The sequence below is a fragment of the Lontra canadensis genome, unplaced genomic scaffold, assembly GCF_010015895.1.
Source record: "Lontra canadensis isolate GAN:19392208 unplaced genomic scaffold, GSC_riverotter_1.0 scaffold58, whole genome shotgun sequence".
NCBI classification, from domain to species: domain Eukaryota; kingdom Metazoa; phylum Chordata; class Mammalia; order Carnivora; family Mustelidae; genus Lontra; species Lontra canadensis.
This window is the reverse complement of record NW_022631052.1, coordinates 748,803-889,185: the sequence shown is the minus strand read 5'-3', so window position 1 is coordinate 889,185 and position 140,383 is coordinate 748,803. Positions and strand designations below refer to the sequence as shown.

Below are 140,383 nucleotides of genomic sequence, written 5' to 3'. Positions count from 1 at the left end.
TTGACAGAGAGCGTGTACAAACAGGGGGAGCTGCAGAGGGAGAGGGAGAAGCAGGCTCCCCGCTGAGCAGGGAGCCCAACGTGGGGCTCAATCTCAGGAACGCAGGATCGTGACCTGAACCAAAGGCAGAGGCTTAACCGACTGAACCACCCAGGCCTCCCTCAAATGATAATCTTTTAGAAGAAGGAATTGCAGTGAAGTTTATAGAAGGTACAGGGAAAGAAGTTTTAGGTTCTGAGTATTAAATGGTTTCACATACAAAAGCAGAGGAAGGTTCAGGTAGAAGCACCAAGCAGCAAATCTACCGATCAGTCGTGGGTAATTTACATCAAAGCCTAAGTAAATCCGAATGAGCCATGGTGATGACCTATAGAGGGAAATACTGCCCTTTACTGGGGCTGGACTATTTAAATCAAAGGGAATTATCTCATTAATTCCCTCATGATCCTGGTGGAACTTTGCTAATGGGACACTCCTGGGGTTTAACTTAATCCCATTTCTATTTTCTATAATCTTAGCTTGACTATCTCAAAAAGTATTCACTTAAGGTGATCACATTTCATTTCATACACTGAATATTTGAGCACCTACTGTATGTCATGTACTTCTTCAGGGAAATACTGATAAATAGAAGGTATAACTCCTGTCTTTAAATTCTTCACTATAATATAAGAGAGAAAACAGACATGTATACAAATAAAATAGAGTGAGTGCTAAGTGCTGATGTGCTGAGAGTAATGTAGTCATCTTACCCTGGGAGATTATGAAAGCAATGTAGAAGTCCTCTCTGGATGGGGCTGTTAAGATTTAGAATTGATCAAGTGAAAAATTTCAGGTAAACACATTCTAAGAAGGGAGTACTCCGAAAGCAGAATCATGGGGACCTGTTCAGGGGAAAAAAGAAAAAGGCATAATTTGAATAATATAGTAGTTTTCTTCTTATGGTGGTGGGAAGGAGAAAGTGACTGCTAGTTTGGAAAGCAATTTTTTCCTAACCCTTCTCCAGCTGCAAACAAGAACATTTTAACTTTCTAAACTTTTTTTGAGGTCTTGATGAGTTCTCTGATGGAGCCATCTGACCAAAAGACCCCCCCAAAAAAAAATTAAAATTTCTAGAATTTTCTTGGGGCCCCTGGGTGGCTCAGTGGGTTAAGCCTCTGCCTTCAACTCAGGTCATGATCTCAGGGTCCTGGGATCGAGCCCCACATCCGGCTCTCTGCCCAGCGGGGAGCCTGCTTCCCCCTCGCTCTCTGCCTGCCTCTCTGCCTACTTGTGATCTCTCTCTCTCTCTGTCAAATAAATAAATCTAAAAAAAAAAAAATCTAGAATTTTCTTTATTAGGATTAGACATGACATTTATTTTCTTTTAGGTTTTATTTATTTATTTGACAGAGACAGCAAGAGAGGGAACACAGGCAGAGAGAGTGGGAGAGGGAGAAGCAGGCTTTCTGCTGAGCAGGGAGCCCCCTATGGGGCTCGATCCCGACACCCTGGGTTCATGACCTGAGCTGAAGGCAGATACCTAATGACTGAGCCACTGAGGCGCCTCGACATGTGTTTTCTAGGGGAGTCCTGAATGGGTCCCTGTGACACCATTTATCTTCCATTGAAAGATATGTAAGCGTTTACCCCAGCATTTTCCCATCATTGTCCTAAATTAAACTTTACTATAAAGTGAACATCATTCAAAGTAGCTGCCTTCTCCTCAGCCTTCCTGTTTATTATGAAAAGGTTCTCCGTTTCTTCTCCAAGCAGTCATCTTTTGAAAGCATAAATATTTCACCTTGCAGGAAATCCGTGGTGCTCAGTATTTTCAACCCTGAGGGAGCAGGAAAGCCTGTTTCAAGATACACATGTTCACAGTGCCTCAGTTTAGCTAGATAGTAATTCCTTTACCGTCTTTCCCTTCTCATATCCACTCCTTCCTCTGCCCCTAAGAACTTCCAGGTTTTCTCTATTATTACCATACCACCATCCACGGATGAAAGAGAGTGCCTCAATTTTCTGTAACTCTGCCTCAGTTAGAGCTGTCATTCTCCCCACCCTCCATCATTTCCCTGTGCCAAGTTCCCTTGGCCTCTTTCTTTAGGCTTAAGATCTGCCCTCATTTACATGTAATCTTTTAGACTTTTTGTGCCAGTAACTTAAACATCAGATCTTCAGTCAGGGTTGACCTTTGAAATTATTAGAGCTAATGATGACAGTAGTAGCAACAAGCGCTACCACACAGAGTACTTACCACATATGAGACACTGTCCTAAGCACTTTACCTCTGTTAACTTATTTCATCCTCACCACAGCTTTTTGAGAGAGCTACCACTTTATCCTCACTTCACAGGTAAAGAAGCGAAAGCATGGAGAGTTAAGCAGTCTGCCTGAGCTCACACAGCGTGGTATCTGGTAGAGGAGGACCACATTCTGTTTGAGACCCTGAGCTAGCAAGGCAGTTTTCCCACAAGAACTGAGCCTTACTCATCCCTGCATCCTTGATTCAAAGTATAGAAAGCAGGTGTTCCATCCATGTTGGAATTGGTGCAAAGTGCCCGGCCATCAAGTTAGCACAAAGGACTGTGTCATTTTGGTTTAAAAAAAAAAAAAAAAAAGACAAAGAATGAATCAGAACTCTGAGAATATAGTATATTGGGAATATCTGGGCCTGTTTTGAGCCCTCACAGAACATTTAAAAATAAAAACTTTTAGTCTTTTCTCTCTGGCTTCTGAAATAGTTTTTATTAACTAGCAGTTGGGCTCTGACACTGAATAATGGCCCTCTTTCAGAAACAAAAGTGGATTGACATTTGTCCTTTTTTCTTTTTTCAATCCAAGCCTGTACTGCCAGAGTTGCTGGTCTTTGATGTTGGGGGATTATGTCCGTGACCATGATTAAAAGGGTGACAATAAAACCATTATAGTGCTCTAATTTTAAAGTTAGTTCAAATAAAACAAAATTAGGCATGGCCCCTATTTCACGGCAGTGCACTTTCTAAATATTAAAGAGCACATACTTGGCATAGACAGGACCAACAGTCATGCGTTGACTTTCTCAGGCATCCCCTCACAGGAGTAACAAACATCAGACCTGCCTCACTCCAGGGGCTGCTAAAAAAGCATCCCTGAAAATGTGACTATTCTCTGTGTGACTGTTAATTTTCATCTTTTGTAAAAATGGCAATAAAATGGAAAGAAACTGGAACAGGAGTCAAGAACTAACTGTGATCTTAAGTCCCTCGCCATTGCTTGCTCACAGCACGTCCTCTTAGGCCTGACTTTGCTGACCCGAACCTCCGTTTCATCACACGCTCTCTTCGGGGTTTAAACCAGAGAGTCTCTGAGGTTTTAACTTTCAGATTGCATGTTTTCCTTTGAATGAATGCATGTTCTATTTGGAGATTTTACTTTATTAGAAGGGATGGTAATAGCTCTAACATACTACATGTTTAACCTGTGCTAAACATGTTGTCTGTGTTATTGCATTTTAATGCTGGCATAACTTTAAAGATATTTTAATTACCATTTTCAGATGAGGAAGCTAAGGTATAGTAGTTGTATAATCTCTTAAGGTCACCAAGCTGTTTACTTTGTTCTTCCTCCTCTCAAAACTTACCATATTTTGTCTCGAGTTCCTTGTGTACTTCTCGTACCATCTGCCACATATACAAATACTTATTCTGTGACTTACGTTGGCTGCTTCATGAGTATTCACTCATCTCCTTCAGCTATTTGAGGATAGAGATTGTGTCTTATATTTCTTTATATTCCTCATAAGGGTTTGGAACTTTGTCAAGTTTCAAACTTGAAAGTTAAAAAATAAATAAATGATGAGTAACTTCTCTTCCCCCCTCAATCTTTCTAAGTTCATGCTGTGATTACTGATCATTCTCCCCAGCCTCATATTCCTGAAGATCCTGATCTTGGTTTGATGTTTACAATATTATTTTCTTTCTTTCACTTTTCTCCCTAGGTTGGTATCTTATGAATTTACTTATTTTTAAAGAATAAAAATAACCTAATTTTTCTCAACATTAAGATAATACATATTTCTGTAGAATATTCATGCATTACAGAAAAGTTATTTTTTCCAAAGTGAAATCTATAGGAATCTGATCCCCCAGAGATAATCACAGATAACATTTTGATGAATGGCCTTCCAGACATTCGTCTAGAAGAATGTATGTATGCATATATGCATATAAATAAATGTACACTCATAATTTTGTGTGCTGGAATCAAATGTGCTATGTTTTTTACTTTAGATTATGTTATGAAGTCTTTCCATATTAATACAGGTAGATGCCTATAGCATTCCATGACTCTGATTAACGTTTTCCATCCAGTCGGCTAATAGCAAAAATTTAGGTTGCTTCCAGGTTTTTACTATTAAAAATTATGATGTACTGAACATCCTTATACAGCCATACCTCATTTTACTGTGCCTTTGGTTTATTGCAATTTGAAGTTAATGGATTTTTTCCAAATTGGAAGTTTGTAGCAACCTTCATCTTCATCGAGCCAGGCTTCAGTGCTATTTTGCCAATAGCCTTTGCTTTCTTCATGCCTCATGTGTTGCATTTTGGTAATTTTTGCAGTATTTCAAACTTTTTCATCATTATTATATTTCTTCTGGCAATCTGTGACCTGTGATCTTTGATGTTACTACGGTAGTTGTTTTGGGGTGCCACGAAACACGCCCACAGGAGACGTTGACTGAATCAGTAAATGTTGCATGCGTTCTGACTGCTCCACTGCTCTCCTGATGGCCATTCCCCCATCTCTCACCCTCTCCTCAGACTGCCCCATTCCAGGCGACAGAACAATATAGACATCAGGCCAGTTAATAACCCTACAGTGGCCTCTAAGTGCTCAAGTGAAAGGAAGAGTTGCACGTCTCATCACTTTAAATCCAAAGTTGGAAATGATTAAGCTTAGTGAGGAAGGCATATCAAAAGTCAAAAGAGGCCAAAAGCTTGGCCTCTTGCGCCAACCGTTAGCCAAGTGGCGGAGGCAAAGGAAGAGATTTTGAAGGAAATGACAAGCGCTACTCCGGGAAACACACGAATGATAAAGAAGGAAAACCGCCTTCTTGCTGATCTGGAGAAAGCGTGTGTGGTCTGGATGGAAGATCAAACCCGGCACAACACCCCCTGAAGCCAAAGCCGAGCCCAGAGCAAGACCCTTGACTCCCTTCCACTCTCTGAAGCTGAGAGAGGTGAGGGGCTGCAGCAGGAACATCTGAAGGTAGCCGAGGTGGTTCACGAGGTTTAAGGAAAGACGCCATCTCCATAACACAGAAGCACGAGGGGCAGCAGCAGGTGTAGAAGCTGCAGCGAGTTCTCCAGAAGCTCCAGCTGAGATCGTCCATGAAGGCGGCTACACTCAACATGATTTTCAGTGTCGACGTAAGAGCCTCCTATCCGAGGAAGACACCGTGGAGGACTTTGGTAGCTAGCGAGAAGAAGTCAGTGCCTGGCTTCCAAGCTGCGAAACACGGGCTGACTCTCCTGTGAGAGGCTAATGTAGCCGGGGCCTCGGAGCGGAAGCCACTGCCCGTTCTGCAAACCCCCGGGCCCTGAAGCACGATGCCGCATCTACTCCACCCGCGCTCTGTAAATGGAACAGCAGAGCCTGGACGGCAGCACCTCTGTTCACAGCGAGACTGCCTGAATATTTCAAGCTGGCTGTTGAGACCTGCTGCTCAGAAAAAGAGAGATGCCTTCCAGAGTATCACTGCTCCCTGCCGGTGCACCCGGCCGTCCGAGAGCCCTGATGGCGTGGAGATGTACGGGATTGATGTTGTTTTCATGTCTGCTAACACTACATCCATTCTGCAGCCCGTGGACCAAGGAGTCGTTTTGACTTTCAGGCCTTATTATTTAAGAAAGACATTTGAAAGGCTAGAGCTGCCATAGATAGTGTCCTCTGATGGGTCTGGGCAAAGTAAACTGGAAACCTTCAGGAAAGGGTTCAGCATTCTAGATAACACCAAGGACTTTCCTGATTCATGGGAGAGGTCAAAAGAGCAGTGTTAACAGAGTGTGGAAGAGGTTGATTCCAACCTTCATGGAGGACTTGGAGGGGTTCAGTGGAGGAAGTAGCTGCACATGGGGTGGGACCAGCAAGAGAACGAGAATTAGACCTGGAGCCTGAAGATGGGACTGAATCGCTAGAAACTGGTACTAAAACTTGAAGCAATGAGGACTTGCTTCTTGTGGATGAGCAAGGGTGGTGGTGTCTGGAGATGGAAACTGCTCCTGGATGCTGGGAAGACTGTTGATGACAAAGCATTCAGAATGTTCCACACACTCAGTTGATAAAGCAGCAGCAGGGCTTGAGAGGATAGACTCCAATCTTGAAAGAAGTTCTGCTGTGGGGAGAATGCTACCCAACACCATCACCTGCTACAGAGAAACCCTTCATGAGAGGATGAGTCCATTGACATGGCAAAAGTTGTGTCATCTTATTTTAGGGAACTGCCACAGCCCCCCCAGCCTTCAGTGACCACCACCTCCATCAGTCAGCAGCCATCAACATGGAAGCAAGACCCTCCACCAGCAAAAAGAGGACTCCCTGAAGCTCATATGATGGTTAGCATTTTTTACCAGTAAAGTATTTTTAAGCTGAGATAAGTAAATTTGTTTAGACATAATGTTATTGCACACTTCATAGACTATAGTGTAAATACAATTTTTATGTGCACTGGGAAACCAAAAAATTCATTTTACTCTCTTTACTGTGATATTCTCTTTATTGTAGTGGTCTGGAACCATACCAGCAATATCTTTGCCATATGCCCATAACATAAAGTTTAGGTAAAGAGAAAATTTCTTTTGCCTACACCACATATCTGAAAGAAGGCAGTATCAGTTAGTAAAGCAGCACAGCAAGTGTCTTCAGCCACAGCGTTATCATGTAACAGCAAAAACATGTGAGAACCCAAGAATACAACATGAATTATGTGGATTCTTCCTTCATAGGTGATGAACTACGAGTTGTTCAGAAAAACAGATTCCTATTAAACATTAAAATAAAGGGCTTGGGGGAACCTGGCTTGCGCTGTCAGAAGAGCGTGCAACTCTTGATATCAGGATCATGGGTTTGAGCCCCACATTGGGTATAGAGATTACTAAAAAAGTAAATGAAATTTGGAGTGCCTGGCTGGCTCTGTCATTGAAGCATGACACTTGACCTCAGGGTCATGAGTTTAAAGTCCTACATTGGGCATGAAGCGTACTTAAAAAAAGAAAAAATTAAAACAAAATGGAGCCACCTCATTAGCTCCATTGGAAGAGCATGCAACTCTTGAGCTCAGGGTCGTGAGTTTAAGCCCCAAACTGGGTGTAGAGATTACTTAAAAAATAAAATAAAATGAAAGGCTTGAGCAATGTAAAACTTCATTTCATACTGTTAAAATCTCAAATTTTTCGCTTAAGAGAATTGTTAGATTTCTGTGTTCGCTTTGGCTTTGCAGAGTTTAAAGAGGATACTCTATTGCAACATAATACATGAAACATAACTTGCTAGGAAACTTTCTTATTTTTTAAGACTTTTTTTTTTTAAAGATTTTATTTATTTGAGAGAGATCACAAGTAAGCAGAGAGGCAGGCAGAGAGAGGGGGAAAAGCAGGCTCCCCGCTAAGCAGAGGGCCTGATGCGGGGCTCGATCCCAGGACCCTGGGATAATGACTGGAGCCGAAGGCTGTCGCTTAATCGACTGAGCCACCTAGGTGCCCCAAAAAGTAATATTCTAATAAGAAAATATAAACCGTTGTTCTCCAAACATGCATCCAATATTCCAGATATGCCTCAAACACCAGTGTTGTGTTAAGTAATGTCCTGGATACCAGAGCTCAAGGTCTAGCAGGAGATAGATTAAAATAATTAGTAAAATATGCTTCACACTAGTTGTAACCTAAGATGAGAGACCAGGAAAAGAAAATGCTTTTCTTTGGGTACCAGGGTGGCTCAGTCATTTAAGTGTTTGCCTTCAGCTCAGGTCATGATCCCAGAGTCCAGTCCAGGGATCTAGTCCCCATGTCAGGCTTCCTGCTCAGCGCCACTTCCCACCCCAGCTTGTACTCCCTCTCTCTCACACATACTCTCTCTCTCTCTCAAATAAACCTTTTTTTAAAAAATGCTTTCCTTTGTGGGGCGCCCGCGTGGCTCAGTGGATTAAGCCTCTGCCTTCGGCTCAGGTCATGATCTCAGGGTCCTGGAATGGAGACCCACATCGGGCTCTCTGCTCAGCGGGGAGCCTGCTTCCCCTCCCTCTCTGCCTGCTTCTCTGCCTACCTGTGATCTCTCTCTCTCTGTCAAATAAATAAAGTATTTAAAAATTAAAAAATGAAAATAAATTAAAAATGCTTTACTTTGAATATTTGCAAACATCAGTATTACTCCACTTCTTATGCCTTAGGTTTTGTTTTGCTTACATTTCATCAGGCTTCTTAAGGATTGAATCAGTTCATTCATCACTTAGGAGATTTTCAGCCATTATTTTCTCTCCCGTTTGCTCTGCCCTTTATGCACTTGAAGTTTATACTTACAGAGCACATGCTGACCTATCTCTTCTGTCTTCCATCTCTGTTTCTGTGCACTGCTGTCTTGATAATGCCTTCAGACTAGTCTTATTCCTTCTGATTAGTCTTTTAATTTGGTAATTTGCTAATAAGTTGTTTCATGTGTTCTTAAACTCTGTTCATGACGCTTGTAAGAAGCTACGAGGCTTTTTTCCAAAGTGGGTTTTGCCATTTTACACTCCCACCAATTATATACAAGAATTCTGGTTGTTCCACAATTGCCAGCATTTTGTGTTGTCCGTCTTTTGAATTACAGTCTTCTTAAGGATGTGTCCAGTTATCTTGTGGTGGCCTCAATTTACATTTCCCTGGTGACCAGTGATGCTGGGCATTTTTTCATGTGCTATTGGCCATTCATAGGTCTTCCTCTGTGACATATCTGTTCTGTTTCTCTGCCCATTTAAAAAATTAGGTATCTTTTTATTATTGAGTTAGAGGTTTTTATATATTCCGGATACGGGTCCTTTGTCAGATGTATGTGTTGCATATACTTTCTCCCAAACTAGACCTTACAGACTTTTTTTTTTAAGTTTTTATTTATTTATTTGACAGCAGAGATCACAAGCAGGCAGAGAGGCAGGCAGAGAGAGAGGGGGAAGCAGGCTCCCCACTGAGCAGAGAGCCCGATCGAGCTGGGCTCGATCCCAGGATCCTGGGATCATGACCTGAGCCAAAGGCAGAGGCTTAACCCACTGAGCCACCCAGGCACCCCCAGACTTATTTTTTTAATGATGTTTTAGAAATCCTCTATTTTGATACTACCTATTGGGTTTTAATTTCAGTTATTATAACTTTTTTTGTAGACATGTTGGTTCTTAATCTTTTATGCATTTAAACAAAATCAACAAAGTTGTCTTACAACTTCATCTGTATTACAATTTATATCTGGTCGTTCTAGGATCTGAAGTCTTTGTGGATTTGTTTCTGCTGGTTCTTACTCCCTGAGTCCTTGTTTTCATGGGTGTGTTTGGCTTTGTTTCTGTTTTACTTATAATCTGATTGGTTTTTTTTTTTTAACTTTAAGTCATCTTTTATTCAATCTGATTGTTTCTATTAGAGAATTGTGGAGATAATTTGAACTTTGAATGGAGGTACCATCCTCCAGAGATGATTTATTTTCTTCTGCCACGTGTCTAGGGGCACTACCAATCTGATTTTTTAAAAAATAATGTTAGAAATACAGAGAAGTTAGAAAAACAATATGGAAATTTTAATGGGGTGCCTGGATGGATCAGTCAGTTGAGCATCTGTCTGACTCTTGGTTTCAGCTCAGGTCACAATCTCAGGGTTGTGAGATCGAGCTCCACATCAGGCTTAGCATGGAGTCAGCTTGGGCTTTTCCCTCTCGCTCTGCCCCTCCCCCCACATGGGCACACACGCTCCGTCCCCCTTTCTCAAATAAATGAATAGATAAAATCTTTTTTAAAGGGTCTCATAGACCCTTCCAGCTTTCCTTAATGTCAACATCTTATGTATCCATAGTACACTACAGGAGATTAACACCGGACTGAGACTGACTGGGATGTTGCCAGTTTTCCCACCAGTGTTTATTTTCTGGCCCAGGATCCAGTTGAAGATCCCCTATCGCATTTAGTTGTCATGATGTTTTGTTGTTTTGTTTTGTCTCCTTCAATCTCTGACAAATCCTCAGTCTGTTTTTGTTTTTCTTGAACTCATTACATTTGGAGTGTAATGACCAATTATTTTGTAAAAAAGTCCCTCAGCTTACATTGTCTAATGTTTTGTCACGATTAGATTGAGGTACAGTTTTATAGCAGTAGCACAGATCTGTAGTTATGCCCTTCTCAGGGCACCCTATTGAGGACATGTGGTGTTATTCTTTTTACTGGTGACACTAACTTTTATCTGTTATTTAAGGTAGTGTCTGCTTGGCTTCCCCACTGTGAGGTTACTATTTTTCCCTTCATAATTAGTAAATCTTATGGAGAGACACTTTGAGACTGTACAAATATCCCGTTTCTCATCAAACTTTTGCCCAATCATTATAACATTCATTCTAGTTCTTGCCTGCAGTGGTTATTACTGTGATGCTTGCTTAATGGTGATTTTCTGTTGTCATCATTCCTTCTACATTTATTGATTAGGATTCTTCTGTAAGAGAGAGCTGCCCTTCCCCCTCACATTTATTTTGTTCATTTATTTATCAGTGTGAACTTCATTTATTTATCAGTGTGAACTCATTTCTCTTATTCTATGTGCTGTCATCCATCACCGTTGTTGTTTTATTGACCACATGGTCTTAGTCTTAGCCATCGGGAGCTCCTTCAACTTAGCACCTATGCCTGTTCAGTACATCTCCATCATTTTATGAGCATTTCCTTTCTTTCCGGCATCACAAGATAATCCATGCTCATCTTGTGTTTTTCCTGCCCCAACCCTGGAGTCAGCCATTTCTCCAAGGAGCCTTGGTTCATTTATTAGAGAATGGCATTTAGAAACCAAATCTGGGGGCGCCTGGGTGGCTCAGTGGGTTAAAGCCTCTGCTTTCGGCTCAGGTCATGATCCTAGGGTTCTGGGATCGAGCCCCGCATCGGGCTTTCTGCTCAGCAGGGAGCCTGCTTCCTCCTCTCTCTCTGCCTGCCTCTCTGCCTACTTGTGATCTCTGTCTGTCAAATAAATAAATAAAATATTAAAAAAAAAAAAAAAGCAAATCTGAACAGTAGTTGTGCCCCTGGGATGTTGTTACTTTGGGGCCCTCTCAGAAGACAGATTTAGGACGTAAGGAAAATATACTAACACTGGGATAGTTGCCTAATAATGATTTTCATTAACAAACATCCATAATTATTTCTCAACCTGTCCATTTGTATACATACTAGTACGTTCGTACTGGTATCTCTGATTCCAGTCTAGCAGCACAGAATTCATTCTATTCTTCTTTCCTTATTTGTATCTTATTTTTCTGCAAGAGAAGAACCTCATTCTCATTATATGTGATATATTTACTTATATGTTCAATTCTGTTAAACATAGAGTGGGGTCAGAATCTCTTATCCGTCTCTGTGAGAAACATTTATTAACTATAGTACAATGTCCATGTATATTCTTTTTCTCTTAAACGTTACAGTGTAGTCAAAAGACTATTTTCCAGTTATTTCGTTTCGTTATTTTCCCCACGTCCTTTTTTGTAGTTTCCTTATTCATTTGTGGTGTGTTAGGTTTATTTCTTACTGCTTGTATTCCATTGGGTGGTTGTAATAATTTGCATACGTGAAACATTAACATAGATCTGTCACTGTATTTGTCAGCTCCTTGATGCTTCCAAGAAGTCTTTTCTGGTTTACGCAGTATTTTTAGTCGTTTTCAGTAGGAGGGTCAGTCCACATAAGCCATATTACTAGATATGAAGCCTTTCTTTGTAAAAGTAGTAGTAAAAGTCTTATTGTCTTCAAACATTAAGGAAAATATAAATACATGACAAACCTCACTTCTGAGTGTTATTTTTGAAAACCTTTGGAAGGAATTGGCATATGGAAGCCTAGTGAGAACAAAAAGGCAAATTTAATTTTTTACATTGATTTATGATCATCTAGTAGGTGGCTGTCACTATTATTACTATAAATAATCAAGAGAGCAAAAAAAAAAGTTTGTCATGTAATATGTTGTCAGTAGGCTCATGGCACCCATTAATGAATTTGAAAGTTTTTAACAATAAAACCTGGAAGATAAGAAAATACAGGTCTCTGGATAATTGGATTTTTCAGTTAAGCAAAGGCTAATAATAATCCCATTTTGTTTTATATTGGTGTAGATTTTCTTTTCTTTTTAAAGATTTTATTTATTTATTTGACAAAGACAGAGATCACAAGTAGGCAGAGAGACAGGCAGAGAGAGGTCGGGGAAGCAGGCTCCCTGCTGAGCAGAGTGCCCAATTCGGGGCTCTATCCCAGGACCCTGACATTATGACCTGAGCTGAAGGCAGTGGCTTAACCCACTGAGCCACCCAGGTCCCCCTAGATTTTCTTTCCTAAAGCATATTCATCTCCCTTTCTGACACAGTAAGGTTGTCGATTGCATTTCTATTCAAGTGCTACTTACCCACCAGTGACATGTATTCGTTATAATTATGAAATACGGGAAGATCCCAAATGCCTAACCATAAGGAGTCATAAAGAAATCCTAGAATAGCTCTGCTCAGTAGAGGGAAAGAAATGTGTCCTAGATGGTACTCTAACCAAATCAGGCATATCAGGGAGAAGGAACACAGAGTCACTCTGTTTTGCCAACTTGAGGCTTAATAAATAATAACCCAAGCACTCTGATTATAAAAGGAGTTCATTCCAGATAGTTCAAGGATATATAAGTATTAGGTTTTTCAGCACTCTTTAACAGAACTAGAGTAATTTCTCAAATGTCTCATTTTCTTTTTCATCCAGTCTGTAATCAGTAAAAGTAAAAAAGACAATATTTTTGAAATAAGAATGTTAGAAATAGGGGTGCCTGGGTGGCTCAGTCGTTAGGCATCTGCCTTCAGCTCAGGTCATGGTCCCGAGGTCCTGGGATCGAGCCCCATGTAGGGCTCTCTGCTCAGCGGGAAGCCCACTTCTCCCTCTCCCACTCTCCCTGCTTGTGTTCCCACTCTTGCTGTCTCTCTCTTTCTGTCAAATAAATAAATAAAATCTAAAAAAAAATGAATGTTAGAAATTAGTATCTAAAGATTAAAATGTTTCATATTACCCAGTGGTGGCAAAGTATTGAAAAGCAGGAGTATTTGTACTCTGTTGGTGGGGATATAAACTGGTGCAATGTTTTGGGGGTGTGGTTTGGCGATACCTATCAATGTGAATATTCATAACTTTTTTTTTTTTAAGATTTTATTTATTTGGCAGAGCAAGAGAGGGAACAGAAGCAGGGGAATGGGAGAGGGAGAAGTAGACTTCCCGCTGAGCAGGGAGCCTGATATGAGGCTCGAGCCCAGGTTCCTGGGCTCATAACGTGAGCCAAAGTAGACGCTTAACTCTGCTTAACGATTGCCACCCAGGCGCCCCAATATGCTTACCTTTTACCTAACAATGCCACTTTTAGGAATTTATTCACTTACAAGATATTCTCCCATAAGCAGAAGAGTGGTTAAGCAAGGATGTTTTCTGCAGCAGTGTTTGTAATAGCAAAGAATTGGAGCACTCTAAATGTTCATAAGCAGTGATTAGTTAAATTATGTTATATTCATATAACTAGACAGTTGTTAAAAAGGATAAGGTAGATCTATATATTGGCTTGGAAAGATGTAAAATACATGTATGTTTGTGGGGCACCTGGGTGGCTCAGTGGGTTAAGCCTCTGCCTTCAGCTCGGGTCGATCTCAGGGTCCTGGAATCGAGCCCCACATCAGGCTCTCTGCTTAATGGGGAGCCTGCTTCCTCCTCTCTCTCTGCCTGCCTCTCTGCCTACTTGGGATCTCTCTCTGTGTCAAATAAATAGATAAAATCTTTAAAAAAAAAATACATGTGTGTTTGTTTGTTTGTTTGTTTGTTTTAAATACTTTATTTGACAGAGAGAGTGCGATCACAAGTGGCAGAGAGGCAGGCAGAAAGAGACGGGGAAGCAGGCTTCCCACTGAGCAGAGAGCCCGATGTGGGGCTCGATCCCAGGACCCTGAGATCATGACCCGAGCCGAAGGCAGAGGCCCAACCCACTGCGCCACCCAGGCGCCCCTGTTTGTTTATTTTTAAAGTAAACTCCATGCCCAGCATGGAGCCCAGTGCAGGGCTTGAACTTACAACCCTGATATCAAGGCCTGGGCTGAGATCAAGAGTTGGATTCTGAACTGACTGAGCCACCCACGTGCCCTACATGTATTTTTAAAGGCAAAACTTTTGTAATATTTTAGATATGAATAGACAATTTCTAGGACTCACATGAAATATCTGTAATAGGAATGATATTAACGTTCTCACTGGAGAGTGGCACTGATGACTAGGGATAAATGGGGACTGTAACTCATCTCAGTACTTTCAATTTCAATTAAATTCTCTATTTTTATTCTGAACATTTGTTACTCTTATTATGGAAAAAATTTTTTATTTCAAAAAGCAAAAATACCTGAACTAAAACAATACCATCTTACATTCGCCTACGATTACAGATGTCATACTTTGCCACATTTTTGCCATAGCTGTTACTGGCTGCTTCGTCAGGCACAGTAGCCAGAATCATCATACCGAGAAGCAGACTGTAAGTCCCTGCCATTTTCTACTTTAAGACTGAATTGGGCAGGGCACCTGGTTGGCTCAGTTGGTTAAACATCTGACTCATGATTACTCATGATTTTAGCTCAGGTCTTGATCTCATTGGTCATGGGACTGAGCCCTGTACCAGGCTCAATCCTCAGTGGGCAGTGTGCTTGAGATTCTCTCCCTCTGCGCACGCGTGTGTGCTCCCTCTCTCTCAAATAAGTAAATAAATCTTTTTAAAAGGGAGGGGGGAGAAAGAAAGAAAGAAAACTGAATTATCCCAGTATTACCCCCCTACCACGATCACCAAAAAATGTCTCAGGGCCATGACTGCTGCCCCAAAACTAGAAGTAGGAAAATTTGTATCTGCAGGAGGGGTATGGCTTCTGAACATTTGCCGGCTGTTGGGTAGCTTTGAAAGGCCACCAGGAGAGCAGAGCTAAAGGATTTGGCTGTCAAAGATCTCTGTGTTTCTCCATATTTTTTAGCTTGACCCACCACCTCCATGATGTTGGCCAAGTCACTTGACAGGCTGTCCCCAGTGGAAACCCAAGAAGTGGACTGGGCACACATTGTGTTCTCAGTAGCACCTTGTTTAAAACAAAAACAAAAAGCAGAAAAACCACCGACCCTTGGGTCTTTTACCATTTCCCACAATTGTCGTAAATTTGTATGCATTTGCTATTTCTTTCCTTCCTTTATTTCCCTAAACTTAGTGATTCAACTCAATCTCACAAGGTCCTGAATTGGAAACGGGGAAAGGGGCATTCCTCTAGACCAGCCCTTTTTGTAATAGTGTGGAAAAGAGGAGTAGGTCTATAATCTGGCCAAGTGATACTCAAGTTAAACAACTCCCTTAACTTCTGTACACACACATGTATATGGTAGGATAGGAACTCTAATCCTGATCATCTCACTCAACTTTTTTCCTTTCCATTGTTCTATCCCTCCTCTCGGGAGCCGAGCAAGTCCCTTTAGAGAGATCACTTTTGTCCTGGCTAACTCTGCTACTTGAAGAACTTCAAAGATGGTCTGAAGTTCGTTATAGAGCTAGGACTGGCTTTGCAGGCTTCCTCATCCTTTGATCAGAAAGCATCTAGAACATTGAAGTTATGTACAAACTTAGATTATTACTTAATTTATATGCAGAAATAGCTTTTAATCATTCTGTTAGGTCTAAGGATCTGAGCCAAGGTCATCTCTGAAGAAGAAAATAATTTACATTAGCTCTTGCATGCGGGAGTGGGTTTATCACTCTGAGTGATGCATCCCCTCCAGCGCTGTAACAGGCAAATGACTGGCCCATGGCTGGAGGTGGCTGTATGCGTGGGAGAGCACAGCACTGCGAAGCCAAAGACCAAGGCATTGCCACTTTTTCTCAACCTCTACTTCATTGTCTGCAAAAGGAGGCCAACTACTCCTGCGTCTTAGGACTTTTAGAGATTCAAATAAGAGATGTAGGTTAAAAGCCTTTGTGTGAATAGTCCATCCCTGAGCACATCTGAGGAGTCAACATTTAAAGGAGACCCGTTGGAGCTTAGTGGTGAAGAGCTCAGACTCCAGAGTCAGGCTACCTGATAGGAAAAGACCATTTTTACTTCTAGGAGGATCACTTTGAGAGGAGACTAGTGTCCAGGAACATCTCTAATACAGCTTGGGCGACCTGACCGCAGTCAGTGCATCTCAGGGTCTTGGTTGTTTCACCATCCCTGTCAAGCTGGTGATATTCAGAATAAGGTCACCCACCTGAATTACCCAGTGCTTTTTGTAAATCTAAACCTATTTGAAACCTTGATTGTCAGTTGAATTCAGTATAGGCAATCAAATTACAGCGTTTATTAGAAGGAATGAGCCCTAAATTCTTTTAAAAAAAATTTCCAGAGACTTAAATTAAATTTATTAGCATTTAAGAAGGAGAAAACAAAGAAAAAATAGCCTTGCTGATTTGGACTGGTCAAACTGCTAAAGGTTTGGTTAATAGTGGGACAAAGAAAAAGGAAAAACTGTTTTCAAGATACAAAAAGGCAGTGCAGGCCAGCCTCAGAGATATTGCCGGTTTGGTTCGAGGCCACCACAAAGAAGCTAATACCACATTAAAGTGAGTAAAATGAATTTTTTTGGTTTTCCAGTGCACATAAAAGTTGTGTTTGTCATTTCCTTCATAATCTCTTCCTTTGCATCCGCCACTTGGCTAACGGTTGGCGCAAGAAGCCAAGCTTTTGGCCTCTTTTGGCTTTTGATGTGCCTTCCTCACTAAGCTTAATCATTTCTAGCTTTGGATTTAAAGTGATGAGACGTGCAACTCTTAATTTTACTTGAGCACTTAGAGGCCACTGTAGGGTTATTAACTGGCCTGATGTCAACATTGCTGTGTCTCAGGGAATGGGGAGGTCCGAGGAGAGGGTGAGAGATGTGGGAATGGCCATCAGGAGAGCAGTGGAGCAGTCATAACGCACCCAATGTTATTGATTCAGTCCGTGTCTCCTGTGGGCATGTTTCCTGGCACCCCAAAACAACTACCGCAGTAGCATCAAAGATCACAGGTCACAGATTACCAGAAGAAATATAATAATAACGAAAAGTTTGAAATACTGCAAGAATTACCAAAATGCAACACATGAGGCATGAGGGAAGCAAAGGCTGTTGGCAAAATAACACGGGCAGACTTGCTCGATGAAGGTTGCCACAAACCTCCCAATTTGGAAAAAACACAGTATCTACAAAGTACAGTAAAGTGAAGTGCAGCCTAACGGGGTATGCCTGTATTGAAGTCCTATTTTGGAGACAAGACAACCCAAAGTTTACCATTCTGATACCATCATTTACTGAGAAGTTGGCAGCTTCCTTCATTTCCCTGAGCCTGTTTCCTCATTAGTGAATTGAGCATGACAGGCACTACTTTGGTTATGACAATTGAGATAATGCATTTAAAGCATTTAGCACAATTCTTGGCACATAGTAAGTACTCAGTACATACCACTTACGTTATTTTAGGTAAGGATGACTAACATTGTGTTTCTAAGTGATAAAGAAAACTAAAAAAGCTGGTGGTGTCTGTAATTAAATTTAGAATAAGGAAGAAGAGGTGGTTTGGTTTTATTTTGTTGTGTATGTATAACTGTTTAAAATTTAGAACTATAGGCTGAGATTCTTACATGGCCATCTAGTTCAGGGGAGCAACATTTGTTGACTCTGCTGGACCAAGACAAAGATGGACCGTTGTTGATACAGCACTTGAAGATAAAAACTATTGAGGTGCACCTGGTGGCTCAGTCACTTGAGTGTCTGACTCTTGATTTTAACTCAGGTCGTGATCGCAGGGTCATGGGATTGAGGCCTGCGTGGCATCCATGCTTGCCAGGGAGTCTGCTTGGGAATTCTCTCCGTCACTCCCTCCAACCTTCGTGCTCTCTCTAAAGTAAATAAATACATCTTAAATTAAAAAAAAGCTGGAGAAAAAAAACTATCAAACATGTATCTGTTAATGTGAGGGCCTCACTATACAGCTAGCCTCCCATATCAACATTATTGCCATCCCACCTCCTAACCACTTCAGCACACAGTGATCTCTCCCAGGAACTCATAAAGCTTACTGACCCCTTTTCGGCCTCAAAAAAAGCACTGAGGCAGTTACTTTAACCTGTCCTGTGGCTCTTGTCTCTACTGGGCAGTGTTCAGGGCCAATGCACACTGGGAAGCTGGGCCGAGACTCCTGGAGAAGGACTGGAGCTCAAATCTTAGCAAGGAAGCATTCTTTCAAAACACTCTCCTGCATATTCAGGAGAAGGTGCCGATACACTAAATGTCTTTAGTGTTTTGCTGTGTTGCAGCCTTAGAGAATAAATGGATCAGGGTGGGAAATCAGTGCCTCAGCCACAGTCCCCAAGAATATAAAGTTGCATGAGATGTCCTTGAGGACCGAATGGCAAAAATCTTAACAGACATCGGGATGCCCGGCTGGCTCAGTTGGTGGAACATGCAAGTCTTGATGCCAGGGTTGTGAATTTGAGCTCCATGCTGGATGTAGAGATTACTTAAAAATAAAATCTTTAAAAGAAACATTCTTAACTGGGCTTGGTTTGTTAAGCGTCTGCCTTCAGCTCAGGTCATGATCCTGGGGTCCTGGGATCAGGTCCCCCACTGGGCTCCCTGTTGAGTGGGGAGTCTGCTTCTCCCTCTCCCCCTGCCCTTCTCCCATGCTCGTGCTCTCTCTCACATTCTCCCTCTGTCTCTCAAAGAATAAAAATCTTTAAAAAATAAAAATGAAAAAAAAAATCTTAACAGACATGACAGGGAACTTCAAATAGTGCCCATGTTGAATGGAAATGAGCAATGGAGACAGAGATGATTTACTTGGGCCCTGCTGAGGAAATAAAGAGAAAATAAAGGAATGAGAGAATATAGATAAAGACATTTCTAAGAGAAAAATAAAGGAGTTTCTGAAGGACTAGGTCTATCTCTTACTCTTTCATGTAAAACACTGAGACTTTCTCTGGGTTTAGTAGATGTTCGCGGAGCTTCTGCTAGGTGCAGAGTAGTCATGGCGGTATCGAACATTTGAGAGCTTACTATTCCTAGGCCTGTTTCCTCTGACTAGCAAAGCGGTCTTTACCAAGACAGACTCGTCCGCAGTGGAAGTAGAGATGGGGGTTGGTCTTGTTTGAGCACTAAAGAACACATGGACCGGGGGTGGGAAGCCAGCATCTCATCCTATGCTCCTCACAGAGTAGGAAGTTGCAGAGAGATGCTTGGGAAACGAAAGGCAGGAAAATCTTAACAGACTCCCTTTGCACTGAATCCGCTGAAGCCTCCCAGTCCCCCACTGAAGGTATCCTCTACTTGCAGGCATCAGAAGTTGAGAGACAACTCTCCATGCAAGTCCATGCCCTCAGAGAAGACTTCCGGGAGAAAAACTCCTCAACCAACCAGCACATCATCAGGCTTGAAAGCCTTCAGGCTGAGGTGAGCTGCCCCGCGGGGCCGCGCTTACAGAGGCAGCGCTTTTCTCAGTGGAGGCGCTGCAGTAGGTCTCTCAGATAAGGAGTCTCCTGAACTGGGAGACAAAACCCTGCTCTATCTAAAATCTCTGAAGAGAGATGTCTCTGTGAGAAATTCAAGGGGGAACACTTGATTCATGTGGCACTGGGTCTGGAAGAGTAAGGTTGCTCAGAGTTACTGCTGAGTGCGCGGAAATCATGGATGACCTACTTTTACTGAATATGTGGATCCGTCCAAGAACATTCTTGCCGACCCTAAACAGATGATGGGAAAGAGAATTTCCCCTTGCTCCATGCTATTTAGGTCCAGTTCAGTCCACCTGTGATATTCTCATGTACAAAATGAGGGTAACAGACGTAGCTACTCCATAGGGCTGTTGTGTTTGATGAGTTAAATCAGAGAAAGCACTCCAAAGCACTCCGTGTGGAGGGTGTGAGCCAGAGCATGGCAGGGTCTCTGGCCCTCAGTGGGCCAGAGGAAAAGAAAAAGCAGCACTTAGTGGACAACCCTGTGAGAACCCAGCTGTGGGAGGTGAGAAGAGGGGAGTCCTATCACCAGCCCAAATGGGGGCTCTTCTCTTCCCCCTCAGTATTCCACCTAATCTGATCCTGACGACCCCTAAGCCGATTGTCCAGACAGCAGCCCTTTGGCTAAGTTCCACTTGAAGGCACAGGCTAGGGCCAGATGAATCACACCCTGACTCTGGTTAAGGAATCAATAGGTGTGGTCAGACCCAGAGAACCCCAGATGGCTGCTTCCCTACTTTGGAAATGACCTGAAGATGTTTTTCCTAAAGTCTGTCAATGTCTTCTCTTTTCTCCTGCCTGTCATTCCCTTCCTTTCTCCCTTCCCTTGGAAATACTACTGGTATTGAGCAGCAGGTTCTTGAAGTAAGTAGTTGGTTCTGGTGGGGTTTGGCATGCCTGTCTGTGACCACTCGTGTGCATGACTTGCCGTTAAACTGCCTTTGCCAAGCTCTGATTGCTTCGAGTTACCTGTTTTCCTCTCCCCTCTGCTTACTATTTTAAGACCCTCGTGACTCGGGGTCATTCCCGGAAATGTTAATTGGCAGATTTGATCACAAGTTTCAGGGTATATAGGCTGGGGTGATGGAGTGTCGATGCCTTGCTTCATCTGGCAACACTGCTGCTTTACAAAACCAACGTATGACATTGGTCAAGCACGTTACTTCATGTAGCTCTGACGTCTAAGTTTTTTTAAGGGGCCAAGATTATCTGTCAGAACTATTAAATCATTATTTCACTGAGTGGAACTTGAGAAACAAAGCTTATCCATGGAAGGAAAATGTAAAGGTCAGAGGGTATTTAAATGAAAATCAACTAGAGTAAGAATTCCTTCACATGGGTAACATGCTTCAGTGTGGGGAATAGTGGCCCCATACACAGAAGAGACCTACTCCTTTTTGTCCCTCACCCAGATGCACACTTGAGACAGTATTTCTTTGTTTGGCCAGATACCTGATCTCTCTAGACAAAGACCACATACTTCCATTTCCCCAGGACAGCACCCTATCTGATTGATCAGTGGCCAGGGAAGATCTGTGCTCTCGGAACAGAATTCTGGTGTGGACAGCAAGAACAGACAAAAAGCAGAGGGAAAGGTGGATTTCAGAGAACCTCAGACACATTGTACATTCATTTTAAAATCTCCCTAGGAAAGGGTCGAAGTTTGGTCCCCTTAATGGATTGTTCTCCAAGCCAAACTGGAGAGAGTGGAGAACATCTTAACCATGTTGGGAGCAAGAAGCGGGTTGAGAGATAAGTTCAGCAGGGAAATGATAGTTGGGAGGAGCCAGTGAGACCTGCATGCAGGTCTTGGGACGGTTTCCGTGGCCCCTTAGCGGTGCAGTGTTCTTGGGGTGAAGCATCGCTGGCCCATGGAGTGCTGGCATTGCTCCTGAGCCTACAGACCTTGAGGCCAGGAGATCTGGCACCCCTTTCTTTTTTGCCTTTTTTTTCTCACTGACATTGAAAAGTCTAGACAGGCCTTCCTAAAAGAAGATTTATATCTCTTGAGACTGGCTAGATATGCAATGTACAAACACACCGGCCTGTTTAATAAAAGGAGTGAAATTCCTCCTATTCACAAATGACTTGCTCAGGCAAAAAGACACTGAGTAAAATCATTTACTCACTTATGTCCATGTCCTGTTGCTTCCAGGACACAGGCTGAGGCAGGCACTACTTTGTTTCTGTACCCTGCCACTCCCCCATTAACTTGGAGAACCAGGTCTGAACTGTGACCTCTAGAGCCAGACCCGTTAGCAGGGGGGGACGTACAGAAGAGAGCCATAAAAGTATGACAAGACAGCAGCTCAAGAGGCTGTTCCAGGCATTTTCCTGTGCCCATGACTTGAGAAGGAAGAATGGAACCACAGTTTGGGTTCCACTCCCCCATAAATTATGGGGTTGAGGTGAAGTTATGAGCAGGCAAGGTGGAGCCCTTCTCTGTCTTATCTGTGGAATTTCCAGAGCACTGACCTTCCCTTCCTCTGCCTGGCATCCCACATTCCAGCTTCCCAAAGCTCATCTCCCACCCCTTCCCAGACAGGTTTCTAGAAGGGAGGGGCTTTCTCTCTAGCTTGGGAGTTCACAGCTGTTCTCTCCGAGATGGGGGCACCGGGCCCCTGGGCAGAGCACTTGGGGAAACATCTGCCTTCACGTTTGGGGCTCATTCCTCCCTTCCTGCTCATCAGCCTGGGTGTAACTGCACACCGCCCTTGTGACTCTCCACCCTTTCAGATCAAGATGCTGTCGGATCGGAAACGGGAGCTGGAGCATCGTCTCAGTGCCACCTTAGAGGAGAATGACCTGCTCCAGGGGACTGTGGAGGAGCTACAGGACCGGGTGCTGATTCTGGAGAGGCAAGGCCATGACAAAGACCTACAGGTACTGAGACAGAGAAGCTGCCCTATAAAACCGGGGCCAGATTAAAAGAGCACATAGCTGCCCACCCTGCGGGAAAGCTGATGGGCCAGCACCACCATAGGGGTCAGGAGAAGGTAAAGCCGAGGTCTCTCTACTGGCCGTGTTGTCGTTCTGCTTGGGCACCCACCAACTTGGCCAGTCTGGCTCTGCTGAAAACAAACACATCGCTACCCGCAAGTCATCCTTCTAATTTGTTCAAGCCACTGGCCCCTGGAGCAGTTTCAGTGAGTTCTTTCTGGGCTATTAACATGACTGGAACATGAGGAGTATCATTCCGCCTCCTAGGGTTTGTGAAATCTGCTAGAGGTTTCAGAGGGAGCCTGTGATTTCCTGTGCGTGGCTCACAGTGCTCTCTGCGGTGGCTTCCCAGGCTGATGCATTTAGCCAGCTCGCACAGAGCAGAAATCACGAAGCTGCCCACTGAACACGGCAAGACTCCCCCCTGCTTCTGACAGTGGCTACAAAAGGAATAGGCTGACCCTTTGTGAACTTAATTGGCTTCTTTTTCCTTCCTAAAGGAAATCGCTTCATGGCCACATTTGTCCTTATCTGGGACCTGCCACCAGTCCTCAGCTAAATCCCCAGGCTCACACTTGACAACCCCCTAAACAAAAAGATAATTGCTCCTAGCCGCCCCGGAAACAGAGTATGACATCTGCTACAAAGGAGCACCTGGGGCCAGTGGCTAAGAGCGCACCCCTTCCCTTGGGCACCCGCTGAGTTTGTCAGGCAGTGGGAGAGATTGCAGTGGTGTCGTTCATGTGGGGGTGGTCAGCCAAATGTGTGCAAGCACCAGGCAGGTCCCTCCCCAAAGACCAGTATGGCAGGCCCCACTGGGATCAGTGACTGGCTGTTGAGGAAGACTCCAGGATGTGGGATACGGAAACATCTCAGGCTAACATCGCTTATTATTGATACCATCAGCTAAGTCTGAGTGATTAACCTCTTTACCGGCAAACGAGCAGTTTTCCACCCTCTGGGTTTTTTGCGCCTTCAGCTTGGGATGTTGCATGCAGTAGGGCCTCCATAGATGTTGACTAGAAAATGATGCTGGCTAAAGCCTCACGCCTGTTTCCAAGATGGAAAGGAGTCAACTCATATTCTAAGATTGCCGTGGTTAAGAGTGATGAATGTTTGTATACTTCTTTACAGGGAACAGAGTGCTTTTGCATACGTCCTGAAACTATGGCTTAGAAAAAAGTGAATTATTTACCAAATTAGTGTACTAAGTCCTTGGCTGAAGTGAAATTAGAGCCCCCGGCCTGCTTCCCATGGTGCTCAGTGACAGTGTCTAGTGCATGCCTTGCCTCAGCATGTTAGCATCTCACCAGCACTTCTGAACCCCTTCGAGGCACTCTCCTGAGGTTGCGCAGGTAGAGTGTGGAGGAGAAGGAAAAGAAATACAGAAAAATGTGGAAAGACCCTTGCCTAAAAGACCTTTTCAGTCTAGCTTGAATTCACAAATGAGAAGTCCTTATCTCAAACCAAGAACTGGGGACCAAAGGACGGGGAAGAGCAGGACCGGTGTGTGTGATCCAGCACCTGGCTAACGCCATGTGCGTGCTCTGGCAGCAAGAGCCCCAGGTCAACCTCGAATCTGCATGTCTGCTCTCTTCCAACTGAACTTTTTCAACGATGAGAGTGTCACTCCTTGCGTGGCCTATATCAAATCAGGCAGTGCATGCTTGCATTTGGAGAATGTGTGTTTATGGGCTGAATTCTTATCATTCCCACCTTTTTGTGATTCTTTTCCTTCAGCTCAAAATGAAATTTTTCTTAAGCTGCTGTTAATTACCAGTGTTGTCCAGAAACCCTTTTCTGTTGCTAAAATGGCCTGTACTGATACAGGAATAAACATGCCAGCTTACTCAGGTGGTAGTTGAGAGGTCTAAGTCAGACATGTGAAATGCAGAGCTAGTGGCCTTGGAATGTGTCTAATTCCATGATTTTAATCCTTTGCTTCAGATAAAGGATGAGAGGAAGGCTGAGTAGGCAGAGCATCAGGCCTGCATAACCAGTGTAGCCCCCTTGAATCTAGGCCACCATGTGGCTGGGTTCTGCTGTCTAATGCAGATTTTCCAATGTCTAATGCTGACCAACTCCAGCTTTTTTTTTTTTTTCAGGCTGACAGTAGGTAGAAAAATTATTACTTGTTGAATACCCAATAAGTTAGAAAACTGGACATTAATACCCAGTAAAGGATTTCATCCCTCTAAGGATCACTTAAGTGCCCTCTATGATTCATACACCCCTGGGCATCATACCGGTGTGTGCAGGGACCTCGTCCCAGGATTTCATCAGCAGAAAGCATAGGCCCCACTCTGTGGGGTGACCCAGGAAACAGAGCGCCTGCAGGATAAAGTTTGCTCTGACACGTAACATCATAGTGTCTTAGTTCCCTCAGTGCGTAATGGGAGGTGTTTCCACCTCTGCCAACTTGAGGGGCATGAATATTGTAAGCTTAAACTAAGCCATTTGGTGTCTTCCCTTATCTATATATACATAGAAATATATTTGAGTGTCATCTTCGTCATACAAAGGATAATATTTATAATTTTAGGGGTTTCTTATATTTAATAGACTCCTCTGGTTTGGTTTTTCTACATGGGTTTATGGATCAGTCATTCACCAGAGAGGGCAGACCTGTCCCGGTCTTTGGTTCTCTTGCTGTTATAACTAATTAAGCACCCTCGAGTGTGCATGAGTAATTGAACTAATTTTGTCCAGTGCATGAGAACTTGTACTTGTCTGTGCTGAACTTCTCCTGCTGGGATGTATGTGGAGTTGCCTAGAAAATAATTGTAAAGCATTTTGCCAACATAGTATATACCATTTGTAATTGTGCCAAATGCTGCCTAGGAATTTTTTTTTTTTTAAACCCCAATTTCTTCTGAGTTTTCTCAAAACTGGGGCTGGAGGAGATCCCACTGGACCAGCAGGCATTGCTGACCCATGGGAACCATGCAGACAGAGCAGGCTTGCCCACTCCTTTTTCAGTCTCAGAGCAGCCAGGCTCCAGACTCTTCCTGGGAAAGGCTCATCTGATCACTGGTGCCATTAGCCAGCCGTTGTCTGATACTAACCCGCAGAGGCAGGGCCCTAGGGCACCTAAGCAGTGGGTTGGAGGCTCTGCAAAGCAGCTCGCTGCACTCATGAGGACTCCAGAGCTCAGAGCTGCTACCCATTGGCGCTCAGGGCCTTCATCTCTGCAGGAGCCACAAGCCTATCTGGCCAGCGGTCTGGAACAGACAGAACCATGTCTGCTCTCTCTATAATGAACAGGGGTGACCCCGAAAGTCCTGTGTTATGGAAGGATAAATTAGTTAAATCTAAATCCCAGAAAATTCTCTCTCCCGCCACTACCCCCCACCAATCTTTTAAAAGGGGTAGGTGGGCAATCCACAAATACAGGAGTAGGAAGCCTTGCTCTTGTGCAGGTGTCATGTGTGGACATGTGCATAGTGGTCAGTGAGCAGGTGAAGATTCTGCAGTTAGGGTCTGTTGTGTTAAGAGCTAGCGTAGTGATGGAGTGCGCTCGGAGAGTACGGCACTTAGCGGCCATGGTGGCATTGACATTTGGCAGTAGTAACCTCATCAGGCAGCAGGGCCTTGTTTGGACTCCACAGGGAAGGTCCCAGAGAATGCGGAGAGGTGTGATGTAGCAGTTCACGAGAGAGGGAAGGAGCCCTCGCCTCTGTGTTGTGGTAGCTGCATTGCTGTTCCCTCCACCGCTGGCATCCCTCTCCTCCTCTGAGCCTCCCATGCTGTGTAAGCCCCTCCCAGGCCTGGGCCTTATCTGTAAACTGTGAGTAGGCAGAGACCTCTTTTCTCATGAGTTTGGGACTTCTTGGTATTTCTACCCAAATATTACTCCTAATCCTACCCTCCACTTCTTTCCGAACAACCCTTTTCCCCTTAATTTTTTTTACTGAAATACAATATACATACAGCAAAGCATACAAATCTTAAGTAGACAGCCCAGTGAATTTTTACAAATGTATACCCTTTTGTGACCACTTCCCAGATCAAGATAAAGCCCACTATCAGCACCTTACAAGCCTCCCTCTTCTGCTTCCCCGTCAATACCCTGACACTTCCTCAAAAGCAGACCTTCCTTCCACTTTCATCTCTTCTATCTCAGTGAAGTTTTAGAATTCTTTATAAATAAATTCCATATTATAAATTGTTTTATGTCTGGCTTTTGCTTAACATTATGTCTATGAAATTCATCCAGGTTATGGCATATAGTAGCAGTGTGTTCTTTTTCACTGCTGTATAATATTCCCACATGTCCCTGTGTCTCTCCATCCTGTATTGGCATTTGGATTGTTTCCCATTATTCCTCTTAAGAATAATGCTGCTGCAGGGTGCCTGGGTGGCTCAGTGGGTTAAAGCCTCTGCCTTCAGCTCAGGTCATGATCTTAGGGTCCTGGGATCGAGCCCCGCATCGGGCTCTCTGCTCAGCAGGAAGCCTGCTTCCCCCCCCCTCCTCTGCCTGTCTCTCTGCTTACTTGTGATCTCTGTCAAATAAATAAATAACATTTTAAAAAAAGAAGAAGAATGCTGCTATAGACATCCTGTTTGCCCTGCACGCACATACCCAGCCATTCGTGTTGGATGTGCACCTAAAAGTGAGCTGCTAGGTCGTGGGACTGCGGTTGTGGGACAGTGGCAGTGGACACTGCCGGTTTCCCAGAGTGGTTGTACATCTTCATTCCCGACAGCAGTGAGAGTCCCAAACATTCCACATCCTCGTCAGTGCTTGGTGACCATTATTATCTTGTTGTTTATTTTAGTCATTCTGGTGAGAGTCTTCATCATACCTTACTTTGTGTGCCTTTCTATGTGTATGTTTATTTTTTAATATGGAGAATTTCATACAAATTCAAAAATAGAATAATGTGATGATGGCCCACGCATCCCATTGCCAGCTACACAAACCACTGAGCCCCAGCCAGTCCTACCCTAAGTTCATTACATCTACTTGCTTCTCTTGTGTTATTCTTTTTTTTTTTTTAAAGATTGTATTTATTTATTTGACATAGAGAGATCACAAGTAGGCAGAGAGGCAGGCAGAGAGAGAGGAAGGGAAGCAGGCCTCCTGCCAAGCAGAGAGCCTGATGCGGGGCTCGATCCCAGGACCCTGAGATCACGACCCGAGCCGAAGGCAGCGGTTTAACCCACTGAGCCACCCAGGCGCCCCATCTCTTGTGTTATTCTGAAGTAAATCCCAGAATTTTTATAATTTCATCTGTAAATAAAGAATAAGAACTTTAAAAAAACATAGCCACAGGGATGCCTGGGTGGCTTAGTCAGGTAAGTATCTGCCTTCGGCTCAGGTCAGAATCTCAGGGTCCTGAGATCAAGCCTCATGTTGGGCTCCCTGCTCAGCGGGGAGCCTGCTTCTCCTTCTGCCTCTGCTATTCCCCCTGCTTGTGCACTCTGCTCTCTCAAGTAAATCAGTAAAATCTTAAAAAAAAAAAAAATAGCCACAGGACTATTATACCTAAGGGAAAAAAGCAGTATTTTCTTTTTTTTTTTTTAATTTTTTATTTTTCTAGGGACTCCTGGCTGGTTCAGTCATTGGGCATCTGCCTTCTGCTCAGGTCATGATCCCAGGCCCTGGAATCGAGCCCTGCATTGGGCTCCCTGCTTTGCAGGATGCCTGCTTCTCCCTCTCCCACTCCCCCTTCTTGTATTCCCTCTCTCGCTCTCTCTCTCTCCCTATCAAATAATAAATAAATAATTTTTTTTAAGGTAGGTTATTTTTAATTTTTCTAAGTAGGCTCCATCCCCGACATGGGGCTGGAACTCACAACCCCAAGATCTAGAGTCACATGCTCTACTGACTGAGCCAGCCAGGTGCCCCACAATGTTTTCTTAATATCAAATAGCCAGTGTTCAAATTTTTAACTCTTATAAATGTCATAATTGTTTCTTCACATTTTTTACTTGAATCAAGATGCAAATTAAAATAGGCCTACACATCGCAGTTAGTTAATATGTCTCTTGAATCTCTTTTAATCTATGGTTCCCCCTTTATCTCTTCTTTTTTTCTTAACATGTGTATGTTAAGGAAGCTGAGCTGTTTGTCCTGCAGAATTTCCCAAACGTGGAATTTACTCCCTGCACACCCCTAATGTAATCTAGCATATTCTCTCTTCTGTATTTTTCTGTAAATTGGGGGTCAGACATACAAGCATGATCAGGTTTGGGGTCAGTTTTTCTTGTTTGTTTTCGTTTGGGGAAAGCTTCACGACTGACCGTTTGTCGTCTCTTTTGAAAGCTGCATCAGAGCCAGCTGGAGCTCCAGGAGGCACGACTCTCCTACCGACAGCTGCAGGTGAAGGTGGACGAGCTCATGGAGGAGAGGAGCCTGCAGAGCTCCGCTGCCACCAGCACGTCCCTTCTGTCCGAGATAGAACAGAGCATGGAGGCCGAGGAGCTGGAGCAAGAGAGAGAGCAGGTGCTGATACCCTGTCCCTCTGGCATGTGAGGCTGCCCTGGGACCACAGGGGCAGGCCCCGGACTGCGGGAGCCTGTCCATCCTTCTTGTGGCCCAGGGCCTACCATTTCAGCTTCCTCCCCGCAAGGGCCTGTGGCGTGCACCTGCGGAAGCCTAGGCCTGCTGGCAGAGCCATCAGGAAGCAGGCCCTGACCACAGCCTGTCCCGGGCTCACTGCTGCCCCCTTGCCTCCTAGGAGAGGCTTGTTGGCTTATCCTCAGCCTCATCCTCTTGCACTGACTGGGCTCTAGAACACTCACGATCTATCCAGATGGCTTCTTTTCATACTACTACTAACCACTTACTCCCCTAATCATGATCCTCTATCAAAGTAATCAACTATATAAGGAAGTGCTTATATGACACATGGGAGGTGGGAGGGCTGGGGAATTAAGAATTGGGGGTCTGCATAGATGTACTAGGCCCAGAACAAGGACGAGTGTTTCTTAGGACAGGTGATTTATAAAAGGAAAATCTTTTTTCCTAGTACTAGTCTCTAGGGTGTCAGTATGTTGGGTTCCTATGCTAGAAAAAGATGAGCAGGGACAGTCTTCTCTAGCGTCCATAATCAAGAACGGCTCTTTGTGGGGCAGCTGAGACTGCAGCTCTGGGAGGCCTACTGCCAAGTTCGCTATCTCTGCTCGCACCTCCGAGGGAACGACAGTGCCGACTCGGCCGTCTCCACGGACTCCTCGATGGACGAGTCTTCAGAGACTTCATCTGCCAAGGATGTGCCGGCCGGCAGCTTGCGCACGGCCCTGAGCGAGCTCAAGAGGCTAATACAGAGCATCGTGGACGGCGTGGAGCCCACGGTAAGCAGCCAGGCCAAGAAGCTCCTCAGCCCACACAACCTGGCTGGTGGGAGGCTGCAGGCAAGTGCAGGGGGACGAGGTTAATCCCAGAGGGGGAGCCTTGCAGAGTCTTTGAGAACGTTGTCAGAGCCCTTATGGTCCAAGAGCAGTCTACACTGGTGACCGGGCAGAGGGACAGAGTGTCAGGGAATGGAGGTTCCAGAGTCATCTTCCCGAAGACACTGGCATACAAGTGGAGTCCTTTCTCCGTATGGTTAAGTCCAGGCCATGGTGGCCTCAAGGTCAAGGACTTTCCTTGGAAGCTTTGAATACAGAAATTTGGACCTAGGTGCAAACTGCAAGTTTCTTTTCTGTAGCTCTTTGGTCCTGGTGGTGGAGTAGCTGCAAATAGACAAATTTAAAAGATCTGGAGCTTCTGCTAAAAAGACACAAGTGAGCACAGAAAGTTGAGAAGATCAACAAGGGCCTTTTAGAATTCCAGATGTGGCTCTTCTTGTGGAGGAGAAGAATGTTCCCGTGGGCTCCCTGGGCAGACTGGCATTTCTTCCAACTTCGTGACAGATTTCTGCCAGACTTACTCTCCGTTCACACCCCTGACTCTCAGGCAGTTGTCTCTCTTCAGGGCCTGTCCTCCTACAGAACAGTCAACATCTTTCTCCCCATATTAGATGAAGTCCTGTGAGAGGGTGGCTGTCCTTACCTGAAGGTGCCGTGTGGATTGTGGAATGTGCTCTAGTTGTGGAGACTGGGTCATCATGGGGCATGGGAGCGGTCAGAGTGAGGTGTTGACTTACCTCCCCTGAAGCCTGAAACCAAAATAAATATCTGGCTAATGTTTGCAGATCCAAATTGGGCAAGAGAGTCTCTCTCCTATAACCCTTTCTTTCTTCCCTCCTGTGTCTCTCTCCTCCTTCTCTCCCTTTCTTTCCCTCCACCTCCCACTTCATCTCCTTTATCCTGCTCTCCTCCAAACCAACCCATCTCTACCCCCTCCCCGTACCTCCCCTCTCCCTCCCACTAACCGTCTCACCGCACCCACCTCTGCTTGTACCATCTCTCGGGTTGGTGGCTTTCTCTTTTACTGTCAGAGCTCCCGGAGAATTGACGATGACTCCTTAGAAGAACAGATAAGGCAGACCAGTGAGGACTCAAGAGCCCTAAGGGAACTCATGGAGGGAGAGAGGGGTAAACTGAGGCAAAGCCTAGAGGAGCTGCAGCAACTCCACAGTCAGGTGAGCACCCCTGTCCTCAGTCCTGAGCAGGAAATGTGCATGTGTCCCCCAAGGTGTCTTGGGACCCTCATGAGTTTCCCTCTCCCTCGTCTATATGAGAAGTGGCTCTCCCCTGACAGGTCCTCAGAGGACAGTGACCTGAAGTTGAGGTAAGCTGGGCGTGTTCAAGAGAAGCAGCCAACCCTCTGGTTTAGCCCAAAGTAAAATTGTTAGGGATAAGAATAGTTGACCCTCCCATTTCCTCCAGTGACGTGCTACCTTCCACAGAGCCCAGATTATCTGGCGGATTCTGACAGTTTGAAGTGCCATAGCTCTCAGGACATTCACGGATGTTTTTCCAGCAGCTTCTAAGCAGGGAAGTTTGCAAACCAAGAAGCAGTTGATCTTCGCCGGCCTATTCTCGCTCTGTGACGCCGTCACCTCTGCCAGCCTGTTTTTCAGCTTCAGAAGCACTTACTGCTGCTCTTGCTGTTCCGCTTCTGTTTGATCGTCATTTCGTTTCTCTCGAGAATCCTGGAGAAGGACATCTGTATTCCAGTCTGAAATATTCTAAAGCGCTCAGGAGCAGCCCCCAACCCAGACAGGAGCTTCTAGATTCTGTCCTAGAAATAGATAAGGCGCTTCCTTTTGACAGGGCTCATGGGTAGTGTTCTGTCCCACGTGTGAGGGACACCAAACAGATTGCGTTTTAACTCCTGCCCCCACCCAGCCTGCGCCCCCTTCCTCCCTCGTCCGAAGCTGGTCATCCCTCCCTGCCGCCACAGGTCGCTGAGAGATGGAGGTTAAGCCTGGCTTTTGCGTCAGTCAGTATTTCTTAAATTTAAAGGGCCTTATAGAAATAGACTGATTTTGGGGCTCATACCCACTGGACATCCTAATATAATTTTCTTGAAAGATCCTGGGAGACCCTCCCGCAACTACTGCCGTACTCTTCTCTGGGAGTGACCGTACAGGGAGGACAGAATGATGTTCTTGAAAGCTGTAGCTTGTTTCTGCCCAGGCCCCAAAGAACGGAACTGGGCAGCCGAGGACATTGTCATGCCCAAAGCCTGAGTCGCTCAGGCGGTCGCTTGGCCAGGGGTGGTTCAGACACCAGCTCGGGTCTTCAGACTGTTTAAGAATCAGAAAACAGGACAAGGTGGATCTGACCGTTCTTTGGGTGAATAAAAGTTTCATTTACTTGAAAGCCCGCTTAAATTTTTGTGGGGGTGCTTCCTATCAGCTCTCTGGTATTGGCTGGTTTGTTTTGTTGCTTCTCAGACTAGCAGAGCTAGAAAGAGCTGGGGGTGTTGTTGAGAAACCAGAGCAAGGCACGGGTGGCTGAGGGTCCAGCTCTCTCCAAGCCTGTCTCCTTAATACTTCAGCTGATAAGTGGTTTATGCCATCAAGCAGAGAGTTCTGCTCAGCCCCATGGGGTATGGAACTGGGCCTCTTGAGTGGGTCATCTCTTCCCAAAAGCTTAGACAAAGCAGCAGATCTCTCAGCCAAAGTACATCTATCCAGAACCAGCCCATGGGGGTAACACCGACCTCCCAAGACAGCGGGAAGGACACAGACCGAACTATAGCGTGCCTCGGACACGGTGGCCCTTCGAGCGGGCCCCTCGCCCTCCCTGGGTGCCTGCACTGCTCTAGACCCTGAGGTGCTCAGGATGGATGCCCTTGGGTTCCACAGCCTCTCTTAGAATGCTGAGAGGACTCCAACTAGCTCTGTCCTCTTTGGGGTGTGGAGCGACGGGGAGGAAGGGCCAGAGCCCAGACATAGTTGTGTGAAACCGAAGTGCCAGCAGACCGCCGCTAGACTAGGGTGAAGCCTCATCCACCGAGTGATCCGGCCTCCGAGCCGCTGCTTTCCCCGCCGACAGTGTTCTTTTTTTCTCCTGGAAACTGAGCCAGACGTAACAGCTATAGGACCTGGAAGGGAAAGTGAGCAGCCCCCCAGAAGCCTATCCAAATTTTTAAGTAAAAGAGAGCCCAAGTTTAATTTTAACTGATAGTTACGTTTGAGACAAGAATCTGTAACCAGAAACCCGAAGACCTCCCCACACCCTTAGGCCATGGAGAGCTCCCATCCCTGCTTAGCCTGCTCATTCCCCACAGCTTTGCAGGCTCCTGCTCCCTCCTGGGCAGGGCTCACTGGGGTCTGGAGCAGCTGCTGGGAGGCAGAGAGGACGTTCAGAGCAATAGGAAAACCAGTTATCTGGGGAGCCCCTCCACCGATCCCCAGGTCGGTAAACCAGGCTGTGGGAGGTGCACCGAGAAATAGTCCCAGGCCCAGGGCATCTGGGGGGGGCTCAATCGATTAAGCAGCTGATTCTTGATTTTGGCTCAGGTCATGATCTCAGGGTCCTGGGATAGAGCCCCTCCTTGGGTTCCATGCTCCTCCCCCTACAAGCGTGTGCACGTGCACGCGCTCTCTCTCTCTAATAAATAAGGAAATCTTAAAGGAAGGAAGGAAGGAAGAAATAGTCCCCGTCCTATGTTTGGTTCCTTTATAGGGCTTGACTGGAGCACTAGCCAGTTCTCCCCACAGGGCCATGACCATGCGGTAGAGCACGTACTGGGCACACGTAAGGCCGTGGTCACGTAAGGCCATCTGGGTGGCCCCTCCTGTGTGAAATCTCATTGTGCTCTCTCTCCTCCAGCTTCCTAGCCATCGCCCTGTTTCAGACCTTCATGCTGTCACACCGTGGCTTTGGCCATCACTTCCCCAGCCCACTTACCCCACACATGATTTGGATTGATCTTCCTGAAGCACAGCTTGGAAACAGGTTCTAGTCGACTTCCTCTTGCCCCGTGGCTGGAAGCCTCAAACTCTCACAGCCCCACAGACTGGCTGCATGGAAGCCATCCAGCCTCCTTCCCCGTTGTTTCATCTCCCCTCCTGTGCGTTAGTCGATTGAACACAGACTGTGAAAGGGCAGGGCGCACACTCTCTGTGCTTCCCCACATCTGGGCCTTTTCTCTGGCCCTTGGCCCCTGTCCAAAAGACTCTCCCCGGCCACCTGCGCGTATCAGCCCTACTCATCCTTCAGGTTTCACTTCTTCCTTCAAACCCTTGATTCCCTTCTTCCTGGAGCCTCAGCTCTGCTTTGTTATGGCCACCCTCGCTTCCATCTCATCTACCCACTTAAACCTTAGCCCCCACGAGGACAAGCTTGAGGTCTGACTTCTCTTTGTCTTCTCTTAAAGCGTCTAGCACAAGCCTTACCTAGAATAGGCACAAAAATAATTATCAAATGGGCAAAGAAAACCCTGGATATATGACTCCAGGATATTTTCTTTGATCCTGTTCACTCATGAGGACACCTACTTTATGTGGGAAAAGTGGAGTTAAGGGTGGCTGTCACCTGAGTCAGTGTGTAAACAGGCCGGGCCAGTCCTCATGACGGCCCCAGCAGTAGGTCCGCACCGGTGTGGGGAAGAGAAGGGCGTAGAACTTGCCGCGGGGTGCTCAGCTCCGTCCTTGGTGTCAGTTACCTCATTTGAGCCTCACAACAACCTGATGGTGGGAACTAGTTATTTTTATTCCTGTTTTTTATGAAAAGTATGTGCAGCTCGAAGAAGGAAGTCCCTTGTCACTTCTAAGACAGCTGATGGTCCGTCTCTACCTTGACCAAGTTTTCCAGACCAAAACAAAAAGTTCTTGTGGAGTTTTTTCTGGAACCTATTAAATTTTGGCATTTCGTGCCTCACATGTGGTTTTATCTGTTTTATCTATAGCTTACTCGGCTGGCAAAACCCTTGTCTGGCACACAGCCAGCCTGAGGCCATGTTAGGGCTGATTTGGTCGGAGAAGGTCTGGCTCTCTCTCTGCCAGGTACTTTCTGGGTCTTGAGTTTCAGGCCTACCAGGCTACAGGACCTGCTAGTAAGAAGGGTAAGGCTGGGTTTCTTACCTGCTGCCTGCTTGCCTCAGGACTAGCTACACCCTGTGGCCTCTGCAGGCGCCCCAGCCTGTTCTTCCTTGTGGCCAGTAGCCCTGCTCACTGCAGCTGTCCCCACCATGAAAGCACAGATCACCTGGTGCTGACGTGCCAGGACCCTAAGAGTACAAAATCCATTGTCCCCAGTAACAACAATTGCCCTGTATGCCCCTTCATTATCGGCCGTCCTCTGATTTCTTCCCAAGTACCTCTACCCCAGAGAGGGCCACCATGCCGCCTCAGTCTGGGGGCCCGAAGCATCTTCAGGGAAGCTGGATCCTCAGCCTTGCTCTGGGGTCTTTGCTCAATTTCAGTCTGTCTGAAGATGTTGAGGCCTGGGACTTGAGGAGGGGAGTACACCCAAAGTGTGCATCTGTCCCCTAGGAGGAGGACTAGACCCATATGGATAGATCCTCCCTTGGGAAAATGTCCAAGTATGTAATATTTAACAAGAGGGCAGGGCCGGGCATCCTGACTCCAGTCTGAGCCTACTGACTGAGAAGGGGCTCCCACCCTTTCATTCATTCAACAAATATTTACTGAAAGTTCTACCAAGCAGGGTTTCTGATTGCAAACAACAAAAACTCTCTCTGCTTAACTTAAGAAGAGAGAGACTGCATTGGAATTAAATCTGATAGCTAACAGAATCCGCAGGAAGGCTGGAGAACCAAGCTCCAAAACAGAAAGGAGCCATAGGAAGTGGGGCCACAGAAGCAGTCTGCTATCCGTGTAATAATTTCCCCCTGACCTGTGGCTTTGCTGAACCCTCGAGAATGGCAGTCCCAGGCAGGGAGATGTGACTCACACATCTAGGTCACCTTTCCATGTCTGTGTGCCTAGGAAAGGATATGTCTCTCCCCTTTGGCTACCTTACTGGGAGGGCATCCCCTGTTTCTCACCAAGACTCATGTAACCAGGAATGTCCCTCAAGGAGGAGTGCATTTGGAATGATGACTAGCCAAGAAGACAATTGTGTCCTGCACAAGCATTTTCAGATTGAGCATCATAGAGTCAGGCTCTGAAATGCACAGATGAATGAGACACGCTTCCTACCACTGCAGAACCTTAGGTGTCCAGAGGGTTCCTGTACACTGGGTGGGGTAAGCTGTGGTCACTGAGGGAGCCACAAGGAAGGGCACCCTACCATCAAAGGATGACCCCCCGTGAATAGGCTGTGGGACCATTCACTGAGGCATGGACTACAGAAAATGTAACAGGCTTGAGTGAAAAATGGTATCATGTGGGTGTCTAAATTCCATATGGCTTTGACCAGGGAAGCTGAGTGACCAGGCTGCATCAAGTACCTCACAGAAATGGGAGCCAGGCTTTGCCAGGGCCCTGTGCATAGCAAGGTTCCTTGTTGAGTGGAAGATGGCTGGGAACAAAACTTGAGTCCCTACCCCTAACCTTGTGTTTCAGAGCCCTGATGCATGGGTGGTCTTCATTAGTACCCGCCAGTGCCTTGAAATGGACATGTTGGTGTGGAATGCTACGTCCAAAGGGGATCTGACCCCTGTGGCTGCTGTCCGGGGCTGAACTTCATCCCCCACCCCCACGCCCCTGCCAGTGGGCTCTAGCCTAGCTTGTGGCATCCCTTCTCCGGAAGAGCTGGGCATCTCTCAGAGCCAGGGACCTGGGGAAGCTACAAGCACCCACCTGGGGCTGCTTGTTCCTTTCCGCCTCTTTCAGGGCAACCCCTCAGGCCAGCAGCAGTGGTAGCCCCACATTCATCCCTGTGGTCTCCCATCAGGTGACACTGCTGAGTGTGGAGATGACTGCACTGAAGGAGGAGAGAGACCGACTCAGAGTGACATCTGAGGACAAGGAGCCAAAGGAGCAGCTTCAGAAGGCCATCCGGGACCGCGACGAGGCCATTGCAAAGTGAGTGGGCATGGTTTGTCGAATTTTACTTTAATCACAAGCAACATGAGTATGAGCTCAGTTTTAAAAATGAAATGCTACAGAAGACGACAAAAGTGAAAGTGTTTCCCTGCTAGCCACCCTCACTCCCAATCTGGTTCTTCTCCCCAGACAGAAGCTACTGTTGGAGGTCGGATGTGTGGTCCGTGCAGATCTTTTTTCTGGGTGTATCCAGCTGTATGTGCTTGTTTGGGTTTTTTTTAAGTATTGATGGGACGATGCTCTGCGTGTCTGTGTATCTTAGCTTTCCGACTTCATTATATCGCTCTACCTCAACTTCTTTATGTTTAGGGGTTTCTTTTTTTAGGGGAATTTTTGTTACTTTTTATTTTGGGCATTTTCAAGCATACACAAAAGTAGAAAAAAATAAGATGGGTCCCTACCTACCTGTCTTTTGATTTCAACCCTAATCAGCATATGGCTGACTGTTTCATCTACATCCCACCCGCTGCGTTCCTGTGGAACTGTGTGGAAGCAAATCACAAGATCCCTTATCTCATCCATAAACATTTCAGTATAGATTCAGTAATTTCTTCTTCTTCTTCTTCAGTAATATAAATTCAGTAATTTCTTAATATCATCTAGTAACCAGTTGCCCTATAAATGTCCTTTTATGATTGATTAGAATCAGCCTCCAAAGCCCACAAACCCCGTCTAGTTGATATGGACCTAAGCTCCCCCCCATCCTTTTCTCACATGGCCTCTGTTTATTGAAGACACTGATGATTTGTCCGCATTCTGGGTCTGATGGGTCCTCAGAGTGTCATTCAGCAGTTTTCTCTCACCTGTATCCCCAGTAAGCTGGGTCATATTTTAATAGTGTTTTGGGTTTTCTTTAGCAGAGAAGAAATGCATTCTCTTACATTAAAAAAATTCGGAAGTGCATAGGCAAAAAAAATTTACATATTCCCCATCGCCCTTCAAATGACTCTTTATCATGCATTTAATCTGCCCTCTTCACTGTGAGGAGATAAAAGGTACTGAAAATGTCTGCTCATGGGGCACTTTGCAACACATTCAAACGTTCAAAACGTCTGTGTCACTTCACTGCTTACAAAACACTTCACCCTTGGATCCTGTCAGTCACAGCGAGAATTAAAATTTTTAATCCCAGTTTTTACAGAGGAGGAAACTGAGATGCTTTCCCCAGTTGCACGGCCAGTAGTGATCACTGGCTTCCCCCTCAGGTCTCTTGACCCCTGTCCCCACATCCTTTCCTTTTACCACCCAGGCTGCTTGTCAGCAAACTAAAAGGAGCCCATTTGAAGTAAATTGTAAATAGATACTATATACCCTTTTAAAAAGTAACACAACACATTTTAATTTCTGACTTTGAAATTCCCCCACACCTTTCCCCTTCTCACCTCCACACACACTTGTCCACTCCCTTCTGCTAGCTCTCTAATCATTTCATCATCTCCATTACTTAATTCTACCTTTCCGTCCCCTTGCCTCTCTGGCCAGGACCTCCGGTGACCCTGTCTGACAATTTCCAGTTCCTTTAGGAAGTACACTCAGGCTCACAAACCCAGGCCTCTCTGCCACTGGACTCCTGGAGAATATTTGATTCATTAGTGAATACTTGAATAGCCCTGGAATATTTTGGAGTGGGAGCGTACTTTCATGAATAACAAAGGGTGAAATTGTGTCATACAGTTAGGGAATAAAATGGTAAAATTGAGGTGCTAATTGTAGAAGCCTGTCGGGAATAAAAAGCAGAATGGAGTTAGAGAATGGCTGGTCACCTTCTCTCCGCCAGACAAGCCAATGAGAGCTGAACATCCGGCTCTGACCGTATTCGGCCATCAGCACAGGAGGTGGGAGGTACAACCAGAGAACGTACCAGGGTGCAGGAAGGAAGAAACAGAAGTTGCCTAGTCCTCTCCCTTAAAATAAGCGGGACCTACCTCTGACATATGGGGGACTGGGGAGGCCAGCAAGTCTCCACGAAACCTTAAAATGCATGACTTTGCCTTCTGCCAAAGGTGGCCCAGTGAACCTCCCAGTGTCTGACTGAGCTGATGAGCAGACTGTCCTCCCGGGATACTCAGCATTGTTCAGTGAGGCCTTTGTCCTTCGTGGACCCTGTGTAATAAGGCTGGGGCTGAGGGAGGGGGTCAGATCACTCCAGCAGGTTTGCTCTTTTTCTGTCCCTTAGAAATTAAGCTCTTGGTGTAAAGAATTGAGACAGCAGACCTAAAGAATCATTCAAATGTGGGGGAAGCACACTTTGTGTAGGACCTTAAGGGCTTTACAAGATGCTTTCCTACACATCATCTCTGTCCGTCCTCACTGCACTTTGGAATCATCCGGGGACTCCCTGGAAGCCAGGGCCCTCTCCGGAGCATTTCATTCTGAATCTCCTGGTTTGGAGCTACTTCTTAGAAGTGCCCCTACCCCGCCGGGTGAGTCTAGTGCATAGTGAGGGGTGAGAACCCCCAGGAAAAATAACTTTCCTCTCTCCTTGGGCTACAGAAACCTGAAGGTGTTCTTTATCCTGCACAGTAATGAGTTTCAGAAAAGTTAAGTAACGGCTTCGTCACCTACAGGTAAAAGTCACTAAAAGCAAAAATCTGGGGCTGGCAGTCTGCCTCACAGAAACAACAAGGAGTCCGTTACTAGCGGTTTCATTTAAATAAGGACTTCTTCTAGCCCTTTGAGATAATGCTTAAAATTCTGATGAATGTATGCATCAGCAGGCTCCGCGGCTTAGCTCTCCGGGCCTGGGGCTCTCGGGAATGAAAAGCCCTGAGACTCTCCAGCGAACAGACGATCCCTGGGATGCGGCGGTTCTGGGGAAGGAGGGGACCCCCTGCCGGCCTGGCCGCACAGCTGCTGCGGGACGTCCGCGCGGAGGTCTCGGTCAGCACGTTCCGGGGTTTCCGGGCTTCTCGTGGCGCCACCTGCCGGGAGACGCCCAGCAGCTCAGGAGGCTGCCGAGGTCTCCGGAGCCAGGGGTTGGCGCGGCTCTTCCCGACTGCGGGGGTGGCCGGCCCGGCGTCCATGGCAACGGTGCCGCGTGAGGATTTCCGCCCGCCGCCTGCAGCCAATGGCAGCGGGTGTAACACGGCAGCCTGAGGCGTCTGAGACGCCGGCGCTCATTGGACGGCCCCTGCTCCTGTCCTTTCAACCGCAGTGCGGCGGGCGGACCGGGGTGGTGCGAGCTCTCCAGACGCTTCTGTGGGAAAGGCGGGTGGGGCGACATTGTGCGGCCCTGAGGTGTCAGGGGAGGTGACTCATGGATCGGGCTTGAGGCCGGAGAGGAAATGCGGGTCCCAGCGGTGGCCCCGCGTGCCTTACCCCCACTGCCCCGCCTCTCAGCCGTGCTCAGCTTGCTGCAGCCGGCAGCCTCCCCAGGCGGGTCCTCCAGCCGTCCTTGGGACGTGCACCCCGGTCGCCGGCCGGGTGCGTGGGGCGGTTCTGCTTTGCCGTTTTCGAATGCAAAAGGCAGTTGATGACAGGGGCTAAGGAATGCCCCGTTTGGCAGCCGGGCAACCAGTGCCTCTGCAGAAGATGCTCAGCCTCTCGCACTTTATCATTTCCCCACCCCGGAAAAAAATTTTTTTCTGTTGCATTGTTGTAGGAATGTTGGAAAAGGCAAACAGTAATATATGAAATATTAAGATGTGAAAACACAAAGTGCAGGAGTATGTGGGAGCCCATCACTGATCACCTAGAGCGAGCCAAGCGGACGTTGTGTATGACCTTTAAGTACACACAGGCAGTTTTTCTTTTATAAGCTAGCGCCATAGCGGACGTTGGCTTGGGGTGCTTTTCTCTGTTCAGCAATACATCCTATTTCCCCCCGGTCTGAGTAATGGATATTCAGTGTCATGGTTGTTACTGGCGACCGTGTTCCAACCCATAATTTGCCACCAGTGCCCTGATTGTTGGTGACTGTGATCAGCTAGGCTGTGATCATCCCCACTGTGTGGCTACTTCTGCGCACCTGCGCGCCTTTAGGACACATCCCTTACGTGGGGGGAGGTTGCTCTTGAAAAGGAGGGGCTGGGAGAACGAGGTCTTCACCTCCCTTGGGGTTGGGTCTTATGGGGGAATGATAGCCTCTCCTTAGTGCCCTGCGAGGCCTTTGATGTCCTCTGGGTTCCAGTCCTCCTTTATCCTCCTTCCTGAGGCCCCCTTCCTCTGTGAGATGGGGAGGACAGGTAGTCCCTTCACCTACACGTTGTTAACAACAGTTGAGGAAATGGATGTGAACCCATGCTGGGAACTTTCCAGTCCTTTGCAAGAAACATCCTAGTTACTGTCACAGTTCCTATGTGTTGTAAGTTTGGTCGCAGCCTGTTTCCTCTACCCTTTGGACTCCAGGTGCCCCAGGTAAAGAGTCAGATGCCTCTGGTACAAGGAGCCCATGCTCACCCAGCCTGTCTGTTTTTAGGAAGAATGCTGTGGAACTGGAACTCGCCAAGTGCAAGATGGACATGATGTCTCTGAACAGCCAGTTGCTGGATGCCATTCAGCAGAAACTGAACCTCTCGCAGCAGCTTGAGGCTTGGCAGGTAAGGAGGTTCCTGAGATCCAGGCTGAGGGAAGACGAGGCTCTGGGAGGAGCTGCTGAATCCAGGCAGAATATTAGGAGAATTTGTTACTAGAGGGTTCTGCGCACGTGGGTGAGCAGTAACCCATCTTCACCTGGTGAGATTCAGAGCCTGCGCTCCCCCAGTCCCCAGGGAAGCAGGCCTGAGGACGCTGTCCCAAGCCGTGAGCCCCAGGCATTGCCAAATTTTAGGGCTTCAGTGGCCGCCGGGTTTGGGGCAGGGGCTTCCCTCGGCTGGTCGTCTCCACTCTGTTTAAATCAGCTGGAAAGAAACAGCTGTTATCACAAAGGGCCCCAGAAGCCCTACATGGTGGGACGAAAATTCACAGCTGGAAGTATGTAGTTTGCAGCCCCTGGGCTGCCAGCCACTGCTGCCCTTCCCTTTCTCAAAGGCCAGCTTCCTTTTCCAAAGGGCACTACCCCCGGGGAAAATGAGTCCGTGTGTCTTCTCTAGGACCACCGTTTTCAGAGTGCCTCAGCCTCCTCCGTCCCAGCCCCAGCTCTGCTCCCCACTGGGCCAGGCTGTACTTGCTTTTTGTTAATGAGATCCAGATCGGACAATCTCAGGATATGGGTGTAACCATTCGTGTCCGCCCCCCCCGGTCCCCAAATCCGAAGCAGACAGATGAAAAGCACCCCACTGGCGGGCAGGTTAACAGTCACCATTCCTCCAACGGCCTGGCTAGCCTGGCCACAGGAGCACTTGACCCCCCTCCCCTGGGAGATGGTTCCTGGCTCCTGGGCTCTGGCCCACCAGCAGCTGGCCGGTCACCGGCTTACCGCCCATTCTTCTCTCTTCTCTCCTGGCTACAGTTTGCTTCCTCAGGGCTTTTTACTATCTGGCTCCTTTGGTTTCTGATCTAGTGGCCTTTCTCAGTTCCCGTATCAACAGCTTTAGTTGTACACCCCTCCTGCCTTTGAGGTGAGATCAAGCCCCCATTCCACCCACCGTGTCCCCCACCGCCATCGCCGTCTCGCCCCCGCCTTCCCGTGGCCCGCCGTGTTGTGTGTGCCGGCGTCCGGCGTCATCTCTGTGCAGTGTGTGCCGTGCCATCCCCCGCAGCGTGCCTCCCGCCACCGCCGCGGCCCAGGACTGGCAGGCCGGCCCGTTTCTGACTGCCTCGGCCCTGGTTTCTCAGTGCTCCCTCCCCATCACTGGGCTCTTTTGCCCACAGAAGTACTGGCAGGTGTGGAATCATAAGTGGCTCACTCCTGTGTATGAAGTTCTACAGTGATCTATTTCATGGGCCTACCCTGATGCACGTTAAGGTGTAAAAGATGTGGTTTGCAGTGGGCCAGTAAAACCACCAGCACTTTGAAAGGGTTTCTTTCTGAAGGAGCCGGTTACGTTCCCATAGTGCTGCAGGGAACGGATTTTATTGAGCAGGTCCTAAGCACAGGGTGCCGTGCCCAGGATTCGGCACTGGGACTTGGGAGGAGCATGTCCCCTACTTCTGCGAAGAGAGGAGGAACTGGAAAGCAGCTGAGTGTGAGGAAAGAGCAGGACGTGAACAAGGGAGGGAGAAGCAGGAGGCCCACACTCGCTGCTTGCTAGGAAGGTATGGGGTAAGAAAAGTCCCTTTGTTTCACACAAACACCTGGAGTGACAGAAGCACGGGTGTGAGCACAGGAGGTGATGGAGCGGGGGGCGCTGGCCCCACTTCCTGCCCTTGTCGAGTGGCGGCCTGAGCACGGCCTGAGCGCAGCCCTCACTGTCCAGCGCTCAAGCAGGACACGCTCTGCGGGCTCGTCCCAGGCGTTAAGCCAGGGTTTGGTGTCTTGACCAGGGCGTCCCAGAGCCCACTGGGTTTAGGGGTGAAGGCATCGGGCAGATGCTGGCTCTGTTCCCGCTCACGTTAACCAGACAGGGCTGTTTCGACGTTCAAAGCAGTAGCTTGCGAGCTTTGCTGGCAGCAGGACGCCTTTGCCAAGCAGACTCTTGTGCAGAGTCAGGATCGAAACACTAGAAAGGAGGGCGGGCGGTGCTGCTCTGTCCAGAGACCCCCTCCGTGGGATACATCCGCTGTGCTTGTAAGGCATTTGGGGTGAGGGGCATCTCTTAGGCAAGTTTAGCAAATTGGGGGAAGGTGCTGACCCAGGGAGGAAGCCAGGGATGTGCGCTAATAAGCAGGAGCGAGTCAGGCCCTGAAGACAGGGATGCCGTGGCCCGAGCCACACGCGGAAGGCTGCAGCGAGTGTGCTTGGTTGTGGGCGAGGGCAGGGCTGAGGGAGCCCGTGGCGCCTGGGCATCCACGAAGCAGGCAGAACTTGTAGGGGTGAGGGGGCAGGAGAGGTCCCTGGAGCCGACCCTTTGGACTGGAGAGCTGGCGAGCAGAGGTCGCCCTAGGGCCCAGGGAGGGAAAGGCACAGCCAGCCCCGAGGGACGCAGGAGGCAGGGCAGAGGCAGCCAGTCACAGGCAGGGCCTGGGTGGCCACAGGGAAGGATCAGCTTTGGCTTCTCGGCTTCTCGGGGCTCGCACGACAGACCAGCCACGGGGTCAGCCGCGGAGCCGAAGCCAGCAGAAGCCTGAAGCCCTGAGGCGGCGGCGGTGTCGGAGGCTCCTGTGTGTCCAGGCATCATGTCTACACTTGCTGCGTTCTTGGCCGGCCTGAGCGGGCTGCAGCCGTTCAACCATCTCATCTCATCCCCATCCCGCGTCCTGACTCGTGCCGCCCCGCTGCCCGCCCCCGGGTCGGAGCCCGGGTTCATTCCCTGCGTTCTGCCCCCCGCAGGACGACATGCACAGGGTCATCGACCGGCAGCTGATGGACACGCACCTGAGGGAGCGGAGCCGGCCTGCTGCCGCCCTCCCCGGGGCGCGGGCCGCGGGGCGCGGGGCCGAGCCCAGCACCGCCGACGGCAAGCGGCTCTTCTCATTCTTCAGGAAGATTTAGGTCGGGAGGAGTCAGGCCAGCAGGGGTGGGTACACTGGAGGGGACTGAGCGTGCGAGGCGCCAGCACACCACGCTTGCACACGAGGGCTCCCCTGGGCCAGCGCAGCGGCCGCACTGCCCACCCACGCTGGGGCCCGGTCCTCCAGAAGAGCCCACGCGGCCTCTCTCAGCTGCCCTCGACAGAGGGACAGGCGGGAGCCCTGTCCCTACTGCCAGGCCACGCCCGGCCTAGGCTGCCTCCGGAGCAGCGCCTCGGGCTCTGCCACGCAGACGCAGCAGATCGTGGCCCACCCCGCCCACCCCTCGGGGGCTCCCGCCCATCCCGCCCCAGGCACCGCTGCCTCCTAGTTGGGAATACGGGGAGCAGGAGGAATGGAGGCCATCCCCGCGCGCCTCGGGAAGCCGTCACGGCCCCCAGCTGGCCTGAGCTGTGGGGACGGGGGTCGCTAGTTCTCTGGGACAGCAGGTCCAAGGCTGAGCCCCCACCTGTTCCCCCGATCTCTGGGCCGGGGAGGAAGGGGGGGCAGCTCCCCGCCCACGTGCATGCACCTCTGCCTGGAGTGCCTCTGCGGCAGGAGGCCCGCCTGCGGGGCCTGACCAGCCGGGGCTGTTCTCTTGCATTCAGCCACCGCTGGGCCCTCCGGGGGCTTGACTGTCGCCATCCCAAGGTCAGGAGGAAGAAGGGCCCTGCCCTCCCGCCCCCACCCCACTCTCGGCCGCCACTGTTCTCCCTCCCTGGCCGCAGGGCCGCCCGTGTCCTCACGGCCCCCGGCCGGTGTGCGGGTGTCAGCCCTCCAGTCCTTCCCCTTCAGGCGCCGGAGCCGGGAGCGGGGGCTCTCCTCCTCTTCCCACGGCCCCCCGCTCCCCTCACACACACAAGTTCTTGGCTCAGCCGAGCGAGTCCAGGCCACAGAATGGCCCCAGAGGAGTCTGCCGTCCGCCGCCTCCACCTCAGGGCAGCACTGGCACCACGGGGCGGATGCCGCCAGATACTGCCCCCAGGCCTGCAGGAGGCTGAATCCTGCAACCTGCTGCTCCTGCTCCTTCCTCGGCAGCCACCCCACCCTCCCCACCCTCGCTGCTGAGGCCCCCTCAGAGGCCCCCCGGGCTGAGCCAGCCCGCACGCTGCTTTACCAAGGATCATCTCCCTCCCTCACACGGGGAAAGCACAGCAGGGACGAGCGGCAAGAATGTACCTATAGATGTGTACATACCACAGTGCTGTAATTTTGTATGTAGCGATCCTGTAAATACATGTACGGATTTTATAATATACATATTCTATATAAATCTATAAAGGCATATTTTTAGAAAAACAGCGCACCACTGCTTCTTTTGAAAATAGTCAAAGAATAAAATGAGTTTCTACAGAGCTTCCTGCCTTAATCATTGGGGGACCCGGAGGGCTCTGGTCAGAAAGCAGCTTCCGGCTCAGAGCCACCGGCTGCCGGTTCTGGAGAGACAGCAGGAGGGAGTCCCTCACACCTCCGGGAGGTCCCCTCCTCTCTTGGTACTTGGTGAGGAAGGGGGGCACCTCCCCAGGAGGGCGCAGGCGTCCTGGCCACGACAGCGCTCCGGGCCCCCCCTCCACACGCACCCTGGCCCCGGGCGCCCTGCCAGCCCGGCTTCCCACGCCCGGGGCAGGCCCTCCAGCCTGGCAGGAACTCGGAGCCACAGAGAAATCCCTGCAGGCGAAGCTTCCGCTGCATCCTTTCGGCCGCCGCGCGGAGAACAAACAGGCACGTCCCCGGGCATCTTAGCGCGCGCGCCTCCCACCTCTGCCTCGACCGGAGGGGAAGCTCAAACTGCACGACCTCTTGCGGGAAAACAGACTCGGCTTCTGAAAGTGGCCCTGGGCCTCGGCAGGCACCTGTGCCGAACTCCGACCAGAACAAACGAGAGCTGAATGCCGTGGGCGGGAAGAAGGCGCCCCCGCCCCCCCACAGCTGCAGGAGAGCAAACGGCCCCGGGAGAAAACTTGGCAGCTTGAACCTTTATTTTTAGTATTTTTTTAAAAAGCATAATTAGAAACTTTCAATACAGAAATAATCCTAGCAAACCATTTAAAAGTTTTGTTGTTCAACAGGAATTTCACATCAGGTCCACCAGGACGTCAGTCCAGCCCTGTGAGTCTCCCCACCCCCACCCCCCATTCATGCGTGTAACACTCAGTGGGACAGGCACACTGTCGTCACCAAAATCACCCCACCACCTGGGTCTGGACGTCCAGTGGCCAGAGCCATAGCCAGCTTCTAGCCCGGGCTGGAAACCTCCAGGACCCCTTCCCCTTATTGCTCGAATCTGCAAGCACTGCCACACTGACGTCACGTGAACACTCAGACTTGAACACGCTGCCCGCCCAGGAGTCTCGAGCTCTCTGCATCCTGCCCAGGACCTCAGGTCACCCCGCACAGCCCTGAGGACGGAGACCCCACTTTCACTCCCGGCCCCCCACCAGTCAGAAGATGCCTGTCGGCTGGCCCCACGGCCGCCCTCCACAGCACCGCGTCCCCAGGCCCAGAGCTCCCCCACCTCTTCAGGTGGCCCCAGTGAAGTCCTGCTCCCAGACAACCACAGGCTCTTGGCAGTCTTGGGAAGCAGAGAGGTCAGAAGAAACCCCCAGTTTTTACTGATTAAAAACCCACCAACAGTGTTAACATGGAAAATCTGCAGTGTGATCTGTGATGTGATTGTCCGATCAGGGCTTTGCCTGGAAATCACCTAGGAAAGGAAATCTAACAAAACACATCATGGTGTTGAAATAAATTACTCCCAGGCTACGTGATCCTTTTAGGGGAAAGGTGAATGATGAAGTGTCCCGAGGGGGACAGTAATCAAGTGCAGATGACCCTGGCTTTTTCCTCCAGGGACCAGGGTCAGAGCTGGCTGGCTCCCAGCCCCAGCTGCCATTCCCTCCCACCCGCTAAGAAACCCTCCTGCTGCCTTTGGACCAAAACAGTCCTGTCCATGACCCAAGGCTGCCTGCCGTCCGCCTCTGACGCGGCACCCCACAGTCCCGCAGCGCCTGGCGCCCACTCCTCACACTCGGTGCCCGGGGCCACAACAGGGACCCCAGAGCTCCGTGGAAAGCCCTAGGCCGATGCAGACGAGGATGGGAGGCCCGTTCCCCTTTCCCACCAAGAAACGGCCAGGAAGGCAAGGCTGCTCTGCCAAGAGCCCAGCCCCACAATGACAGGAAGCCATTCGATTTTTCTAAAAACATGGGACCCAAAGTGGGGAGGCCACAACATTTGCTGCTGTGCCAACCAAACCTCAGGGAGAGAAAGTGTGAGGAACTTAATTCATTTGATTTGGCTTCATTTTATGTATTAAAATAACGCTCCGCAGTGCCCCTGCAAGCACCCAGCCCTGCACAAACACACCCCTACCTTTCTGTTGGAACTGAAACAGGCTGGTATAAATTAAAAGCCATGGTTTCCCTGGGTTTCTAGTTCGGAGGCATCTAGAAGGCAGGACAAGAAATCTGGTGACCAAAAGGCAGGAGCAAGTCTTCCCGTAAGCCAAAAGGCTAGGCCTCTAATGAGAACCCCCAGGCCTACCTCAAGGCCAGGTTCTCACCCCCCCCAGCCCCCGCCAGAATGGTTGGGGGGGGCGGGGAGTAGTGGGGAGGGAAGGGAGCTGGGCAGGGAAGAGACGCGGCACAGGCTCCAGAGAGAGGGGAGACCCTATGTGCCAGGGACAGAAGCCGACGGCCTGGAGGAGAGAACAAGTAACACGGAAGACCCGCTCCACCGGCCCAGGTTGGCAAAAAACGTGGCTAGAACTGGATCCTGTCTCCTCAGGAAGCCGCTGGCCGCCCGGTGGGGCGGGGAGGGGCGGGGACGGGAGGGTCTACTGCAGCAGGCTGGCATTAAGGAGGCGGAGCCGGAGCAGGCCAAGGGTGGTGCGGCTGGTTAAAGCAATATACATTATGTACAGATGTGGTGAATCCGTCCGCTCGGCCCGCAGCGTCCTCGCCGGGCCCAGGTGCCTTGGCCAGGGGGCAGGGGCACCAGAAGGGAAGGGCAGGTCATCCAACACCTTCTTGGCACTCAAGGGGGGAGGGGAGGAAGTGCCAACGGTGGCGCCTCCCGATACAAAAACGTGGAAAGAATTCTTTAAATAACGGCACGAAACTGAGACTGTCCCCGAGGAGCCCCGCGGGGCCTCGGGCCGGGGAGCGGCCGCAGCGCAGTCTCTGCAGTGGGCTGGGGGCATTAGCAGCAGCGCTTCTTCCGTTTACTGTTCTTCGTGAGCTTCACCACGTCATTCTGCTGCTGCTGCTGCTGTTTGGCTAAGTTGTCTTTCTTTGCGCGGAGGACCAGCTCTGTGATGCAGCTGAACATCTGTGAGGAAGGAGGAGGCGGCGTGGGCCTCGGACCCGGCGGCGAGGCCCGGTGTGGAGAGCCCCATCGCGGAGCCGCGTCTGCCCGCCGGCTCGGCCACCACCCTGGGCCCCACTCCCCATTTGCTATTTCTACTCGTGAGGGCTTTTTGTACGTAGGTCCTCAAACCCTTTCCAGAAGGAGGTGGTCAATTCTAAAGGCCAAAAAGGAACAACATCAAAGCCCCGAGAGCTGTGTCTTAGGGAGAAATCAATCTCAGGGATTTTCCAGGCTTTCCTCTAAAGAGACGGAGAACCTCTCCACCTGGAATCCTGCTCTGGTGACAGGCCAGAGGAACGCAGAGCCTGCCCACTCCACGCCACATCACTGCACATCCCCCCAGAACCCTCCCCTGGCCCCACCCTAAGACGTCCTTGTGGTGCCAGGACCCAGTGGATTCCCCCCCACCACTGCCCGCCAACCCACAGTCCTCTCCTCCACTCTGCCAGGAAAGGCATCAAGCACTTGACATAATTTGCTTCACTTACTGCTCACAACCCAGGAGGCAGGGACTCTCACCCCACCCCGATCTACAGAAGGACAAGGTAGCAACCTGGAGAGATGAAGTCCCTGCCCCAGGTCCCACAGAAAGGCCCGTCTTGTGATCCCAGCCTGACTCCGAGGCACCTGGGTTCCCTGTCACCGTGCAGTTGGATGTCCAGGACACAGTGGGGGATCCAGGCTTCCCTGGGTCTCCAGATTCCACACACTGTGGGGCAAGACTCACCCGAAGCTACAAGCAACGCCTGCTAGGCTTGTGGCAAAAGGTCCCACTTCTCTCCCACAGACTCTCAACTACCTCCCAGCAGGCCTAGCAGAAGGGAAGCTGCCCCTGGCCGGAAGCTCAGCGGCTCTACAGGAGACCTGTCTCCCCAGAAGCCTCTGGGGGATGTGCAGCAGGGGCCCACCTGAAGCCTGGAGGCCACAGGGAAGCAACCAGGTGTCTGCAGGGAGGCCAAGGCCGCAGGAAAAGCCTTGAGAGCGGACAGGGGTAACAGGTGGCGCCGGGGAGGGCAGTGAGGCTGAAGACTGAGCAGGAACCCTGTGTGGCTGGGTTGTGGGCTGCGTCTCAGTGTGACTCGGCCTCTTACAAGTTGGGGGACAGACCTCAACTTGGAACCTCACGTCAGAGGACTGTTGAGACACAAGCTAACACGTGCAAAAGGCCTAGCGCGATGCCTGGCATCCAGTAGGCCCCCAGAAACGGCAGTTACTAGGAGGTTTTGTCAGGCACCCACGTGCTCTGGAGAGAGGAGGGTTGCATCAGCGGGACAGAGCTGGGGCCCACTCCCTCCCGTCCCCGCCCCCGGGGCCCAGGCCTCACCTCTTCCACATTGACATTCTCCTTGGCGCTGGTCTCAAACAACTGGATCCCCATCTGCCCTGCGAATTTGTAGGCGTCTTCTGTCTCCACCACCTTCCGCTCAGGGTCATCGTTCTTATTCCCCACTTCAAGGCAAAGCACAGTCAGCCCAGCCCTGCAGAAGTACCCCCTTGTCACCCTCCAGGCCACTGTCCCCACCCCGGGGGGGGTCCAGCCTCACCTAATATTCGGCACACATCATCACAGTTTTGGTTGATTTCATGAAGCCACCGCTTAACGTTGACAAAGGACTCCGCGCTGGTGACGTCATAAACCACGATGACCCCGTGGGTCCCCCGATAATACCTGCAGGGTCAGGATCTGTGTCAGAGCTTCAGCCTAGACAAGAGTAGCCCCGCCACGAAGACCGAGCCTGCCCGCGTCCGGATGGCGCTCAGGGAGACGATGACGGGGCCCAGGCTCTCCTGCACGACACCCAGCACCCCCTCTCCCTCCGACCCCGGCCGGGACGCTCAGCAGCACCGGTGCTCACGCTTGCACCCAAAGCACCGGGGAAGAGGGAGTGGCCCTGAGATGGTCAGTCAAGTTGTTCGAGTCCGCCACTAGCTTAAAACGTCTTTGAAGTTCTTGTTTTAGGTTTAAAATGCAAGTTAGTAACTTGTATTTGATGTCCTATTACCACTGGGCTTGTTTTAACATTGAAAGAATTTTTCTCTTCAAGCCTCTGAGTAAAATGCCACTCCAAGAAGACACAGCAGTGGCGAAGCCCGCCAGCGCGTCACTCACTCCACTTCTGACCCAGGGCTCATCCGTGCCGGTGGCAGCGAGCGCGTGGAAACCGCGTGCACAGCCGGGCAGAAGCTGTCCCAGAGGTGCCACCATCCGACCGTGCAGACCCTCCGGCCTGAGCTCAGCCAGAAGGTCTGGAAGGCAGGAGGACGTGAACGCTCCCCTCCAGACGCCATAACCCAAGCATTTACAGTTCAGAGGGACAGACGGAGGACGTGGACCCCACACGCCAGCCCCCGGGCTCCCGCTGCACCAGAGCCTCCGCGAGGATGCAGCCGGCGAGGCTGTGCGCGCCGCCGCGTCCTCACGACCGGCTCGTCGGCGCCCTGGCCAACTCTTCACTTTCTAGGCCCAGTCACAGGACAGAGGCTGTCCTGGTGCCACCTCTGAAAGGCTGTGGAACCCCGGGAGGGTTAGCGCAGGCACCTCAATCACCTCCTTCCTCAACGATAAAACGGACACATGAGTACTTGCTCTTGGGATGGCTGCGAGGAATAAAGGAGATGACTTGTTTCCACAAGGGCCAGTCATGAGTAGCCAACGGTCAAGGAACGGTGGCTCTTCACCATTACCACTATTCCTTCAGTGACAAGCCAGGGCCCCTGACACAGGCGGAAGGAAACCAAGGGACAGCGTGCGAGGCCGCAGCCGAAGACCAGGGCTGCGAACAGAAGCGGCCGCGCGGCACCCCGGGCTCCAGCCCCCTCAGGAGCCTGCGGGGTCTCCCTGCGCTTCATTCTGCCACAGCTCGGCCTTCCAGGGACACAGTGTCACTGCCCCGGGGAGCCCGCACCGTGAAGCCGGGCAGGGGCCAGGCCCTCCAAACCTGCTGCTGCTGGAGCGCCAGGTCATCGCCCACCTGGGCAGGCATGCGCGCCAGGACCAGGGTGACAGGCGACTGTCCCCGGCCAGCAAAGGCAGTTCGAGCAGAGGAACACACTTCCTAGCTCTCCTGCGTTGAAGACTATTGAAAATAACCAAGAAATGCTGAAAGGGCTTTATCGGAGAGCGAGAACCAGTCTGAGGACGAGTTCGGGGGCTCAGAGCTCCGACAAGAGGGACACCAGTGCTTCTGCGCCTCCTGTCACCACTGCCACCAGTAATCACACCCACTCACCCCTGCTCAGCTCAGCTCAGCTCAGCTCTGTGCCCAGCCAGCGCCCAACACTTTATATCCACCGCCCTATCAGTCTTCGCAGCAACCTGGTGGGACAGTCATGAGGGCCGCCATTTTACCCCTGAGGCCACAAGGCCACGTGCAATGACCTGCTGAAGTCACGGTGTCTGGGTCTGACTCCTGGTCCAGGGCCAGCCATCAAAGGGGCTTCCTTTCCTCACCATCCAGCACCTTGTTACTCACTCCTCCCTGACGTGCACCCCAGCCATGCTTCTCTGGGTCAGCAAACCCCAGCCTCAGAGAGATAAGAAACGGGGTGACAACAGGGCTCCTTGTCAGGCTAACAGGACGCAGTTTTAGTTTCTCTTTTAATGCTCTGAATCAGAAAAAGCCACACTACCACACCCCGACTGCCCCAATCCCTGAGAACAACTCCTGAACTCTCCCCCAAGACTCCCTCCTCCTTCCCCAGCGCCCCTCACGGGACGTCGTCTTTCCGTGCCCCCTCGGCATGGTGTGCGCAGCGCCTCCTGCCTCATGAGGCACAGAGTAGGGGACACAGGATGGAGCTTCCTCAGCGTCCCCAAGACCGGCAAGATGGCAGCAGGGGGCTGAGCCCGTGCTCCCCAGCCACCACTGTGCAGCACTGCCCCCTTCTCGGGTACCCCAAAACACACACACTGCCCTCCACTAGCTGAGCTGCTCAGTGTCACCAACAGAAGGAGGAGGCGGTTCACCCCCTGCCCACCCTGACCTAAAAGGAGGTGACCTCAAGGTGGCCACAGGCTTCTCTGCACCCCAGCCCACTGCCCTGCCCAAAGCCCTTTTCACAGCCACAGGCCCAGTACTCTCGGCCACCATGACTTCCCAGAGCGGCTTCAACCTACAGGAGACATCAGGGCATCTGCCTCAGCCCCAGTCCCTCGGCGTGGGGGCCAGCAGGGAGCAGGGCTGTGGACTGGACCAGAAGGCAAGAGCTTTGGCATCAAATGGGCCTCACTTCAACTGTGCCCTCGCTGGGCCTCAATTTTCTCACGCATAAAATAGAAATAGTCACAGACTCTTTATTTGGGATTAAGTGAAACAAACTCAGTAAAATCCTCAGTGACAGTCCCAGCTCAGAGTAAGGACATCTGGGGCTGGGGGCCCAGACCTCCCGACCTAGACAGGTGGTCCTGTTCAGGTCTGGACGCTTGGGCTGCCCACGCCATCCATCCTACCCCAAGGAGCCTCAGACCCAGCAGCCCTCCTTAAGGCCTTACTGGCAGTTGCTAAGACACAAGGGGACTCGGGCAGATCGTCAGCAAGTAGTCACAGCTGCACCGGCAGAGGGGTCTAGGGCATCACCCGCCATGGCGCACGTGTGCTCGGCACCGCTGGCCCAGTGCCAGAAGCCCCTCCTGCTCGGGCAGCCCACCCACTAGCCTAGTCCCTCTCCCTGCCTGGCAGCACCTCTAAGAGTCCCCCCACGACACTCCCCGCCTCCACCGTGAGGGCTTCTCGTCCCTCAACGTCCCAATGCACACAAGATCCTGAGGAGTCTCCAGATGGGCGGGCAGCCTGGGGTCTGTGCCCTTTCCAGGCCGAAGGGAGGAAAGGGATCTCTGGCCAGAAAACTCACACACTTTCCCAGGAGACCCCCGTCACACAGGAATGTCGGGCGGAGGCAAAGGAGAGGCCTATGAAAGAAGCAACGACTGACTGCAGGCCCAACAGCAGCTCCTTCTCTGCACACACCGGGGGGCGCCCCAGCTCAGGCCCCGGCGCTCACACCAGGCCCACTCTCAGAAGTCCCTCATCTGTAAAATGCAGAAAGCAACAGTGCCGACTGCAGCGGGCGCAACGAGATCGTCCGGGTGAAGCCCGAGCACAGAGCACCTGGCACAGAGGACTCGGCATTAAAGCCAACCCTAAGGAGAAACCCTCTGGGAAACTGAAGCACAGAGAGTTGAGGCAACTTGCCCAAGGTCACACAGCAGAACAGAAATACAAATTCCGAACCGTCTTCAAAGCCCTGCTCCTTCCTGGAGGCTGTTCTATTAACAGCCCAAGAACCGAGAGCCCCTCCACAGGTCCACAGGGCTCCTGCTGGGTCCCCCTCTTTCCAGCTAAGGACCACAAAGGTGCTGCAGCAGCAAAGGAGGCAACCCACTGGGTGAACCAGGTTCCTGGTAAAGGAAGGGGAGGCAGAGGAGGGGAGGCAGAGGAGGCCTCCCGACGGCCTCCTATGTACCAGTGCTCCTTCCTGGCCTCTCAAAAAAGAGAAGCCTCCTCCAAGTCGGGGCGGGTGACAGGAGGCTGCACAGCCGACCGTGGCTGTCACAGCTAGCAGCGAACACGAGTCACTCACTGTGTCTGACCATGCCACATCCCTGTTCTTCCGTTTTATATACCAAGGAGCTGAAGGGTAGGTGAGCTGGCGGACTCGTACTATCCCGCCAGCCCCCAGAGCCACGGCGCTCAGCCACCAGCCGCCTGTGGACAGCAGCCCACCTTGTCGCCTCCTCCTCTCACGCCACACCAGCCACTGTGGCCAGCAAGGAGCTTGCCTCCTGACAGCTCAGGGGCCCGCCCCAGTGACATCTCAGGGAGCCCGGACACCCGACATGTGTCCACAGACAGGTGGCGAGGGGAGAGAATGGCGGGGGCCGGCCCGACTCACGTGGAGGTGATGGTTCGGAAGCGCTCCTGCCCAGCGGTGTCCCAGATCTGCAGCTTCACCTTCTCCCCGTTGATCTCCACGGTCCGAATCTTGAAGTCCACTCCGATCGTGGTGATGTAGCTGCCTGCGCACACACACACGTCAGCCAGGCCCACAGGGCACCCCGTCCGGAAGCGGCCTCAGCCACACAGGGGGCCCCGCTCTCCGCAGTACTCCCTGCTGGCTCTTTGTGCCCAGCGCGTTCCGGGCCCCGGGGACAGAGCCCTGAACAAGGACGACAAAGCCCACCACCCCACGGACCCCTCAGTGGAGGTGAGGGCGAGAGGACACAATGAGATGAAGTGAGAAAGACCCCATTTCCAGAGTGAGGAGCCCCACAAAGGAACGGGAACCAGGATGAGACCGGGAGGGGCAGGCTCCTTTCATGAGATGGGTGGGCGCAGATGTGTCAGCAGTGGCCTGAGCGTGCTGGGAGACCCAGGCCACACTCTGGGGTTTCTCTTTCCTGTGCTATTCCCAACACTGTAAATGACCCACAACATTACCATCCTCACACACAAGTCACGACCTGCATTTTGGAAAACACTGCTGCAGGCAGAGGAGACGGAAGCAAAAACAGCAATGGGGGAGGGGGGCGTGTGTGACATGCAGTGGAGCACGCAGTGGGAGGCAGGCAGGGGGACTGGAGGCCAGGTCTCAGGGTCTTTGTGCCATTTTCACGAGCTTGGCCTTTCTCTGGCGTGTGGCAGCGCGGCACTGAGGGGTCTGAATCAGAGCCCGAACCGCACTGGAAACACTTCATTCGGGCATCTCTGTGAAAGACGGAGTGGAAGAGAAAAATCTAGCCACTGTCGCGTCCCGCCCGCCTGGCCTACAAACAGCAACATTCCTGCTCTGTTTGGGGCAGACTGTGTAACACAGTGCTGCAGGCAAGACCCACACACACCCAACTATATGGAGCGCAAAGGAGGGGTCAAAGTTCAGGGTGGGGCAGAGATCGAGGAAGGCTTTGGGGAGGAAGCCACACTTGGGCCTGGAAAAAACAGGCACCATTTCCAAGGCCGGGAGAAGGTGGGGGGCAGAGCCCCGAGCACCTCATCAGTGGAGCCCCGGGCTGCTGCCCAATATCCTTACCCGCCGCGCGGCCCTCGCCCCGGGGAAGCGCAGGGCGCCGGTGTCGGTGGTGCCAAGCTGGAGGAACCCCTGGTACGGACTCTGCCCGCGTGAGAAGGCCGCAGAGGCGTGCCAGCCCCGGAAAGAGCTGCCAGAGCCCCAAATGGGCGAGATGAATTCACCCCTCGGGTGTGGGATGGGCAGAAGCTGCTGTGACGCTTTGGCCCAGAACCAATGATGGACTCCACTAAGAGGCTGGGGGTAGAAATGGGAAGGAGACCCTGCCCGGGAGACCAGAGCTGAAAGCTCCCAGGAGTGAGCAAGAGGGGCACGAGGAGGAAGAGCAGCGCTCCAGACCCTGAGGTGCTGCCGGGCCCAGGAGTTCCCATCCCTGAAGGGAACAGCAGCAACGGCCAGCGGCTACTGCGGGAGGGATTCCTTAGTCCGGGCACTGGGACTCCGGGCGTCTCGGGTAACCCTCGCAATAACCCTGCGTGGGAGGGACGCCGAGGGGTCCCACTTCACAGATGGGCTGAGACTTAGCGGCGCCCAAGGGCACACGGGGCAGACAACCCTTCCTGACTTCACACCAGGGGTGCCGCAGGGCTGCTGTCGGACCAAACCCAACTCTCTACCAAGAGGGAAGTGTTCGCCACGTAATCACTTCCTAATTGCAGCGCGCTGCCCGACTGCAGCGCACACATTCCGACGACAGAGTCATGTTCGGTCCTTGATCGGAGAGGCCAAGCCAACCGGAAACCTCTGCAATGAATCTGACATTCAACAAACAAAAACGTGTCCAGCTTCACCAGCGATCGGGAACACACACGCTTCCGGGATAGCACGTTCTGCCCACTAGCTTATTAGCAAAAACGAACACTAAGACGCAGCACTGATCAGAGCTGACAAGGGGCACTTTTGACCGCTTCAGGGGGAGCGTCACTTAGCACAGCTTCTTTAAAAGACAAGTCAGCATTTTCAACTGCCTTTAGCCCCTGACCTCGTTAGCATTAACTCCCCTTCTACACAAGGATGAACATATGACCCGTCCCACCTAATGCATCACTTAAACCAGAAGCAGCCAGAAAGCACGCACACGTCGGGAGCACGGCTGCTGAAGGATGAAGGTCCACGCACACGCGGCCCAAAGACCCACAGGCATTCGGAAGAAGCAGAGGTCTGCTAGAGATGGGGAAGAACGAAGGCCAGCTGCCAACCCACCGCATGCCGAGTTGGAAAAAAGCCAGGAAGACACACACATGCTGGACAGAAGCTCCCGGGACACGAGAGCAGGGGCCGGTGAAGGGCTCCCATTCTTCACCTCGTAAGTCTACCTGTTTGACATTTTATCCAGGCATGTACTAACTAGTAATATTCAACTTTTCTTTTTCTCCCTTAAATGCTGGGGCACAAGGTCTCTGGGTGGAAAAGGGATGGGTCCACAAAAGGATTTTTTGAACCAGACAGACAGTAGGCAAAGGCCTGGCCAGGTAAAGGGATCTCAAACCCAAAATACTCCAGCAGCACCCCACGGGCACACTCACCTGAGAAAGTGTTGTCTGCAAAACGTAACAGTAAACTGCTCTTGCCCACACCTGCAGGAGAGAAAGCAGGAGATGAGGGGGGTGGGCGTGCGTCGCTCCCTCCAGCCCAGTCCTTCAGGGAGATGGCGCCCAAACGCGGACTCCTAGAAGCTCAGCAGACCCGTTGCCCACCTCAATGCTGCTTTTTATCTCCCTGATCGGCCACACACCAAGACCATCTCTCCCACTCAACGTCTGACCTCTCCCTCTGTCCTGGTGCGAGATAAGCTGCAGAGTCCCGTGGGGAGAGATGAGAAAGGGGCTTCTGCCCAGGCCCTGTGCTGATGAGACCCAGAGGAAGATACCAGATGAGAGAAATAAAGCAGGGGGAAGGTCAGCCATTTGAAACAGCCAAGTGTGTCTAAGCCACACGGTCCCTAGAAAAGCATACACTGAGTGGAGCCCCAATTTGTGTGCAGCATGAGACGAGGAATTGTGGACCTAAAAGGGACCCTTGAGATTATCGAGGCCATTTTATAGGTGAGAAAACTGAGGCCCAGACAACACAAACCAACTGCCAGCCATCCTCCCCCTGCTGATGTCACTGCCAGCTGGATTGGTGGGGGTGGGGAGGTCCACCTTACACTTGTCAGCCCAAGAGCTCACACGTGCTCAGACCGTTTCACTTACCACAGCAACCCCTAGCCTACTTGTCCCAAGAGCAAGCAGAATCCCATAAGCTTGGCTTCCCTTTACCTTAAAACGAGCAGCACTAGACTGTGCACCTGCCCTGTCTCCCCCATCCCATCCCCTACCCCTGCCAAGCCTGAGGTCGACTGGGTGAACCAACCACAGAAGGAAAGAATCGGAGCCCACAGAGCTGTGTGTGCGATGGGCCCCTGGACGCGCCTGTAATTCCCACTCCGTCTCTGAAGAGGCACCCGGGCCGCGGGAAGCTAAGCATCTGGCCTTCGGGGCCTCCGCGGGGACGCACGGGGCTGCGACGTGAAGCCAGGGCTCTGGGGTGCGCTCTGATACACACTGCCAGGGCAGTCTTCCTGTACCTGGTTCAGAATGTGGAACCAAAAGACCCGAAAAGGGCTCCTGCACCTCCCTCCTGTCAGATCCGCAGCGGCAGCGCGGCCACAGCTGGCAGGAGGAGAGCTTCCACCAGGGTCTCAACCCCCCCCCCCCCCCCCGCAAGCTAAGTGTACACTGGTGCGGAGGAGCCCGTAAGTGCTCATCAGAACGTGAGAGGACGCTGCCTCCGTCCGTCTCCCGTGTTGCTTCTCGAAACCTGACCAACCCCAGACATCCTCTCCGGCCAGCTCTCTCTGATGCTCTCTTCTGGGAACTGTCCTGGGACACCCAGAACTTGTTTCTTGGAGTGAACCTTCCCTTCCCAAGGACAGGGGTGCGGCTCTGAGCAGATGGGCGCTGCACCCGCAGTACCTGCTGCTCAGCCCCTGGGCCTGCCGTGCTCCTGCTCGGGGCCACTTCCTCCTTGTCGCCTCAGTGAGGCTTCCTGCTGAGCCCAAGGAAAGCCCAAGCCCTGGGCTGGGTCCCTCACGGGGCTCTGCCCAGCGCTGACACACCATCAGGCCTGCCGGCTCCTTGGCTTCCTCCTGGAGCCTTCTGGGTCTGCTTACTCAGCTAAAAGCTGCGTCTGGGCCACTAGCTGCGAGTTCCTCTAGGAAGCAGATCTTGCCTGCCTTGGCCTGGATATTTGCAGTGCTGGAAGCGGGCTCAGCACTCAGCAGACACCGACAAAGCACGGCTGAATGAACTCAGGACCAAACAACAAACACCGATCGCCCGGACGGCTCTGCTGTCTGATGCTATGACCACGGCGCTCACCGAAGCCAAAGCAATGGTTTTCAACTTTCAGGGGCAACAGAATCCTTCTTGAAAATTAAATTTTATCTGAATCCCATATATCTAAAACAGGTGTGGAAGGTGTGCCTGGGTGGCTCAGTCAGTTAAGCGTCTGACTCTTGGTTTCGGCTCAGGTCACGATCTCAGGGTGGGACTCAGCCCCCTGTCGGGCTCTGCACAGGGCATGCAGCCTGCTTAGGGTTCTCTCTCCCTCTCCTTCTGCCTCTCCCTTCCCACCGATGGCTCGCGCTCTCTCTCTCTCAAACAATAAAATAAAATAAATAAAAGTAAGGGGAGTTGCTCTCTCTGCAAGAAGCAAGGAAACAGCAGTGTGCCCTCCAACTTGGTCTCTCCGAGTCCCCTGCACACACCCCTGTGCTCAGCAGAGCTGCTGAAAACCACCAGGCTGCAGAACCACCACTACGGTCACCACAGTAACTGCTGCTCTGGGCCTGACCCCAATCTCCAGCATTGCTCTTCGCTTTGAAAGGAAGAGAAACCCCACCCTCAGAAATGACCTCCCTTAAATATCCCTGGAAGAGGCCTCCTCGGGAAAACATGCTCTTGCACTCATCCCACAGCACTGGCCGAAGGGAGGACGTAATATGTACCAATCTACTTTCAGCACTGCTTAAGACAAGGGCTTCCCAAGAACCGTACAGAGCACGAAACCCAACCAGTCCAGCCCCATCACCTTCTACCCTGCAAAGAGCACAGGCAGCAGAAGACAGATTTATTCGGCAAACACCGCACGTGCCCCTCAACCATCACCACTCTCCCCTGCTCCCTGCCTACACAGATGCTCAGGTCCTCAAAAAGCCCCCACAAAAGTCCCCACCCTCAGCTCTGCTCCTCCTCTGGGCTACAAAAAGTTCCCTCACCGTCTGGGCTTCAGTTCTGGACAGCTGAAGTCCCTGAGACCTTCGAGTAAAGCGCTCACAGTTTTAATCCTGGCTCAGTCACCCACTCACTGTACAACCTCAGACAAGTCACTTCCTCTCTCTGAGCCTCAGCTCACTCATGTGCAAAGTGAAAGGCTCTAACTAGTTCTCTGACGGCCACTCCAGCCTCCAGGTTCTAAGAATGAGGATGGCTGGCCACACAGATCAGACGAAATGCTATTACACTTCTGTACTATAAAGTCAGAAGAACGTTGGAAAAAGTGTAGAACGTCGGCCATAAAGAAGAGCTGCAAAAGCTGAGGGAATGTATCCCAGAAGCATGTACAATGTGACAGAGTGGGAAGAAGAACTCTAGATTTTGTAATAAAGAAGCGAACACTCATTGAGGGCCCGCCCGGCCTGACACCAGCTGCTCCCGCATCGCACTGATGTGCATTAGCGCTTGGCTTTGCCTGTGATGAGCTGTGTGACTTCGGGCAGGGCAGTCAGCTCCTCTGAGCCTTAGTTTCCTTATGTGACAAACTGCACAGGGAGCAGGTGAGAACCAGATCAGAGTGTCCACAAAAGCATCTGAAAAACCTGAAAGCCTCCCCGTAAGCAGCCAGTCCTGGGCCATCCCTCATCCTCTCCTCCTCGCTCAGGTGCCATGCTCAGTCTGAACCGAGGCTACCATCTCCCAGGCTCATAAGGGTCCAGCTTTGACTCCTATACCTGATGTACTTCTACAAGCTTGGACTGAGCTAGGAGCCAGCCACATAACTTAGCGAGTCTTCTCCCACACCTGACTTCTGAGTGAAAATCAACACAGCAGGCAAAACGTACTGTGAGGAAGGGGGCCAGAACCACCCCCTCGGTTTTACAGAGAAAAGCCAACAAGCTGCATCCTCTTGCAGAGTTTATGCTTTTTCATTTTTGGATATCAACACACAAGCCCTAGAGGGATAAGGACCCCTGACCGTGGTGGGCTTACTTTCTCTCCAAAGGGAGAGAAATTACCCTGGTGTCGGCCCCTGGGAACAAAGGCCGGGGCTGAAATCAAATCCTTTAAAAGCGTAAGTCTCGGGACCCTGAGGAATGCCAGACTCCATCTCCAAGGGTTAGTCTACACAGCTCATCTAGTTTTCTTTCATTCAAACCACAACGAATCCACCCTCCACCCATCTAACTCCTTCCTTGACCACAGCTACTCTGCATCTCCCTCGTTGGCCCCTAACTTTTCCCCTTACCTCTCCCTTCCACCAGTAACCACAGAAACCTCAGCCATCCTTCACTGGATCCAAACCACCAACCACATCCCAATCTAGCTTCACAGTGAGATCAAAACCCACTCACTTCCACAGCCAGCTATAGCCCAGTGTCACCCAGCACTCCTCCATCAGCGTCTCACAACTCCTTTGATTTACTCCCCCCCACTGCCCCTTTCCTTCAACCCATGGGCTCCACCACCAATCTAGCCTCTGCCTTCAGTCATATGACTCCCCTGCCCTCAACTCAGGTCTGGTCTATAAACCTGGCATGCTCCCAAGCCTTCTTCCCCATCATATAATCCCAGCACCTCAGCTATGCTCCCATAAACCTCCTAGGGCCTGCCTCCCTGACCTCTTGGTCACCCCATAAACCTGCTTACCTGCCACACTCCAAACACCTCTAAAACCCTCCACCCTTTCCCAGTAACCAACCTGTCTTTTCTAGGAACTTAACACTGATTCATTCATTCATTCATTCAACAAATGTGTTTTAGGCACCTACTGGTTGCAAGGCACTGCACCAGGCCCTGGAGAAGATGCACTGCATGGAGCTAGGAGCTCTCCCAGAGAGCATACGTGGTCAAAGCCCTTTTGCAATACTGGCTGACCCACCTCCAGTACCCATCTAGTATACAGTACGTAGCAGCAAACACGTACTGAGCACTCTCTACGTGCAGGCACTGTTGCCAACACTATGTGTGCATTATCTCACTGAACACTCACTGAGCCCTGAGAGGCAGATGCTACTATTACTCCATTTTACAGATGGGGAGACAGAACCACACGGGTAATAACTCAGCAGGAATGTGCCAGGCCCTGTGCAAGGTAATCCCATGAGAAAGGTTCTGGGATTATCCCTAGTTTACAGACTAAGAAACTGAGGCTTACAAACGGCACTAATAATCACATCAATAGCTAGCACCTACCCAGGGCTGACATTACGCCAGGCTGGGCGCTAAGCACTTTCCCAGCTTTATCTCATCTAACAGTCATACCACCCAGCAAGGCAAGTCCCCACCTCACAGATGAGGGAACTGAGGCTCACAAAGGCGAAACAACTTGCCCAAGGTCACGGAGTAAGGAAGCTGGTAGTCCCAGAACTCGAACCCGGGTCTCTCCAACTCCAGGCATCGCGCGACTTGACCAAGGTCACACGTGAGGCAGGGGCAGGCGCGGCGAGAGGACCGGGGGCCCCAGCCCCGACCCCCATGCGTCCAGCCCCTCCGCTCCGAAGCCAGGTGCCCCAACCTCACCTCGAGGCTGCCCGCAGCCCCTCTACCCGCCCCTAGGGCCGGCGGCCGCCAGGCAGCCCCGCCCCGCGCGGGCCGGCACCTCCCCGCCCGCCTGCCCGCCCCGAGGCCCCCGCGGGCCGCGCCCGGCAGGGCCCACGCCGCGTCCGGCCGCCGCGGCCCTCACCGCTGTCGCCGATGATGAGCAGCTTGAAGAGGTGGTCGTAGTCCCGGGCCATGGCGGGCGGGGGAAGCACGCGCGGGCGGGCGGGGTCGGTGTTGGCCTCGCGATCCGCAGCTCCCTCCGGGCTGCTTCGGCAGCGGCGGATCCACTTCCCGAACAAACAGCCGGAACTGACAGAAACACCTCCCTCTTCTCCCCCTCCTCCTCCTCCTCCTCCTCTTCAGCAGCCGCCGCCGCTGCCGCCGCCACCTCCCTCCTTCCCGCCCCGCCCCGCCAGCGCGCAGGCGCAGCGTTTGACACCGCCTTTGCGCAGCCGCAGCCGCGGCCAGCCGCGCCCTCTCCGCGCTCGCGCCCCGCGCAGGCGCCCTGGCGGACTCCCGCGGGCGCGGGCGCGGGCTAGTCTTGCCTGCGTCTCGTCGGCGAACGTCGCCTCAGCCGTGCGCGGCCCGGGGGTTCGGCGAGCCGGGTTGCTGTGGACCCCTGAAGGACGCCGAGAGCGCGGGAGAAGCTCGGCCGTGGCCCGGGACGGACTGGCTCCTGCATCTTCGAGAGCCGCAGGCGCTGCGGAGACGGAAAGACCGGCACGCAGTGACCTTGGAGGCGGGGCTTACGCCGAGCTCCCGGTTTCTCGAGACCCGGGATCCGGACACTCCGCCCCCTTCCGCACGGACGCCGCCTCCGGGGTGCTGGTCCCGGGCCTGCGGACTGGACGTCCGGGTGGACGCTGGCTGCCCGGTATTGAGGGCCACGAGTCGCCTGCGGAGCGGAGCGTGAGAGGAGTGTGGCCTTTGAATCACCTCCTGGCCCCGTGACCCGGTGGAGCCTGAGTTGCCTCCTTGGTAACATGGGGAGGGCAGTTCCAGAGTCAGAGCCCCGTCCACCTTGACGCCGAGCCGGTGTGAGCGGCACCCGCAGCCCGAAGCAGCAGCTCCCTCCGCTTAGATTTCACACCGCCTACACAGTCACATCTCAAAAGCGTGTGGTTAGGAAGACCTGGGCTGCCGCCGGCAGTTAAGCGGGATTGGGTTTATCATCAGCTCCAGTTTTTTCCCCGTTTTGGAGTAAGTTCCAACCTGGCCTGAAAGTGAGATGCTCCTACTGCCATTGTGATTAGAGAATTACAGGGAATTCGAAGTTCTTATAGCCCTGTCCCTTTCCAGTCAAGTTGCTGTTAAGTATTTCTACTCGTTTTATCGTTTTTAGTTTGACTTTATAAGAAGTAATGCTCATGGTCAAAAAGCAAACTGTACAGAAGCTTACCCCAAAGTACAAGTTTTTTCTTCAGACCCCCTCTTCCCAGGTAACCCTTGTTAATAAGTTCCTTGGACACCTTAAGATGTCTAAGAAATATTTGTTGAATGAATTAATCATGGCCCCTCAAAGAATTTTTGTGTCTAAGCAAACAGATACACGTATGAATGTTGCCTTTTCTCTTTACCAACACGTTTGGGCGTTCTGTCATTTAACAGCTGTGTGGTATTACGCTGTCCTAGGTTTATACTGTAATTTAACCACTCTGCTATTGATAGGCACTCATGTTGTTTATAATTTTTTTTTTAATAAACAAGGTCACAGGGAAGATCCTTGAACAGCTCATGGAGTGTCCAACTCAAGTTCTGAGTTGTTTTTCCAGGAACTAAGAATCAAGTGTGGTGATGTCAAAACAACATGGGCTTGGAACCTGAAGGTACTGCCTGCAAGAGGAGCTGCTCATATGCCTTTCTTTTTTAAAAAAAAAAAGACTGATTTATTTTAGAGAGCACGAGAGCAGGCGGAGGGGCAGAGGGAGAGAGAGAAAGAGGACTCCAGGCAGACTCCACACTGAGCGTGGAACCCATCACTAAATAGTTACTGAGATTTAGGATAAGTCACATCACATCTTGGAGCCCATTTCCGCACAGAATAGTTGTGAGGCTGAGAGGTTTATAAATTATCTGGCACATACAGGCATGAGATAAACAGCAACATGCTGTTAGCCATGAGCATTTTGCACTGACTCATTCATACTTTCAGCTGTTTCCTATTGTAGACACCTGTTACACACGTTTCCAAGGCAGCCTCCTGGTATCAGGCTGCAGGATACTTTTACTCAAAAGTAGAGCAGAGGGGCACCTGGGTGGCTCTGTGGTTAAGCATCGGACTCTTGCTTTGGCTCAGGATGATCTCAGGTCCGTGAGATGGAGCTTCCATCAGACTCTGCTCAGTTCAGAGTCTGCTTAAGTTTCTCTCTCCCTCTGCTTCTCCCTCTCCCCAACCTCGTGCACTCACTCGCATCTCCCTAAAATAGATAAATGAATTTTTTTTTTACTCATTTGTCAGAGAAAGAGCACAAGCAGGGGGAACGGCAAGCAGAGGGAGCAGGCTCCCGCTGAGCAGGGAGCCCGATGTAGGACTCAATCCCAGGACTGGGGTTATGACCTTTACCAAAGGCAGATGCCTAACCAACTGAGCTACCCAGGCATCCCTAGATAAATGAATCTTTTTTTTTTTTTTTTTTTTTTTTAAGATTTTATTTGACATGGGCGCCTGGGTGGCTCAGTGGGTTAAAGCCTCTTCCTTCAGCTCAGGTCATGATCCCAGGGTCCTGGGATCGAGCCCCATATTGGGCTCTCTGCTCAGCAGGGAGCCTGCTTCCTCCTCTCTCTCTCTGCCTGCCTCTCTGCCTACTTGTGATCTCTGTCAAATAAATAAAATCTTTAAAAAAAAAAAAAAGATTTTATTTGACAGCACAAGCGGGGAAGGCAGAGGGAGAAGGAGAAGCAGACTCCCCACTGAGCAGGGAGCCCAGTGTGGGACTTGATACCAGGACCCTGGGATCATGACCTGAACTGAAGGCAGACACTTAACCAACTGAGCCACCCAGGTGCCCCAATAAATTAATCTTTAAAAAAAAACAAAAAACTGAATCGGCCATAGTGAAGACCAGATTTCTGACTTGCCTGCACGTGTCTTCTGGAAAACAGTAGGCATTAATCGTTTATTCAGTAACTATTTAGTGAGTGCTTACCACTTACTCTATGCCATAAGTTGTAGAATAGAGCATTTTCCCTCCAGCAGCTGACGGTCTTCTCAGCGGTAAGACATACAAAGAATTACAAACAAGATAACGTAATAGATAAAGCAGCTGTCAAATGAGCAGTCCAGACTTGAGAGGAAGAGAGCTATCACTTCTCACTCAGATGATGGGGAAGATTTCCTCATAAAGATTTCATGATGGAATTGGAACTTAAGAGCCTTGAACAACAGGTGTATTTAGACAGCAGCTGTCACCGTCTGAGGATCATCAATTTTGGTTTCAAGGGGGAATTCCCTATCGGCCAAGATATGTGCCTGGTGTCCCCTGAATGAAATGGAGCATATTTCCTCTGGAAACATTGGGTGCTTTTTAAAAAATTTTTTTAAATTTTATTTGACGGGCGGGGGTGGTGGGTGCGCAGTAGAAGGACGGAGAACCTCAAACAGGCTCCAAGCCCTGCGTGGAGCCCAGCATGGGACTCATTGTCATGCCCCTGAGATCACGACCTGAGCCGAAATCAAGTCAGACACTAAACTGCGCCACCCCGGTGCCCCCTAGAAACACTGCTTTATGTTTATTTAAACTACAGTTCAGTGGTAGGCTGAGTTCTGGGAGGGGGGTCGGTAGGTAGGTGGATAGAGGTAGGGAGAAAGGAAGAGGGAGAAAGAAACTATAAATGTACAAAGCCATAAGCCGCGGGGACTTATGAGGTGGGCCTCCGTATGTGCCACCGATGGGAAGGGCTGTCCTGCTGTTCTGAACAGCCAGTTTACAGAGGAGACTGCGGTGCCACCTGTTTGCACGGAAGAAACCGTAACAGGGAAAGTTTCTGAGCAGAGGAGCAATAGCAACGTCTTATTTTAGGAAAGTAGTCTGGTGCAAGCATCCACCGGAGTGGATTTCCGCTGCTGAACTTTCAAGGAGGTCACTGCTGAAGCCAGGTGTGAGGGTAACAGCAGGAGGGGACAGATGCAAAGGACAATATGCAAACCACATCCACTAGAGAAAGCAGTATTGCAAAAACACAGTCCCAGAATTTACCTGGCAACTGGGTTCATTTGCTAATACAAAAAATACTCATGCGCCTGCTGGGTGCCAGGTACTGAAGACCTAACGTGAGCCAGACAAGGCCCATCCTCGTGGAGCTTACAGTACAGTAGGGAAGGACAAGTCATTCCTTCAAGTTTGAGGGCTTCCCGTGTACCAGGCACTGACAGATGGGAAGCATTGGCAGTAAATAAAAATTGTAAATGTCTACTTTCACAGAGCTGACATTCTGGCAGAGAACAGATATTGGGGCAGCTGGGTGGCTCAGTCGGTTAAACATCTGACTCTTGACCTCGGCTCAGGTCTTAATCTCGGAGTCATGAGTTCAAGCCCTGAGCTGGGCTCCCTGCTCGTCATGGAGCCTACTGAAAAAATATTTGTCTAAAGAAAAGGGAAGAGTAGGGACAGCAGCATGCAGACGTTCACCAGAATGGACAGTGACAGCAGAGCAGGGTGTGCTCCTCGTTCAAGAATTTGGGCAGTGAATGAAAAGTGAACTGGTGGTGATGAGAACAGTGGGGCCAAGTAAATTATTTTTTTTTTAAAGATTTTTATTTATTTATTTGACAGAGATCACAAGTAGGCAGAGAGGAAGGCAGAGAGAGAGAGGAGGAAGCAGGCTCCCTGCTGAGCAGAGAGCCCGATGCGGGGCTTGATCCCAAGACACTGGGATCATAACCTGAGCTGAAAGCAGAGGCTTTAACCCACTGAGCCACCCAGGCGCCCCACCAAGTAAAGTATTTTTTAGGATCATACAAGTGGAGGCTGAGCAGCTGGTGAGGAGTAGGGTCAGATAGTAAGGGTTGAACATGAGCTAAGGGCACTTTGTTTTTTTCAAAGATAATAATTTAGAGAGAGAAAAAGCGTGTGCAGGGGTGGGGGACAGAGAGAGGGCCAGAGAATCCCCAGCCGACTCCCTGCTGAGCAAGGAGCCCAATACGGTACTTGAACCCGCCACCCTAAGATCATGACCTGAACCAAAATCAGGAGGCGGAAGTTTAACTGACTGAGTCACCCAGGCGTCCTTTTAGAGCTCAACTGGCAAAGGGTCGGGAAGCGTGGGATCACCAGCGGGGAGGCTGGGAGGGTCGAGGAGAGGGGACCTCGAGCCTGAGGCCTATGACAGCCAGCAGTGCCTCTAGGGGAGCTGTAGGAGAGAGAAGGTGGGCGCAGCAGGGGCCTGGAGGGAGCTGTGAAATCCAGATTTCAGACTGGTGAGCAATAGAATCAAGTTGCTGACAGAGGCAGTGAGAGAGGCAGACATGCTGCGATCGTTTAAGTAGGAAGAAGCAGGTGGCAAAAGCAGAATTGAGAACGGGCGGGGGAACTGAACGCCAGGGACTTTGAATGACGAGTCAAGATGGGACACCTCTGACACACTGGTCCAAGAGGGAGGGAATAAAGAAAGTTTTGATGGAACTGCAAACTGGTCTTGATCCCACCCCTGCATGCCTGGTGCCGTTCTGGGAGACTTGGCAACTGCCCTCAGGTAGCCCCTCAGGTAGAATCAAGTGAGCATTAAGTTCCCTGCTTGCGGGGACCATCCTGGTGTTCTCTGGACATGGCAGGCACTGGTGTCTCTGTTGCATTCAAGTGAAGCCACACGGAGAACTGGCGAAATAGAAGGAACATCAGAAATAATACAGTTGAACTCTCTCAAGTTTGCATTCCGTGGGGGGTGGGCCGAGTTTGGGGCCTGTCACCAGAACACAGGGTCAAACCCCGCCCCCCAACCAGTCACTTCGGTAGGATTTCTCTCCCCTCTTTTAGATTAGATCTGTGGTTTTCCAAGTGTGGCCTGGGAAGCCCAGGGCTCCCCAAGACCCTTTCAAAGGATCTGCAACGTGAAAACAGTTTTGTAATACTGAGATGTTACTTGCCTTTTCCACACTCGCCTGCTCACAAGTGTATAGTGAGGTTTCCAGAGAGACTACTTGATATAACGCAAGAGACTGAATGCAGAAGCAGACATGAAAATCCAGACATTAAAGAGACATAAAAAATGCAAAAGAATGCTGCTTTCCTCACTAAAATGGCTTTTGTTTTGGAAAACAGTTCTATTTGCTATGGTTACTTATGGCAACATGTAATGGGCTTATTATTTTTAAAAGAGCACAGCTTATATAAGCTGACCAGTTTTGATGTCTACAGTAGTATCAGTAAGAGACGTAGAAGCAAGAGGTCTTTGGGGTCCTCAATAATTTTTCAAAGTATAAAAGGGTCCTGAGGCCAATATGTTCGAGAAATGCTAGATCAGATACCACCACACCTGGCCTCCCACCTCCCATGAGGTAAGAGTACAAATGGTGAGAAGGAGCTAACGTGGCTTCCGCCCGGCTGATGCCATCTTGACCAGAGAAACTGGTCTCAGAGGTGACGGAGCATATTCCATGTGGGGGACACACAGGAGAGTCACACAGAAACCCCACTGAAGGGGTAATCCTCGGACTGGTTTTTCCAGTTTCCTGAGCTCCATCAGTATCCGCACTATCCCTCCAGCCAGCCAGGCTTCGGGGGACCCTCCTGACACAACCGGAGGACAGCTAGGAAAGTCCAGTGAAATGCCTGGGCTCCATGTCTTAGGAAAAGTGAAACCCAGCCAGTCACTCCACAGAACCACATGCCAACAACTGGGCTAGTTTCTCTTGTTGAATTCACCTTCCCAAATTGTTATGGAACGGCCCTCGGGCCTGGTGACCAGAGGATCAAGAAAGAGAGACTTTTCCCAGTTCCACAAGCCAACTGGCTACAAGAACTTACCGATGCTCCTTTCCATCTGTATCTCCACTTTTGTCCTCCTAAAACAAGGACCAGCCCCTTCGGGCCTCACCCGTACCACTCAAGCAATGATGGCAAAGGGTTTTCCTGCCCAGGCACAGGAAGCCCCAGCCCGGTGCTGACACTTCTCACGCCATGTCATGGATCCAAACATAGTAATCATCACTTCTCAGAAAGAATTTGATTTTAAGTTCGGAGCTTTTTACACTTCAGACCCCAAAAGTTAACCAGGCATCTGCAGATTCTGGGCCCAGCAGGAAGACCTCAGGACTTGAGACACGCTGTCGTGCTAACGGTCCCTGTGGCTCAGGCCCTTCCCGTTGACATGGCTCGTTTTAAGGCTCATTGTCCACCAAGCAAGCAGCTCCCGGGTGCCTGGCCTTGTGCCCCGTCCTGTCACTCTATAGGTGAGGACATGTGGGCTCTGGGGAAGGAACATGGTTGGGTCATCTGGCTTGACATCAAGCGGTGAAGTTAAGGTTCCAGCCTGCCCCCGCATCCAGCCGGCTCCCCAGCAGTGCACGGCCCAGAGCGAAAGCGCCATCTGTGTTTCCTTAAAAGCCTCTCAGGACCTAGATCTTTCAGTGTGGCTTTTCCTGTTTCTCTCTATTGTTCTAATCTAGAAAGGCTTGAAGCAATTTACAACACGTCCATACAGACTCCTACTTAGAAAAACATTTCTAACGACCAATCTTGTTTCTGAACCTGCTCTCAGTAAAATGAGGACGTGAAATCCCTGCAAACAGAAGACTCAGTCCCGCAGGGCTCTTGCCCTGGCTCCCAAGCGGGCATCACAGCAGGGAGCCGAAGGGAACTTCCCTGGAGGCTTTGTTCCTAGAAGGGATGTGAAGCATGTCACCTGCCCCCACATTTTAAAATACTCTTGATGCGCAGAATTCCAGAGGCTCCCAGAGTTAGGTGAAGAAGGGGTAAGAGGCTCGGTTTCGTTTTCCCTGGGTTAACTAGGGGCATATTTTGTCACTGCCTTTCGGACGCATGCAGAGCACAGCAGTCTCCGCCCTGGAGCATCACTGGGAGTCACTGTCTTTTTAAAGTGTCCTGTGAATGGGGTGAGGTACCGATCAGCCCGCGTAGCATCCGCATGGAGCCCCAGCCAGTCCCCCAGAGCTGCTCAGACACCCACTCAGTGTGCTGCACAAGGACGTGAAAAGGCTGGAGGCACCGGCTGTGAAGAACGGAAAATGTCTGGGCCTAACTAGCCAGCACGGAAGAGCAAAGCCAAGGATATGTGCTCTGGGGACAGACTGCCATTGATGAGCCGTATGACCCCAGGCGAATGACTACACACTCTCCCAAATTCCTTCCTCTGGAAAACAGTAACCACAGAGAACCTACTTCACAGGCAGAAAGGATTAAAGAAGAAAATGCCAAATGTCATCGGTTATAATCACTATTGGAACTTTGAGAACAAGAGCGTCTCAGAGCTCCATCCCAAATCCTTCATTTGACAGATGAACACATTGGCCTGGAGAGGACGGACGGCCTGCCCCAGGGGAAGCGGCTCCGCCGATCACCGGGGCAAACGGCTTTGCTTCTCCACTGCGGAGCACCACTTTCTCCGGGGTGTCCACACACGGCTGCTGTTTCTGGGACTGCCGACAGGGTCCTCCGTGCCTGCTCCGCTGTCAGGCCTGAGACAGCCCTTCGAGGCTCACTTTCCGGGAGCCCGCACCCCCTCTGCGGACTGAAGGAATGCACTTCAACGTGCTCCGGGAGCCTCTGAGTCATCTCTGCGAACCAGCCTCCATCCATCCGTCCTGGACGGAGAGCTCTCATCCTCCTCCAGTTTCTGGAACTAAGACCTGGTGTTTTTCCTTTGGATCTTGCTTCCTGAGTGTCTTCCACCTCTCAGTACATCAGGTTTCCCTCCCAACTTCACACCAGGGGCTTAATGCCAGAGACAGACAGAAGCATCTGTTCTAAGATCCCGGAGGAAACACTGAAGACCGCACCTCAGAGCTCACCGCGCTTTCCCAGCCCACGGCCCCTCACACAGAAACGTCATCTGCCGCCCCATGGCTGAGTGGCCGGGGTGACCGCATGTGCAGGCAGCTTGCTGGACATCTGCCCCAGGCAGCTGAGACGCTGATGATGACCATCTGAATCCCAGCAGCAGGGAACAGTTACCATGGCTACCGAAAGCTGCACCCATTGGCGGCTGTGGCTCTGGGGACTGACTCAGCCGACCTCTCCAGCTCCCCTGCAGCCCTGGGAGTCTACGGTTACACTGAGCAAGCTGAGCCCGTGCCTGCTGCAAGAAAATAGCAAGTCCTGTGACATAGAAGGTTCGGGCATAGACAGCAAGGATTTCATCAGAAGTATCTCAGAGGTCACCTTGTCTTACTCATCAGAAGTGCTGAGTCATGGGGCTACTTTCTACCTCTGCTGCATTAACAAGCCGTGCCTTGATTCTGTTTTGGTACCTTTTAGACCCTCTACAAGATGAGTTCGCTACCACCACATTTAATCTTCCTTCCTTTTACAGCTCTGGCCAGTCATTTCGGTAGAGCTTCATTCCGTATTGTGACCACGAGAACAGCCCAGAAAAACTTGCGTCACCGGGCCCAGAGGGGTGTGCTCCATCAGACAGGACATGTGGATCACAAGCCTTCTAAGGACCAGCAGGAAGGAAGTCATTCGGAAAGGAGGCAGATGCTGGGCTGCAGCTTTGCTTTCCTCCTGCAAGTCCTCTGACTCCAGGAACATGGTTCGTCCTTCCTCCACAGAGGGGACGGGCTTCTCTTTAAAACCGGCCTGCCAGGAGCTGCCCACCTTTCCGAGTTAGGACAGAGCCGGCAAGTGGCTAATTTGACCCCTGCATTTTCCATACTCGGGGAGACCACGGGCCTGGCTGCGCACCTCCCGAGACCCAACCTCTGGACAGAGAAGCGTGTAGATTTCTGCAGGACCTGCCAGAGTGGGAGAGACGCGCAGAAGCCAGAGCGCGGCCGATGCTCGTGAGAAAAGCTGCAAGCCTTGCCTGACTCCTGATGCACGAAGCTTTCCGTTGAACAGCTGCTTGGAGATTTTTTAAAAACCTGCTTATATCAAGATTAAATCAAAGCCTTTATTAAACATTCCTCCTTCAAACAACCCGCATTTGAGCCAGTACCCCTCCCCGACTTGTGAACTGCGAGGGCGCTGTGTCCCGTTCCCCCGACAGGTTGCACAACACTGCAAAGCCACGCCAAGCCACAGAACCCCAGGCCGACCTCCACGGGCCATGTCCCTCTCAGGATCTAGGCAGAGGCTGGTAGCACGGGCTCCCAAAGCAGAGCTCAAGCTCGGGGGAGAGGAACCGGAGGTCTGGCCCCACCTGTTCCAGACCCAGCCATGCTCAGCTGGATGGTCCGCTCGTGGCTGCCACCTGGTGAGGCTCACACATGTGCTTTCTCGTCTCTTCTCCAAAGAAAAAGGTGAGAGATGGAGGAGGCAATTTTCAGTTGTGTGTGGGTTTGATTTAAGGCTTTGGCTGTGGTCTTTTGGAATATTAAAATACTTTCTGGGAACGCCATCTCCTAAGCTCCCCATCGGAACAAACGTATTTTCAAAAATGAAAACACTGAACAAAGAGGTGGAGCCCGGCCCGGAGTGCAGCCGATCAGGTCAGGATGGTGTCGTCCACCTGCTCTGCGGAGTCGGCCTGGCCGGCCAGCTTCTTCAGGGACCGGCGGTTGCACTCATTCAGCACCTCCAAACTGGCCACGTCGAGGATCTTGGAGAGGGCCTGTGGGGAGGATGGAAAGGAGGAGACGTTGTCAGAAAACTGGACTGCAGTTTTCTCCAAGCCAACGCAAAAACGAGTGTTAACCTCAGAACTAGCTATGGCAGAATCTGACAAAATAAAGGGAGTCCGACGGATCCCCGGAAGTCATGTGCTGAGAAGGGGTGGGGCGGGGCAGGGAGGGATTCTGGGGCTGGGGGCCATGGGACACTCTATGTCACAGGGAGCCGTGCTTGTTCGGTGGAGCATGCGACTCTTGATCTTGGGGTTGTAAGTTCAAGCCCCATGTCGGGTGTAGAAATTACTTAAAAAATTAAAAATTTAAAAAAAAAAAAAAAAGGTGCCTAGGGGTGGAGGAATGTGTGAGGGGGGCTCTGGGCTTCACCAGGCAGCCCCCCAGGATTGGCTTCATAGGTTTGGGTGCCATGTGACACTCTATTTGGAGAAAGGGCTCTGTTGCCAAAAGAAACCTGAACGCCACAGGAACAGAGGACTGCTTTTAGGCACCAGACCGGTCACCTGACCACAATCTGTCCCTCACACGCGGCATATGGGGTGGCAGAGCGGAGCCTGATCCTCGGGGATGCCACCCAGAAGGAGAGTCGCCCGCTGAGCGGCAGCCACAGGTGCCCACCTGGAACAGCTCTTCACCCTGCCGCATCTTCAGGAGGTTGACGATCGCCTGGTCGCTGTAGGCCCTCACGACGGTGTTTTTATCCTTGGTGTTGTCCAGAAGAGCCTTCAGGATGGGTTTGATGGCCTGGGGGTCCAGGGGAGGCAGCGGGTCCTTGTTTGCCCACCAGATCATCTTCTCGGCCACCAGCCTGATGTCACTGGATGGGTTCTGCAGACACTGTGAAGAGGACCAAGCACTTTTAGTCAGGCACATCCAGTCTGTTTCTCAAGGAAGCCCATATTTCTACCCTGACACTCCCTCTTCATCTGGAAACTGACCCCAGTGCTCCCTTCTGAGATCTGCCTTCCCCCTTGTGGGTGGGTGACAGACAGGCTGTGACATCTCTGCCCCTCACGTCGTCTCGTGCCACTCTCCCTTTTGGTCACTACTCCTGGCCCACATGGGCTTTCACTTCCTCAGATATACCTGCTCCTTCCTACCCTGGGGCCTCCACACTGGTTGGTCCCACTGCCTGGGACGTGCCTGCCCCTGGTCCTTGCATGGATGGCTCCTTCTCCTCCTTCAGGCCTCAACTCAGGTGTCTGCCCTCAAAGGTCTCTGCTGACAACCCTCCCTAAATTAGGGCCCTCCCCATCCCCACAGGCTTTCTGTGTATCTCAACTCCGCAGATCTTGTCTGCCCCATGCAATTCCACGCCGGGAGGGTCTGGCCCAGCCAGGCACATGGAGGATCCTAAGTCAACACCGAGGAAGAGCCGTGTGCAAGGTGATGCCATCACACAGACTCAATCTAGTGGGGACCCTGAGAACTTGCAGCGGGGCTCCCGGCTCTGCAGGAACCTCATCACTCAATCAAGGGCCACACACCAGCAGCATCGACATCACCCGGGAGGTGGTTACAAAGGCAGAGCCTCACACTTGGCCCCACCTCTTCAAATATAAATTCTGGTTCTAATTTGGGTGTACATTCATGTTTAAGAAGCACGCTTTAGGCCATGGGTGGCAAGGGCCCGCTGTCCGGCTCTTGGGTTTTCCTAATTGGAGCCCTGCAGCCACCACGATAACCATGCTAAGAGCCATGCCAGCGAAAAGGAAGCAGGGAAGAAAAGATCTACTAAGATTTGAACCCAGGTCCATCCCAAAGTTTACTAAATCCAGATGCCTAGGGGCACCTTGGTGGCTCAGTCATTAAGTATCTGCCTTTGGCTGGGGTCATGGTCCCAGGGTCCTGGGATCGTGCCCTATGGGATCCCAATGGGAAGCCTGCTTCTCCCTTTGTCTGCTGCTCCCCCTGCTTGTGTTCTCTCTCTGTCAAATAAATAAATAAATAAATAAGATCTTAAAAAAAAGAAAAAAGAATTAAAAAAACTAAATCCAGATGCCTAGAAAAAAACGCCTAAGAGAGTGGTTCTTAAAGGTCTTATGTGCAGAATACATACCTGTCAACACTTCAATATCAGAAAAAAAAAAGAATACAATTTTAAGAATGGCAAACGATGTCAATAAACACTCCAGCAAGTGAATGCGGGGCTGGCTAATAAGCACGTAAAAATTTTCTATAGGAGTGTCTGGGTGGCTCAGTCGGTTAAGCCTCCCACTCTTGGTTTCATCTCAGGTGATGATCTCAGGGTCATGAGATCGAGCCCCACATCAGACTCTGCACTCAAGTGTGGAGTTGGCTTGAGATTCTCTCCTTCCTCCTCTGGCCCTCCCCTCATACGCGTACTCTCTCTAAAAATAAATGAAATCTCAAAAAAAAATTTTGTTCTACATCATTACCCATAGACAAATGCAAATTAAATCATGATGTGACACCACAGCACATGTCTGAGAAAGGACAAAATTAAAACAAAGAAATGTTTTTAAAAATATATAAAAATAGTGGTTCTTAACTTGATTTGGGGTCACAGGTCTACTTGAGAATCTGACAGGAAGTCAGGCACTCTTCCAGAGAAAAAAGCACACAGGACCCCTCTGTGTTCCATTCCCACGGGTTCAGAGATCTCCCAGACACAGCCAGCCTGACAGCATATACTTCCAGGGTTCTCTGGTCATGGGTCCTTCTCACAGGCTGCCCCCACTCACCTTAATGAACAGGCTGGACAGTTTGGCGGGCAACTGTCCTCCTCCTGTCTCGATGTGATGCTTCATCAGGAAGCCCATGCCCCGAACCCCACTCACCGCAATGGGGATCTGTGGGGAGAGGAGAGAGGTGGCTGGGGTGGCATCCTGCCCTTTCCTAAGAACAGCAGGGACAGGCTCTGTCCCATCCCCAGGAATCTCCAGGACCCCGGCCCATCACACAAGCATCCCCCCCGCCCCCCACATACAACTTCACATCCAAGACTCTTCGACAGCTCTCTTGCAGACAGGCTGCTCTGGCTAGGAGGCAGACAAAGCCCGTGTCACAGCTTTCCAGGAGTGGGGTTCAGAGACCTTCTGACCTAGAAGGAACCTCTAGATGCTCCCACCCAAACTCCTCATTGTTTACAGGTGATGGAACTAAGGCCCAAGGAGATCAAGTGGTGGCCCAAGGGTACAGAAAGTTACTGACGGGGGCACCTGGGTGGCTCAGTGGGTTAAAGCCTCTGCCTTCGGCTCAGGTCATGATCCCAGGGTCCTGGGATCGAGCCCCATATCGGGCTCTCTGCTCAGCAGGGAGCCTGCTTCCTCCTCTCTCTCTGCCTGCCTCTCCCCCTACTTGTGATCTCTGCCTGTCAAATAAATAAACAAAATCTTTGAAAGCAAAACAATTTTTTAAGTATCAGTACTTTAAAAAAAAAAAAAAAAGTTACTGACGAAGGCAAAATTCAAACCCAGGCCTCTCACCATCCAGTCTGGGGTTGATCCATCCCCCCAACCCCACGCCCCCTGCACATCAACAAGGCTATAGCAGTGGAATTTAGGCGAGAGGAGGAGGAGGATGGGTCTGGTTGCCCCTAAGCCTTACCCTGTCTGCCACGGCATTGCCGAGGATCATGTCCTGAACTTCACCGCTATACCTGCCCGCACAGAGTCTGCCAGGAGCCACATTCACAGCCACGGACAGCGCCAGGCTCCGCCCGTGCCGAACCATCCAGTCGATGCCGGACACATCCGCTGAGTGGAAGGACACAACTGGATCGACCTGCACTTTACAGTGTGCCCCTACCACCCGTGAAGCCCCCAGGCCTCCCCCACCTGGGCCTGGAGGAAATCCCAGTCCACACTGCACCTGGGCCTCCCTGCCCAACGTGGAAAGTTAAGGAGAGATCTCTCTCAAGCTGCTTCGGACTCGCGGCTGTGTTCTCTGAGCAGAGACACAAGGCATTACAGCACCACTGGAAACTCCATTTTGCTTCAAGAGCTCAATTCCCCAGGAGAGGCTAGCTGCCAGGAGGTCCTTCAGGGGCGGGGGTGGGGTGGCGACAGGCCCTGCAGGAGGTCCCCGGTGCAGAGGAGACCTACCCAGCAGGCACTGCTGAAGAACAGCGTTGAGCTCCTCTTCAGTCAGAAAGGCACACAGCTCACCCAGGCAGCCGGCCGAGGAGATGCGCGTATTGTCCTGACGGGGCACAGAAGCGAGTGAAAGGCAGCGTCAGCAGCACCACCAGCTCCCAAGTCAGCGGGGCCGGCCACTCTGCCCAGGATGGAGGGCAGGGGAGGCGGCAGAACAAAGCGACTCGGGAGCTCTAAATCCCGTCCTCACTCCAGGCACTCGTGCTCCTGCCGCCAGGGCGGGACCACCACTCATGGCAGCCGCCTCTGGGTGTGGAGTGAACCGCCACACGCCCAGCACTCCGCTCAATTTTAGAAAACTCCAGTGTGTGTACATATGGTAACCACCAGCATAATAGCTGTAATAACCGTGTTTACATAGCAGCTTTCTTCTTAGAAAGTCGGAATGTTTTCCGGGCGTTCTCTCGAGTAGTCTCAACAGCCCTGGGAGGCAGGGAGGGGCACAGAGGGGGCGGCAGGCCCAGAGACCCTCTCTGAGCTCCTTTCCCCCCAGCGCTCCTTCCCTGCCAACCCTGTATGTCATCTTGTGTCCAGAGCGACACCCTGCTACCTCTCTACTATGCTGGCGCCCTAGAGCCACCTCTATTATTTCGGTTTGTCCTAGGAAGTCAGAATGAAGCCACTAATCAACCCAAGGAAGAGAAGTGAAAGCCGAGCATTTTCTGTCAAAATCAGAGCCAGATGCGGCCTGCTCCTTGCTGCTCCCTAGCCAGCAACCTACGGGAGAGTGAGGGAGCGGATTTTCAGTTATGTGCTACGTTATTAATAAGCGCCAACCTGATGTGCCTCCCCCAAAACCAACCAACCAGCCAATCAGGGCTAAGGGCCTGCTGAGAGGCCAGTGCCAGGTTGGCACCCTGGGTGGCCCCCGCTGATCCAGGGGAAGCTCTGAGAAGGGGGAGAATGGTATGAGCACAGTTTGGGCCTCTGAGCTCCAAGCAGAAGCCCAGGTGCCAAGCAAGACTAAAACTGGCTCTCTCTGACACCCACTCTCTCCAACAGGATCTATTTTAAGCTCCACTGTGGTGAAATGCAAATTGGCCTAAATACTAACTTTTGCTTACACTGGGCATGGCCCTGTAAAAATCCTGACAGACTGTGACCAAAGGAAGGCACAGTCTCCCATCTGCACCCCGAGAGAAGGCGGGGGCTCTAGTCAGAGAGCAGCAGCTGGGGATAGGGCCAGACTTCCAGAGCAGCGGTACGCCCAGCGGCGACAAGGGCTGGCCCCACGTGGGCACACAATGAAACGTGTGACCCGAAGGCCTCACTCCAGAGATTAGCCTCACAAATGTAAGTTAGGCTGCACAGCAGAGGGCCCACCACTGCCGGGTCAAAGAAGAAAGAGAAAATTCTTACCCACAGACCCAACCCACTACTGGACCTGCCTCAGTGCTGGGCAGCAAATGAGTACTTAACATACGCTTCCAGACTGGGGAAGAAAGGGCTGTGTGGATGGAACGAGACAGCACAGAAGTCAGAGGGCTTGGATTCTGGCTCTGGCCCCATCCATCACTAGGGTGCGGCCCCAGGTGAGTCTCGCCCTCTCCAACAGGGCTAACACCTCCCAGCCTGTCCCAGACCCTAAAAGCCAAATTCCTTAAGGGCCCTGACCATACCTGCTTCACCTCTGCGTGAAGACCCTTTGTCTCAGCCAGTATTTCCTGAACCAATAAATGAACCTCTTCATTTGACACGTGGGGAAATGAGAGGCAAAGATGGAAAGTAGCTTGTTGAAGATTAGACAGCAAGTTAATGAAAGGTCCTGCCTTTCCTTACTGTGAAAACCTTACCTTCCTTATCTGTGAATCAGAGCCAACACCGACACCACCTGCCCCGTCTCCACAACCGAATGCTTGGGAAACCATACAGAGTGATGGGCAAGTCGGGAATGATTATTACCACTGAGCAATTAGCAGCTAGACCTAGTTCTTCTAACACAAACCAGAGACACCAACCAAAGCAAAGACAAGGGGAACCAGCAGAGCCCACCAGCCCCGCCGCCCACCCGCAGCCGTACCTCGTCGTGTCCCAGCATGCTCAGCAGGAGCGAGACAATGTTCTTCCGAATGGCCACATCCACTTTGGCCCCTGCTCCCTGAATCACAAACCTCAGGGCCTGCAGCATGGTGTCCCTACAGAACCAATGCACCCAACTTAAACCCTGGCTCTCCTTCACCATTGCTCCCACCCACACATGCCAGTCCAGCCCCGGGAGGCTTGGACAGCGGCCGGGCCTCCTCACGGCCAAGCACTGCCCCAGTGGCCCCTCACCTGACACCCGGGTCTTCCATGACACGGATTCCATTCAGCAGCTCTGTGAAGAGGGGGTCCACCTTGATGTGGATGGAGATGAGCTTCCCCAGTGCGTCAGCAGCCTTCAGGCGCACCCCCCGGTTGGAGTCCTGCAGGGCTTTGGTAAACGTGGTCTGCAGCTGTGGCAGGAAGGGCTTCAAGGCAATCCCAACCTGTTTGAGAGACCCACGCAAGAAGCACAGCTGCGCTGGAGGCCAAGGCCACCAGGTGCTACAGGCACAAAGCAATCGTAAACCACCATGGATGGAACCAGCTCCCGCACGCAGGCTGGGAATAGACGTTCCAAAAGACAGGACAGCCAGTACGAACAGGTTCTGCTCAGTCCCATTTTCAGCATCTTTCACTGAACTGGGAGAAAGAGGAAGAGGACCACCAGCACGGCCACCACCTCCTCCAAGTGAGCCACTGGTTGGCTTAAAGGGAGACTAGTCCACGTGGACAAGTGACCTGAAACCTCCATCTCCCAATACATGGGGCCGGGGCGCCTGGGCAGCTCAGTCGGTTAAGTGACTGACTCTTGGTTTCAGCTCAGGTTGTGATCTCAAGGGTCATGAGACTGAGCCCTGCATCAGGCTCTGCACCTGGCACGGAGTCTGCTTGGGACTCTCTCCCTTTGGCACTCCCCCCATCTCTCTTTAAAATAAATAAATCTTAAAAAATAAAAGAGGGGCACCCGAGTGGCTCAGTCCATTAAGCGTCTGCCTTCGGCTCAGGTCATGATCTCGGGGTCCTGGGACTGAGCCCTCTATCAGGCTCCCCGCTCAGGGAGGAATCTGCTTGTCCCTCTCCCTTTGCCCCTCCCCCTGCTCATGCTCTCTCTCACTTGCTCTCTCTCAAATAAATAAACAATCTTAAAAAAAAAAAGGAAAGAAAGAAAGAGCCCGACAGGATGATGGCTGTCAGCCCTACTGAAATCCTATTCCAGTGCTAAGACGGGGCAATGAACTACATATATAAGCGCAGGTGCCATCTTCTGAGCAGTCGATACACGGGCCGAGCACTGACACAGAGCCCTCAGGACAATCTTATGAAACAAATGATCTCAGAAAGTCACCCCTCCCAAGACTGAAGATTTACTCATTGTTAAATGGGAAAATCAAAGCAGCTGTTTGGAAGTGTGGAAATACTGGGGTTGTAGGCTGTGGGCTGCTGGGAGGCACACTATGGAGTGAAGCCAGCAAATCAGAGGTAGGAACCATCTGGCCATGGACGACATCGACTCATGGCCTGAGGGACAAAGTCTGTGAGGAAAGGGCTCCATTTGTACACAGAGTTATAAAACACCACAGAAGAGAACAGCACGGGGTACCTGGGTGGCTCAGTTGGTTAAGCATCCGTGGTGATTTTGACTCAGGTCATGGGATCAAGCCCTGCATCAAGGCTCCGTGCTGACCATGGAGCCTGCTTGAGATTCACTCTACCCCTCCCCCTGCTTATGAGTGTGCTCTCTCTCTCAAATAAATAAAACCTTTTTTTTTTTAAGATTTTATTTATTTATTTGACAGACAGAGATCACAAGTAGGCAGAGAGGCAGGCAGAGAGAGAGGTGGAGGCAGGCTTCCTGCGGAGCAGAGAGCCCGATGCAGAGCTCGATCCCAGGACCCTGGGATCATGACCTGAGCCGAAGGCAGAGGCTTAACCCACTGAGCCACCTAGGCGCCCCTCAAATAAATAAAATCTTAAAAAAAAAAAAAAAAGCACAGAACACAGGTGAAAACTTAATTTTTTGAAAAAGACCCATCTTCGATAGAGTAAGGCTGATGCTCACAATGTCATGTTTTATCTGGAAAGTTGCTCCCCACACCTTCCCCTCAAAAGGGGTGGGGGGAGAGAAAACTACAAATTTTAAGCTTGCTTTTGTTTCCAAACCTCAAGTAAGAATTAAAAAAAAATTCTGGGGCACCTGGGGGGCTCAGTGGGTTAAGCCGCTGCCTTCGGCTCAGGTCATGATCTCAGGGTCCTGGGATCGAGTCCCGCATCGGGCTCTCTGCTCGGCAGGGAGCCTGCTTCCCTCTCTCTCTCTCTCTCTCTGCCTGCCTCTCTGTCTACTTATGATCTCTCTCTGTCAAATAAATAAATAAAATCTTTAAAAAAAAAAAAAAAAAAACAGCAAGGATGGGGTGCCTGGGTGGCTCAGTGGGTTAAAGCCTCTGCCTTCGGCTCAGGTCATGATCCCAGAGTCCTGGGATCGAGCCCCGCATCGGGCTCTCTGCTCAGCGGGGAGCCTGCTTCCTCCTCTCTCTCTGCCTGCCTCTCTGCCTACTTGTGATCTCTGTCAAATAAATAACTAAATAAAATCTTTAAAAAAAAAAAACAACAGCAAGGAGCACTAGTGCACAGCACTCAAGAGCTGTCAGGCAGCGAGCCCAATGGCTCGTCCTCTAGGCCTCACACTGCGCGGCGCTGTACGTGGCAGGCAGTGGCAGCACTCCCAGATCACAGGTAAGGAGACAGGTGAGGAGGTTCCTGGACTCTCCCAGGGTCATTCCGGCCACACAACTACTAAGTGGTGGACCTGGAATTGACCAGTGTGTAAAGTAAGTCTAGTACCCAGCATCTCAACTCCCTCTGCCATGCTGTTCCTCCGTCATGAGCTGTCACCTTGCGGCCACAAGACACCAACTGGCAGACAGATCTGTTCTCTAAGACCCAAACGGACTGAGAGATGAACGCATCAGTGGCTCACCTTGGCCAGCAAGAGGCTGAGTGTCTCGAGCAGGGCTGCCTTCACGTTCCAGCTGAACCGGTCCCCCAGGATGCGGATCAGAGGCCCAGTGATGCTGACCACGGAGGGCCTCAGGGCGTCAGCTGAGGTCAGGCGGATCACCAAACCTAAAGCTTTAGCTGCTTCCTCTTTCTGTTCCGGGCTGCCGGTCAGGACGCCCTCCCGCAACACTGGAAGGATGGAGGTTACCCCCTGACAAGAGAAGTGCATGCGAGAGTCAAATCTCAAAGTCACTGGGCTCAGGTGTCTCCTGTGCAAAGCAGGGCCCTCCTGTCAGGCATCCTCTCTGCGACTCCACGAGAGAGACTTGGTTCAGGTGCCACGGTCCCAGCATGAGAGAGGCTGGGGAATGGCCCGGACTAGGCAGTGATGAGAAGAGCAGAGCTCTGGCACACCCATCACACAAAGGTACATCTGCTGTCACCTCTGTGACTCACGTGCTCTGGCTGAGGTGGCCTCCCCAGTTTAAACTGAAGGCGGCACGGACGCCGTCCTCCTACGGCCACCATGGGGAAGAAACACGCTTCTGTGAAGGGGTCGAACAGCACCCGGCATCGAGGGTGCAGGCAGAGGAAGGCCATGTGCTACAGCCCCCTGCACGGGGCCCTGGCTTACCTTCTTCGGGAGGCAGAAGCCTGGCACATGCTCCCCTTTGCTCTCGTTCCCTATGAGGCGGATTTCTTTGTGCAGTTCTTCAATTAGTGCCAGCTGGTTGCCAGCATCGAGTTTCTGTGGGAAGCCAGGAAAGAGCAGAGAGGATGTCCGGGCTCTAAGTACAGCCCTCCCAAGACAGCTTCAGAATGATACCGCAGGGCGAGGGGCGTGGGTGGGAGTGTAAGAAAGTCTGGCCACGCATGGCCAACGCTGCGGCTGCCTAACAGGTACGTCGTGGGCTATTTTAAGGGTCTAGTCTTCCGGGCGTCTGGACTGGTCTATACGCAAAAGCCGGCTCTGCAGTCTGCAGCCCCCTCACCTTGGTGATGGCATTCAGGGCATCCCAGCTCTCCTCCAGAACCACCGGACTGGAGTCGTTGAAGAGGCGGATCAGGCCGGAGACCAGGCTCCGCAGGTGGCTGGTGTAGTCAGCCTTCGAGCGCGAACAATAAATGTTGAGGATGATGGCAGCGGCCTGCCTCATGCCCACCTCGGGGCTTCGGGTGGCTTCCAGCAGATCCTCAATGATGATCCGGTGCCCAGTGTCATCCTCTACGGAGAGGATCACGGCCTGACAGTTGGCCATCTCCTGAAACCACAGGGGACGCCCAGGCTGAGCACAGCTCCTCTGGGGCAGGCCAGGATGGCTGGAAGAAGGCTGCCAAGGGTCAACGTGCAACTCACCAGCTGCTCGTCCGGAGTCCCGAGCTTCTCCTTCAGGGCCAACATGACCGCCGGGAGGATCACTCCGAGGTGACGGGTCAAGGCATCGCCAGCCACAGACGAAAGGAAAGCCAGCACGCGGGTGTTGACAGGTGGAGTCGTCAGCTGCGGAATGATGAACGTCAGTTCAGTGACCGCTGCCCCGTGCTGGCGGCTGCGCCAGGCTCCGGGAGATCCTATCGCTGCTGTTCCAAGCACAGCGTCTGCTCTGGGGCCCCCTGCTCCCACACCGGCCTCCCCTAGCTCGGAAAAGGTCTCCGGAGCAGGCTGAGGAATGATCACGTGGCTGAGGTTCCTGGGCCAGAGGGGGCTGGTCACAGGGGGGATTTACCTTGGGCACGAGGTAAGGGAGCACCACACGACTCTTGATGGCCATAACCTGCTTCAGACCATCCAGGGCAAATTCTGACACTTCCTCATCATCCTGCAGGAGGGCATCGGGGGCAACGCTGAGCAGCCGGCTCCCGGCCCCACCTCGACTGTCTAGACCAACCACCGCCAACCTGCTTCACCACTTTCCTCCCTCCCTTCCCAGTGCACCCACACTTACTGACTGTCGGAGAAGCACAGAGCCAAATCTGAGCCTGCCGCACCCACTCCCTCGGGGGCCCATACTGCGGCTGCTTTGGCAGAGTGAGCCCCCCGCGTTTTGCTTCCACAAAGACAGTAAAAGCCAAACTGGTAGGTGCGTGGCAGATCCACTCACCAGCTGCTTCAGTAAAAACGGGAGAATGTCCTCCAGAGCCTGGTGGCCGATGGTGGAGTGCAGCTGCTCGAAGGTCTTGGCCGCGGCCTCTCTGACCTCCTCCAGCGGGTCACACAGAGCCTTCCTCGCCGTGGGTACGAGGGACTCGGAGAAGTACAGCACCTGCAACAGCACCCGCGCCGTGTATCTGAGGCAGCAGAAGCAGCGAAGGGACGGAAGCCAGCGAAGTGGGGGGTGGACGAGGACTCCCGGCCCAGCCAGGCCACCACCAAGCCCCTTGGCTTGACTTTTAACTTAGCGACTCTGTGAAAATGAGCAAGTATCAAACAGCAGAGAGGATATGCAGCCTATAACTGAGGAGCCTGATTTTTTAGGTGAGTTCTCCGGATACTCTCCATCTCCCACAGGAGCTCCTTCCCACGGCAAGGCTCTGCATGGCGTGACCCCTCTCCCCCAGTTCCCTCCGCTCATCCTCTTGGAAAACTCCAAGTGTTTCATGACTCAAAACAGTCGTTCCTCAGTGACATCTTAGGGGTTACCTCAGGGCTAATGACAGCTCTGCTCCCTTTGGAACTAGTCCTCCCCCCCACCCACTGGAGGCAAAGCCCATTACGAATCAGGACCGATTACGTATCAGTCTCACTGGCAGCAAGGTCTCAGCCTTTGGGGGGACTCAGTAACTATTCAGTGAATCACAGCTCTAGCTGGGGACTTTTGTATTTTTTGCCAAAAGCAAACATAAACCCCCAAATGTAATACTTATACTGATACATGCTGATTCCGGGGGAAGTCGCCAGGAACTCAGAGGAGGATGCTCACTCAGGCTAAGCAACTGGCCATGTGCTTACAATTTTGACCGGTCAACCACTTCCCGGCTTCTATGCCAACTGAGAGCCCTACGCCTGCCCCATCATTTCCCAGGGGTGTTCCGAGGATCCCCTTCAGAAGTAAGTTCAGGGCAAGGATCGCCAGCCCCCTGAACGTGGCTGCTGTGGGACAGTATCACTGCTGGAAATGATGTACTTCCACCCACCAGGTACTTACACTCATCTGCTCCACTCCTCATAAGAGTGCGGGCAGTCCTCCCGCTCCTACAGCCCCAGCACAAGCACGCATGCACAGCCTCCCTTCCTTGCCAAGGACACTATACATTTTAATTGAACTTTAGCAGTGACACAAAAGGGATTAATCGGGAGTGGCCTCAGGAGCAGTGAGAAAAAGATCATCTCCAATTTCCACAGGCCACGCAAGGCCTCCACATTGCTTCATTCTTGTCTGGGAAACCGACAAGGAAACTCCAGTCCAGCCCTGCCGCCAGCAACACCCTCCAGAGTGAGGCCTGCAGCATGTCCCCGAGGATGAAGTGTCCCTAGCTTCTCCCCTAACCTGCCCCCAGCCTTGTACGTCAGGTCACTTCTGGGGCCCTTAGAAAACACTCACAGCGTCCCGGCTGGTGGACTTCATGATCTCGCTCAGCCCAATGCACACGCCCTGCCTCTCGTCGCTCTTCTGAGACCTCAGGCCTTCCTCCAGGATGGGGATGATCTCGGGCAGGATTTTCTCCCCTAACTTCCGGACGAGGTCGCCCAATGTCCTTGCTGCAATCTGTCAGCAGAGATCAAGCCGGGATATCAATGCTGGGCAAACCCCAGGGTACCTGGAAGGCAGCTCCAGAGTGAGGGTCCTGGAACCTCCTGCACTTGATCCAAGTCACTGACTGAACTTCCCCAAATGCTCTTAGCCCTTAAGAGCCACCCGGGGGCTTGTAAAACACACAAAAATACAATTACTTCTTTGTGTCACACACACCTAGGCAATCTAAATCAAGAGCTAGCACCTTATATATGAACAGGAAACTCATCATAGGATGCCTGGACAGGAGCCAGTTTCCCTGAATTGATAACCAGAGCCTAGAAGTCACTTAACCTGGCACTGTTGCCCAAGGGGAGCTGAATTGGGCACAAATGCTTTTAAGGAAAAAGAAAAAAACCCACCTTCCCTGAGGCTTCATGCAAACCCTTCTTTAGAGCCAAATATGCAGTTTGCTTGCCAGGGACGGGGGTTGGGAGCGGGCCAAAGGGGACTGGCAGAAGCAATCATGAGTCCAGGCTGGGCCCATCATCCCAACCATGGAACCGCCTGGCCTTCCAGACCCAGCAGCCCCCACCTAGCCTCTACTGCTGGCTTCATCCTGCCCGTGCATCTAAAGCCCTCTTTCCCTAGTGTGGAATAGGCTTTCATCACTACCTCGCCCGGTTAGTGCTGACCCATCTTCTGACCTCAAGCATCATTTCTTCTGAGAGGCTTCCCCTGCCCCTCCCAGCCGGTCAAAGGCCCATTACCTGCATCTGCGGGGCCCATGCAGCATTTTTTTTTTTTTAAGATTTTATTTATTTATTTGACAGAGATCACAAGTAGGCAGAGAGGCAGGCAGAGAGAGAGGTGGAGGCAGGCTCCCTGCGGGGCAGAGAGCCCGACTCGGGGCTCGATCCCAGGACCCTGGGATCATGACCTGAGCTGATGGCAGAGGCTTAACCCACTGAGCCACCCAGGCACCCCGCCCATGCAGCATTTACTACAGCTGCGTTTACATCTGCTTGTGTGCTGGATGATCTGATAAACACCCATCTCCTCTACCAGAGTGTAGCTCACGAGGATGAGGGTAAGGCTGCCTTTCTTCCCCATTATATCCCCAGGTTTTAGGCCCTACTTAGCACATAGTAGATGCTTAATAAATCTTTGTTGTGGGAAAATTAATAAAAGAAAACCTCCTTTAGAATGGAGTCAGGAGGGGTGTCAGGGTGGTGCAGTCTGTTAGGCATCTGACTCTTGGTTTTGGCTCAGGTGCTGATCTCAGGGTCGTGAGATGGAGCCCCCAGCTGGCTCCGCACTGAGTGCAAAGTCTGCTGAAGTTTCTCTCTCCGCCTCCCTCTGCTCCTCCCCGCATGCGCTTGTGTATGTGCACTCTCTCTCAAATAAATAAATAAAACTTAACCAAAAAAAACCAAAACAAAAAACAAACATATATACATATATATATATAAAAAAATAAAAGGGAATCAGGAGGCCGGAACAGGGCACTCCCACACCCTACCACTCTTCATCAACTGCAGACTCAAGAGGAAAAGATGAACCTTGCGGATGGAACAGGAAGAAACATATTTTACTGGCCCAGCAGGATGAAGGAAGATTTTCTCCTGCCCCAGCAACAGCCCAGCCAATGACAGACCATCACAACTCAGTCACTGAACAGCCACTATACTTCAAACTCCCAATTACCTCCAACAGACTTTTTGTTTACAACAGTCCTCCTGAAGGCCCCCTTCCCTCTATAAAAGAATGTTCCACTCCTTTGTTCCCCGCAGTTGCCTATAATTTTGTCGTGGCTTACATGTCCCAGCCTGCAATTCTCTGCTATTCCTGAATAAATCCACCTTGCAGGCAAAATATCTGATTGTTTTCTTTCTAAGAATAACCACTGAATGACTATGTAAATAAATAAATATTCTCCTCTTAGACAGGGGGCCCTACGCATCCTCGCCTCTGATGCTGGGTCAGAAGCAAGGTCCAGAAACTTACGGTTCTCTTATCTGCACATGTGCTGGCCAAGAAACCCAGCAGCAGCCCAAAGAGAGTAGGCAGGATCTCACGCAAGGTGCGGGGGGTATTAGAGACCACAATCTTCCAGACATGCAAGGATGCCTGCCGCACAACCAGCTGGGTGTCTGAGCGGCCCATGTACAGCCCTGCCAACACTCGGTTCCGCCGGTCTACGCCCAGGGCAGTGATGATAGCCTGCAGCAGGGGAAAGAAGGGAGAACACGGAGTGGTGAAGCCTCCACAGCATGAGTGCCGGGGCACATGCCTCCCAGCAGCAAGGACAGAAAACCAACTCAAGGCACGCACCTTATTGGACTGCGCAGTTCCAAAGTTATCATCTTCAGAGGCGGTTTCTGTGGTCATCTTCCCAGTGACCCCGGAGATGTGGAACAGGAGATCCCCAAGCAGCTGAACAGAGCTGAACCTGAGGAGGATGCCAAAAACAGAGTCACAAAGCTGCAAGGGGCGGCCTTGGGGCCCAAGCGAGCACTGGGCACGAAAGACGCTGGAAGGAAGTGTACCGGAGATATTCACGGTGGTTATTGTGGAATGAGTAAAGGTACAGGTGGTCTTCATTTCCTCACACTGCCCCCCGTTACCTTGTTCTCAAGTTTCCTATTAATGAACATGTATTATTTTAGTAATGGGAAAAATCAACATTTAAAAAAAAACATATATGAACATTTCTATAAGGAAGAAGAGGGAGAGTACGGAAAGAAGCATTAACAGGGAACCAAGACTGCTGACCATCAGAACTGGACACATAAAGAGAGGCCTAGAAGGACAAAGTTTATTTCTCTTCAAATTACTTCAGGTTTCTTATTTTTAATGACTGTAAAAATCAAAGTTCTATTCAAAGCAAAGGTTGGAAAAACAGAGAAAAACACAAAGAAAGTGAGTGTAAACGATCAGCCCAACTCCCAAGACCAAGGCAGCCTCCCTGATACTCTGGTGACACTCCGCACACACGTCCATCAACAGGCACACACGCACTCCCACCCGATGTGGGAAGCGGGCCCGAACCATTCCGTCAGCACCGGGTGAAGCACTTTCCGTGTCAGCTAATGTAGTCCACTCACGCCATTTTCTGTAATGGCTGAATAAAACCTCACCATAGGGACAGGCTGGCTTTTTTAAAAATCAACTTCCGATTTTTTGAATGATGACATACACTGCAACAAACATCCTCGACATGTCTTTTTAATTAAGTGCTTGACCAAATTTGTCCTTGGAATCAATGCCCAGAAGTCGAATTTCCAGATTAAAAAACATTCATGTTTAAAATTCTAATATAAACTAAAGGACTGCATAAAGCGAACTTTTCAAGAGAATCAGGACAGACACTGCTACGCAAAGGTTAAGAGCATGGAGAGACTTCTTGGCCACATTCTACTTCTCATTTCTCAGAGTTCCCCAAACGCAAAGCCACTGGGTCTTTCCACCCCAAGTTCTCACCTTATTCTCCAGAGATCATCGAAGAGGCCTTGCTCCAGCTGGGGCAGCAGCAGGGCAATGGCCGTCTCGGCGTACATGGAGATGACCCGCTGGCCCGCACGCAGGGCAGTGTCACGCACAAACTCGTTCTCATCAGCGAGAGCCTGCACACAGAGGCTGGGTCACCCAGGGCTGCTGTCCCAAGGCACCAGACCCAAAGGAAATGGGACCCCCTAAACAGCAGGATGAGGATTCTTGCCACCCAGTCCCCGCTGGCAGAGAGCCCTGCCTCCAAGGACAGCACGTGCATCCTCCCCCACTCCCTAATGCTACCCTCAGCCTGGTCTCTGGTGCTTACTTTGAGGACACAGGGGATGATGGGCCCCACGTAAGGAGTGAACTTGTCCCCGAAGGTGATGGGCAGGTAGTTGAACATCATAATATAGCCGTCTCGGACGTGGGGTGCAATGTCCACTTTGCTGGCTGTAGCCACGATTTCTGGCATCAGCTTCTCCAACTTCTCCACTCCCAAGCCAGCCATGACCTCGGCCAACCCTGCAACAAAAGGATAGAATGAACCCCCTGGATCTGAGGGCCCATAGACAGCATTCCTGGTCTGGCCCCTGGGCCTGCTGGGTCCTCACCTTGCGCAGCCCCGGAGCGATCCACGGAGCTCTGCTCATAGGTCAGCGTCTCCATCAGCCACGGCAGCAAGTCCTCAAAGCACGACTCCCCCATGCCCTTCACCATGGCCCCTAGGGCCTTTGCAGACACTGTCCGCACCTGTCAGGGAACCGAGAGCCAGGATGGGAGGAGTGGCAGCATCTCAAAACTAGATGCTCACGCGGAAGCAGGGAGAGGACCCTAGGGTTTCCTTCCCTCTCCTGGACAGACACAAAAGCATCTTATAAGGAATTCTCAGGAACCAATCTTCTGAGGCATGTACTAAAATAATGAGTTCCTGCCCCCTTTCTCTTCCCAGGCTCACCTCAGGTACAGGGTCCAGAAGAGAGGCTTTCAGGCCAGGCGTCACGCTTGGCAGGTAAGGAGCCAAGTCCTGCAACAACACAAAAGGTGACTTGGGTGGAGGCCCAGCTCCTGCTTCCTCCGGACTGGTTCTGCCATGGACCCTGACCTCACTGTTCTGCTGACAAGGAGAGCTCAGCAGGGCTGCTCACAGAGCCAGCAGGGAAGGGCACCTGGCCAGGAACCCCCATGACTGGCTCCCTGGAGACCGCAGGTGACTGCTGGGAAACCTACAAGGGCCTAGAGGCCCACCCTCAGGTGGGTCCTCAACGGGTCCAAAGAACCCCCGGCTAGAGTTCAATGCTCTTCCTCCTCTTGCCCTTGTCCCAGGACCAAGGCCTGTCCAGCCTCTGGAATCTAGGAAATTATTTCTGGTTATTTCCTTTCAGAACAATGTTATCATCTTCCCATTCTTCACTCTAAAAGGTTTATTATGTCTCTTAGGATAGCATTCAGCTTTAAGACACAGTTTTAAATATAGAAAAAGCCTTATGTTCACTGCAGCATCATTTAAAATAGCAGAAAACCTTGGACAGTATAGGACCGATAACAGGATTATATAAGCTATGGTACATAAACTTGTTGGAATATGAAAGAACTATTAAACACCAGTTTTGTGAACAGCTCACTGTAACTTAAAAATAAGCTGATGTTCAGGAATATAATTTCATAAATGCAATAAAAAACATTAGCAATAATTAACTGTTTTAATGTTGGAGGACGGTGGATAAGATTAGCTGTTCCACCAATTGTCCCATTTCCTAAATTCTTGAGGATTGACATGATCTGCCTGCAAGCAAAGCATGGCTGTGGGAGACCATGAGCTTGCACATGCAAGCCCCGGGGAGTACTTAAACAAAGTAAATCTCCCAAACGTGGCTAATTTCCTCTAATTTGTAGGCTTACAGAAGCAAATGCTTGTGACAAGAGAACTACAAGCAGTCAAAACAGCAGCCACAATGCCAAGACAGGGCAAGGCGGAGCCTTTCCTCCCCTCAGTCTGTGAGAGGGCCCAGGCAGGGCCACATCAGGGGGCTGAGCTAATAGGAACTTGAACCACTGTGCTCTGCAAGATGCCGGGAAAGCCTAGATCTCTACTCTCCACCCCAAACTGGTCTTCTTCCCCTAAACATAAGCAGGGATCAAAACCCCCAGCCATCCTGTGTCTACTGTGTGCAGGACTCTATGCCCTACACCAGGATCTACTGGTCTGTCCTACACCAGCCCCAGTTGGGCTGCTACCTTCTGGTCTGTCAGGGAGTACATGTTGCCAATAATCTGGGCTGCCATCTTCCGCGTGTCCGTGGAACGGTCCTGGAAGGCTCTCTGAACAATGGGCATGATGAGGGCCAGGGACGGAGCATCAATGAAGTGGACAAACTTGGTATCCAGCAGGGTCTGCAAGCACTTCTGGGTCTTCCTGGAGGGGTCCGTCAGGGCGTCCAGCAGGACTGGGGCAATGGCTGCGTGTCCAAACAAGAAAAAGGCTAGTTCACACGAGTCTCAGGCATGGCAAAGCCTCTGGGTCCCCTGAGAACTACAAAGGGACACAAGAAAAGGGGGGTCCAGGGAGACTCTCCTCGGAGCCCACAAGTCACCGGCTATGGAAACCAGCCTGCTTGCGAAGAGCATTCGTTGCTCCACGAGGAAGAAGGTGGCAGCCACCACCCCTCTGCACGGCACAGCCTGACCCAGCAGGACAACAGGGGGCGGCCTTCCATGGGCACTGAGGGGCAGCCGCACGGCTGAGCATCCGTGGGAGCACTGCTTGGGCCCTGTCTGCCTCCTTATTGAAGCGGCAGCCCAGGGTGGTTTTGCAAAACAACTGCCGTGAGACATCCAAGGCCACCGAGTCGGTGGTGAAGCAGGCCATGCTCCGAGCAGTTCAGCCCCGACAGAGCAAGCTCTCTGCATCAGCTCCTTCAGCCCAGCAAGAGGACTGACAGGAGAAACACCGGGCTTCTCTCTTCCACAAGCCCAGGGAGTTCAACCACTCGAAAGATCCGTGCTGCTCACCAATTTAAAATCGAAACAAAAAGCAAACCAAAAAACAAAAACTAATAACCCAAGTAAAAAAATGGGACAGAAGATTTTGACAGTTCTCCAAAGAAGATGTGCAAATGGCCAGTAAGCCCACGAGAAGACTTTAAACATCGTTAGTCATTAGGGAAATGCAAACCGGAACGACAAGGAGATGCCACTTCACACCGACGGAGGGGCTGTAACCCAAAAGACAGACAGGAACAGTGTCAGCAGCGGGAACTCTCACACGCTGCTGCTGGGAATGCCAAATGATCCAGTCGCTTTGGCAAAGAGTCCAGCAGTGCCTCAGAAAGAGTTACCGTACCATGACCCAGCAATTTCCTTTCCCAGGGATCTAACCAGGACACCTGAACACGCCTACAAAGAAAACCACCTTGTACACAAATGTGCAGAGTAGCATTATTCTGAACAGCCAGTATGCAGAAGCGGCCCAAACGTTCATCAACAGATGACCTGGCAAACAAAATGTAGTCTATCCATACGATGGATTATTGGGCCATAAAAAACAACAGAGCACACTGACCCATGCTACAGTATGAACCTTGAGAGCATGAAGCTAGCCACAAATGATCCCACCACATGAAGCATCCCCAACAGGCAAGCCCAAAGAAACAGAAGCAGAGTAGTGGCTGTCAGGGCCCAGAGGTAGGGAAGGGAATGAAGAGTGAGTGCTAACAGGTAGCGGGGGAGGAAAATGTCCTGGAACTAGACAGTGGTGATGTTTATGTAATACTGTGAATATACAAAAAATACCCAAAAAACAAAAAACACTGAATTCTATAAATTTTTAAGTGATTTTAACATTATGCAAATCATATCTCAATTAAAAAAAAAAAAAAAAAAAAGACCCACCCATGCTGGATTCCCAAAAACAAAAGCACTTCCCTTCATCTGATAGAGACTGAGAATGCTCCCAGCTCTAGGAATCCCCAGGGCTACTAGACACTGTGAAAAACAGTAAAACCCAAGGATAACTGCCCTCCCCTTGAAAAACAAAAACACACAAATAAGAAACATTGTTTCCTGAATGAAAAAAAGTCTAGTAACACCCTGGCTGAACTACACTGAACAGGTACCTATGTTCCATAACGAAGCTTAACATTTAACAAGTAACATGTTGGGTGGCTCAGTGGGTTAAGCCTCTGCCTTCGGATCAGGTCATGATCTCAGGGTTCTGAGTCCCACATCGGGCTCTCTGCTCCGCAGGGAGCCTGCTTCCTCCTCTCTCTCTGCCTGCCTCTCTGCCTACTTGTGATCTCTGTCAAATAAATAAATAAAATCTTAAAAAAAAAAAAACAAAAAACAAAACGAGTGACATGTTGGGTGGCATGGCTGCTCAGTTTTGTTTCTAGAAATCAACCTCCTGCCATCACTCCATCAAGAACCACACTAAAGAGCATAATCAAGGGGGATAACCCTTCCCTAAGCTTTTCCCTCTATCACATGTCTTCTGGAATGAGACAGAATAGGAAGTTCGCAAAGAATATATGATGCCGATGTGGGCCAGAGCGTGTCATTCAATTCTGTTGACCTTAGGGCTCAGCTTAGTGCACAGGGCTCTCTCAGAGTCAGGCTGCTTCTGACTCAGTTTCCCTTTCTGTGCAGTCAATGAGGACTGCTTAAACCAGTGGCAAAACTGATTGCTTCCAAACTACTTCCCGCTAATTATCCTAGAAAAAGCGCTTTCCAGAATTTAGAGATTATTTCAACATGACTATATCTGTCCTCAGAGGGCAAAAGTCTTTGCTCAATGCACGTTCCCCGCAGTGTCCAGGGATGGGAGAAGGAGCCAGGGCCAGGGCCCTCATGGGAGAAGTGTACCCAGGATCTCTGGATTCCTGATGACGGAGCCGATCTGCCTCAGCGCCTGCTGTCCAGCCTTCTGCACTTTGACGTGGGAGTCAGTGAGCACCTCTGTAAGCTTGGGCACGATGTTGGGCAGGCAGGATGACAGCTGCTTGGGAGCACAGTATGCCATTGCCCCGAGCAGCTCCACCGACCCTGCAGACAGCAAACACAGGTCCAGCATGGAGTCACTGAGCACAGGCCAGGGAGCCACTTGTGCCGGCTGCCCAGGCAAGGGACAACCAGCCTGCCCCTCTGCAGACTATGCTAAAGCAGTCCCCAGGAAGAGGATGGGGGTGGGGGGGGCTCTAGCAGAGTGAGCACAGTGCTCATGAGGCCTGCTGAGCCATGGCATTCTGGGGGTGATGCAAGGTGGTGTGGGGAAAACAGGCAAGACCAGGAGCAAGACCAGTGGCCCAAGGCCACTTCAATGAATTTCTCTGCCCTAGTTTCTTTATCCATATATGAAGAAACTCGTATCTGTGGTTTCTCAAACCGCAGGGTGGAACCTGAAGGACTGAGGGGGACGGAGGTCCTTCAAGGGCCCCAGGTCTTGACCCTGCTCAAACCAGAACAGCTTCAAAACAGCTTGAATCTGTTTTGCATATCAGGATGCCAGAGAATATTTTATTTTTAAAAAAGGGCTTAATGCGGGGGGGCTTTAAAGTCATAGAAGTTGCCACAAACTAACTTTAAAGCTCTGGGGCTTCCTCACTTAGGGCTATGGCTCCCACCAGAGGCCTGTTCTTTGCACGAAAACATACAAATGACTGAAGGACTGAGCTGCCTGATGGCTCTGAGGGGCTTGTCCTTGTCCGTGGGCTGGGGAGCACACACACATGGGACAAGATCCTGGATGGCTCCCTGGATCCCTGCAAGGGCCATCTTCAGAAAAGGAGGCTGGGACAGAGACACCGAAGGGAGCAGTCTTACCGGCTTTGGTCCTCCAGGATTCCTCCTCCAGGGCAGCCAGCAAGGAGGGGAGCACGAGCTTTACCCCATGAGCGCTCAGGTTGCTCATCACAGCCTTGGCACAATCATCTGCAGCCTCAAGGGAGGAGAAAAGGTGTTCAGGGGCCTCCTTGTCCAAGCAAGGATCAAGGCCTGACACTAGTCTGAACGTTCCTCCTGCCGACCAACACTTACTGAGGGTCTCCTGTGTCAGACCCTGTGCCAGGGCCTACAGACACAGCTGAGGAGAGCGTCTCCTCTGAGAGTTGCAAATGCTTTACTGGGAATCAGAGGAGTCTGTCCCAGTAACCAGTGCCAAGGTACAGGCAAGGAGTTCCAGCAGGGGGCCCTTCCACCCCATCAGCCCCCAGAGCTGAGATGAGATGCACGGCCAGGGGCGGCCTCAGCTGGCGGCGAGCCCGCGTGCAGCCTCAGGACTTACCTCACGCACATACTGGTTCCCATCCCCGAAGCACAGCAGCAGATGGGGCAGCACGTGGACCACATACGGCTCGAAGAGCTTCCCCAGCATGGTGCAGAGCATCTCGAAGGCAAAGAGGGCTCCTGGGGGAGAAGGCGGGACAGCTGGAAAGACTGTGCCCTGGAGGCAGCCACAGGAGCACCTCCCTGCCATCAGCTCACCCTCTGGAAACACTCAAGGCCGTTGTGGGACTACAGTGGCTTCCCCATGAGGGAGCAGCACCCTCTACCTCCCCGACAGCATAGATATGGTTGAGCAGAAAGGAGAGAACAGGGCAGTGTCTGTCACTTCCGGGCACTAACAGCTAGTGAGGCCAATTCTCTCTCAGCTGACAGTCTCTACACCGAGTGAGAAATGAGAAAGTGCAGGCCACACCAGCAAGGACAGGATGGGATGCGTTACCCAATCTGCTCCCTCCACCGCACACACACAAACACCTGGCCTTCAGCGGGGACGGAAAGGCCCGATTCCTTCCTGTGGCAGCTGTGGGGACCGACTTCCCACCCCAGGTAGCCCCAAGCTCAGACACTCACCCTCTCGCCGGCGGAAGTTCTTCTTGTCCTGGATGGCGTCGGTCAGCGCAGCCATCATCTCCTGCTGCTTTAGCGAGAGGATGCCCAGGCCCTTCACTAGGCCTGCCAGCCCGTAGGCAGCCCCTTTGCGCTCTGCATACTTGTCTGACTCCAGCAGCTGCTGCATCAGCCTCTGGATCATCCCTCCCGCATCCTCTTTGATGGCTGGTACGAGAGGCGGCAAGCAGCTGGCCACGGATTCCTGGACCTGCGGGAGAGGCCTGCCTTATCAGTGCCGTGGCTCACCCACTGCCGGTTCGCGGGGGGTTGCCACAGCCGTCCGCAGCACCTCACCGCCAGATGGCCCCCAGCCCCATCCCAGCCACTGCCTGTCAGATCGCAAAGGGCATCAGGTAAGCAAACAGTGTTACATGTCCGTGGATGACACAGGCTCTGTCAGGGTGCACACTGCATTTGTGAGGACTGGTCAGGTGAGAGAAGCGCCAGGAAGACCCACTCACATAGAAAGATCTGGAGAGAAGTGCGTTACTGCACCTTCTTAAAAATGCCCTAAGTAGGGGTGCCTGGGTGGCTCAGTGGGTTAAGCCCCTGCCTTCGGCTCAGGTCATGATCTCAGGGTCCTGGGATCGAGCCCCGCATCAGGCTCTCTGCTCAGTGGGGAGCCTGCTTCCCTCCCTTTCTCTCTCTGCCTGCCTCTCTGCCTACTTGTGATCTGTCAAATAAATAAATAAAATATTTTAAAAGAAAAAAAAAATGGCCCAAGTATCTCAGTTTTCTAACCTGTCAGAGGCACAGGGAATTCAGCCTTGCCTTACAGGGCCAGGCCCAAATCGAGTAGCTCTGCCTCCTAGCCACAGCTCATGAAGCCTAATGAGGGAGTTCAGCAACAACTTTCAAAATCTGATCAGTTTTGTAAACCTGCATTTGACATATTCTGCATATTTGACATATTCTGCATATTGACAAAATTCAAGTCACTTTGGGAGGGGAGAAGGGTGAAGTATATATGTTTTTCCAAAAAGAAAACAACAATCCTTACACCATGGCTTGGAGACTGCAGTAAACGGCCCCTGGAGTGTGTAAGGAATGCAAAGAGGATCAGGGAAAGCTCAGCAGAGGGAGCCATCTTTTTTTTTTTTTTTTAAATCTTGATATCCCCAGTGCTAGGCTTATACTAAGATAAAAAAAGACTATTAGTAAATGAGTAGAAAAAATGAAAATATCTAGAAAATCTATTGGAACAAAGTAACTCCCTCTCAAGGTACTCTTCACTACAAACCAGGCTGGCCCAAGAGGATGACTCCTTGCAAAGAAGTAGGGCCCTGATTCCCAGCTTGGCCCTAGCACCCCGCAGCACACCTGCAGTGGGTCCCAAACCCCCAGCTGGCCTGTAGGCCCTTGGCCAGGAGGCAGGTACCTGCTGGGAGGGGGTCGAGAGGGCGGCGATGAGCTTGGCAACAATGGGCTTCACTTTGGGGTCGCTCTTGTCCAGGTGCTTGGCCAGAGAGCCCATGAGGACCACCACACTCTGCCGCACGGCATCATAGCTGGCATCGTTGGGCGCGTTCTTCAGGAACTCCTCGAACACCGGCAGCAGCGAGTTGACATTCTCCTGGAAAGCCAAGCCCACCCAGAGCCTCACGTCAACCCTGCAGTCTGCAGGTGGACATGACTGTCTCTGCCCTGAGGACTGAGCCCGAGCCTGGCTTCGGGACCACATCCTGACAAGGCAGCCAGCAATGCCAGCGGGTTTCCCAGTTTCCTGGCAGGAATGCAGCAAACTCAAAAGAATTTAACACCCTTTGGGGGTCCTTTTGGCTCAAAAGAAAGAGAAATGAAATTTTCCCTGGGTGCCAGAACCCTGCCAGATCTCCTGGTGCTCAGCCTCCCTGTGTCACACTGCTCAGCCCTGCCTCCTGCCCTGGCCCAGCCCGCACCCCGCCCCCCACACTGGCTGAGATGGCTCACCTTCCCGTGGGCGTTGAGCGTCGCGAGGGCTGCATCTAACATACACTTCCGAACATCTGGGTTTCGGTCGTTGAGAGCATCAGGGACAAAAAACTGGAAGAGGGGTTTCACCTGAGAGCTGTCCAAACACTGGGAGAGCTTGTTCAGAGCCAAAGCCAAGCCACACCTGGGAAGAAAGGGGAGCGTGTCAGGGGGAAAGGGCTGGTCGGGGGCCTCCTCTGAGGCTGGACTCTATCCCGGCATGCCACAAGGGAAGGGAGCTTGCAGCAGCTCCCTCTGGGGTGCAGAGCACAGCATGGAGCCCACTGCCTGGTGCTTACCCAGCAGTCTACACAATAGTCTCAACAACCCATTTCTCAAATGGAGACCTGCCATCTGCCCAGAGTTTACCTTCTACGGGGGTGACCCTGGCCAGGGACCAGCTCTGCCTGTTTCCCCACGTGAGTGCAATGCCCACCCTTCCACCTCCAGAGCAGGCGACAGGAGGGAAGAGGTAAAAGAATCAAATGCGAAGGCGTTTGGAAGTAAATCTACGCAACAAAGGTGCTTCTATCCTTTTCAGCTACAGAACAGTAAAAAGGTCCCCAGGGGCCTCTGAGGAAACAGAGGCCGGGAGGAAAGGAGACACCTGCCCCAAAGTCACCCAGCTAGCGCAGGAGGAGCCAGGTCTTTCCGACTCAGAGGGAGGTCTTTCCCTTTCCCTCCACTGTATCATGACTCCATGCTACCTCCTCTCGGCACCCAGCCCAGCCAACCTGCGGTACCCCGAAAGCTTGGAGTGAAACAAGACTGGGACGGCTGTTATACCTGGCCTCCCACTGATCTGGAGGAGAGTCGGAGAGGACTCGTCCCAAGGCATCCAGCACTGGGGGTGGCCGCTGCAACAGAGAAGCTGATAAACACGCTGCAGTGACAAAGGCACCCCAAGCAGGGCGAGCCAGCCAGCCAGCTGGGAGGCGGAATATCAGTCACAGCCACCTTGGGCCACAGTGAGCTCTAAGACTCCTGTCCGGAGCAAGTCTGAGGCCGAGCGGAGTCCAACCCAGCCTCCCCTGGCCCGGCCTGCAGCAGGGTGCACAGGCCACTCACATAGAGCTTCTCCTGGTAGATCTCCATGAGTCTGCCCATAACCTCTGCCGCCTGCCGCTGGTACCGAGCCACAGCTTGCGAGAGGGCTTCGGCCCCAGCCTGCCTCACAGCTGCCTCGTGATAGATGACATCGTCGATTAGCAAGGAGCAGAGGTCTGGCTGCAGATCTAGCCCCATCATCGACCAGAGCCTGTAGCAGACCAAAGGCAGGGACCAGTCAGACAAGGTCTACAGCACCTGCCCCGCCAAACCCGAGGACCCAGCCCTTTTCTTGCTGTAGGCTGAGTACTCTGGGTCCAGTTTTTCATAAGGGGAGAGGCAAGAGAGTAGGAAAAAAAAAACAAACAAACAATCTTCTGGGGGTTCTCACCTCTCAGCCAGCTTCTGGATCTCCTCCTCCTTGTCAAACTTGACCACCCAGAGCCTCCGCAGAAGGTTCAGGCCATTCTTCTCGTCGGTGTCAGGCGCTGGCAATACCATGTGGAGTTCCATCAGCCCCTGAGAGGGGGTGGGATGGGACCGAGTAAGGCTTGACTTTTCACAAGAGCTTCTGATCTGCCTCTGCACCTCCCTCTAAGGCTGCACCATCCAAGACCTAGCCACCAGCTGCATGCGGGGCTTCAGAGTTAAATCAATTAAATTGAGCTCTAGGTTCCTCAGTCACACCAGCCACATTTTAAGCGCTGGACAGCCACACACGTTGGCTCGTGGCTCTCACGCTGGACAGCACAGATATAAAATACTCCCATCGCTGTACAAAGCACCACTGGACAGCACGACCAGTGCTAGGAGAGCCTCACGGCAGCTCAACTTGTTAGCTGCTCTTCGCACAGCTTTTCCTTTGGGAGATGATGGGCAAACGGGAGTGGAATCCTTTTTAACTTAAAATCTAAAAACTTAACTCTCAATGTGCAGGACAAAACTTTAGAAAAGGAACATTCCCTTTGTCCTGGAGAATTTGCCACACTACCATTGCTTCCCATATTTTGCCAAGAGCCACTGAAAACTCACAGATTGATAACAAGGGGCTATAGACCGGCACTCAGGAAGCCCTGTCTCAGACTCCAAGGGGATCCTTTAGTTTTTGGTCCAAAAGCACTAAGAAAAGCCAAGTACAAGGTGATGGGTTGAAAAAACAAACTTATCTTCTGAATTTTATGTATCTAGACAAGTACCAAGAGATCCACCTGGGTGGCTCAGCCAGTTAGCAGCTGACTCTTAGTTTCAGCCCAGGTCATGATCTCAGGGTTGTGAGACTGAGCCCCGAGTCCAGCTCTATGCTGAGCATGGAGCCTGCTTACGATTCTCTCTCCCCCTCTCCCTCTGCCCCCCCCCGACTCTCTGTTTCTCTAAAATACATACATGCATACATATATGTACATACATATGTATATATATGTACATATGTATATTTATATATCTATAAATCAGGTGAAGCCTTCTAAAGTAAAGACAAAAGTCAGTGACACACTGTGGCAACTGATTTGTTGTTCCCCTTCCTAGAATGATCCTGACCCGCCCCGTGACTTCTCTTTGTCTCCAGGACACACAGGTGCTGATGAGATATCTCCCATCATCATTTGATGGGATCATTTAAAAGAATGTCCCTCATGCAGTTCAAACACTTGTACTGAGGGACAAGGAATACCACAGTGGCCCCGCAGGGAGTGGGCACCTACCCGGAGTGCAGTGTCCCGCACGCTGGCACAAGGGGACTGCAAGGCACAGAGCAGCACGTCCACCTCCTCCTGCTCTGCAAAGGCACAGCCATCCTCGCCACTGCTGCTGGCACACAGGGTGGTCAGGGTGTCTGACGCCAGAACCTAAGGAGGACATTGATGCGCTGGGCTCAGTTCAGCAGACTATTTATTTCTGGGGTCAGACAGTGGGCCGGGCCATGGGCTGAGGGGCCCAGAGAGGGATCTGAACTGACAATGCCCATCCTGACGCCCTAGTGGGGCCAAGGTCCCCCCTGCTCCAGCCTAGACCAGTGGCAGGCCCCAGGCAGAACACCTTATTAGCTGAGAATGTTCGGGCTGGCTCTCTTAAAAGCAGCCCTTTAGCCCAAATCCAAATGAAGGCTGAGAAAGAGACCTAGGACTTGACCGCAAGCACCGGGACCTGAACTCAGGGTCACAAACTGAGGTCTAGCAATAGCCAGCTGAAAACTAGATCACCTGTAGGCGGGGAGAGCCTGTCCCAATCACCCAAGTTAGAAGGCGCAGCATGGCCACTCGAGGCAGCAGCTCCGGGCCATTCTAAGAGAGAACAACAGGTAAGTCAAGGTGAGGCTCTGGGGAAGGTCTGTAACGGCCTGGCAACACGAGCAGCAGCATCCTCTCACCCTCAGGGAAACACTGTCAGGTTTACCACTAACTCCATGGGAGCCAATCCCCATCAGCCAACATCCTCTGAGACTCCAAACAGATCATTCTGAAACGTACTCGAGATTCACAGAATGTGAAATGTAGATGACCCCCTAAACAGAGGGATACTTAACTTCACAAAAGTAGGAGAGAAACAGACAAAAAAATGGGATACCAGTCTTTTACCCATTGTTGGCAAAGTTAATGATGATCTGAGGCTGTGTTGGGTATGGGGGGATGGGAACTCTTGGTGAGGCTACAGGTCAGGACGTGCTGAGTGACCTAGTAACTCCACGCCCGAGAACGTGTCTCATGCGGGTGCATGGGGGGCAGGGCACACCAGTGTTGCTCACACGGGGAGAAATTAGAAACAACCTTAAAATATCTATCAACAGGTAAAGAGTTAAGTGAAACATGGTGCCCCCACAGCAGAGAATCCTACACAGCCCGTGAAGCCACATGAGAGACCAGAGTACATGATCATGTGAAAGAAGCAGGGCGATCTGTTTTGGCCTTACTGTGTGGGATGATTATTTTTTTTTTGTTTGTCTCTGTGTTCTTAGAATTTTTACACATACCCATGCATTAATCTGTCACACTTTCAGAATATAATCTATTAAGAAGGAAACCCTTCAGTGAATAAGGTCCAATCTCATAATCACAAACAAGTCAAAGGCAGAGGTGATCAGCGTTACCGTCTGACATAGGACAAAAACTTCACACAATAAATTGCTACAAAATCCTTCCATTTCTCCAGCTCAGATACTCTCAGAAGCCCTGTAAGCTTCTTTGAGGCTGTGAGTGCTGCACTACAGAGCACACTTGGCTGCTGCTACACATTCATGCCCACACTCTGTGACCCCACCAGCACTGCTGATGGGCCAGCGCAGAGAGCCCCTGCCTCCCTGATCCCCCTCAAGCCAAGGGTAGAGCTGAGCAACCCTGCCAACCTCGTCCACACGTCCAGGGGGGTTGCTGGGAGAGGCCCTCAGCTGGGCATGGACAGTGAGGATCTGAAGAATCTGGGCCATGCGCTCCTCCTCCTCTTCGCTGTGGTGGGGCATCTCAGTCAGCACCATCTTCAGAAACGGGAAGACTAAGGAGAAAGCTGGTGCAGACAGGGGCGCAGCATCTGTGAGAGCAAAGAGCGGACACAATCTTGCAGACATCTACAGAGCTGCTGCCTCGGTTTCCATCCTCAAAGTGTGTGGGGCAGGGGGTGAAGGATGATGGAGGCCCTTTCTGACGCCCAGAAGCACAGAATAGGACGACAGCTGGTAGCCCAATTCTGAGTCCTGCTCCAACTCCAAACACTGCCCAGTTCCAGGAAGAGAGCATTAAAACACACAAGTAGCTTACAGTACCAGGAAGCAAACTCCCAATGGAGGTCACAGAGACTCACAGAATACCAGGACTCAGAAATTCTCCATCTGGTCCAACCCCCCACTCTCCAGAGGAGGAAACAAAGGCCAGGAACAGAAGTGACTTGCCCAAGGCCACAGCCTCAGAAAGCCCTGGGTGGGGAGCACTAAGGCTCATGCACCTGCCGCACCTGCTGCACCAGCACATACGGCCTGGTGCCCACTGCCCTTCCCTGCCCTGTTCCTTACCTGGCTCACCCTTGCCCACCCTGCTGGTGATGGTGTGGCTGTGCAGCAGGGTCACCGCCCTCTTCACCGCCACGGACAGCTCTTCCTGGCACCATGACTTATCCAGGGCACACTCTGGCTTCAGCAGGCGTAGAGTCACGTGGCTCACCAAAGTTCCTGTGTCCAAGAGAAGGAACCCAAAGAGGATGACCAATACAGAGACACGGGATCTGCCCCAGGCACAAACCAGGGACCCCAGGCACAGATGCCGCATGCTCTTACTTAAAAATAATCAATGCTGCTATTCCAAAACGTCCTCAACCTAATTTCTCATTTCATCTTTGCGACAGCACTGCTGGGGGGAAGAACTCAGGCAGGCAGGCAGGAGCTGTTCTTCTGACACTAAGTTACACGTGAGCTACCCAGGGTTGTTCAGCCAAGGGTAAAGCTCTGAAGCTCCCACCTTCCACGTAATAAGCCCAGCCAGCCAGCAAGTTTCAGCAGGCTCCAAAGGTGCCAATTTGCCACTCAGAACTATTCCCAGATTCTAGCCTCACCCACAGGAACATCCCCTGTAAGCTAGGAAGTCTGCCTAACCCCCAACAGTGAAGTCACCGTAATGTCTAGCCACCCTACCTAGTCTTTGTTGCTCCACGGCTAACAAAAAGCTAAGCGTCACAGAGACCCCTCATCAGGGACATGGGGCTGCTCAGGAGCTCTGGGCTGCACGTCCTGACCACGTGGCACCAAACCAACCCCATTACCACTGAATTTCTGACTTCTTAGTTTTAAAACTGCTACAAAAAGACCACACTGATCAGTGGCTAAAACTTCGTACTCAAGAGCAAAGGCACAGCAGACATAATGGAAGAGAGGAGGCGGCTCTATGTCCATACTAAGGGTATGCAGCTTGGGCCTCCAAGGCTGCTTCCATATGGAAACAGAAGTCAGGAGGCCCGGACCACCACACACCTCCCCATAAGTGCCCGGAAGCATCCCCGCCCCCCTCCCAACCTGCTCTGGGCCATGCCCGCAGCCAGCAAACAAGAACTAACCCAAAGCCTTGAGCCTCGGGGGCATGACGCAGGCAGCCAAGGACAGGAAAGGGTTCTTGATCCTGGGAGCGGCCAGGGGAGATTTCAGCAAGGGCAGGAAAGAGTCGACCAAAACAGGGATATACTGGGTCAGGCCAGAGGGGTTCTTGGCCAGGATGGTGTCGAGCAGGCCCAGCGCCGCCTCCAGTTCACCGTCCAGCTGCAAGCAGAGTTGGCCCAGGAGGCAGGTCAGCAGGGCCTGCTCCAGACAGCGAGAAGCGGGTTTGGCCTGTGGGGGCAACAGCCACTCACCTCCTGCAGCCGTCTCCGGATCTGCGCTTCCTTGTCCAGCTGGGCCTGCAGCATCTCCTTCTGCTTACTTGTCAGCTGTACCTCCTCTTTTATGCCTTTCTTCTTCTTTATCTCCTAAAATCAACGAGCAAATCGATTCCATTTCCAGGAAATGCACCTCCCTCTCCGCCACAGAGCAGGGAGAGATCAGTCCCACAGTCAGCACCATGCCAGCTCTAGTCTGTGACCTGGGCACCCAAACCCACCATGTGGCCTCCCCAGCCTCCCACAGAGTCCACAGCCACCTGGTTTCCAGAGGATGGAGACAGCAGTGGAGAAGTAATTTCTTACTGGATTCTCTATTGACAAAGGCAAGAAGAGCCTTTTATATGTTAGAAAAACAAAAGTCCCTCAGTGTGCAGGAAAGGGTATTGTAATCATGCGGCTTCAGAATCTAAACCTTCGCCTCCCTCCTACAGACGCTCTCCCCCAGTATAACCTGCAGCCTGGAAAAGGCCAAGAAATCATTCATTCATTCAACAAGCATTTACTGAGCACCTCCATTGGTAGGGGAACCCAGGACTGGTGGAAGGGTCAGAAGAGTGTGCACAGGCCTCAGGATGACCCCAGGGAACAGTAGACACGAAGTCGGGAAAGTCACCAGGCTGAGGCCACCAGGCTTAGCAGCCACCCCACATGTGATTCTTCCAGCACTCACCTCCTTGAGCTCCAGCTCGATGATCTGCTCCTTGAAGGAATAAGCTTTGTTCTCTCGCTTCATGTTAGCCTTCTTTATGCTATCCTGCTGCGCACTGAAACATCAAAGCGGGTGATCAGCCAGCTTCAAAACAGCCGACAGGTCCTCCAGCCTCCCGCCAGTCGTGAAACCCCAGCTAGCCTTGAAGCTGCATGCCCCAGCAGCGTGTGGGCTACGTGACACACTCCTGTATTCCAGGCCTAAGCAGGTGCTTGGAACAGAGCAGCACTTGTCCAACGAGTGGATAAGCGATTCCATTTATTCCTTGAAACATTCACTCCTTAACCCTATAAAAGAGGCCTCTCCCTCTTATAGGTAACGAAATCAAGGCTTGGGGCAACTGAGCCCACGAGTGGGGACTCACCTCTGGATAATAGATTTGTCATACAGCTCCCCAGCAGGGGTCTGCATGATGGCAAACTCCTCCCGCGTCACCTGGCACAGTGCAGGGTTCTGCACGGAGGCAGTGATGGTGCTGATGAGCTGCGGGAGGACCCGGTCCGGGGACAGGATGGACAGGGAGCCCATGGCATTCATGGAAGACTGTCAGACAAACACAGACACGGTCAAGGTGTGCCAAGGCTGGCCCTGCAGAGGGGTCCTGCCATGCCTAAATGTCCCCGGCTCCTCTTCTCTCTGAGCACTGCCCACCAGAGTAGACAGCCGCAGTGTGAGCCTGCCTTCTCGGCAAGCATTTCCCACTACCCTGACTGGGTGTCACATTCCCCCTCTACTCTTAGTGTCCATGGCACAGGTTGAGCTACTCCTACCTCTTCCAGAGGTGGGCATGTGACCTAGCTGAAAAAGACAGGGCCAGGACACCCAGGGGCAGTGAGACCCCATGCCAGCTGAAATGACTGGAAAACACAAACTTTCCACTGGGGCTGATGGGGATGAGCTGTACATCTGGAAGTGTATCAACTGCCCCTCTAGGAGAGAAGGGGAGACTGCTGGAGAATGAAGCCGTACCTCATGGACAGCAGAGATCAGAGTCAGACGGGAGAGAGAGAGATGGAGAGCAAGAGAGCTGCCACCTACAGTGTCCTCAAGGTAACAACTAAGTCCCCGTACCGAGCATCACGGTGACCAGCCATACCGTGACTCAGGAGTCAGAAGCAGGAGGATCCCTCTCATGCTTAAACCACTTCGCATTTTCTGTCACTTGCAACCCGAGGGGTCCAAGGCCGCACTTCACCACGCCTGCGTCTATTTCACTGACCCGGAGCCAGAATTAGCCCACGCGCCAATCACCTGGCTCAGGGGACTCTGCGTGGTGATCCTAGGGATGATCTGATCCAGGTGCCTGGTGATGAAGGCTTCCAGGTCAATCTTCATCCTGGCAAGAAGCGTCGGCCAGAGTCCAGCCTGCACTGCCACTGCAGGAAAGGGGAATAATTTGAGGCCTTCTGCCCGCCTGCCCTTATCCCGCCCAAAGGCGTCCCTGCCCCTCCTGTAACCGCCCCTGGCACAAACCTAAGGATGGGTGGTGCGAGATGATCAGCATCTCCTGGGCCAGCTGTTCGGTGTTGGTGATGTCACCCTCCAGTCCTGGCACCCCAGAGATCACACAAAGAGCCTCCTGCAGGACCCTCGGGGGTACGTAAGCCTTGCCTGCCTCAGTCACCTCACCAGCGTCCGTCACCAGAGCCTCCAAGGGTAGCACCTACAAGGAACAACTCATGAGCCCCCACTGCTCTGAGCCCTGGGCTAGCCTGGCACACGAGACAAAAGCAGCAGGGACACAGCAGCCTTTCACACATGTCGCTCTCTGGAGCTCCTGCTAGAGTGAAGACTGATGCCCAGCTCCCGAAACAGGACCTGCAGGCTGGGAGATGTGCCTGGAAGGAGGAAGCACACATGACTTTGTAACTAAGATGCCCATGGTGGGAAAGGCAGCCACAGAAACTGGGCCAGGAGACCTAGGCAGAGACCACAAGTCTGTCACTGGCCCATATCCCTCAAGGGGGATTAGGGACGGAGGGAAAGAGGGCACAAAGAGCACTAAGAAGGGACCAGGTCTTTGGGGTCACTTCTGCCAACCACTGGCTGGAGACCCATGGCCAAATCAGTTCAGCTCCAGAGCCCTGGACAACTCATATAAAGTAAGGGTATTTAGCCTGTCTACCTTTTAATAGCAGTATGAAAAAAAGCAAAAGAGAGAATGGGTAGCAAATGCTCTAAAAAATTATAAAGTGCTTTAAAAACAGAGTGTTTCTCCATTACTCAAGAATAAAAAGGTTGGACTACATGTCATGATACATGAGAAGAAAGAAAAGCATCTCTGAAAAGAATTATGAATTACAAGAAACAAAGGTGTTATCAGAGCCAAAGAGCAGGGCAGAAGATTCTGGCAATACATGGTGTCTGAGTGAGAAAAGCCCAGGAAGAGACCAGCCAAACCCCCTCGGCATAACCAGGGTGGGCCGAGCACGTCAGCAAGCCCCAGTTCTGACCCCAGATGCCCTCACCTTGTGGGAAGTGAGGACAGACTTCAGCTCCTCCAGGAGCCCGAACGCCAGCTTAAAGCCCCCAAGAGAGGGCAGCAGCTTCCGGACCGTGTGCTGGGCCTGCCGGCGCACGCGCCAGGTACGGCTCAAGAGCACTGCCACCAGTGCCCGGTGGTACTGCCTGCAAGCACAGGGACACGGCATCGTGGTGGGGGCGGGCGCGGAGCTCTCCGCAGCCAGCCCCCCGACAGTGCACGCACCACCAATTCTCAAGCTCCCGCCACAGTTTGCCTCCCGCCTTGACCCAATGGGGAAAGGTAAACAAGCTTCACGTACTGAACTTTGTTGCCTGTGAGTCTGTGCGGGTGGTCAAGGAAAAGCCTCTCTGTCAGATGCAACACGGTACACAGGGCTGGGAGGGGAGACAAACAAGTGTTTTTAAAATACAGAACACATGCACGGTGCCTGGGTGGCTCAGTCCGTTAAGCATCTGGCTCTTGGTTTTGGCTCAACTCATGATCTCAGGGTCATGGGATCGAGCTCCGCGTTGGGCTCTGCACTTAGCAGCGAGTCTGCCTGAGATTCTCTCTCTCTCTCCCTTTGCTCCTCCCCACCATGCACGCGTGTGCGTGCTCTCTCAGATAATAAATAAAATCTTTAAAAAGATATATAGAACACATCCAGAAAGAACTGGAAAGCCTGGAAAATGAACACTAAAACGCAAATGTGACTATCATTTATCAATGTGAAATTACAGCTCGTCTGAAGTCCTGTTTTTGCTGACATTGCACACATGTATTTTAGACTAATGAAAAATATATGCTGTATTCTACTTCATTAAAAATTACTGTGCAGTTCTAAAACAAACAAACAAACAAAAAAAACAGATGAAGACATAGGCATACTCGAGTAGAATGACTGCCAAGTCTATCCAGCACAATGTATACAGCAGACATGTTATCGTTTGTGTAAAAAAGGTAAAGAACCAATCCAGAAAGGTATCTCCTGGTATAAACATAAAATACCAAGGATACAGAGAAGCTAATACAACTGATTGTATTTGATCTCTGGCCAGAGATCAAAGCAGGGGTATGACTGTTAACACAGGCCCTCCTGAATCTTTTATTTTTAAATTATGTGATTGTATTTCCTATATAAGAACTGACTTTCTTTTTTTTTTTAACATCAGGAAGTGACTAACAGTTTTAGCTCATTAATAGGATGTTGTGATTTATGAGTCAAAAGACTTTTCAAATCACCGATTAGCAGCAGACACCCCTAAGGCAACCCAGAATTTTAAACATACACTTAAAGATCAACTGTTCCTTCTCTCCCGGGAGAGAAACCAGTAGTTTTGTGTCTCCTGGTGGGGGAGTACAGCCAGCCACACTCCACCACAGCTTCTCAGCTGTCTTGTAATATAAGAAAACCTCCAAGACAGCACCAATTACCCAATCAGCTATAATTACACCTAATATCACAGCCCCGCAACCATTAGTGCTCTGTCTCCACAAATCAACCCACTCCCCCATTCCCCAGCCTTCCATGGCCCACAGAGGTGCATTCATTCCCACAGCAGCCAACGGCACTGCGGCTGACCCCAGCACTGTGATTGAGGTTTTTGCCTGTCAAGACAATAAGCAGTCAGGGAAGGGTCCTCTCTGAAGACCCACCAAAGACACTGAGGCCCAACCTCAAGTTCAAGTAAGTTCAACTAAGTAACTCACCATCCTCTGAAGCCATGAGCAGGAATTTCTCAGAAGTGAAAATCTGCTTCTTTTCATCTACAATCAGCTGCCAAAAACCACTCAGTTTGGCCTCTGCAAGAAACCAAAGGTCACTCCACGACATAGCTCAGTCTGCCTGCCGTGGCTGGTCCCCTCCTGCCTGAAGCTGCTGGGGCTGCACTGACAGACCCTCTTCTACAGCAGGGCTCTCCCAGCATGCCTGGGTCACTCCTAGGCTCACTGTCTCTCCCTCCACGTTCTGAGAACCAACCAGTCCTTTCGGTATTACCGCCTCTGTGAAAACCTTCAGTGGTTCTCTGCTGCCTACAGGAGCACAGGCAAGCATTTTCCACCTGGAATTCCCACCTACTCCAGGTGCCAGGCTGAAATACTTGACATTCACACATGGTGCCTCCCCTGACTCAGGCTGGTTTGAACTCACACTGGGCTGTTGAAATCCTTCCAGTTGGTGAAATCTTTCCTAGCCTTCAGAGCCCTAGTCCAAATGCTCCCTCCTTCATGAACTTTTCCTGATAGCCAAACACCTCAAATAAGAGTAATCCCTCCTTCAAAACTGCCTGAATGCCACATTTTTGTCTTCAACTACAGACGTCTTTTTTCATCTCCTCTCTCCCACTACAGTGAAGCAACTGAAAACGTGTGGAAGCATGGTAACGTTCATCTCTGCCTCCCTGCCAAGGCACCCAGTGAAATACGAGAAGAGCTGAACTCCACTTCCAACCACAAGAATAAGTTCACGTACATCTGCAGGCAGAGTGGGACTAAAGCAAGCATGGAATACAGAGAAAGCACTTTAGGCTGCCCCAATCTAGAATCTTTACCAAGGGCTGTTCAGTATGTAATATGGCATTTACACGGTATGCTACCTGGTGTGTTTGGTCAATTACACACTGACTATTTCTGGACATGGTAAACTGTCCAGGGAAGGGAACTTAGTGGGTAGAAGACTGGCTGTGGGGGAGCTTTTCTCTAGAAATGTATAACCAATTAAAAAATTCCCCACTATACTAAACCCAGGTCAGTCTGGGCATTATATACAAACCCCCGTCCCAGAGCACTAGAACAAGAGGGCAAAGGAGAGTGACAGGAGTCCCCTGACTATACTCCCACATGCCACTGTGACCCTAAGACTCATCCCTGCAGATGACAAGGAGCCCTGTGGCTGACCCACTGTGGTAGTGACCAAGCTGGTCCTGTGAAATCCTCAACATCAAGTCACTCCTCCCGGGGACCCTGGATGAGGCTTCATCTGCTACCATGGGGAGTTAGTCTAGACCCTTACCAGCCTGCGAGTCAGCCACAGAAAGCTTTGAGAGCAGCAAGGCTGCAGCGACCCCTTCGGTGACTGTGGGGACCTGAGTGCTTTGGGAGGCTGCCTTCTCCACCGTCTGGATGAGCAAAGGCAGCAAGTCCAGGGCCTGCAATAGTGTATCACCTGTGGAGAGAGGACCAGCACCTTATAACACACTCCATCAAGCACAAGATTACTCATGAAGGGCACTATCCACTCAGGTCCGAACTGGCTGACTAAAATGCTATAGGCACCTTGTCAGACGCTGTGAGGTAGGGGAACTAGAACCAAAGTCTACAATCATAATGTTACAGACAGCAGGACCCTTATAAATCCAATAGTCTAGCTATTCATTTGCTCGGTAAGGAAACAGACCAAGAGAGGTTAAATAAGATGCCCCCGGACACTGAGCTGATTTGGGGAGAGCCAGGGCCACTGCAAACCCACCAATTTCTTTCTGGTGCTCTTCCCCGATATCATACAAGCTCCCAACCCAATTCCAAAACCAGAACCAATACATTGACCTATGAACTAAACCCACCAAATAAATAAATAAAGTGGAAATCTGTTAAAATTATAGCTAAATCAATGTTTTCTTAACTACTAAACAATTCATTTGGAAGACATCATGAATTTGAATCAAAAAAATGTTTAAAGGCTTATTTTCTATTACATATTTTAAAAGCACCAAGTAGAAACAGCTCAAGCTGAAGACACTAGTTTAAACCAAGTCTCTGGGGGCGCCTGGGTGGCTCAGTGGGTTAAAGCCTCTGCCTTCAGCTCAGGTCATGATCCCAGGGTCCTGGGATCGAGCCCCGCATCGGGCTCTCTGCTCTGCAGAGAGCCTGCTTCCTCCTCTCTCTCTCTCTCTGCCTGCCTCTCTGCCTACTTGTGATCTCTATCTGTCAAATAAATAAAATCTTTAAAAAAAATAAAAATAAAAATAAAAATAAACCAAGTCTCTGCTATTTAGAACTCAATCTAAAATCAAGACTGAGATGCCTGTGTGGCTCAGTCAGTTAAGTGTCTGCCTTAAGCTCAGGTCATGATCCCAGGGTCCTGGGATTGAGTCCCGCCTCAGTCTCCCTAGTCAATGGTGAGTCTGCTTCTCCCTCTGCCTGCCGCTCCCACTGCTTGTACTCTCTCTCTCTGACAAATAAAATCTTTAAAAAAATAATAAATAAATAAATAAATAAAATCAAGATTGACTGGGGCGCCTGGGTGGCTCAGTGGGTTGGGGCCTCTGCCTTCGGCTCAGGTCGTGATCCCAGGGTCCTGGGATCGAGCCCCACATTGGGCTCTCTGTTCAGTGGGGAGCCTTCTTCCCTTCCTCTCTCTCTGCCTGCCTCTCTGCCCACTTGTGATCTCTGTCAAATAAATAAATAAAATCTTTAAAAAAAGAAAAAATCAAGATTGATCAATGCAGCAGAACTGCAAACTGACAAGAGGAGTACAGGCACTCCTCCATGCAATCAGAGAAGGGACAGAGAAGGGACACCCTTCCTTCCATGCAATCAGCAGCTCTGGAATCTCCTAGATGTTTCTTTAAACACAGTTCATCAGGGGCACCTGGGTGGCTTAGTTGTTAAGTGTCTGCCTTCAGCTCAGGTCATGATCCCAGGGTCTTGGGATCGAGTCCCACATCGGGCTCCCTGCTCGGTGGGAAGCCTGCTTCTCCTTCTCCCACTCCCCTTGTTTGTGTTCCCCTCTCACTGTGTTTCTCTCTGTCAAATAAATAAATAAAATCTTTAAAAAAATAAAAAAAAATTAACACAGCTCATCAGAACTGTACACTTTTTTTAAAGGAAATACCAGCCTATCTCAGAGGTAGTGATTTTTACTGTGGAGATCTAGTTCCTACGCAGACTGGAACATTTCCTCTAGCTTTGCTTAGGAAAGAGATGGATACCGACGCCCAAGATTCGTCAGCACCACAGAAAAGGCAGTGACTGGTTTTTAGTAAGTCCAAAGAAACGTTTCTAAGAAGCTGGAGTTTTTGAATCAGGCCTCTCACGATCACTTCCGCAAGACTTCAGATAATACAGGGACAGGTTCTAGACCCAGGCCCTCTCTGAATAAAGCTTCATAGCTTGGAGATATGATAAAGGGGAGAAGCCAAAATCCATTGTGAAGACTGGGCACTAATTTGAGGCTTTGTGGAGGACTAAGCCCGATGCTCCCAGAGGCTTAACAAGAAGCAACGCCGAGTAAGCTGGACAGCAAGGGAAAGCTGGGGGCGGTGAGGATGCCTGGAAGACTCGGTCACCCCCGCAGGAGAGGCATCTCACCTCGGAAGCAGGCCAACATGCACTGCAGGTAGGCATGCCTCACTGCAGAGGTGGAAGTCTTAAGGCTGAAGGCTTTCTTGAACCATTCAGTGAGCTTCTTGGGCACTTCTGTGGTGAACCGGTTACACCAGAGAGCCAGGACAGAGACCGCGTGCACCAAGGTGCCTTCGTGAACTAGGGCAAGAAGCAGAAGTCCGGTCAGTTCAGTGTCTTAGGCCCACGTCCAACCGCCAGCAGCAGCGCCCCAAAGCAAGCAGGAGCACAAGGGGGAGGAAGCAGTAATGCTTCAGGGGAGGTCTGCCTTGAGAAGGGGTTCATGGCAGCCTTGAAGGTGAAAACCAGAATCAGCTCGAGTCCAGACTGCATCCTCCCCATGCTGTAGTTACCTTCTTGCTGGAGGAACGGGATAAACAGCTCAGCCACGGTCCCATTCAGGACTTGACTAGAAGGCCCAGACACCACGTGATGACTGACACTCCCGATCCCTGGAAGGCAGGGGATTTCCTGCTCAGCATAAAACCACAAACACGAGATTCTTCTTGCCGCTGCCCACTTCCCTAGCAGCCAAGTCTCTCCTCCGGCCACCACTGCCCTTCCCTCAATCCCCCCTACAGATGATCTCTCCTTCCACAGAAGCCAGACCTCCCGCTAGACTCAAACAAGTCCCACTGGCCCCACAGGCAGGCAGCAGAGTCCTGGAAGCCAGGCTGGGATGTCCAGGACTGTCAGAGGAGTCAAGATCCAATAAAGGACCTGCCTTACCCACCAGTTACATTACACCTCATCTACTACTACACTTACCACTACCCCAGGAGAGATTCTGTACCTGAGAGGACGCTAATCTTCTGGGCTACAATAGTCAGTTTTCCCTCAGAGCCTGAGAGGAGAGAAAGCAAAGATTCAAAATTCACATCTGCCACATTTCCCCAGAGGGTGAATGTGGTCATGTGTGTGACACCAAGATACAGTTTCTGGTTCCTGAAGCAGCCTCTGTTTGTGAAGCTGCCTTTAAAATAACATTCACTAGATTTTTTTTTTTCCTGACGAAAACAGTAGTATGTTCTCACAGAAAACTTGAGAAATAAAAAATATGAAGGAGAACATTTAGGGATGCCTGGGTGGCTCAGTCAGTTAAGCATCTGCCTTTGGCTCACTCAGGTCATGATCCCAGGGTCCTGGGTCGAGTCCCGCATCAGGCTCTTTACTCATCAGGGAGTTTACTTCTCCCTCTGCCTGCCACTCCCCCTGCTTGTGTGCTCTCTCTCTGACAAATAAATAAATAAAATCTTTAGAAATAAAGTGAAACTCATGTTTATAAAGAAAAGAAAAACACTTTAAAATCACCCATGTGTCCACTACCCAAAGACATTATGAACATTTTGATGTGTTTCCCTCTAGTTTTTCCCTTTATGCATACAATAATGTCTACACTTAAAAAAATAATAATAATAACTGAGATTACCCCTGTCTACACTGCCCTCCCTACTCATGCTTCTGTTCACTTCACACGTTCACATTCTACTGCGAGCGTTCTCCCGACCACACAGCCTTGACACAAGCAGACTCAGGAGACCCACTTCCCCAGCAGGTCCCAGCACCCACACCTCTGCCATCCCCCCCCCCCGCCCCCAGCCAGGAAGCCTTGCTCACCGCCGAGGATCGCGAACAGGTGCCTGGTCAAGGCTTCTGTTGCCGCAGAGTCGCTGCACTGGCGGGCCAGGTTCCGCAGCGCCAGCACAGCTTCGTCCATCAGGCGGGGACTGTTGGACTTAAGCTGACCTAGACACAGACGGCCGCAGCTCAGAAGCCACCGGGAGCCGAGCTATCTGGGACTTCAGCTCAGTCTTCTCCACATTCCCAACTCTCCCACCCCAGCGAGGTACTCTCCTAAAGGAGCTCAAGAAACTATGCAAGTGTAGTTTCTTTTTTAAACTGAGCTGTCCCCTGCCCTTTCTCCTAAAATAACTGGGAAAATGGCAACCAAAACCCAAGGTGCCATCCTAGGGGCTGGAGAGGGGTCATGGTACTCACTGGCCAGTCCTTTCACGATGTCCAGGGCATATTGGCTGAGATCAAGAGTCACCGATGCCAGCAGACTGGAGATAGCTAAGGGAAACAGAAAGTACACAGCACGTCTGTCTCAGGCATAAATGCCCATTTCTGCTGTACACCCCAGCCAATGCCGTCAGACCTCCTGTCCAGCTGCAAAGAACCCTGACCACTCTTCATCTTCATACGGTCCCAAGAGCAGTCACACCTTCATCGCTACTTTCAAGCGCCACCAAGTTCATACTGTCTAGAGCAGAGGTTCCTTTTTTTTTTTTCCCCTAAAGATTTTATTTATTTGACAGAGACACAGTGAAAGAGGGAACACAAGCAGGGGGAGCGGGACAGGGAGAAGCAGGCTTCCCGCTAAGCAGGGAGCCTGATGTGGGGCTTGATCCCAGGACCCTGGGATCATGACCTGAGCTGAAGGCAGACACTTAATGACTGAGCCACGCAGGCGCCCCTAGAACAGAGGTTTCTAACCTGAATGGTTTTCCAAAAGGTTCTTAGACCTCTAAAATTGTTCGCGGTATTCTAAGCAGATATACTTTCGTGCACCGTGTTAGCAAAAGGGCCCATGACTTTCAACATATTCTCAAAAGGGTCCCTGATCTCTCTCTCAAGGTCCCAACAAGGTAAACAGGGAATATATACTTCACTCCACCCCCACCGCTTCTGCCGCCAAGGATCAGAGACGCAGCGTACCAGGAAACCCACCACCCCTCCCACCATCCTGTCTGGTGATGACCTACTTTCAATAACATTCTCTGGACTCCTAAGTAAGGACTTCTGTATGGTGGGCAGAATCAGATCCTTAAATTCCGCGTGGGACATGTACCGGAGCAGAGGGGCACAGTTATCCTAGAAAGAGAAAGGGGTCAGACATCCAGACAGACGAAGAATAAAGAACAGCGTGGAATCAGAATTTAAACTGGATTTAGCTCGTCCAACTAAGGTCCACTTCTCACTCACCAACAGATACTTCTGAGGCTTCACTTTGCTCATCAGGATGTTCTTCATATAAAAATCCAGCAGGGCACTCTAGAGAATACAAAGACTGTTTAGACCAACATTCTGAGTATGTCACCACTGACCTAAAAGATCCCTTTTGTGGGAGTGCCTCTAAAAATTACAAATCAGTAAAAAATGAAATCTATACATACATACATAAACAAATAAAATACAAATCAGAGCCCAAATTTCAGTGTCACGCACAGGGGGCCCACTGATCACGACACTCATTATTTTAAAACCTTCAACAGCTTTCCAGGGCTGCTGGGATTCAGTCCAAAGTCCTTGGCCAGGCTGCCAAGCTGCCTGCTAGCCTATGCTGCCTCTCACACCTCTCCAGCCCCCCCGCCTCCCTGCCTGGTTTCTCGTGGGCTGCTTTCTCTGCCCAAAATACCCCTCTTCACCTCCTGACCTTGCTAATACCTGCTCACCCTTGAAATTCCTTCATCAGAGCTATGTCCCCTAATCCGTGGCTTCAGTCAGGTCCCCTGCTATAGGGTATTACCACTTCCTGCCCTTCTCCTTTGCAGCTCTTATCACAGATAGAATTAGATGCCTCTCTGCCTGATGGCAGACTCCTCAGACTCAGTTCCCCGAGGGCAGGGATCCCTGGCTTACTGCTGCAACCCAAACAACTGGCATGGTGCCTGGCAGACGGCAGCCGCTCAGCTGCACCCATAGGCAAATTACCATCCCAATGACTGCCAGGATTCTCTCCAAGCCAGAGCTGGAGGGAAAACTTTCCAGCTCCTCCAACTTCATTAATAATGGAAAAAGGCCAGGCCCCCTTATGAGAAAACCAATGAGCGTCAGATGCAGCCAGAGCCGGGGCCCCCAGGGCAAAAAGGAGCCCTCCCCCCCGCCTCTGGCGAGTCCACCTGCCTTGTGCTGGTTGACCACGTCCAGCTCCTTGTAGGTCGTGCAGAACTGCACCAGCAGCCCCAGCATGCCTGCGTAGTTCTGGTTGGGCTCGAGGCTGAGAATGGCTGACAAGTACTGTTCCACCAGTCCGGGGTTCTGAAGAGGAAGGCACGAAGCTGGCGTGTCACACAGCCATGGGGTGGGGGGAGCACAAAGGCAGTGATGCCCACCACCCCCTCTGCCCCCAGCACCTCTTTCCACAGCTTGCTGAGCTTCTTCACAGCGCCATCCACGGCGTGCCTGTGGGAGCCACCCAGCACCTCCAGCAGGAGCAGGCACTGCACCTCCACCTGTCAGGGCGTGAAACGTGAGTGGAGGCACCGTGGCCCTCACAGCCGGCCCAAGACCTGCATCGGCCCACTCAGCTCCGGCCAGATCCTCCTCCCTCCACCGCCGACATGTGGCCCCATCCCAGCATAACATCTGTTCGCTCAAGCATTTCATTAATAAATATATGCTGAGCACCTATGAGTCAGACGGAGAAAACACATGGAGAAGGGGACATACGTGGGCCCTGCTTTCATGCACCTCATAGTTCAGAGGGAGAAAACGATACTACAAGATAAACATACAGATGCATATGTAATTCCAGTGAGGTAAGGGCCGTGCAGGAAAAAGATAAGCATCCTATCTCATACCTGCCTTGACTTTCCCTTCATTCATTCCACAAACACCTGCTGACTACTGACTAAATGGCAGGCACTACACTGGGCACTTTAGTCATGAAAGTGAAGACTGATCGGATGATCCCGGCCTGTGTGGTGGAGCTCCCCATCCAACCCATCCAACACACCATAGGTGCTCAACTGAAAAATCTACGAGACTTTATACACCACAAACACCCACGGCTACTGGGGAACAGTGCAAATGGCCACCCTGAGAAAAAGGGAATGCTTGTCAAGAAGCCTGCTGCACTTCATCTGCACGTGTACAAAATGACAGGTGAACATTTTTTTTTACAGTAAAATATTGCAAACAACATAAATGGCCATCAACAGGGGCCTAGTTATATATACTACAGGACATCCACTCATGATTAGTAAACAGTCATCAAGAATGAGAAACTCTTGGGCGCCTGGATGGCTCAGTTGGTTGGGCAACTGCCTTTGGGTAAGGTCATGATCCTGGAATCTCAGGATCGAGTCCCGCATTGGGCTCCCTGCTCAGCAGGGAGTCTGCTTCTCCTGCTGACCTCTTTCCTCTCATGCACTCTCTCTTAAATAAATAAATAAAATCTTTAAAAAAAAAAAAAAAAGAATGAGAAACTCTTTTTGCACTACTCTAGAACAAATTCTAAATCTGGTTAAAGAAAAAAAAGAGGGGCAAGCTGGGTGGATCAGTCGGTTAAGCGGCCGACTCCTAACTCAGGCTCAGGTTACAATCTCAGGGTTGAGATCAAGTCCTGCATCAGGCTCTGCGCTCAGTGTAGTGTCTGCTTGTCCCTCTCCCGTCCCCTCTGCCCACTCCTGATAGCGCTATCTCTAAAATCTTCATTAAGAAAAGAAAAAGGAAGCAAGGTGAAAGAAAAAAGTACTTTCTTTTTTTTTTTTAATTTTTAAAAAATTTTTATTTTTTTGACACAGAGAGAGAGATCACAAGTAGACAGAGAGGCAGTCAGAGAGAAGGGAGAAGCAGGCCCCCTGCCGAGCAGAGAGCCCGATGAGGGGCTCGATCCCAGGACCCTGAGATCATGACCTGAGCTGAAGGCAGAGGCTTAACCCACTGAGCCACCCAGGCACCCCAAAAAGTACTTTCAATACACTAGTGTTTGTGTAAGAAACCCTGTTCAGTCCTATATACAGAGCATGTAACTACCCATATAAGGAATTAGTAACAGAGGAACCCAGACGGCTAGAGTGGGAAACAGGTATAGCATTCTGTGCTTATTGGAACCACATTCAAAACTACACTGCTATTCTCTCTTCCTAGAATGTTCTAACCCCTGATCTGGACACAGTTTGTTCATATCCTTTAGGCCTCTGCTCAAACGATGCCTCCTCTGAGGCCTCCTCCCACAATCACCCTGTACTGCACTCTCTCCATCTTCCTACCTGCCTTTCTGCTGTGTGACCTTCATCTCACCACTTATTAGCAGACCTGTGTGTCATCTACCTTCACCACCAGAGTGTAAGCTCCAGAGGTGCCCTAGGTGCCATAGTCAGTTAAGGACCCAACTCTTGCTTTGACCTCAGTCATCATCTCAGGGACTTGAGATCAAGCCCCACATTGGGCTCCACGCTCATCACAGAGTTGACTTGTCCCTCTCCGTCCCCCTCTACCCCTCCCTGTGTACATGCATTCTCTCTCTCTCAAATAAATACATCTTTAAAAATAAAATTTCTTGGGCGCCAAAATTTCAGTTTGTTAAGTGACTGCCTTCAGCTCGGGTCATGATCCTGGAGGCCCAGAATAAAGTCCTGCATCAGGTTCCCTGCTCAGCAGGGATTCTGTTTCTCCTTCTGAGCCTCCCCTTCTTGTGCTCTCTCTTTCTCTCTCTCTCAAATAAATCTTTAAAAAAGATTTTTTTCTAAAAAAAAATTTTTTTTTATTAAAAAAAGAGGTGTAAGCTCCAAGAGGGCAATGTGCCCTTTCTTGTTCCCAGCATTTGGCCCAGCTCCTAGAACAGTGCCCAGCACGTAGAGACCCTCAACAGATACTTGAGCAACTGAATGCATTCTGATGCACACATACAGTCGACATTGGCAACAAGTAAAGGAAAAACCCAGATTCAAGACACAGGAAAAACAAACACGGTCTCACACTCTTGATGTGTTCTGTCCTAGAAACACAACGCTCCAGGGATGACCCCTGCCACTCACTAACCCAGAAGCATACCTAGGGTCACTGGAGATAAGCCAATGAGGGAGCCATGATAAAGCATCTTTTTTTTTTTTTTAAAGATTTTATTTATTTGACAGAGAGAGAGAGATCACAAGTAGGCAGAGAGGCAGGCAGAGAGAGGGGGAAGCAGGTTCACCGCTGAGCAGAGAGCCCGATGCGGGACTTGATCCCAGGACCATGAGATCATGACCTGAGCCGAAGGTAGAGGCTTAACCCACTGAGCCACCCAGGCATCCCATGATAAAGCATCTTATAACGAGGCCTAGGTAGCAATGAAACCCATAATCTGAAGGGAGTTCAATTCCGCTATCCATTACCTGCCAGGTTTCAGTGTTCTTATCCTTCAGTCAATCATTGATGGCCGCTCCATGGTCACCCCCAGTGGCGTGCTGGGGAAGCTTCCAGGGATGGGGCCATCACTGTGTCTTACTAGCAGTCTGCTTCGTGAGAGGAGCTACAGTTTTCTAGCGCCACTCCTCACTTAGCTGCCCAGCCCTCTGTACATTTCCACAGCCCTCTCACACCTTGTCCTGAGCCCCGCTTCACGAGGGCTGGAGGAGGGTGGGGCAGGTGGCACTTCTTCCCATTTTGCAGAAACGGGCAACAGGCTCAGAAGTTACTACACGGCCAAATATCACGGCCGAGAACCAGAGCCATACCTCCAGCTCCTTTTCAATGAATCATAAGACCATTCCTCTTGTTCTCCACTAAGCATATCTAGATATTCAAATGAACCTCCCAATCTGGCCTTTTGGGCTATCTCTGGTGAGCAGACAGGTTGAAAGGCAAGCTAGGGAATGTGGAAGAAGCAGGCACAGAATGGGAGGAGGGAATTAAAGGATCAAAACACAAAACTGCAAGAATTCCATTCCATCAGCCAGTTCAACAATGAAATCCAAACACAGCGGAAGGAATGATGAGCCAGAAAAAAAACAAAATGATTTACATTATTGCATTTTCTGATTTACTTTCTCACTGTTTTCCCTGCCCTGGTAAGTCTTCCACATATGCCATGAAGGCAGGAACTGTCTTTCTCTGGCTCATCAGTGTACTCCCAAAGCCTAGCACCATGCCTGACAGAGAAGCTCCAACATATGTGATATGCAGATGAATGGCATTAGGCTGCCCTCATGACCATCCATCAAAATCACACGCATCAGGACAATTCAAAGCGCTCAGCTACCAAGCACCAAGAAGAGCACTTGCCGGAGAAGGTGCTTAAACACATCCCAACTCTGTGCAGAGAGGTGACCTTCACTGCTCCAAAGACCCAGAGAACCTACCAGTTTGTTCCAGATGTCTCCTTGCCGCTTGGCTCTCGAGGGAAACACAATGCGCACCAGTAAGCAGGTCCAGGACAGGGCCAGCAAGGCAGCAGAGCCGCTACTCTTACTGCAGAGGGGAGGGGTGAGGAGGCAAAGGGTCAGTGCAGAGAAGTAGCCTCCATCTTGAGGACAAATGCTCAACACAAGGCCCTGCCTGGTATATAGGACCCACACTTGACCTACGACTGGGCAGAACTGGAAACTGGTTCCTCATAGATCATCTGTAACCACTCAGGACAAGAAATGCAGGCCTTGTCAGCCAAATTCCCTCCTCTTAGCACTCACAACTATAGAAGCAAAAAAAAAAAAAAAAAAAAAAAAAAAATGGTTTCCCCTATTTAGTGTCCACCAGCCATTTGCTTCCACTGGTTTCCCAACCCTGTTCCTCAGGAAAGTGGTTTGTCCACTGAGCCTGACATCCTGGCTCCTCCCTTCACTGCAGCAGGCAGACTACTAGTGCCACTCAGAGTTTCAGAGAGGAAAGAGAGACATGCTCACACCTGCTCAGCGCAGTTCATCTACAACAGCTTCTGCGAACAGGACTCCAGCAAGCCCCGGTAGGCCATACCTTTCTCTCTTACCTGGGGACACCAGCTTTGGAGCCAATGCCTGAAGACTGCAGAGAGTGCAGAAGGTTCTTGGCAGTGGCTTCTGGCTGAGCCTCAGCCAACTGCTGGATGGCTGCCTGCAGGGCCCTGCGGGAAGCTGCATCTCTAGGGGTTGGAATGAAAGGGAAAGGTGATCACTGGGGCAATGCAGCTTAGGCCAAGCGCTGGTCTTTCTCTGGAAAACTGGATTGTACTAGATTCCAGTGGTTCACAGATGATGGGATTAGGAAATAACTAGAGAAATCTCCTTCCTCCTGGAGTTCTAGAAGCAGCTAGTAAGGGCAAATGAGCCATCAAGGCTGTGAGGGTAACACGGGCATTTATGGAACACTAACTATGGGCCTCAAACTAGGCCAAGTCCTTCCACCCACATGACTGTTGACAGTGTACAGACAGACTCATGATGTAGCAGGCACTGTTCTGGGAGCTCACACTTACTAACCACCCCCTATGCGGCAGATAATAGCACCATCCCCATTCTGCAGATAGGGAAAACAGAGGCACAAGGAGGTTAAGTAACTTGGCCGGGATCCAACAGCTAGGATGGGACACAGCTCCGAAGCCTGGGCTCTAACTGCTCTCCTGTACCACCTCTCTTGCAAAGAGCTGCAGGCACAGGGCTTTCTGCTGGGACTCACCTGTACCGGTGCAGTGTCAAGCAGAATAATTTGCAGAGCCCTTTCACTGCTCCCTCTGGCAGATCTGAAACCAAACATCATGAAGAGATTAGTCAATAAAAACTACTTCGTGAGCACCTGCTTGAGCCAGGACTCCGCCAGACATGATCTCTACCATGGGACACTTCTGCAGGTTAGAGGTGGAATTCCCTGGAGGAAAAACCCACAGGAAAATCGGACTCCAGGAAAACAGCTGGTACAGAAAGATTCTCAGGTGGACATGTGTTAAATGAACAAAACTAAGACGATGCGGTGGCCTCAAAGTCTAACACACTGGCAAGTGCTGCTTCTGGGGCACTGGGGCGATTCTGCTTCTTAGGCCTGGGTGCTGGTTCCACAGGTGCATCTAGTTTGTGGACATTAAGTGGGCTGTTTGCCTACGGTACGTGAACTCTTTATGCTTCTTCTAAAAAATAGTTTTTTGTTTTGTTTTTTAATTTTATTTATTTATTTTTTTAAAGATTTTGTTTATTTATTTGACAGACAGAGATCTCAAGTAGGCAGAGAGGCAGGCAGAGACAGAGAGAGGGGGAAGCAGGCTCCCAGCTGAGCAGAAAGCCTGATGCGGGGCTCCACCCCAGGACCCTGGGATCATGACCCGAGCTGAAGGCAGAGGCTTCAACCCACTGAGCCACCCAGGCGCCCCTAAAAAATGGTTTTTAAAAAGAGGACAAAATTGGGACACCTGGGTGGCTCAGTCAGTTAAGTGTCTGTCTTCAGCTGAGGTCATGATCTCAGGCTCCTGGGATCGAGTCCCATGTTGGGCTCCTTGCTCAGTGAGGAGCTTACTTCTCCCTCTGCCTGCTGCTCCCACTGTCTGTGCTCTCTCGTTCTCTGATAAATACGTAAATAACATATTTAAAAATAAATAAGTAAGTGATAAAAACAGGACAAAATTAATGTACTCTGAGGGATCAGAGAAGGGCAGAGCACCTCTAACTGGAGTGGCTTCCGAAGGTTCTAAGGACACACAGCTTGGCCTAACAGATCCATAGGCTATGGAAAAGTGCAGAGAGAGATGTACAGCGTGCTGTTAACCACAGGAGCACAAGCGCAGGTGTGGGAATGCATAATGCCCCACAGGACACATGAGGAGGAAGAAGAGGAGGACTTAATTAGCACTCGTAAGGTGCCAGGCCCTGCTCTAAGCACTGACACACGGTTCCTCATTTAATCCCTGTAAGGTGGGTATGTGACTCGGGCCACTTTCAGATGAAGAAACATAAGCCCAAGAAACCAAGCAGGTCAGCCGCGTGAAAGAGAAACTCTGGCTGTAACAACAGGAGTCAGTAATGGTAAACCAAGCTGTGGCCGGCTCTGCCTGCCGGACTGAAGGACGCAGACGAAAGGGAGAGACTGTGAGTGAGGGAACATAAGCCACAGTGTAGAGCAGACTCCCACGGGAGGCGCTGAGAGCCAAGGGCTCACACAGCACCTCCCACCTCAGGTACCCCAATGGTGGGGACAAATGAACGAGGGGCAGGGACCTCGTCCCTCCAGGGCCCTGAACACTATACTGGTCACCTGGACTGGGGGCTATTTCAGTGACCAAGGAAAAGAGTGACTGGGGCCAGCAAACAGGTCGTGGCTGAGAGTTAACATACACTGGGTGCTCAGCAGAACCAGGCACAGTGTTAGGCACCGTCCAAACATATTCTCATTTACTCTTCACACTAACCCTCTGAAGGAGACACTATTGCCGTCTTCACGGTCAAAGCAAAGAGACAGGTTCAGACAAGTTAAGTAACTTGAACCAGGTCACACAGCCTGAACATGGCAGGGCGATGGCTAGAACACAGAGCCTGTCTGACCCAAGTCAAGCCCTTCATCAGTGACACCTACACTAGAGGCTGGTGACTAGAAAGAGAAGGCACAATAAACACTCCATCAGTGAGCCTCAGGGTTCAAGTACATGAAGGCAGGACTGAGGAGAGCCTCAGAGGCAACTCAGGGCTTCATGCGCTGGCCCGTGCTGACCATCTGTATCCAGGGCTAGGCAGCTTTGAGAAAGTCTTCAACTCCCAACCCACCAGAAAATACCTCTCCCCACCTTTGCTTATCTCACTTAGTTATCTACAACCCTAACAAAGGAGAGGCCAGAATGATTATTGCTACCCGGTTCCTTAGACTCAGAAAATTAGAAAATCGAGAATTTTTAAGATTTTATTTATTTACTTGAGAGAGAAAGAGCACAGAGGGAGAGGGAGAAGCAGACTCCCCGCTGAGCAGGGAGCCTGATGTGGGACTCGATCCCAGAACCCTGGGATCATGATCTGAGCCAAAGGCAGATACCTAACCGACTAAGCCACCTAGGAGCCCCAAGAACTAAAGATTTCATGCGAGCAGTTAACTTCCCACCACCAACTTGCCCGTCAAAGAGGACTACACATCTTACAAGTATTATTCACCCTGAGTGGCAGAACTTCAGGGTGGCTGAAGAGTGAAGTCACTCTGAAAAGGTCTTGAGTAGTTCGTAAACTTCACACACACGTTAAATGCCTTCCTCCATAAAATGGGAAAGTGCAGTACCCAGCAGTTCCATCGCAGGAGAGCCACCCCCTGTGGCTCGGAAGGTGCGTACAGATAGTACTTTGTCACATGGCAGCCTTTTCTAACTACAACCCTGTCGCGAAAAGTGACCAGAGAGACTTCTGAAGCTGCCGTAAAACTCGTGCACTGAAGCGTTAACGCAGAGAACCTCTTAGAAGCTGACAAACAGGAACGGACGGAATTTACGCGCAGCGTTAAAAGGCCTGGGTATGTAAACAGGCGCCGGTGGATGAGAAGCAGTAAATGAACACTTGGGTGAAGCAGGCTCTTACTCACAGGAAGTGAAAGCTGAGGGGCAGGGAGACCCAACTCTACACCGCCATGATTCTCAGACTCCAGCAAACGCAGCAGTCACCTAGAGAGCTTGCTGAAACACAGATGCTGGGCTGGGCCCCCATGGTTTCTGAATCGGAGTTTCTGGGATGGAGCTGAGAATCTGTATCGCAAACACGTTCTGACATGATGCTGATGCTGCTGGCCCAGGGACCACACTTTGAGAACCAATGCTATACAGTAAAAACATACCAAAAGATAACAGAAGCTAATTAGGATTTACTGGATGAAAGCAAACTAGTCCAAGGGGCGTCTGGGTGGCTCAATTAGTTAAGCATCTGCCCTCGGCTCAGGTCACGATCCCAGGATCCTGGGATCCAGCCCGGTGCAGGGTTCCCAGCTCAGCAGGGGAGTCTGCTTCTCTCTCTCCCTCTGCCCCTGCTCATGTGCTCTCTTCTTTCGCTCTCACTCTCTCTCAAATAAATAAAACCTTAAAAAAAGATAAAAGAAAAACAAAGCACACCAGTCTTTTTTTCCCCCCAGTTCCAATATAGTTAACATACAATGTTATATGAAGGCAAATGAGTCCTACACACCTCAATGGGTTGCAGGGACAGCCCTCAGAGTGGTACAGAATCAGGATAACTACACGTGCTCAGTATTTCTCAAAATGTGTTCCCCAGACCCTGAACAGGTTTTCAGCAAAAAAAAGGTTAAAGGAAAACACTGGATTTGAAGCTTAATAAAGTTAGAACCTTAGAAAGTTAGAACTGAAGAAAGCTTCATAAAGTTAGAACACCTTCCTGGAATATGCTGTGAATCTCCCAGAGGGAAGTAGAAAGTATGACATCTTTCAAACTTAATTTGACCTTGGAATCTTCACTGGTCAAATCACCTATTACCATCTTGCTGACTTCCATCGAACAAACTGGGAAAAATGGGGTCCCAAGTGATAAAGAAAATGTTTTTTGCATTTAATAAATTACTTAAGACTTTTGGTATCTTTTAGAAATATTTCCAATCAGGAGCCTGGGTGGCTCAGTTGGTTAAGCGACTGCCTTCTGCTCAGGTCATGATTCTGGAGTCCCAGGATCGAGTCCTGCATCGGGCTCCCTGCTCAGCAAGAAGTCTGCTTCTCCCTCTGACCCTCCCCGCTCTCATGCTCTCTCTCTCATTCTCTCTTTCAAATAAAATCTTTATTAAAAAAAAAAAAGGGGAATATTTCCAATCAAAATGGTTAAAACTGTAAAAAACCTCTGGTACCTAAGTGGATCAGCTCTCACTAACCCAACTGTTTCAGTGCACAGTACAACAAGCAAATACAGCAAGGAAGGCAGAAGGTGCTTTGAGAGGAAGAGGCAGCCATGGTTCTAAACAGAGAGCACAATTTACTCTGAAATGGAACCGTCTCTCAGCCACATCGATGTAAAATAAATACCTTTTCCAGCAACACATTTCCCCAGTTCATTGAGGATTTCTCTCCGTTCCTTCACACTGGCTGTTGTCACCTTCCCAGCAAAACGTTTTAGTGTCTCGGAAACCTGTGAAGACCAAACCCACAGCAGAAATTTCAGCAAACTACAAAACAATGAGAGTGTGTGTGTGTGTGTGTGTGTGCGCGCGCGCACGTGTGTGTGAGCACGCGCGCGCGTTCATGCACTGGGGAAGGGGGTACAGAGTTCAGTGTGGTTCCCTCTAACCCAAAGTTTCTCGACCTCCACATTGCAGACATTTAGGGCTGGGTAATTCTTGCTGTGAAGCCATCTTCCTACGTTGTAGGATTTTTTTTTTTTTTTTTAAGATTTCATTTATCCATTTGACAGACAGAGATCACAAGCAGGCAGAGAGGCCGGCAGAGAGAGAGGAAGGGAAGGAGACTCCCCGCTGAGCAGAGAGCCCAATGCGGGGCTCGATCCCAAGACCCTGAGATCATGACCTGAGCTGAAGGCAGAGGCTTTAACCCACTAAGCCCCCCAGGCACCCCACGTTGTAGGATTCTGAATGGCATTCCTGGCTTCTAACCCCTCAACGCCAGTAACAACACTCCACTCCTTCTGCCTCAGTTGACAATCTACACTGTCTCCAGACACTGTGAAAAGTTTCTTGGGGGCCAAATCACCCCGGGGTGACACGTACTTCTTAAACCCAGTCAAGCAGTCAACATACATTACTTCAAAGTTTAGACAAGAAGAGGCAAAGCAAAAGGCCAAAACCTTAGGACAGAAAATGCCCTTTCAGGATTATGTAAAATCCAGTGAGGGCACAGTGGCTGAAGGGTGGAAAGTCAAGAGACGTAACCCCAGTTCTGCCTCTTACCAGCTGTGGAAATTCAGTCAAATTATATCATCTCCTTGGACCCCCTGGGTGGCTCAGTCAGTTAAGTGTCAAACTCGACTTCGGCTCAGGTCATGATCTCAGGGTCATGGGATTGAGCCCTGCACTGGGCTCCGTGCTCAGTGGGGAGTCTGCTTAAGATTCTCTCTCTCCCTCTGCCCCTCTCCCCTGCACACTCTCTCCCCCTCTCTTTCTCTAATAAATAAATAAACCTTAAAAAAAAAAAAAAAGATTAGGGGCACCTTGGTGGCTCAGTGGGTTGAGCCTCTGCCTTCGGCTCGGGTCATGGTCTCGGGGTCCTGGGATCGAGCCCCACGTCAGGCTCTCTGCTCGGCGGGGAGCCTGCTTCCCCCTCTCTCTCTGCCTGTCTCTGCCTACTTGTGATCTCTGTCTGTCAAATAAATAAATAAAATCTTTAAAGAAAAAGAAAAAAAAAAGAATAAAAGCTCAAGAAAAAAATTAAAAAAAAAAAAAAAAGATTAGGTCATCTCCTTGACCACCAGTTCCCCGTGTATACCACGCAGCACCCACCTCGCAGGACGGTTAGAGGCTAAGGGAGAGAGCCTGTGTAGAGCATTTACTCTTCTCTCAGCACGAGGTCAGCCACTACCACCAACAAGCCTTTGCGGTAGGCATCAGTCCCCCCACTTTACACGTGATGAAAAGAGCAGACTCCCAGAGAGAAGCCATTGCTCAGACTGGGCCTGAAAGCCATAGCAGCTGCATTTTTTAAACTAAGCCTGAAACTGAGAGGTCTATAAACCACTGCCAACCAACCCTTAGCTTTCAAACGCCATCCACGTTAGCACAGCTGCCTCCCCTGCACTGAGGGGAACTATTTCAGAGGCAGGTCTAATTAGCAAAGTAAGATTCAAGGGTGGATAGAGAAACAAAATTATGCTAAGTTTTTCTTACATTTAAATCCCTGATATAATTCTACTGGCAATGAGTAAACTCATGCCAAAACTGTCTTCCACGTAAGTGATTGTTTGAATACTGTCTTTTGTTTTTATAGTTATACATGCAGATAATTAAAGAGTCAATGTCATGTCAACTATACTTCAAAAAAAAAAAAAAAAGCTGAAGAGTTCTGGGAAGTCTGCTAGAAAAACCAGTCTCTTGCCTTCACTCCCCAAGAGCACCCTCTCACCAATTCTGGCTCATGATTTTGGGAGTTACCCCCATTCTCTAAATAACTTGTCTGTGCCACTACTACTTGATTTTTCAGTTTTGTTACCTTTTATTTTTTTTTTAAGATTTTATTTATTCATTTGACAGAGAGAGATCACAAGTAGACAGAGAGGCAGGCGGGGGGCGGGGGGAAGCAGGCTCCCCACCAAGCAAAGGGCCCAATGTGGGGCTGGATCCCAGGACCCTGAGATCACAACCTGAGCTGAAGGCAGAGGCCCAACCCACTGAGCCACCCAGGCGCCCCAGTTTTGTTACCTTTATAGTAGCTCTTTCTCCAACCTCACCTCATACCCTCCCCTTTTCCCCAACATAATTCCTCAGTTCCATAATATGGGCTAGCTCAGTAGTCAGTGTTTACACGGCATATAAATGGTAGGCATTCAACCTCTAATTAATTTTTTTAAGATTTTATTTATTTATTTACTTTTTTTTTTTTTTAAAGATTTTATTTATTTATTTGACAGACAGAGATCACAAGTAGACAGAGAGGCAGGCAGAGAGAGAGAGAGGGAAGCAGGCTCCCTGCTGAGCAGAGCGCCCGATGCGGGACCCGATCCCAGGACCCTGAGATCATGACCTGAGCCGAAGGCAGCGGCTTAACCCACTGAGCCACCCAGGCGCCCTATTTACTTATTTTTTGAGAGAGAGCATGTACACACGTACCCGAGCAACCGGAAGAAGGAGCAGAGTGAAACAGAACCTAAAGCAGGCTCCCAGCTGAGTGTGGCGACCAACCCCACGACCCCAAGGTCATGACTGCAGCCAAGATCAAGAGCTGGATGCTCAACTGAGCCACCCAGGCGCCCCATTCAACGTCCATTTAAAGACTGTATGTATTTGTCAGAGAGACAGAGAGAGAGAGAAAGACAGGCAGGCAGAGAGAGATGCAGGCTCCCTGCTGAGCAAGGAGCCTGTGGCAGGACTCAATCCCAGGACCCTGGGATCATGACCTGAGCCAAAGGCAGACACTTAACTGACTGCGCCACCCAGGCGTCCTTCAACCTCCATTTAATACACTATGCTACTATCCTATACAGCTTTATTTACCCTGGAGTTAATAAATGCCCTTTCCCACCTTGCCTCAGTTTGCTTTGTTTTATGTGGTCTAATTTGCATTTCGATCCCAAACTTTTTGCCACTTGTCTAAATCTCAGGACATTTGGGCAGATCAGGTATTCTACCAAATTCCACCTTCCTGAAGAAGTGTCTCCCAGAACTTGATGACCTGCCCCAATTTGGCAGGTGATCCTCTACAGATGGGACACAGCGTATCACCTGAAAATGTACTCTCTCTTATGTTTAGATGGAGCATATCCTCCATTTTGTGAAGTCCTTGCAAATCTGAAAATGTTCTAGCTTCACAGCTGACTTAAGTTTGTTTGGATACAGAATACTAGGTTGAAATCATTTTCCCTCAGACTACCAAAGACATTTCTCACTGAACTCCAGCTTTCAGTGTTGTTACCAAGTCCAGTGTCATTCTGATTTTTGCTCCTTTGTACAAGACCTGACTTTTCCCCCCTGCAAACGTCTAGGATCTTCTCTTTGTGTCCTAGGTTCTAAAGTTTCACACTAATGTGCTTTGTTGCAAGTCTATTTTCATCTATTGTGCTGAGCATTTTTGGTCTGGAAACACACCCTCCAGTTGCGGGGCAAGTTTCTTGAATTACTCTGCAGATGACCTCCTTGGATATTGGGCCTCCTACACTAGTCCTCCCAGCGATCCTGTTTTACACACTCCTGAGAAAAAAAAAAGTCCAGGCTTTTGCCAAGGTGGAGAAAGACAGCTGGGGATCTGACTGCATCTGAAAAGGGCTTTCATCCAATCCTCCTAACTGACCCCTCCTAACTCACCCTCACTTTCAGAGGTTAGCTGATACCCCCAGCTCTCATCTGTCAGAAATTCTGCCATTTGAATCAGGCTGCTTCTCAGCGTTCCCAACTGTTGGCCTAGGAGTCATTTTCCTTGGGTCTGCTAAATCCTTGCCATTCATCACTTTGTAGTTTCCAAAAGTTTGCTGGTGTTGTCTGCTCCCCATTCTCCCAATCCTTGTGGGATTACTTTTTTTTTAAAAAAACCTTTCACTAGTTTTAGTGAGGGCTGAGGAGACATCAAAAATAGATGCATGAATACAGCCCACTCTCTATCTAGAATTCCCACATAGCTGTCTTTCTAGGATAATATTAGATTCTTGGCCACAGTTTCTCTCACAAAGTTGAAAGAACTTTTTAGGTTTAAGGCTCTTCTTTCTCTTAATCAGAAAATGAATTGAGGCCCCATCAGAAAACTGAAGAAATGCACACCAAGATCTTTTACAGAAGTCTTTTGTTGGTGTGACCAGATGCAAACAGCTTTAGAGATCACAGTTTTCTCTCTAGAGTGGCACTGTCCAAAAGAACCTTGTGATGATGGAAATTGTTCTTCTGCACCGTCCAGTACAGTGGCCAGCAGCCACACATAGCTATCCACACACTGAAATGTGGCTAGAGCAATTGAAGAACTAAAATTTTCATTTCATTTACCTTTAACTAACTTAACTAGCGATTAAATACCCACATGGCTACCATAACGAACACCACAGCTCTTGAGAGACGTTTCTCCACTTGAGTATTAATGTTAAACATTCAATGTGTGTCCCCTAACCCCTTCCAAGATACCCAAGAGAGTAAGCTTTTCTTTCCAGGATTCAGTATAACACACTTGAAACAAATTACCAGCCCCCTGCACAGATAATACTCAAAACACAACTCCCAAATGTCCCCTAAGTGCTCACTCTCGGGTCTCAGGGCCTCCCTATCAAAATCAATTAGTCTCCTCTCCCGGGAGATCCAAGTAAGCCAAGCTGTCCCTTAGACACGGGTTTCTTTTTCCCATATTATTGTCTTTTCACTCTAAAACACTCGTGACTATAATCGAGGCTAAGGTGGAGGAAAAAGTTTTTCCCAAGTCCTTCCCAAACTACGAGGTATTACACTCAAGGATGGTAAGGCTCTTCCAAAGTAGTAACGGTTCTTTTACTTCCAACCCTGGTCCTAAGAACAACCACCAACGTATAACGTATAACATATACTTTATCTCACTGAATCCTCACAAGCCTCTACCGTAGGTACTACCTTAGCCCCATTTTATAGACGAAAAGACTGACACTTGGCGGAGCTAAGTAAGTTGCCGGGGATCTCACGGAAATCAGCGAGATGGACTCAAACTGTATAAATGCAAAGCCTGTGCTCTAAGTCCCTGCACACCGTGGGTACTCGAGAAACGTTTGCTGAACGTAAAGTTTAAGGACGAGCCGGCGTTGGCCGGGGCTCACTGCCCGAGAGCTCGGAGAAATGCAGCAAAGACTCGTAAAGGTGAACTTTTGCAACTCCAGGGTGAGGGAGGGCCCCACCGGGCGCCAGCAGCCGAAGCCCAGGCCGGAGCCCCTGCCTCCTCCAGTCCGGGATCGGTGTGCGCCGCGCGGGCCGGGCCGGACCAAGAGCCGCGAAGGGTCGGCCGGAGACGGCGCTGGGGCCGCGCCCTCCGCAACCACTGCCCCCCAATACCCCTAGGCCAGAGGCAAGAGCGGTCTAGCTCGACGGCCGCCGTCCACACCCAGTCACTGGCCGCGTTGGCCCCGCAGCCGCCCGCCTCACCTGCGTGTCCGCCGCCATCCTGCCGGCGCTGACTCCGGAACCGCTTCCGGAGCGCTTCCGGGTCATAGCGCGGGCCCACGCGGCAGGGCGAGGCCAGGAGCCCGCCGGGCCCGGGCCTGGCGCCCCCGGGCGGGACGGCGGCCGCAACAGCCCGGGCTAGGAGGCGGGCATGGGGTTGGAGTGCCTGAACCGGCGCCGGCGATAGTGGAGGCCAACCCCGGGGCCCTTCACAGCCTGGCCTCGTGGGAGACGAAGGTCTTTGAGGATTTGTAATGTGGTGAGACCACCCCGTAGTCTTCGACCCGCTTGAGTTCGCAGGTATGGCCCCACGTGGCCTGTGCCAAGCGAAGGCCACATTCTTTAAGGAAATGAGATTTTTTTTTTTTTTTAAAGATTTTATTTATTTATTTGACAGAGAGAGATCACAAGTAGATGGAGAGGCAGGCAGAGAGAGAGAGAGGAGGAAGCAGGCTCCCCACTGAGCAGAGAGCCCGATGCGGGACTCGATCCCAGGACCTTGAGATCATGACCTGAGCCGAAGGCAGCGGCTTAACCCACTGAGCCACCCAGGCACCCAGGAAATGAGATTCTTAAATGGCAGAACTAACCTAGGTAAAAGGGAGTCAGCGAACTCGCATCTTCTCCTGAGCTTGTAACCAGTGGCAGACAATGCTGAGTTAGAAAACAAAGGGGAACTCTGGCTATCAGGAAGTATTGTAGAGCTGAGAGGGGAACAGGACAAAATGTTCCAGATTGGGACGTAGGCAAGGCCACAGGGTGGGAGCCTGAGGGCAGTAAAGGACCTCACGGTCCAAGGGACATGGTCTTAATTTTCATTGTGCAGATGGGTCAACTCTACAGACTACGGTGTAAAGAAAGGGGTCTGTGCAGCTTAGCTGTTGACCCTCTTAGCAATGACCTTCAAACTGTAGTCAACCTAGTTACAACAAATAATTTTCCATCAAGATCCAGTACAGATTTCTAACAACCACAAGGAAACCCCTACCCTTGCAGCAATCACGTTTTATCTTGGTCACCACCTACTCAAAATATCTGAGGGACCCAGACTAGTGGCCGGATAGCCATGGAAATAAGAATTCTGGTGTAATAGAAATTCAGTTAGGGAGACCAGCTGGCAGTCCGTGGGGCATGCAACTCTCAATTTCTGAGTTGTGAGTTCAAGCCCAGAGTTGGGTAGAGATTACTTTAAAAAAACAAAAACAAAAACAAAAAACAAACAGCTAAAGCTGGATAGTATTTGGGGGACATGGGTGACTCAGTCAGTTAAGCGTCAGAACTTCAGCTCAGGTCATGATCCCAGCTGCTGGGAAAGCAGCACCTCAATTACAAGAACACTGGAAAGAAAAAAAAAAAGGACACTGAAATGTCAACTTCAGATAAACCTCTACTGTTCCACCATGGCTCTAGTTTCTAGTACAAAGCATTATGAACCTCAAAATGCACAAAATGAAGAGTCCAGAGACACTTAAGAGAAGTAAGCCTTTATTTCCTTGTTTCACAAATAAACTTGGCTGAATTCGTTGCTTTTTGCTGATTAGTCGAAGAGACCAAATCCCATATCCTCATCCGACTCCTCCGACTCTTCCTTTGCTTCAACCTTGGCTGGGGCTGCGGCAGCAGCAGGTGCAGCAGTGGTGGCAGCAGCCACAGGGGCAGCAGCCACAAATGCAGATGGATCAGCCAAGAAGGCCTTGACCTGAAGCAAGAGGAAAAGTTCATGATCAAAATGGTCATTCACAACCTCTGCTACCCACAACCCCTCAGCTCTAGTTCAATGGCCAACAACTTCTCAGCCACTAAAGCCCTCCCTGGAGCCTTTCTTGGAGATGATCAGGCAAGACAGCTTGGGTATGGCCTGGTAAGCTTAGACCCAGCTCTTATCCATCAACTAACCCCTCTTCTGGTTTCTTGTCATTTCTAAAGTCAAGGACACACCTCCCCTGCCCCCCAACTTCTTAAGGAAACTCTTAAAAATAAATCTACTTTGTACAATATGATCATTAAACGCAACTAAGCATGCTACCATCTATTTATCCCATCAGAGCCACTGTGGTCCTAATGGGATTTTTACCTTTTCAGCAAGTGGGAAGGTGTAATCAGTCTCCACAGACAAAGCCAGGACCCGCTTGTATCCATTGATGATAGAATGGGGCACTGATGCAACAGTTGGGTAACCTATCTGCAGACATACGCTGGCAACATTGCGGACACCCTATGAGGGGAGGAAAAAAATTCCATGTCAACTAAGCTAGGTAACTTACAGTCAGGACCGTGAAGTCCAAGCGAAGTTCAACAGCAGGCAAGACTTCAAGACTGACTTGCTATGTCTCACAGAGGGCGCTTACCTCACACCAAATGCTTCTGGCAGGGCAATTCAGACGCAGTAATTTATAAATGCTTTTTGCCCCTATTTCCAACATGGTTATTTGCCAACATGATTATTTCCTATACCATGATGGCACTTACTTCAAAAGTCACCATTTTATGAAAATGTAAACTAAGCTAACCATTCAGTTCTGTGAGAACAAAAAAAAAAAGGTTAAGCTAATTGCAGATATAAATTTCATCCACTAATAAAATTTCCAAATAATAAAAACTATATATATTAAACGCAATTTCTCATTTGTCCAAGAAAACAAAAAAGGAATTATATCTTCTATCTCCTTATTCATCAATTAAAAGATATTTTAACGGCAAAAACTAAGCCAGCTAGTCTCAGGAAAAATCAATTCTCCCCAAACAGGGTACCTGGCAACATTTACTTATACACGGTCTTCATTTTTCTCATTTCTCCTCTGACTCAGGACACACTACTCAAAATCTCAGGTTTTACTGCAGGTCTTAGAGTAACAATGGCCCTATTTGCCCAGTGCTGTTAGGCTTTATACTGATTAATTAATTAAATCCCTCAACAACCTTGTATTATTACTGCTGTTTTACAGACGAGGAAACCAAAGTCAACAGATTAAATCATTGTCCTTGGTTATGTGGCTAATTTCAGGTGTGTAGCCAGGATGCAGTCTGAAACTGGCCAGGCTCTCAACCATTAACCAAGGGCCTGAAATGGACAGCTTTTACCTCCAGGAAGCGAGAATGCAGAGTTTCTTCTGTGATGTCAAGCACTTCAGGGTTGTAGATGCTGCCATTGTCAAACACCTGCTGGATGATCAGCCCAAAGGAGAAGGGGGAGATGTTCAGCATGTTCAGCAGCGTGGCTTCGCTGGCTCCCACTTTGTCTCCGGTCTTAATCAGCTGCACATCACTCTGAAGAACAAGGTAACGGTTGGCAGTCAACACCAGGACAGCCAGCAGGCCCACAGAAACCAAGTCCCCACAACTTGCCTGGCTAGCACTGGCAAGCCAAGTCCACTCACCAGGATTTCAATGGTGCCTCTGGAGATTTTAGTGGTGATGCCTAAAGCCTGGAAGAAGGAGGTCTTCTCGGGCCCCAGACCAGTGTTCTGGGCTGGCACAGTGACCTCACATGGGGCTATGGCACCAGCACGGGCGGCAGCTGGCACCTACACGGAAACAACAGTGAGAAGTCTTCTCTCCACAAACACAAGTTGAAAATGATCAGTTTTGCTTTTAAGGAGTCAAAATAAGCGATAAGATCTCGTTAGCCGTCCTGATTCTCTCCTTACCTTATTGGCCAGCAGCATGTCCCTGATCTCAGTGAGGTCCTCCTTGGTGAACACAAAGCCCACGTTCCCCCGGATATGAGGTAACAGTCTGCAAAGAGAAGTTGACAGGAGACAGTCACCTTTCAGCACCATTCTTCTCCAGGAAAAGGGAGAAGGGCTCTGAGAAGGGAGGACAAAGATGCCCAAGAGAATTAACTGACTTTTCCAGAGCTGGGTTGTTCTCCAGATGCCCTCGGATGGCCTTGCGCATCATGGTGTTCTTGCCCATCAGCACGACAGCCTTTCCGCGGAGGGACATGCGGATCTGCTGCATCTGCTTTGAACCCACATTGTCTGCTCCCACAATGAAGCATTTTGGATAATCATCCAAAAGTTGCTACAAAAACAAGCCAGAAACAATGGTTAACAGGAGGAAAGAGAAAATATCAAAAGAAACCAAATCCCATAATCACTGGCTTCCATCTCACTCCCTTTCTTCTAGGCGTTTGAAGTGATTCAGAAATTGGGACAATTCCTCCCACTGGGAGCCACCTGACTTGCAAAATTGACAGCCTGCATCAAAGATTTGTACCCTTGAGTATGAATGGTGAAAATGAGGTATCTCCGTTCAACCCCTCGATTTTTTTTATTGGAGCATTTTTAATTTTTTCCAATTATAAGACATGTTTCTGATTCATTAAATGGCTGCATCAACAGAAAAAACGACTATTCCAAACAAGGTTAGATTTGTAAACCATGTTAAGCACGAGGTAAAACAAGTACAACAAGACGTTGCTTGCAGAATCTAAACTGTGGTTACGACTGGACAATCCTTTTAAGTTCTCTGTGTATCTGAAAACGTTCGTGATCAACGGGAGAAGAGACAAAGCTCCACAAGGCAGCCTAATGCCTGAAGAAAAGCAGGGTCTCCTTTCTGCGCAGGGAAGACTCCCCCACCCGGGCCACGGAGACCATCCAAGAGAACGTTCACAGGGTATTTGGTATCTTGAGGGAACCTAAATATGCAAAAAGTTGCCACTTCGCAGTGAGTCACTCATGGGCCTTCCCAAAGCGGAGACAGAAGAGCAGAAGGATGATGAGTGCTCTCTGGAAACCAGACAGACGGGAGTATGAATGGTGTCAACTCAGGAGCCACTTAAACTGCCTGAACCCATTTACCTGCAACAAGGATTCGGGGGGGGGGGGGGGGGGGGGGGGCCCCCCCCCGGCGGGAAAAAAAGGGGGGGGTGGGGGGGGGGGGGGACAGATCTCCGCAGACTGTGAAAACTAAACGAGATTTGCCTGAAATGGTCGTTCAGCAGCTGGCACCCAGGACGTGCTCAACACATGACAGTTCATGATTCCTATTAGCGCCCAGGCCCCAGGCAGCATATGGGCGATGGCGACCCATCCCCGCACTTACGATAATCTTAAGGAAGTAGTTGGACTTCCAGGTCGCCCTGTCTTCCCTGGGCATCACGGCGGTGCGTCAGGGATTGCCACGCAGGGTTTAAAGACGATGTCACTGCGCAGAGGAAAGGAACTCAGACACCCCCCTACACCCATCACCACGGCCCCATCGCGCTCCAAGGCCGAGGCCTACACAGGGTAGGCCACGCGTGGACGCCCCCCAGCCCGACTTGGGGCTGCCGCCGTCGCCGCCACTCCGAGAGCGCAAGCCACCGCCGAGGCCCCAGGCCGGACAGGCCCGGACCCGCCCCCTCCCAAGATCCCACAAAGAAACCCCACCCAACCCATCTCTCCCGCCGCCGGGTCCCAGTGCGGCCACAGCAGCCACACAAACCTCTCACGAGGACGCCTGGAGAGAGGAAGGCCGCGCGCCGGCGCACACCTTTTATATGTGAACGAAGCGGCCAATCAGAAGACGAGGACAGTGTCCCCACCTATTGGCTGGCGCCGACGCCTATCTAGTGACGCGAAACTGGGGTAGACAGCCATTGGATAATATTGCTGCCACTGGCCCCAACGGGAAGCCGTCTTTAAATAAAGCCGTTAAAGAAGGCGCCGCTTATGTTGGAGTAGCTGTCTCGAAGCTGCTTCCCTCTGCTGGCCTGGAGCCGCTCACGTTCAGGGGCTAGAGCTTGGGCGCTGAGCGTTCAAGTTTTCTCCTGACACCTGGTTAAATCACAAACAGAAGAGTACGATGTGGAGCTGAGGCATAATTGCACACGCGTTAGAAACAGCATGGTCTCTTGTCTACTCTATAGTTTGTTCTTCCCCCTACCAAGACAGAGGAACCCTCTAACACCTAAGTCAGATCATTATCTCATCTGCTCAGAATTCCTCAAAAGTTTCGAATTTGCTCAGAGAAAAAGCTTAAAACTTAAACTGCCTACAAGACCCTACAGGATCTGCTCTAGACCTCCACCCCTATAATCTCATTCTTTTCCTACTGACGCTCCCTTCCAGCCAGACGATGCTCTTTGGTGTTTTTCCAAAACACGCTCCCACTTGAGGGGTCGTGCAATAAATAGCTAGTCCCTCTCCCGGAAGACTCCTTGCTGATATCCACGGAATTAACTCCAAGTCTTGGTTCAAATATCATGTGCTCAAGGAGGCCTACCCAATCGCCTTATTTAAAATTACCCAAAAATCCACTACTACTTCCCCCTTACTCTATTCTATTTTTTCAGTAGCACTTCCACCTTTTTCTTTCTTTCTTTCCGTTTCTTTTCTTTCTTTTTTTTTTTTTTTTAGCACTTCCACCTCCTAACACACTATATAACTTACTATGTTGTTGGTTGTCTGTCTCTCCCTGCAAGAAAGCAAGCTCCACAAAGCAGAGACCTTTGTCTTGCGCCTGACACATAGCAGGCACATAATAAATATTTGTTGACTGAATGAATGCAAGGTTTGCAGTCAGAAAACCTGGATCCAAAAAAAAAGGAAGAAGAAGGAGAAGGAGAAGGAGAAGGAGAAGATGACGACCTGGATCCATATCCTTTTCTACCGCTTGCTAACTGTGTTATCTTAGGAAGTGATTTCACCTTGCTGATCCTCTGTTTCCTTTTCCTTAACTGTAAAATAGGGATAATGAAGTAAGCACATTCTAGAGTTGCTATGAGGATTAAATGAGATACGTATCTTTTTTTTTTTTTAAGATTTATTTATTTATTTATTTATTTGACAGACAGAGATCACAAGTAGGCAGAGAGGCAGGCAGGGGGTGGGGGGAAGCAGGCTTCCCACTGAGCAGACAGCTAATGCAGGGCTCAATCCCAGGACCCTGGGATCATGACCCACGCGGATGGCAGAGGCCTTAACCCACTGAGCCACCCAGGCACCCCCATGTGTTAAGTCTTAACACAGTCCCTGAAATGTAGGAGGATTTCTAGTTTTTTATTATGCATTCATTCAACACTTATTTGAACACTTGTGTTAGATCAATAATTTTTTCTTTCTGGTAATGACTGAGGTAGACCCTAGGGCAGAAGGGGTGTTCCACCTTCACCCTTTCAAGTTAGAAGTTTCTGTATTTTTGTTTCAAAGCCTCCTAGTGCCTCTGATGACCAGCTGTTTAGAGAACTGTTGGAGTCAGTTACTGCTAAGATCTTTTTTTTTTTTTTAAAGATTTTATTTATTTATTTGAGAGAGAGAGACAGTGAGAGAGAGCATGAGCGAAGAGAAGGTCAGAGAGAGAAGCAGACTCCGCGTGGAGCTGGGAGCCCGATGCAGGACTCGATCCCGGGACTCCAGGATCATGACCTGAGCCGAAGGCAGTCGCTTAACCAACTGAGCCACCCAGGCGTCCTGCTAAGATCTTTTTAATGA

At 50.6% G+C, this 140,383-nt stretch overlaps 4 protein-coding genes and 1 pseudogene across 5 annotated transcripts in view; 1 reads left to right on the top strand and 4 right to left on the bottom strand.

Annotated features, from left to right (window-relative positions):
* The window catches only part of BICDL1 (BICD family like cargo adaptor 1), a 98,818-nt gene extending 54,125 nt beyond the window's left edge, over positions 1 to 44,693 (top strand). The window contains exons 3-10 of one of the 2 annotated variants that reach the window (XM_032876166.1): positions 22,528 to 22,674; positions 22,833 to 22,937; positions 29,000 to 29,179; positions 29,812 to 30,030; positions 31,119 to 31,262; positions 36,937 to 37,067; positions 41,506 to 41,626; positions 44,398 to 44,693. In XM_032876166.1, coding sequence (XP_032732057.1) covers positions 22,528 to 22,674; positions 22,833 to 22,937; positions 29,000 to 29,179; positions 29,812 to 30,030; positions 31,119 to 31,262; positions 36,937 to 37,067; positions 41,506 to 41,626; positions 44,398 to 44,559 — 1,209 coding nt within the window. In that variant the 3' untranslated portion in view covers positions 44,560 to 44,693. The remainder of the gene's footprint in view (positions 1 to 22,527; positions 22,675 to 22,832; positions 22,938 to 28,999; positions 29,180 to 29,811; positions 30,031 to 31,118; positions 31,263 to 36,936; positions 37,068 to 41,505; positions 41,627 to 44,397) is intronic. The other variant, XM_032876167.1, reaches the window with a different exon arrangement.
* On the bottom strand, positions 42,882 to 48,135 carry LOC116878549 (annotated as a pseudogene).
* Positions 48,136 to 48,332: 197 nt separating this feature from the next.
* Positions 48,333 to 63,149, bottom strand: RAB35 (RAB35, member RAS oncogene family). Its single transcript, XM_032876168.1, has 6 exons — positions 62,913 to 63,149; positions 57,494 to 57,544; positions 54,837 to 54,960; positions 50,489 to 50,613; positions 50,269 to 50,393; positions 48,333 to 48,905 (listed from the first exon to the last, which is right to left on the bottom strand). Exons 1-6 carry the CDS (start codon positions 62,962 to 62,964, stop codon positions 48,777 to 48,779), a joined length of 606 nt encoding a protein of 201 aa, XP_032732059.1. The 5' UTR covers positions 62,965 to 63,149; the 3' UTR covers positions 48,333 to 48,776.
* A 9,669-nt stretch (positions 63,150 to 72,818) lies between these two features.
* Positions 72,819 to 132,965, bottom strand: GCN1 (GCN1 activator of EIF2AK4). Its single transcript, XM_032876165.1, has 58 exons — positions 132,948 to 132,965; positions 127,225 to 127,327; positions 122,925 to 122,988; positions 122,260 to 122,391; positions 121,637 to 121,745; positions 117,704 to 117,802; positions 117,474 to 117,608; positions 116,553 to 116,621; positions 116,333 to 116,441; positions 115,566 to 115,640; positions 115,185 to 115,313; positions 114,361 to 114,411; positions 113,921 to 114,019; positions 113,535 to 113,708; positions 111,238 to 111,390; positions 109,935 to 110,027; positions 108,544 to 108,619; positions 108,229 to 108,388; positions 107,234 to 107,423; positions 107,012 to 107,136; positions 106,125 to 106,303; positions 105,722 to 105,815; positions 105,025 to 105,138; positions 104,734 to 104,932; positions 103,700 to 103,855; positions 103,040 to 103,221; positions 101,901 to 101,981; positions 101,403 to 101,546; positions 100,094 to 100,221; positions 99,724 to 99,913; positions 99,442 to 99,512; positions 98,635 to 98,800; positions 98,084 to 98,278; positions 96,667 to 96,913; positions 96,095 to 96,216; positions 95,635 to 95,749; positions 94,678 to 94,857; positions 92,056 to 92,276; positions 90,776 to 90,844; positions 90,432 to 90,570; positions 90,146 to 90,342; positions 89,809 to 89,951; positions 88,660 to 88,777; positions 88,333 to 88,548; positions 86,194 to 86,358; positions 84,754 to 84,915; positions 84,379 to 84,471; positions 84,009 to 84,152; positions 83,644 to 83,913; positions 83,286 to 83,399; positions 82,632 to 82,862; positions 79,904 to 80,097; positions 79,650 to 79,764; positions 77,579 to 77,675; positions 77,082 to 77,230; positions 76,217 to 76,324; positions 74,130 to 74,348; positions 72,819 to 73,498 (listed from the first exon to the last, which is right to left on the bottom strand). The coding sequence occupies exons 1-58, from the start codon at positions 132,963 to 132,965 to the stop codon at positions 73,373 to 73,375; spliced, it is 8,016 nt and encodes a 2,671-aa protein (XP_032732056.1). The 3' UTR covers positions 72,819 to 73,372.
* A 1,465-nt stretch (positions 132,966 to 134,430) lies between these two features.
* RPLP0 (ribosomal protein lateral stalk subunit P0) lies at positions 134,431 to 138,457 on the bottom strand. Its single transcript, XM_032876164.1, has 8 exons — positions 138,396 to 138,457; positions 138,015 to 138,116; positions 136,813 to 136,988; positions 136,613 to 136,700; positions 136,343 to 136,489; positions 136,047 to 136,232; positions 135,040 to 135,180; positions 134,431 to 134,664 (listed from the first exon to the last, which is right to left on the bottom strand). Exons 2-8 carry the CDS (start codon positions 138,066 to 138,068, stop codon positions 134,503 to 134,505), a joined length of 954 nt encoding a protein of 317 aa, XP_032732055.1. The 5' UTR covers positions 138,069 to 138,116; positions 138,396 to 138,457; the 3' UTR covers positions 134,431 to 134,502.
* Between the last annotated feature and the right edge of the window lie 1,926 nt (positions 138,458 to 140,383).

Excerpts from the sequence above, each read along its gene's own strand:
- RAB35 (XM_032876168.1), bottom strand. The coding sequence starts at position 62,964 with ATGGCCCGGGACTACGACCACCTCTTCAAGCTGCTCATCATCGGCGAC. Across the intron at positions 54,961-57,493 it reads TGCAGACAACACTTTCTCAG|GCAGCTACATCACCACGATC; the intron begins GTGAGTGTGCCC and ends GTGTGTGCGCAG. Across the intron at positions 50,394-50,488 it reads TGATGTGTGCCGAATATTAG|TGGGGAATAAGAACGATGAC; the intron begins GTGAGGCTGGAC and ends TTTGCCTTGAAG.
- GCN1 (XM_032876165.1), bottom strand. Across the intron at positions 114,412-115,184 it reads CCTGTTCGCGATCCTCGGCG|GCTCTGAGGGAAAACTGACT; the intron begins GTGAGCAAGGCT and ends CTCTCCTCTCAG. Across the intron at positions 108,620-109,934 it reads GCTCATGGCTTCAGAGGATG|CCCTGTGTACCGTGTTGCAT; the intron begins GTGAGTTACTTA and ends CTCCCCTCCCAG.
- RPLP0 (XM_032876164.1), bottom strand. The coding sequence starts at position 138,068 with ATGCCCAGGGAAGACAGGGCGACCTGGAAGTCCAACTACTTCCTTAAG. Across the intron at positions 136,989-138,014 it reads ACTACTTCCTTAAGATTATC|CAACTTTTGGATGATTATCC; the intron begins GTAAGTGCGGGG and ends TTGTTTTTGTAG. Across the intron at positions 136,490-136,612 it reads ACATGCTGCTGGCCAATAAG|GTGCCAGCTGCCGCCCGTGC; the intron begins GTAAGGAGAGAA and ends GTTTCCGTGTAG.